Source organism: Amblyomma americanum, chromosome 11 (genome assembly GCF_052857255.1).
Source record: "Amblyomma americanum isolate KBUSLIRL-KWMA chromosome 11, ASM5285725v1, whole genome shotgun sequence".
NCBI classification, from domain to species: domain Eukaryota; kingdom Metazoa; phylum Arthropoda; class Arachnida; order Ixodida; family Ixodidae; genus Amblyomma; species Amblyomma americanum.
Genome location: NC_135507.1, coordinates 104,330,827 through 104,474,246, shown reverse-complemented (window position 1 = coordinate 104,474,246; position 143,420 = coordinate 104,330,827). Strand labels below are relative to the sequence as shown.

Genomic DNA, 143,420 nt, shown 5'->3' with positions numbered 1-143,420 from the left:
AAGATATCGTGGGCGGCAGTGGTGTTGGTTGGCGCCGAAGTTACAATTAATCGGGCCAACCTGCCCACCACTGCACTCTCCGTAAGTTCGGAGGGGGAGGAGCGACAAACTTCACCCCGCGTGCGAAAGATTGTGACTCGACTGGTGACCGGCGATAGGGGCCACGCCTGATTAGTCGTTGACCGAAGGCATGAGGCGTAGGCAAGTTCCGTAGCGAATTAATTTAATTAGGCAAACAACAACCAAGTATTACAATATGCCCGACAAGGTAGCGCCATACACTGACGTGACGCAAACAACACAAGCACCAATTGAACACGTTAACACAACAATTAACACAAAGAAAGAAACATCAGGGCGATTGCTATACAAGAATGTTACGAGACGGAAATACAGTACAAAGGATTAGAACGATAAACACAGAAAGCAAAAATAAAAAGATAAAAGAGTTGAAGTTAGTAGTGAGAAACGATGGCTTAGCTGCGGAGTGGCAAGGTCCGGTCGCAGGGAGCGTCGGGCTGCGGTTGCTCGTCGCGGGGCTCATGGGGGCTTGCGGATACGGGCGAACTTGGGCCTCGCGTCTTCGGGACCACCGTCGCCGCGCTCTATGCGTAAGATCTCCGCCTAGGCTCCTTGCCGACCACTTCCCTGGCTGACCTCACTCACGACCGCACGCACCGAAATCTCCAGACCAACTGCCAGCGCGCGGCGTTCCCGTCGCCCCCTTCGCATCGCAAAGAATGAAAAAAAAAAAAAAAACAGGAAAAAAAAGACTCTTCAGGAGCCACGCACAGAGGAATGCAGCTCCAAAAAAGAAAAAAAGAACACATGAAAGAATGTCGAAAGAATTCGGCCCAATGCCTTAATCCCCCGAGGAGTCATTGGGGGCCGCGAACAGTGCCGGGGCATTTAATCCGCTTCTGCTGTTCTCAACACGTGCAAGCGCTTGCCACCTGTATGGCAACAATGCTAGGAGGGGGAGGGGAGGGAGTAGTTTTGAGTGACCCCTCCAGCGATATGGTGAGAATGCAGTTCCCCCGCGGGGGAGGGGGAAAAAGTCGTCGACGCCGCTCCACGACATGTTTCTGGGAAACAAAGGTCAGAGCTGGACAGGGCAGGCATGAACTTTGTGACACTACCCCCACGAAAAGAATGATATTCTCAATAACATTCACAAACAAAACATAAATTTCGTGCATGCACACACGCTCCTGGCGGACAAGCCACCTCAGATGAAAGACGCGCACATCACTGTCACAAGCGCGCACCACCTCGTGGTATCCCCAGTTTTCCACGAAGGCTCGCAGGATAGCGCACCGACACACGCCTCACGCACTGCCACACCTCACGCAGTCACGTCCCAGTTAGTCAAAACAGTTCGACACTGCACATTCGGTCGTAACAGTCCAACACTGAAACACGACCACACGCAAACATCTTGCGCTGCATAACATTTCAAAACACTACCAACAATGCACAAAATAACAATAAAAAGAAATTTCTAGCTAAGGGTGAAACTGGGCCGTCGCAACGCGTTTAGTTCACCCCATGGATATTCACACCCGGCTGAGGTAGTCTGCGCCGACGTTGTCTTTTCCCTTTAACTACATAGGGGCCCTTCCATTTCATCGTGAGCTTATTGTGCTCGGTGGGGAGCAGTAAGAGCACCTGGTCTCCAACCTGTAATGCACTCGATTTAGACCCGCGGTCGTAATACCGCTTGTATCGCTCCCCTGCCTCTTCTAGAGCCTCATGTGCCATCTGACAGGTCGTTTCGAGCCTCTCTCGCAGGTCAATCACATACTGGTAGGCCGTCTTGGTCTCCTCTTCCAGTTTGTCTCCCGTCCACAATTCCTTCAGTATAGTGAGGGGGCCTCGCACGTTCCGCCCGTACAAAAGCTCGAACGGGGAGAACCCAGTGCTTGCCTGGGGGACCTCCCTGTAGGCGAACAAAAGCGGCTCGATAAACCGATCCCACTCCTTGGGCTGTTCTGTGCACATGCGGCTGAGCATCTTCTTGAGCGTCCCGTTGAGCCTCTCCACGAGGCCGTTGGCCATCGGGTGGTAGGGCGAGGTGGTCTGCAGGCGAAGAGACAGCAGACGGCCCACTTCTGCCATGAGTTCCGAGGTGAAATTCGACCCTCGGTCGCTCAACATCTCCTCCGGAACACCCACTCGGGCGAAAATTTGTAAGAGAGCCTCGGCCACCCACTCGGTCTCGATGCTGGGCAGGGCGACAGCCTCTGGGAACCGGGTCGCATAGTCGACTAGCGTCATGTTGTAGCGATTCCCCTTCCGAGTTGTGGGCTTGTGGGGCCCAATAATATCGATAGCCACCCGGCGAAACGGCGTGTCAACCAGAGGCATTTTCTCAAGGGGCACCTTTTTGACTGATCCCCGTGGGGCTGTCTTCTGGCAGCTGTCGCACGACGCCACAAACCGACTAGCGTCACCATGCACGCCGGGCCAGAAGAAATCAGCCAGAATGCGGTCACAAGTATTTCTGTGCCCCAAATGACCTGCCATCAGTCCGCAGAGCGCGAGGCGGAGAACCTTGTTTCGGTGCTGAAAGGGGACAACCAGCTGTAAAGTACCCGAGCCTGACTCTTGTAGGAACTGGCGATAGAGCATGTCATCTCTTAGCATAAAGGTGCACGAGCCCCCTCCCTTGCACCGAACCTTTCCCTCTTCCCTCTGCATCTGAAAACAACGCCGGAGGGTCTCGTCCGCCTGTTGGTCTCGGCTAATCTGCGTCGGGGTGACTTCTGCCATCGCGGTTGGTACTCGTAACTTGCGGAACGTCTCCGACGATTGCTGCCCGGACTGTTGACGTGTGGTCACGGCCGCCGCGGGTGCGGGCTCATCCGTGGTACTTGGCTGTCCCTGTACGGGATCCGATGCACCCGCTTCGGCCCCTTCGATACTCAGTGCTATTCCCCTCCACGTCGCGTCGGGCTCGGACGGATGCCTGGCGCCGTCGATATTCCCGAGAATTAGGTCGAACAGTGGCGATTCCATACATCCGACCAGCACCTCTCCCCTATAGTAAGGTGTGTCAACTTGAATTTGCGCCTCGGGTAGCGTTTTGACCGAGCGGTCCACCAGGTAAACGGCTCGGTGTCGGCCAGCAAGTTGGGACTTTGTTACAAGGTCTCGGTTGACAATAGCAATGTTACACCCCGTGTCTCTCAACACCTTTATCCTCTGCTTAGCAATGAGGCCTTCAACGACGGGAAGGACCCCGGACTCTTGGGCCCTGCCGAGGTTCACCACTGGCAGGAACTGGCCATCTTTCAGCTCTAGATAGCCGTTTTGAATGCAGGCCGACACGTCCTTTTCTCCAGGCCGTGCCCGGTTGCCCTGCTCAGGATTTCTCCGGCTCTCCTTGCAATGCACCGCGACGTGCCCCGGTCGCGCGCAAATGCAGCAGCGTGGTGTGGATGATACTGCCGCGGGTCGCGGTTTTCCCTGGTGGCCCTTGCGGCCAGCGTCGGAGGACATGTCTACGGGCCGGTCCTCACGTTTCAGTTCATGCCGGCCAAAGTATGTGCACCCCCTAGCAGTGACATAGTTGTCTGCCCTTTGTAGCAGCTCATTCTGATCGCCCGCCGTTTTCTCCTTCAGGAAGGTATCCATCGACGGCGTGCAGTTCTCTAGAAACTGCTCCCTCAAAAGGAGGCTCTTGATAACCTCGTAGGCCTGCTCGCACGAAGAGAGCTGTACCCACCGCTCCCAGTAATTCTATAATCAGGATAACTGGGACCCGGTTTCGTGCTCGTGGGGGGCTTCTGTCCGGAACTTCTGATGAAATCTCTCCTCCGTCAAGCGGAAACGAAACAGAAGAGCTCGCTTGACCTTGTCATAGTCTAACGCATCCGCTCCCGGCATGCGGCCAAAAACGCTCAACGCCTCTCCCGCAAGGCACGTGCTAAGGGCAGTAGCCCACTGGTCTAGCGACCACTTCTGCGCCTCTGCGACTCGTTCGAACCGTGTCAGGTAGGCGTCCAAGTCGTCGGTTTTATCGTTAAACGGCGTCCTTAGCTTATGTGGACTGACGACCGTGAAACGCGATGTAGGTTCGCTTTGAACCGAAGCGGAATCTGAACCAGCGCTCCCGCAACCTCGCATCGCGCGTGGAGAATTTGTAGTTCATCGTTCAGTTCGAGCATTCGACGAGCGGAGCGCGCCTTGTCCCTTTCTTCCTCTTCAAGCAGCCGCTGCTCTTCTTCTTTCATGTGCTCGCGCTGTTTCGCGCGCTCGTCTCTGAGGAATTCCTGGAAGTCGACCCCCTCGAAGCCTAGCTGCTTCCCGAGAGCAATTATTTTTTCTAACTCTGCCATTGCACCAACGGTTCTTTGTCCTCAGTTCTGACAGTACGTGAGATATTACTTGAACGCTATGCCTCGCGGTCACGGCCAATCGTGGTCAGCAAGTCCTGACGCGGACGCCAGTTTGTCAAGATATCGTGGGCGGCTGTGGTGTTGGTTGGCGCCGAAGTTACAATTAATCGGGCCAACCTGCCCACCACTGCACTCTCCGTAAGTTCGGAGGAGGAGGAGCGACAAACTTCTCCATCCCGCGTGCGAAATATTGTGACTCGACTGCTGACCGGCGATAGGGGCCACGCCTGATTAGTCGTTTGCCGGAGGCATGAGGCGTAGGCAAGTTCCGTAGCGAATTAATTTAATTAGGCAAACAACAACCAAGTATTACAATATGCCCGACAAGGTAGCGCCGTACACTGACGTGACGCAAATAACACAAGCACCAATTGAACACGTTAACACAACAATTAACACAAAGAAAGAAACATCAGGGAGATTGCTATACAAAAATGTTACGAGACGGAAATACAGTACAAAGGATTACAACGAGAAACACAGAAAGCAAAAATACAAAGATAAAAGAGTTGAAGTGAGTAGTGAGAAACGATGGCTTAGCTGCGGAGTGGCAAGGTCCGGTCGCAGGGAGCGTCGGGCTGCGGTTGCTCGTCGCGGGGCTCATGGGGGCTTGCGGATACGGGCGAACTTGGGCCTCGCGTCTTCGGGACCACCGTCGCCGCGCTCTATGCGTAAGATCTCCGCCTAGGCTCCTTGCCGACCACTTCCCTGGCTGACCTCACTCACGACCACACGCACCGAAATCTCCAGACCAACTGCCAGCGCGCGGCGTTCCCGTCGCCCCCTTCGCATGGCAAAGAATGAAAAAAAAACACAGGGAAAAAAAGACTCTTCAGGAGCCACGCACAGAGGAATGCAGCTCCCAAAAAAGAAAAAAAAAGAACACATGAAGGAATGTCGAAAGAATTCGGTCCAATGCCTTAATCCCACGAGGAGTCATTGGGGGCCGCGAACAGTGCCGGGGCATTCAATCCGCTTCTGCTGTTCCCAACACGTGCAAGCGCTTGCCACCTGTATGGCAACAATGCTAGGAGGTGGGGGGGGGGGGGGGGGAGTAGTTTTGAGTGACCCCTCCGGCGCTATGGTGAGAATGCCGTTCCCCCACGGGGGAGGGGGAAATGTCGTCGACGCCGCTCCGCGACATGTTTCTGGGAAACAAAGGTCAAAGCTGGACAGGGCAGGCATGAACTTTGTGACACATGGGTTCTCCATCATCATTGTTAAGCGAAATTTCACTATTATCGCGTGAATTAACAACATTGAAGGAAGACTGTTATTAAAGAAAAAGTCTTTAGCGTCACGCACAGCTTTGAGGTAATGTACTTCAGCCGTCGAGTACGCCTCCCAGCGATCGGCCCTATTCAGACGCATTGCGGAACGGAAAAGTCTTTTTTTGTTGTTGTTGCAAAGGCGTCTCAGTGTGTTAGTGTACCATGGAGCATTTGAGTTAGATCGGATATGTTTTAAAGGGGCATGTGCATTCGTGAGTTCCTTTTTTTATTGCAAAATAGGTTCCCGTTTTCTTAGACACTTCGCTGGTCGAATTCTGCAAGGTACGAGTAAAAATAAATGGCCAGCTCAGAGTTTATAGCATCACAATTTCCTTTTTTCGTAATCACGAATTGGTTTCACCACTGAACCACTACGTTGTAGTGAAATGGTAAGGTCGAAATGAAGCAGTGAGTGATCGCTCAAGCCAGGTAAGTAGGTGACAGGAGATGCAAAATCCGAGTGCATACAAAGTATTAAATCCAGCGTATTACTACCTGACTGCGCATTATATCTCGTGGGGCACCTTACAACTTGTGTTAGATGAAAAGCTGGACATAAATCTAAGAAATCTTGACACTGTGAAGACGTGGATTTGAGAGAGGGATAAGGGCCAGACCAAACGATGTTAGGAAAGTTAAAATCCCCTAGAAGAACCATGGGGGCTCAGGGATAACGAGAAACCACTGAATTCATGGCGTCAAAAAGATTGTCAACAAAAGTAGCTGGAGCGTTCGGGGGACGATAGCAACAACCAAGGATTATCGCATGTTTTTGACGCTGGTAGAGACCCAGACTAGTTCCAAATCGCTGATAGTAAAGATTTGAAAAGAGGGAATTTCGTTTGATACCGCTATCATTGTGCCACCGCCGTGTCGAGAGTTTTGATCGCCGCGGTATACACTGTATTTCGTTGGTCCCTAGAAAATTTCCGCGCTAGAAACGTCTGCACTGGGCCATGTCTCAGTCAGAACGATGTCATTATCACTTGCGCATACAACAGAGTTTAGTTCATCGCGTTTGTTCATGACGCTACGAATGTTTGTGAAGATAACTGGGATGCATGAATTAGAAGAAAGCTCACAAGGACTGCTTATTAATTGTTAGGATTTATCAAGTGTTTGCCCTGTACTTGACGATGATGTTCTAGAGTGTGAGCGAGTGTTGGTCGCGGGCCCGTTGGCGCTCTGGTGGGCGTCAGTTGGATGTCTAGCTGTCTGCGCGTGCACGGTGTCACTTTCGCGGTCATAAATATAGAAAGTCAGCCTGTCATGACTAAGTTGGAAAAAAGGGGATTCTGGAAGAGCCTTCGCAAACTCTGTAAGCTTTTTCCTTGCATACCTGGTGGTCGGGGAAAAATCTTCGGTGACAGAAACGTCGGAGTCTTAATTTAGACCGCTCTTGAAAGACTTTATCCAGAACCTTAAAATGACTTAATATAAAAATCAAAGGTCGGTTCTTGCTTTCACAATACGGGCCACCGAGTCTGTGGGCACATTCAATTTTTTTCCTAATGAGACCGGGATCAATGTTTGCTGTTAATAGGATTACAATTTTTTTTTCAGTTTCATCCCATGATTCAATGCTGTCTTGTACACCGTGAAAAACAAGATTATTACGACGAGACCTGTCCTACAGGTCGCAAAGCCGAGACCGTATCTCATCGGTTTGCTGCAGGACGCTGTAAAATGCTTCCTGAGTATGCAGAAAACGTGGCTCAATTTTTTTTTTCAGAATTGCTGTATCTAACTTCAACGTTTGACAGGCGGGCATCCATTTCAACAAATCTAGCTCCCATAGACTGTTCTGCTGCCTTAACATTATTTACGGCGACAAGCAAGTCAGCTTGACCTTGAGTAACGATTGCAGACTCAAGTTTCAGGTCTTTAAGCTACTGTAGTATTTGTTGCTGCCAGTCTTGCTCATTGGCGGGAACAGCCCTAGCAGCAGGATGGTTAGGGCCAGGATTACTTTCGACATTGCCCGAGCATAGCAAACTGTTCAGAACATTAGTACATTCTTCGAACTCATCGCACAAAGTGAGGAGGCAGGGCAACAGAAACAGATAACGATTGCTAGTACGTTTCGCAAACAGTGAGCATGTATTAGTAAAGAAGCGGATGGACAGCACGTCAGTCATGTCGTAAACGGCAGTGCCATACTCCGGCCCACTGAAAAGCGACTGCTACTGCTGTTGCTGATAGGAAGAAAGAAAAGGAAAGTGCACGGGCCTGCCTACTGGCTCAAGCCGAACCACGCACGCTGCCGCGTGCTGAAAGTAGGAGAGTTAGGAAAGTTAGGAAAGTAGGAGAGGAGGATAGGAGAGCAAACAGAAAGAAAAAGCGCGACCAGGTGGCGTGACCCTTTAAATGTTCCGTCGCTGGTGATGCCGATGCCAATGTCACTGTCGAAGTGAGGCGGAGGTAACTGCTGCTGAGGGAAACAAAGGCGTCCGCGTTGTGGCCGTTCCTCACGTCGTTGGCGATGGTGCACGGGACCAGAGCAGCACCGCTTTTGGTCGGGCGCTGATTTCGACAAATGCAACAAGGCGCACAAAGATTTGGGCGGAACGAAGATACGGCGTGTTAGCCATGTCAACGACAGTGCGGCACTCACGCCCACTGAAGAGCGACCAGGTGGCGTGGCCCTTTAAATGTTCCGTCGCTGGTGATGCCGGTGTCGATGTCACTGTCGAAATGAGGCGGAGGTAACTGCTGCCGAGGGAAACAAAGGCGCCCGCGTTGTGGCCGTTCCTCACGTCGTTGGCGATGGTGCACAGGACCGGAGCAGCACCGCTTTTGGTCGGGCGCTGATTTCGACAAATGCAACAAGGCACACAAAGATTTGGGCGGAACGAAGATACGGCGTGTTAGCCATGTCAACGGCAGTGCCGCACTCACGCCCACTGAAGAGCGACCAGGTGGCGTGGCCCTTTAAATGTTCCGTCGCTGGTGATGCCGGTGTCGATGTCACTGTCGAAATAAGGCGGAGGTAACTGCTGCAGAGGGAAACAAAGGCGCCCGCGTTGTGGCCGTTCCTCACGTCGTTGGCGATGGTGCACAGGACCGGAGCAGCACCGCTTTTGGTCGGGCGCTGATTTCGACAAATGCAACAAGGCATACAAAGGTTTGAGCGGAACGAAGATACGGCGTGTTAGCCATGTCAACGGCAGTGCCGCACTCACGCCCACTCTATCCTCCTTCGCGCACGCTGCGCCACTATTAGAGACTTTTAGCAGAGGTGGCCAGCGGCCCCCTCTGCTAAAGGTCTAAATGCTATTACAAAAATTAGAAATCTACGGGACACGTGGCATTGATGGTGATTTAATAAGAATTTATTTAACGAATCGAAACCAATTTGTTCAGGTAAACTCTCTTTCTTCTGACATCTTGCCTTTAACAAAATGTGTACCTCAGGGCTCAAAATTGGGCCCACTATTGTTCCTTATATACGCAAATGACATTGTCCGAATACCTGACTCAGCAGACTTGGCAATGTATGCCAATGATACCAATGTATTTTTTACATCCAATGACATTTCCAAACTTGCTTTCAGCGCAAATACTTATCTAAATCGTCTGTCAGAATGGCTGAGCAAAAACAGCCTAGAACTCAATACAGCAAAAACAACATACATTTTATTCAGCCTCGTAACAAAAACATGCATAGGGACATTAACTTATATTTTAATGGCACGGAAATTACCCGCGTTAAGGAACAAAAATTCATAGGTGCATTGTTTGATGGACATTTATCGTTGGGTTCACATATAAGCCGGCTATGCAATGATATTTCTAAATCTGTAGGTAGTATTAAAATAATAGCCCACCTAATTCCTCTTTGGCTCAAGCAACAAGTATACAATGCCCTTTTTTATTCAAACTCTGCAATGGGATCTTGGTATGAGGAACAACAACAACGAGCTACAACAAGCTAATCCTTTTACAAAAACGCATTCTTCGTATATACAGCAATTACCATGGCCGTTACGCAGATCCTGCCACAGCTTCATTATTTCAACGTTATTCAGTTCTTCGCGCAGACAGAATTTATTATAAGAAGCTTCTGCTTACAGTACACAAACAGAAATTATTATCTAAAACATGCAATATGTATACATCTCGGCACCTTCTACGGCGGAACTTCTCACTCATGCCGAAAACAATTCATTCATTCATCCAATCATTCATTCAGAAAATGACTGAGAAACGTTAAACACTGGGAAATACCATATTCAAACGCGAGCGGCATTAACCTGTTCCCGAATCACCAGGGTTAGGGCCCCGCTCGGTTCCTTGCCAGGAACAATTGTTCCTTAAGCCCCAGGAAGCGCTGCCGGTTCATTATCTGGAAACACCTCGTGCATTCTTTTGAACTCGTCAAGGTATAAATGAGAGCAAGAATTCCTTCACTTTTTGAACACTTTCAAGTTTTTGCAGTGTGGAGTAAATAGATTTTGTTCATATAGTGAAGGCTAATTTAATTTCTTCACTACACACTAAATAATTTCTCACCCATAACGGTGCAAATCAGCTGTCCCCAGACGAACACACTTTTGGATGCTGGAAAGGTGCACAGCATGAAAGCTTAGATTGCGCGCATAAATCCAAGGCTTTCGCTTCATGGGTGAATCAATGTGGAGCACCCTTACAACATGCATTCGCAGAGGTGTTATGGAAAAATAGTACCCTTTAATGAGGATGCAATCATTGCATCCTTGAAGTACCATTAAGTGCACCCTTCCTTAAGGGTGCTGATCTCTGCACCAATTTTTAGCATTCAACAATTGGAAATGGGTGTTTGTCTGGGGACACCTGATTTACACCCTTATGGGTGAGAATTTGTTTAGTGTGTAATGCAGAACTAGCCAAGTTGATTGTGAAAGTGTGCCCGTATGGAATAGGGCTTGATGGGAAGATAAGCCTGTTTGCCACATAAAGCACAGAAAATATAAATCTGATCGGCAGAATAAAGGCAAATATTAGCCTCTTATGACCTAAACATTTTTTATCCAAAGAAAGGAAATTGATTCATACCTGCAATTCTTCTTTTGTGTTCTAGGAACATGCAATAAAACTCTCAAGTCATTAACTGTCATTGTGTGCATTTTGTGGGTTTGTCGCGAAAACGAGACAGGCGTGAAGTAAAAAAAAATTACATCTGTTCAGTGACGTTATTTTACTTAGACGAGCTGTGGCTCACATTTGTGTGGAAACTGTTGTGATTGTGAACTGGTGTGAAGAAGTTGTGATTAGTGCAAAGGGGACGCCTGAATTCTGCACAAATGAACCCTCGCTGACCTTTTCATCAAGGCAGCTTGAACCACTGCCAATTCTCATTTATGTCTGGCCGCAGTCCTACGCTGCGCGGCCCTCAGCACTGGAGCTCAGAACTAAATGCCCCATCCGCCTTCGGCAATTCTTCCGTACCTCTCTCAACAATTGTAATCTTGTAATATGCCATCACCCCACCCAATAAATCAACACACCAATAAGTCACCTATATGTGGCAACAAGTGCTGGCTGAAGCACATGTCGGATATCATTTTCCTTCCTGACATATACCCCATGTGTTGTCTTATTGGCGCAGCCATATCGCTTCTGCTGGGCAGTGAACTTGAACTTGAACTTGATCTTTATTTGCCAGAAAGGCTAGTGGGTCACCCTTGCTAAAAGTTGTAATCAAACAGCTTGACGATGCCCAGGCAACCCTTACAAGGCAGCATACACGAGACCACTAAATAATAACAACACTAATAAAAATGATGAAAAAAGGTAACATGAAATATTCAGCTTTACAAAAAATAAGAAACACTTTCAGGTAGGTCGATAGAAAATGTGTGCACAAAGACTGCATTTTTTGTTACAGATTGACACAAATCGCATGAATAATGAGAAGGCATCTTCGTGAGCAATTGGAGGGAAACTGTAAAAGAATAACTAAGAAACACTATAGCGAAAACAAAACCGCATTACAAATTGGAAAAAACTAGCAGTTGAACAGGTGTCAAACATTTGATGTGTTGATATTTGTTTAATACGGACGGAAGATTGTGACGCAAAGACTGGAGCTTGTAATCGGTGCGGAAAAAGGGTACGAGCCGTGTGTCTCTACTGCGTGTGTTTAGGATGTTAGTGTGCTGCTGCAGTGGACCAGAAATTGGTAAAAGTGGCCGAAAGCTGACAGGTGAAAAGTAATGGGAGCGTAAGAGTCTGTATTCATACATGCAGTTTACAGGAAGTATTTTGTACTGCTGGAAAAAATGTAGGGTGGAAGATAGATAATCTAGACAAAATATATGACAAATAGCCTTTTTTGCAGCACGAGAATTTTGTTTAGGTTCTGTTTAGTTGTTGTTAGCCACACCAAGCTGCAGTAATTAATTTGCGAGGCAAACAAAGCGTAATATATTTGAAGTTTTATTTTTACCGGAAGGATAGTGCGTGTACGTGGTATTGCCCCAGTTGCAGAGGAAAGCTTCTTACATAATTTCTCAACGTGTAAATTCCATGTTAAATATGAGGAGAATGTAACGCCAAGAATCTTGTGGTGCGCAACCACTCCCTCCCTGTCGTACCATTTTTCCGACCCTCGCATCTGCTCCACTGGCAGTCTTTTTTTCTTCGCAACTTCCCCTTGCCTTTTTCTTCATCTCAACATCACTGGCCAAATTGCAGCTAGATATTTGCTCTGAAAGCCTCTAGATGTGACGTTTGCCCCATCAGCAGCATCCGCAACGTGAGCGGTCGCTGTTGCTAAGACAGCGTTTTCACTACGTCTCGACTGACTCCGCACTGAACACTAACTGTGAAAAAGTTTTCGGTTCCACCAGGAAACGTTAAAAAATCTATTTCAGCTAATATAACGCGATTTATTGATGTTCCGTAGTAATTCAAATAATTCAGCCCCTAAGTTGCAGCAGCGGCATTTTTTTACATAAGAGAGGTTGTAATATCAAAGGGAATGAACTGGAATACAATTTACTATGCCACCCATCAGCTTACCGCATTTTTGCGACGGCGATGACACCGAACGAAAACGAGCGGGTCTCCTGAAACCACGGCGTATGTAGAACTTCATTTATGGGGCGCGAGCTGACACTTCGCTGATATGTAGTTTCCATTATCATCATCAGCCTGACTACGCCCACTGCAGGGCAAAGGCCTCTCCCATGTCTCTGCAATTAGCCCTGTTTTTTGCCAGCTGCGCCTACACTTTGCCTGCAAACTACGTAACCTCATCCGAACACCTAACCTTCTGCCTCCCCCTGCTATGATTGCCTTCTCTTGGTATCCAGTCCGTTACCCTTAAGAACCAGCGGTTATCTTGCCTTCGCATTAACATGCCGGGCACCTTCAATTATTGTCTGAAAACGGAGTACCGCAGTTCGTGCTTTCTAGATCGATGATGGAGCTCATAACTGGTTTGTTACGAATTCGCGACCCTCAGTCACACAATCTTAGAGTTCGCAAACCCGCATTTTCCGGATGCTTCCACCCCACATGACAATAGCCAAAGTAGTAGCGAAATGAGGGCATTGCAACGACACCAACGCAGTCACAGTGCGGGCGCTGAAGTAAAAGCTAACGTTACGGCCGCATGTTCTCAGCATGTTCTTTGATGGAACATCCTAGAATCCGAGTCAAAGCAGATTTGCGCTGAAGAAAATATCGCTAAGGTTGAGAACGTGCACACAAGAGAGTACGTAGCGCTACATTATGGTTTACAGAGTCCACGCGCCGATGTGCGATCATCACCAACCTCGTAAAGTGTGTTTTGCTTGTATTTGTTTGCCACGTTTCTTGAATTTTTCTTCTCCTTCTTGCGGACCTAACAACAGGGAGGAGGTGGTCGACGCGGGAGGGGCAATCTTTTCAAAGCGATGCAGGAAAAAATTTTTCTCGAATTGTCAAAATGAAACGACCGTGGAAGAATAAGTGACCGCGATGCATTTACGTGTTGTTTTTTTTTGAAAACCAGGAACACTTTTTATTTCTATCAACATAAATGGCGGTGGCACATTTGCAATCCCCAACGAATCTGCAGTTCCTTTTGAGCGCAAGCCGTGCGTGACCAGCAGCGTCACTAGCAACGGGCCACGATCGTCCTGGTCCTTTGTCGATGGCTCTGAACACGTTCTCAACAAAATAAAATGGAGTGCGCGCGGCTGCCAGAGTGTTTCGGTAAAATGAAAGCGGACCGATCGAAACGGCCTTAAATTGAGGTCGTAAAAAAAATGTCCGCGCTTCACATCCACGCTGCTGATACCTGAATGAAGACTGGTTTGTGATTCTTCATATATCGCGTCACTGAACACCAGCGGAACGTTTTAGAAAAACGTTTTGCTGTACACATCCGGGGTGGTACATATTTTATGATATGAACTTCTTTTCGACCCGTAAGTTATTGCGCGCAGTGGCACGAAGCGTTATCGTACATCTTCGACGGCAATTCTCTGTGTATAGTCCACCGGGGCAAGTTTCTCAATGAAAAATAAAAAAAAATTCACAGACGATTACGATAGTAGTTAATGCAAAATTGAGCGCAGCTCTTCACACGCCACCTGCCACATTTAACACGCCACCTGCTGCAGTTGGCAGGTGGCGTGTTACGATGCCAGCTAACCTCCGGGATCTTACCGTGGCAGTCAGCTTCCAGTTGTCCATTCTTCCGCTCAGTCCGCGGCAGGTGCCGTTTCGCACTGCTAATACCTGCCGCGGTTGTCAGGTGGCGTGTTGCGCCGACTTCACCGACGACGACCTGCTGACTGTGTCCCGTTTAGAACGTCTCCAACTGCATCAGAACCTGAGCCATGAGCCCTCCGTGATACAGCGGATTACGATCCCTTAAAATTCCCATGGAACGTTCGTTCATGTGATTCAAGGCAATGCGAGGTTCCCATGACGCTACTGCGCTGCAGGATTCCTCGCCTCAAACTTTATATATGCCGTTCTGGGTTCAAGCCGTCGAATCTATGTGCGTCATGCGGGGACGTTGAATCGTTAGATCATTTCATCCTCTGCTGCCGGCGGTTTGCACGACAGAGAATTCAGTTTTTGCAAAATCCTCTCGCTTAATTAGTGCTGCCGTTTACTCTTCCCGCCCTCCTCTCCTTCGGTGCAACCGTCAAAGAGCATGACCGGGAGATTTTTGTGATAAATCTTCTTTCCCTTTAAATTACTCTCAAAATTTATTTATTTATGATTATTGCTTTTTAATTAATTTATTTTAACCCTCACCTCTTTCTTTCTTCGATTTTCATTCCAATCGCCTCAAAATCTCTCAAAACTTTATTCGTTTCACAGATTTCAACATTTTTATTTATGAACCGCTTGTGATAAGTCTGCATGATTTTTTCTCCTCTTTGGATCTGCACCAAACTCTGCCCAATCCCCCATCGTGGGTATGCGCCATTGCTTCAGAGGCAACAACAACAACAACAAAGAGCGCCTAATCGCTGCGCTCTAAAAAACTAACTTTATCAGATTTACTAAACGCGTCGAAGTGTTGTTTTCTAAAGGGGCCCTGTGATGATTTTGATGGTCATATTCTAGCGCAACAGATCTGTACATGTAGTCCTCGTGAGTATTTAATTCAAATGTAAAGGCTCTGCGTGGACCGTAAAGCTAAAAATTTTAATTGCTGCTCGAAGTAGCTGGCAACCGATTACGGCGACACCTCACAGCGCGTTCTTAGCCGCCCCTACCACGATGACGTCAGTGGTCAATAGGGGCCGGCCTTCTCATTGGGTGTGCAGGTTGCGTGGGCTGGATGGGGCTAGATGGGGCGCGGAGGGGTTGTCTCGAGCCATTTTTTTTTTTTCTGGCGCATCGGCGTGTATGAATAGCGGGGCGCGATGAGGAGCATCATTTTTAACCGCCGATGTCTTCGGTGCTAATGAAGCTAGCTTAAACATTTTTCAGGTACGGTGATGAGTGATGAAATAACGATCACTGGAGAGCTTTTCCTAACCGCAGTAAACATAATTTCCCGCTCGATTCAATTAACAGTTGACAATGAATTGATAGAATATGTAGCTTCCTATAAGTACTTAGGGGTCTACTTAACTCCAGGACTTATCCTGAACTGTTCACATTAAAAACGTACTACAACAGCAGAACACTCGGATTCATTCGTCACACACTTCGCCAAGCAAACAAAGACACAAAGCTTTTTGATTATACCTCATTATTCCGTTCTAAATTATATTATGCGTCATTCATATGAAGTCACTATGAAATATGTGTTAATAACAAGCTATAATCCTTACAAAATAAAACAGTCAAGTATATATCCCGACGATGCTCACCTAGATCCAGCGTCTCTCAAATTAAAAAAAAAAACTTTCTTTCTTTAGATAACGGGCGAAAATTATCTCCCCTTATGTTCAATCGCAAGGTTTATCATAATCCGACTACCTCTTTTATCACACCTTCTTTGCGCATTTTCCCCCGTAATGATCATAACATTAAAGTCGAACCATCATTTTCGCCCACTGACCCAATTGGTTTTTCATTTTTACCCTTCGCCATCAACGAATGGAGTGAGCTACGGAAAGATATAGCCGAGAAAACAAACCCAGAATAGTTCGCGACAGAACTAGAGGTGGTGTCGAGCTGAGTGTGAGAACATATTTATCCCGCCTATGACAACCCCACACGGTCGACCTCTATGCTCTTCCCCGTTCGCCGCAGCTCGCTTCATCGACGCACGGTTTACTGTATGTCCATCACAGGTAAGCGACAAAATGTGTCGCACCCCATTGGCCTGCTCCTTGCTGCACAACAAGGTTTTCAACAGGAGACCGCCTCACCGACGGCAGCAGTGCGCAGCCACGCGAATATGCCACCCCACATTTGTGCATCGTTTTCTTTCCTGCGCATCTGACAGAACGGCCGAGCCTCAACGCAAGCTGCAACCTCCCACCTCTCACACGCTCCTGGTTTCTGTGTTAAATGCACTATAATGCGCAGGAAATGCTCACATTTCCCATGAGACACACCGCTGGACTCGCCACCTCCTGCGTTGGCTGCCCGATATGTCAACTGCAGGAGCAGCACGAAGGCAGGCGGCCACAACTCGCCTTGTCCGTGAAAGCTCCAAACCTTGGCGACTTCCTCGCCCCCGCTGTACTCGCTGCGGCGACGCCTGCTTGCGGACGCTTTCGTTCGCTTGTGCTGCTGTCACGCTGCTTTTCTGCTCCTACTCCCGACGCCGTCTTTTCTGCGGCCTCCGCCACTGCATGCCGCCAGTAGCAATGCTTCGTAGACTGCGACCTACCCCACTGCCGCAACTTCGTCCATGGCACCAGAGACTTGTGCCCTATAGTGTCTCACCTGCCGACTTGGACCACCTGTTGGACCTAGAGCACTATGTTATGAGAATTCCCTGCAACTCCTACTCTGCCTCTGCGAGCGGGGAGCCGTTTCGGCGCTTTCTCTTTGCTATGCAGTGTGATTAATGAAAGCTAAATGTTCAAATGACTGCACCTGTTAATGAGCGGTGGGAAATCAAATTATTGAAGATACCAGTGGGGAGGCGCCTTTTTTCTACCGCGCGCTCCAACCTGACAAAAAAGGGGGGCACGAGGCATAGGGCGAGACACCAATTAGGCGTGGTGTTCGAGAATAAAATGGTCGCGTTTGCTCATCCATCGGGATACAATCATGACTCTGCTTTTCATTCAGTCCGACTACGACTAGTATACACAACGAGCCTGAGGCGCGCTATAAAATGTATTGAAACTGTGCGATATCAAAAGATGGAACAGCCAAGTATAGGTGCCTCCAGTGTTAAAGGGAACAACGTTTGAACATTCAAATATATTTATTTATTCTGTTTGTTTATTTCAGAATACTGCAAACATCAGTGCTACCCAAGCAGGAGAGGGTTGTCAAGTGGAGTGACAATAAATTCACAAAGGCGTTACATTCGTGGAATCAACAACCTATGCTGGCAGACAGTTCCACTCTTCAACTGTGAGCGGAAAAAATGAGTTCTGTAATGTCTCGGTTCTCGCAAAATAAGGGCGAAAATAATTCGAGTGATTCATTCTAGATGGCCGTGTTGTGCAGGGAAAAGACACGTTTCTCACGGCAAAGAAATTCTGTTCTGACTGCAGAAGTACTTGCTGTTGGGCTGGTTGGTTCATCATAAAATTTTAATGGCGCAAAGGAAAAAAGAGATGAAGACACAGAGACAGAAAGGCGCTTCTTCTGTCTCCGCGTCTTCCCCTGTTTCTTTGCGCCATTAAAATTTTAGGCTGTTCTGACTGACAGATCAAATAAATCATTTTTATTCTCGCAATCTTTCGGCGTACACGAAGGGGCTTTAGATTCATGCACTGCGGCATATCGCCAACAGATGAAGAAGATTGATAGTCAGATGCGATAAATGTAGCAGCAAGTCGCTGAGTGAACTACAGTGCGGTAAGCCTCCTGTTGAACATTTGAGGGTGAATCTTTTCATTTCCTCCGCAGAAAGCACAGTTTACTAAATTTTGTAGTGCAAATGCTCTTCAAATGCTTATCCAATTTTAAGTTTCATGTTATAGTCACTGCTTGATATTTGACAGACGTCACTAATTTTTTTAAAAATTTATTTGTCAAGACTGCCAATCCCTGTTTCAGGTATTTTTACAGGAGTGAGTTCTGGCCGCAGGCAAACAGTCGACCAGGCATAAACACTATTTCAAGTATTGTCAAGGCGTTTATTCGAAGCACAGGTCGGTTGGTCTTGGTTGACCGGCGACACGACGGGCACACTCATAGGCGTCGTTCGAAAAAACCCAGCTGCACTTCGTCTGCTTCTTCGTTGTCCCGCTTGAACTCGTCCGCTTCTTCGCTGCGCTGCGCCTGTCGGTCCCATTACAATTAGGACTGATGCTTGGGCGAGTTGGTATGCCATGTTCAAGAAGAACAGCGCGTTTGTCAATCCACTGTTTGTCAACTGTTTGTCAATCCACCCTTGTGTTCTTGTTACCTACGTCGCCTTTGCAATCTGCCAATCCCGAACCCTGGCTTTTCTAGTTAGAGAAAAACGCATTCCGAGACATGTTCTGCAGCTGTTTGGTGGTTTCCAGCCATCGCAAGGTCATTGCTCGAGAATCTGCCAGATTCTAAAAGCCGAATGGAACAGACAAGCTCGGTTCTACCGGCACTGCCTTTACCTCCAACTTCACAGCGCCTGGGCCCCACATCATGCAAGGAAGAAATGGAAAGAATTCTCTGATCTGGCTAACTCCACTGCTGACTTCCTCTGGCAACAGACACTTCTTCAGCTCCGTGCCTCACAGCCTGAGAAGAAACGCATGGCGGAGAACGTCATCCATACAGCAGGGAACGTTTCACTGCCCACTGAAGTGCGTCGCGTTCTTTCCCAAGGACCGAAGTACGCCACAGAACCCAAGAGGTCACGACCAGAACTTCTGGGCATGGTGAGACAAGTATCCAGGCTAGCACCCGTCGCCGATTCAGACAGGTGTGTGTCCGAAGGAGTCGATGCGTTGCTACGTTGTAAGGGACCAGGGAATTCCGGTCCAGTTAAAAGAACTGTGTCTTATTTGAAGGAACATTCGCTGCGTTTACTTCCCGCGGATAAGGAAGGAGGTTTCCTTGTGCTACCGTCGCATCTATATGTAACTAAGGGTCGAGAAGCCATTCTTTCATCCTTCAATGTAGCAAATAAGGTTTCTCTGGCTAAGATCAAGGCAAAAGCCAAAAAAACATGTAAAAAACATAACCTTGATGTCTTGGCAAATTCAATTGACAAATGTAAAGGACTCAGTTTGCAGCTTTTCTTTAATGCCAAGACGCACAAACCGGAATGTCCTTTCCGTGTAATCGTCTCTGAGAACGGCGCGTGGCAAAAATGTGTAGCAGTGTTTCTTAAGAAGATTTTAAGTTCATTGACCTTAGACGATCCCTTTCTGGTGAAAAAATCACAGGACGTAATTCAGGTTTTAGAAACCCATAAGAACAAAGGCCTCATGGCTTGCTCGTTTGATGTAAAAGACCTTTATTATTCACTGCCGCATGATGAGCTGTTTTTATGTATTGAAGAATGCATCGAAAAACACGACGTTGTTGCCTTCCAAAATGAGGCAGGCATCTCAGTCTCAGGGTTCTTAGAACTGCTTGAAGTGTATTTAAATTCAACATTTGCAATCTGGGATGGTGTTCTTTACCTGCAGAAAAAAGGAGTCTGCATCGGCTCATGCATAGCGCCCGTGCTTAGTGATCTGTTGCTCGCACAAAAGGACAGAAGGCTCCAACGACAATTAGAAGGGTCAAAAGCCTTGCGCTGTTTTCGGTTTGTTGACGATTTCTTTGTTCTGTTGGACACCGATGTCCACAATTTTGAACCAGTCAAGCAAGAGATTCAAGATATTTTTGTCCAGTACCTTCATCCATTCACGTTGACTTTCGAAGTTCCTGAAAATAATATGATTAGATTTCTTGATCTTAGACTCAGCTTTACGCCGAATCATACCTGCTGGTCGTTTGAACCGCGAAGCAACAAGCCTCTACTTCCATTCGCATCGTCGCATTCCAAGCTAGTTAAACGTGCCGTGGCTAAGTCATGCTATTACAACGCTCTAAATAAATCCTGCATTCATGCTCAACAAGACAGTTTCAACCAGCAAACTGATCGCCTTGTAAAGGCAGGATATCCCAAGCAACTGCTCGTGTCCGTTTCTGAATCGATGCTCGCAAGTTTAAGCAAAAACAACAAGAATGATCTGACAGAGTCTGCCAAGGAAAAAGAAAAAACAGTTGTTCCTTACATTCATAAATTTTCCCATAAGCTAAAGAAGATAGGCAACCGAGCTCAAGTAAGAGTTGTTTTTTCGGCTCCCGAAAAGCTTGGGAAATTGTGTAAACGAGTTAATGATGAATTCACGCCAAAAAAGTGTTCCATAAAGCATGAAAATAAGTTTGTTGCATGCCAAGAAGGTGTCATTTATTCTATTCCACTTTCGTGCGGGAAACAGTATGTTGGCCAGACGGGCAGATGTGTGAACGAGCGCCTAAGAGAACATAATATCACTGTTTATAATACTGTTAAAGGGCACCTCGGCATCCACTGCCGAGACTGCGAAAGCAAAACGTGCCAACCATTCTTCCAACAAACAAAAGTGCTAAGTAGACACCCCAATACGCTGACTCGAGAAATCATTGAAGCTGCTGAAATCGCCCGGCTAAATGACGCATGTATCAGTTGTCCCTCCATATCTTTGTCAAAGAAAGAATTAGAATTTCTATCTGCAAGGAAGTAATGCTGCTGTATCTGTTTGGTATTTTTTGTGTGCGTGGACAAGTGTGTATCACTCCTATGTGTTCTTTTTGTTGCTTAGAGCCTGATGTATTTATTACCACGTTCCGAGCAATAAATCTTTAGTTGAAAGTCAGCGCTTGTCTTTGTGTATCTTCCTGTGGTCCTTGTCTTTTCGCGCTGTTCTTCTTGAACCATTACAATTACTCTCCCTCCGAAAAAGGAGCCATCCTGGCGACTTACGGAGAGGAGAGGATGGGCGGGTCATAGTAAGGCTTGAGGCGCTCAACGTGCACAGTTTCGCGCCCCCGGCGACGGTGGTCCGAAGAGGGAACGAGCGGCTCAACGATATAAGTCACCGGAGAAGTTTGGTGGACAACCCGGTAAGGTCCGTGAAAGCGAGACAGTAGTTTCGTGGCGAGGCCGGGAGTGGAGGAAGGCACCCAGAGCCAAACGAGGGCGCCAGATGGGTATGACGCTGGAGGGTCCGGGGAATCCCGACGGTGCTTCTGATCCCATTGTTGCTGTGTGGTGAAAGAGCGGGCAAGTTGCCGGCATTCTTCGGCATACAGGTGAGCTTCGGAGAGTAAGGTGGTCTCGGAAGGGTCGGGGTGATAAGGAAGGATGGTGTCCATGGTGGATGTAGGCTCCCGGCCATATAAGAGGAAGAAAGGAGAAAACCCCGTTGTTGTCTGAGTAGCTGTGTTATACGCGTACGTGACGAACGGGAGCACTTGATCCCAGTTGGAGTGGGCGGTGTCAATGTACATGGCGAGCATGTCACTCAGAGTGCGGTTGAACCGCTCAGTCATGCCGTTGGTCTGGGGGTGATAGGCGCTGGTGTAGCGATGAACGATTTGGCATTGCTTGAGCAGGGCCTCGACGGCGTCCGAGAGAAAAACACGGCCGCGGTCACTTAGAAGTTCTTTCGGGGCGCCGTGACGAAGAACAAGACTTTGTAGAATGAAGTGAGCGACATCGTTTGCGGTAGCAGATTTGAGAGCCGACGTTTCGACGTAACGGGTGAGATGGTCAACGGCAACGATGATCCACCGATTATTAGCCGAAGTAGTTGGAAGCGGGCCATAAAGATCAATGCCGACGCGGTCAAAGGGACGGCCAGGGCAAGGTAACGGCTGCAAAGGAGCGGCGGCGGAGTGGGGAGGTTTCTTGCGACGTTGGCAGGCGGTGCATGACCGAATGTCCTGACGTATGTAGCGGTACATACCTCGCCAGTAGAATCGCTGACGAAGGCGAGCATATGTTTTCAGTACACCGGCGTGGCCGCATTATGGAGCGGCGTGAAAAGAGGCACAGATTGTAGCACGGAGGTGTCGAGGGATGACCAACAGCCACTTCCGGCCGTCGGGGAGGTAATTACGGCGGTATAAGAGGCCATCACGAACGGCGAAGTGGTGGGCTTGGCGGCGAAGGGTCCGGGTCGAATGATGCGGCGAGGGAGTGTTCAGGAAGTTTAGCAGCGAGGTGATCCAAGGATCCTTCAGTTGTTCGGAGAGCATATCAGGGATGTTGAACGAAGAGAATTCGTAGGCACAGACGAGGGCAGAGGTTGACTCGCATGGGAGTGGTGAACGAGAAAGGGCGTCGGCGTCCGAGTGCTTGCGGCCGGAGCGATAAATGACGTGTATATCAAACTCCTGGAGACGTAAAGCCCAGCGGGCGAGTCGGCCAGAAGGATCTTTGAGGGAGGATAGCCAGCATAGGGCGTGGTGGTCTGTGACGACATAGAAGGGCCGGCCGTAAATGTAAGGGCGGAACTTGGCAATTGCCCAAATGATGGCGAGACATTCTTTTTCTGTGACAGAATAGTTTGATTCCGCCTTGGTGAGGGCGCGGCTGGCGTAAGCGACGACGTATTCCGGATACCCAGGCTTGCGCTGGGCAAGAACTGCGCCCAAGCCCACACCGCTCGCGTCAGTGTGAACTTCTGTCGGACAGGCGGGATCAAAATGGCGAAGGATGAGGGGAGAGACCAGCAGGCGGCGTAAAGTGCTGAACGCGGTATCGCAGGCGGGGGACCAAGACGAAAGGTTCGGGCTGCCGGCAAGAAGCTGCGTTAGAGGGGCGATGATACTGGCGAAATTTCGGATGAAGCGGCGAAAATATGAGCATAAGCCTATAAAACTGCGAAGTTCTTTTAAGGTGGTTGGTTTGGGGAAGTCAGCGACGGCGCGAAGTTTGGCAGGGTCAGGAAGAACGCCGTCTTTGGAGATGACATGGCCTAATATTGTGAGCTGCGTTGCACCGAAGTAACATTTTTTCAAGTTTAGTTGGAGGCCGGCGTCAGTAAGGCTAGTGAGTACGCGCTGAAGGCGGTGCAGATGGGAAGGAAAATCTTTGGAAAAAACGACAATGTCATCTAGGTAACACAGACAAGTTTCCCATTTGAGGCCACTGAGAATAGTGTCCATCATCCTTTCGAATGTGTCTGGAGCATTGCAGAGGCCGAATGGCATCACATTGAACTCATACAAGCCGTCTGGGGTGACGAAAGCGGTTTTCGGCCTGTCGTTCGCTGCCATCGGGACCTGCCAGTAGCCGGAGCGTAAGTCGAGGGATGAAAAATACTCCGCTCCCTGCAAGCAATCCAGTGCGTCGTCGATTCGGGGTAGAGGATAAACATCTTTGCGTGTGATCTTGTTGACACGGCGGTAGTCCACACAGAACCTGATGGAGCCATCTTTTTTCGTCACCAAGACAACAGGAGAGGCCCAAGAGCTGTGAGAAGGCTGTATTATGCCGCGCCGAAGCATGTCGTCAACATTGTCACGGATGACGCGGCGCTCGCTCGGCGAGACTCGGTACGGTCGCTGACGCAAGGGAGCGTGGGTGCCAGTGTCAATTGTGTGAGAGACGGCCAATGCGCGCCCCAAGGAGGGCTGGGAAAGGTCGAAAGAGTTGCGGAAGCGGCAGAGAAGTTCAAAGATTTGGTCACGGTAAGCGGACGGAAGGTCGGGAGCGATGTTACGACGAAAGACGTCGATGAAAATCGGATCGGGCGCTGTCGCACAACAGGCTAAGGCAGTAACTGGGGAACAGGCACGGGTATCGGAGAACTCGGAAGCAAGAGCAGGGTCCAGTTCTTCAATAGAGCCGAGGCATTCGCCGCGAAGAACAAACGACGGGCAAGAAGATGGGTTGGTGACATAGATGGCGCAGTGGCCATCGGAAATCGAGACAACGGCGAATGGAATGAGGAGGCGCTGATGGCGAGTGGCTGCTGCGGTAGGTGTGAAAAGAACAGGGCCGCTGAGGAAAGAGTCGGGGCGGAGCGGAACGAGGGCTGAAGAGGAGGGAGGTATGTCGGTGTCGGCAGCTACAAGAAGCTTAGCGGAGCGCACAGGTAGGTCACACAACGAAACATCACACAGGGGAGAAAGCTCAAGTTCCGCACGGGCACAATCAATCACTGCACGGTGGGTCGAGAGGAAATCGCAGCCGAGGATGACATCGTGAGAGCAGGCGGTCAGCACAACAAACTCGATGGTATAGGCGACGTCGTTGATAGAAACGCGGACCGTGCAGGCTGCGATGGGGTGGATGCGCTGAGAGGTGGCCGTACGTAGTGAAAAGTCAGACAGCGGCGTTGTCACCTTACGAAGTTTGCGGCGAAGAGCATCACTAATTACTGACACTGCAGCACCCGTGTCGACGAGCGGGAGAACGGGGACGCCTTCAACAGACACCTCAATCACGTTAGCAGGAGAACACGGAGGACTTAAAAAGTTGGCAAAACACGCAGTTCTTGCCTCCTGAACTGCGGCAGTCAGTTTTCCTCTGGAAGAGGGTCCGGGCGGCGGAGCATCGGAGAAATGGAACGTCGACGAGGGGAAGGCGAGCGACGAGTAGGGTACTGGGAGCGATGTGTAGAGGAGGCAGAAGAGACATTAGGCAAGGGCGGCCCGGAATCGTAGCGGAAATTGCGCATGAAATCGCCAGAACGAGGAGATCGCTGACGGCAAAAGCGTGCGACATGGCCCGGAAGACCGCAGGAATAGCATATCGGTCGATTGTCCTGGGTACGCCAGGGGTTCGTAGGGTTTCGGCGGGGTCGACGAACCGGGACCTGCGGCGGGGGTATAGACGGCGGTGGAGCATAAAAGGCCGGGCTGCTAGGGTAGGCGGCAGAGGTGGGCGAGCGCCGTGTACCGGTGACTGCTTCAGCATAGGTGAGCGGCGCTGCCGCAGGGATGGGCTGCGATGGTTCACTCGGACCTTCCGGCATGGTGGCGGAGACGAGGAGCGTTCCACTTCGAAGTTCCAGGATGAGGACCGGGACGGGAACCGAGGCACCTCCACCAAGTGTCAAGGCGTTTATTCGAAGCACAGGTCGGTTGGTCTTGGTTGACCGGCGACACGACGGGCACACTCACAGGCGTCGTTCGAAAAAACCCAGCTGCACTTCGTCTGCTTCTTCGTTGTCCCGCTTGAACTCGTCCGCTTCTTCGCTGCGCTGCGCCTGTCGGTCCCATTACAGTATGCAAAAAGTACAGTAAAGATTTTGGGGACAATAAGGATAGGCATTGGAAAAGGGAAATCAAAGATAGCCCATAAGTAATCGTCACCTTTTTCCTTCATAAATGATCGCGAAAAATATAATATAAATACATAGAATATACAAATGCAAGGAAGCCCCCCAAAATGTTACAAAAAGTAAATAAAAATCACAGTTTCTTTCCTGACAATACACTTTTGCCAGCTATAGCGCCAAAATTTCTCAGTAGTTGGCTGTACAGTCACTGAATCATCAAGGGAGTTCCACTCCCGCGCAGCTCGCGGAAAAAAGGAGAACATAAAGGTATTATTTGCGCAGAAATATTCTTGTATGGTGAGTTCATTTTTGTGACGCGTTTCTCTGGAAGTGTTCAAGGTAATGTATGTAGCAGAATCCACTTTAAGTTTGTTATGCAAAATTATGTACAGAAACTCCACACGCTGAAGCGTCGCACGACTAGCTAGCGTATGAAGCCCAGCCTCGGATAGCATCACCGTTGGAGAATCGGTGCGCCTACATCTGTTGCAGATACAGCGCACACTTTTCCGCTGGACAGCCTCAATGGCAGCTATGTTATCTTGCGTGCACGGGAACCAGGCGACGTTTGCGTATTCTAGTATTGGGCGAATGATAGTAGTATACGCCAAAAGGCTGGCTTCTTTCGTAGAATACCGCAGCGCTCGTTTCAGAAACGTGAGCTTACGCATCGCTTTGTTTGTTACGTGATCTACGTGAGCTGTCCACCCCACATTGCCTGATACAATTATTATTAAGCATTTATACTCGGTGGCTGTCTTGAGTGCACAGCTGCTATAGCCTTAAGGGAAGCTAAGTTTGATTTCTTTTTCATTATAGTCATTGAAACTGTTTTGTCTAAGTTAAGAGCCATTTTCCACTCCGAACACCATTCTGCTATCTTGCCAGAATCATTGTTCAAGCTTATTTGATCTTCTCGGCTTTTTATTCGTCTATATAGTATGCAATCATCTGCGAACAACCTCAGTATCGCCTCCACCTGGTCAGCAATGTCATTTATGAAGAAGAGGAAGAGAATTGGGGCTAAAACAGAGCCCTGTGGTACACTGGAAAGGACCGGGACAGTATCTGAAGTGTGGTCGCCGAGCTGCAGGAACTGGTGACGGTCGGTTAAATAATTGGCGATCCATTAGACTACTGACCCACCCTCTAATATATGATTTAGCTTTTGTAGCACTTTGGCATGACAGACCCGGGCGAAGGCCTTTGAAAAGTCTAAGAAGATTACATCTGCTTGCATTTGGTCGTTAATGGCTTTTATGAAGTCGTGTAGAGTGTCGACAAGTTGTGTAACAGTAGACGGACCACGCCTTAAGCCATGTTGTTGGGAATGGAGAATGTTATTTGATTCAACGAACTCTGTTATTGATTTTATGATAATTTGTTTTAAAACTTTACAGAGAGTGCACGTAAGAGAAATAAGTCTGTAATTTGGCTGGCAAGTATTATCACCTGATTTATGAACTGGTATTATTTTTGCAGCTTTCCATTCCGCTGGGAGGCAGCGCTCGCATATGTATTCATGGAACACAAGGCATAGGTACTTACTCATGTGTTCGGCATAACGTTTCAGGAAGACATTTGGCATTTCGTCCGGACCTCTGCACTTTTTATCATCTAGGTTTAACAACAATTATAGTACTCCTTCTTCAGTTACGACTGGGGCATCCCGTACACCATATTTTTCTCTGTTTTCTTGCCTAAAATAATGCGTAATACCATTGTCTGGTGTAAATACGGATTAGAAAAATGCGTTAAACACAACCATTTGCTTTTTTTCTTCGTAAGATGGCAAAGGGTTTGGAGGGTTTTCTTTGTCACTAATATAGCGAAAGAATTTGTGGGGCGATTCTTTGATAAATTTGCTGAGTTGTTTTACAGAAGTGCTGCTTTGCTTCTTTTGTCTTTTCCTTTAATTCTTTGTTCATTGTATTAACCTTTTGGCAGTAATCTGAGACCGGACTTGATTTGTTGGATTTTCTCAACCTTTTAATTCTACGTTTTAAGTGAATTACTTCGCGAGGTATCCACGGATTGTGTTTTCTTGTGGTCTTTTTTATTAGTGGGAGAAACTGCCTCATACAGTGCAGTAAATGATTTTTCAACTGCAGCCATATTTCATCGATATCTACAGAGCCTTTTGTGCATACGTTGTGGAAATCGAGGTATTCGTGTGCAAGGTATGTCATGATAGCTGCATCATCAGCTTCGTTCAAGGCATATAAACACTTTGTAGAACCACTCTGGCGAAACCGTGGTGGATACGATAGTGTGCACACAACGATATTATGATCATATAAATATGTTTATTATCAATGTAATATGTATGGGATAGCGGTCTTTCTTTGTGATTATTGTAATAGAAGCTGTTTTATCTTAACTAAATCCCCTCATGACTCTCAAGCTCTTCGCTTTTTTAAGTACCGCCAATATTTGAAGCATGCCGCCGCTTCTTCAAATGACTTTTCCGGTTTTGCTGGAAGTCGACGTCCATTTTTTTTTCTGCGTTTATTCGTGCATCTGTGCCTCGGCTCGCCTCTGCGTAGCGTATTTTAGCAGTCGAGCAAATTTTTGGGTTATCCCGCCGCAACGGTGCTTCTTGGCCTCTAAAGGCATTCATCCGCTCCTGCTTCCGAGCAAAGCGGTGAACGCTGTAGTCATGGACTATCGTCACCAACTCGCCCAATAACTCACATTGCCGAGTCAATAAAGCTTATCCTCCTACCTGAGAACTTTGTGGAAGGAGATAACAAATGTTCACGTTCTAGTGTTTTGCCGCTGCGTAATTTCCAGCCGCAGTGTATGTACGCTCGGCAGCCGATCCTACTGCTTTCCTTCTAATAGCTATAGCTGCAAACTTGCTGTACTTCAAGAGAAGTGCAGCTACGCATTTAGATTGCCTTCGGAAAATGTCGATGGCCCAGTTATCCCTTTCGCTCACTCACAGCCCATGTAACGTCGAACAATAAAATAGTGTTATAAAATTCGTGAGTTGCACTAGCGTGACACATTACATTCTAGTGTTATTTTTATTATACGAATTACCAAATAACATAGAATTTTGTATCATAAACACTAATTTAACATTAGAAGCAAGAAAAAAATGGAGGACGCGATAGCGTAATAGATTAATCCCGATATATGCAGAAGGCCATTCTCTACTTTACATTATAGATCCCTGGGAGCCCTCATACCCCTCCTGGCGCAGTGGTTAAGCGGTGAGCCACTACCCTGCGATGAAAGGTGCTCCCAGCGGTGAGCCTTGTGCAGCCCCGATTGCTATTCCTGAGGAGAGACCAACAAATCGCCCTCGCTGTCCGAGCTAAGCGCCAGAAGTGTGCCGGAAATCACGCGCTCTCGCAACGACTACTGGGAATCTTTGGTCGCCGGCGTAGCCAATAGAAACGCTGGGCGCAAAGGCGTCGTCTGCTGCATTGCCTGCTGCGCATGCGCAAGCGCTATGAGGCAGCGGCCAAGTAGGGGTAGGGAGGAGCATGGGGGAGCCTTCACATCCGGCTTCAAAAAATGTGGCAGAAACGCCTGTCCTGAGCTCTTTCCTTCCTCCAAGGGTGGCGTGCTGAACATTCAGGACTGGAATAAAGAGGCTCTCGCCAATTGTGGCGAGGGCTCCGCAGCACGAATTGCTAAAGTGGTCCAAAAGTGCAAGACGATCGTGTCGGCCAAGGTTTACAAGCGCTGAATATGGCACTCCATCGGGCCCCGGCAATTATGGCTGCCTGCAACTATGGACCTCCTGCATGTTTGTAAACAAACGAGGTGGCGCTGCAGTCGCTAGCGAGCTCGTGGTAGGCAAAGGGTCGGGGAGTGGCGTCGCGGATAGGTGTTGTGCGCGGGTTTTCAAGGCTTGTAGGCGCGTTTCCAGTTTCTGCGAATCACAGCAATGGTCGATGCTTCCAACTTAGTAATTTGTCGAAGTACACGAGCTCGCGTTGTCCACGTGCGGCCTATAAAGAGAAATAGTTTGCCACTGTGTATTGTATATATGGTTAGTAGTAAACATGTAGAAAACGTTCCTGCCGTTTATTTATGCGCTAGGCATTGAATAAAACAAGTTTTGACACTCTGCACTAGCCGGAATGATTTTACTTCGGGACAGTAGTGAGGGGAAGTGCTGGCGTTGTTTCGCCGGAGCAGACATGCGCTCATCGTCTGCTGACATACGTACGTGTCGCGCTGCGCGAAAAGTGGGGACAGCGTCATGTCCCCGATCTCCTGTCTCGCTTAGCGCTGTTTTTAGCCGCATGACCACGCACCAGCCAGGCCGACTTGTCCTCTTGTTAAGCTGGTCGATGTGGTGGTCGATTCTAGAATTATTTCCTTTCCTAGCCCTGAAGTCTAGTTTCGTGACGAAAAATTCTAGCAAAATATTGAGTACAAATTTATAAATTACGCTTTTTATAAGTGTGGGCGCCAAAAATTGTGAGGTAATTTCTTTGATTTCAGTGCCGCATTTCTTTGACCAAAGCGAAAGCGAAGATGCCATAAACGAGGGAATAAACATTAAGGTTCGTTTTCTGACCTCTCACATTTTCTGCGACTGGATCACTCACCTTCGTAATTCGCATGCAAATCAAATGATTCCATTTGTCGCAAACTATTCCTGAGACGTTGAGGAGCGTAATAAATCTCTCGATTTTTTTCCCTACACGTGCAGTATTGTGTTAGTTATTTTTTGTAAGAAACGTTTTCATGAAACTATGCATGCATAAGTACTGATCATACAGAAAAACAACAACTAATCGCGTCATCATACAGAACAGGGCTTTATGCACATGCTGGCATAAAAAAAAAACTGCGCACTATCTACTCAATTATTTGAGACCTAGCTTGGGGGGACTTGACGACGGTGTTAATTATAATTACCCAGAACTGCGCCAGGTATAGCTATAAATAAAAGGAATGACTGAAACTAGCGTAGGAATTTCATATTTGCACCAAGTTTAGTTACATATCGCATGCATGAATAACGAAAACACTTTTCATGCCGCGTCCCCTCTCAATCTCGCCACGTGTCTGTTAGTAGCACGCCTGCGGCTGCTTCTTTCCAAACAAGCTTCGCTATCATGTATTACCTCATGAAACATGACACATGCATGATACAATGAAAAAACATATGGCGTTTAGCACACTTAAGGTACGCTATTCTAAGCACACCAACGCGACCGCGCAAGATTGACACAACTTACCAGACTTCTTTCTACTCGAATGAAATAATTACGTCTTCATATCAAGAAACAGTTTCAAGTAACTATTAAATGTCACAAAACGCGCCATTTAAACATGGTGTGCTATTAACAAAAGAACGCATTCCTTGGGGGCGAGTGAACCTGTCGGCGCCCCATGCACTCCGGCTAAAGGTGATAAGTACGTGTGCAGCTACATATGTCTTTTTTTTCCTTGAGCAATTATCAGCCTACTATCCTGAAGTTCAGGTGAATGAACGCAGTAACTTGCATGCTATTAAGTGCATTGCGTGGCAGTGCCTATCGACTCCCAGACTTCGCGCTTTACTACCGTGGCCCAATGCCTATTAGCCACTTCCCGAATGCGGCATTTATGCGCGAGAAACCTATCGAGGCTAATTTAATATTTTTTATGCTACTACGCGGATCCAGCAGTGACGCAGCTGGTCAATATATGCTGCTTCTGCAGTGCACAGGCTTGAAGCAGCCGCCGGCAGCTGCGGTAGGCACGGGCAAGCGGAACCTGTTTTGCCTACCATGCGAAAGTCGCTGCTAACATCAGCGCCACCGCATCTTCGTGAAGTCGCGGGGTGAAGGAGGTCCATAGCCAGAGCGGCGTATCTATAGCCCATCCACGGAGAAGAGATCTATTCGTGAATGTTTTGAACGAAAACATCTTCGACGGAAGTCCGTGCGGTTGGGCTCTTGAGATAGTTAAAAAAAATTGGCGGTGGTTTAGCTCTGGTTAAACCTGGAGTGACGCGATAGCTATAGCTGGCCGAGTGGAACTTGGTCGCGTGACCAACCACGTGATCAGCCATGGCGCCGCGCCACCGGCAGCTGCTCCGCACCACGTGACCAACCACGTGACAGCGTGGCGGCACAGCCACGGGGTGGCGGCGCAGCCACAGGTTGGCGACGCCGCCACGCTGAAAGCTGGAAATGCTACCGTAATGTCGCTATCGCTACAAAACTGTCGCCAACCATATTTTTAACTTTACCCAACGTTTCGGGACCAACTCGGTCCCTTCTTCAGGGGTCCCGAAACGTTGGGTAAAGTTAAAAAAATTGGTTGGCGTCAGTTTTCTTTCAACTATTCGTGAATGTTTAAAGCTAGGAACTTCGCAGTAATTCAGCGTTATGGATGAGGTTGTGGGGCCTGCTACTCTAGCGCAGAAGTCCTCACCAGCTTCAAGCTCGCTACGTTTTCGGTGCAACGCGAGAGACTTGAATGGTAAAATGTGTTGAGCAGATGTCCGTATACGCCAGTCAAAATTTCAGATGCGTTAAAGGGGCTTTCGGGGATACAGTTGTGCACAGAATACCTTCCACCTTTCAGCCTGCATGTGTTAAATGGTAACGCGTTAAGAATGATAAGTGGCTTCCTTAGCTACCGCCAGCAGCAGCTTCTCAAGTAGATCGTCGGCGACAGGAATGACGTCGACGCACCCTGGCAACGGCCTCTGAGCACTGAATGGTCACACATCATTTGCCTCAGCATCATCCTTTCCTTGCTTAGGCGGGGACGGACATTCGATCAAGTGTCATGGGAGTCGCGACAGTTGGCGCACATCAGGGCAGTTGCGCGGCGAATGTCTCCGCTACGTAGCTCAGCACGTCGCGGGCGCGCTGTGGCGTTATTACAGGCGCCACTCACATGCCTGATTTTCATGCACCTCCGGCACTGAAGCGGTTTCGGAATGGTTGAATGGGTGAACTGCATACTAAAATTTGTCACCTCACCAAGTCCGAGGGCGTCAAACTGACGTTCAAGGGAGATTGTACCGTATGTGAAACTATACGGTAGGGTAGTCTCCCTTGAAGATCAGATTGACGCCCTTGGACTCGGCGAGGCGTTGAACTTGTGTTGTTTCAATATTGTTGGTTGCTGGTTTAAAAATGATCTTAAGGTCGGAGTCAGAGATAGCCGTGCGACGGCGGAAATGATGCTGGCCATTGTGCAGTTGTTTTCGAGAAATAGAGAGCTCTCGCTCCTATCTCCGAACGTCTTCGGTAGCCAGACTTCAAAGGGCGCTCCGCTCCGTGTCATCAATGGCACGTTCCTGATCGCTACCGGGACACGAGACTCAAGGAACACGAAATGGATTGCCTGTTGCGACAGGCAGGCGCAGGAGCCAGCACGCTAGCCTACTATGCATACGCCTGCAGCATATATTGTTGCGAAGAATTAACATTTCTCACATAATTACCACTGCCTACTGTTGCGCTAAGAAGACTGAAAATATTATAACGTGGCAGCGCCATCTGTACTCTTGAATGAAAAATAAACACAATAAAAGCCTTGGGTGAGGTCTGGCCAATGGGTGCGCAATCTGTCTGAAGGTATAAAAAGGGCACTCGGGTGCACAGAGAGACAGTAGTGTCTGAGCTACAGGAGAGCACTGGCCCTAACTTCCCTTCCCCAAGCTTTCTGTGGACACTCGGAGTAGGCTCAGGGGTACTTGTAGCCACCAGCGATCCCTCACTGATCCGATGTTTCCGTGTGCACGGCCGAGTTCATATATATTATTACCCGCGCTCTGAGCAGCGGGCTTAGCGCAGAGGTACTGGCTGCCCACCAGAGAGCCTTTACTATGTTTCAAGGTCTCCGACCAGCCTTAGTCGACTTAGTTGAAACCACTGTTGGACCGAAGGCAATTATATCCCTAAACATAAACCATCGTCTTTCCTCTGGGAAGACATCCCCTGGCGCAATTAAGCAATTCAGTACGTTCCGTCCTACTGGCGGCAGTATAAAGGAAGTATAAAAACTTCACTGCGGATGAACATATTCTTCAGAAGTCTTCGCCGCCACCTTTCACAGCGCGCTAGTGCCAGATAATAAGAGTGGAAAACACCGATACGAGACCTACCACAGCATCTTCCATCGTCTAGGACAGGATCTCGGGCTTCTTCCTTGGGCGTTAGCGTGCTCCTAGCGCGAGGGCGCCTGCGTTGTGGGGCACTGTCGCCACCTACCGAAAACGGAGGTGACTATCTTCAGAAGCAGCGCCGCAGTGTCAAGGACTCAATGGGAATACAGCGGTGGGTGGTGCAGTGGCTTCGGCTTCACGGACCATAACCTGCCGGCCTGCGCGCTGAATTTGAACTCTGAGCTTTAGGTCTCACGGCAATTTCGTAACAGTTTGCTGTAACTATTTCCCGTGATACAAATGTTGACCTCCGTGCACTCGTACGGGACCATTACTCGTAAAACGCATTCTAGTTAGCCAGAAGGTTTCTACTACATGTAAAAGTATGTACTGACTACTTCCAGGCCAGTCATATTTCAATGGCCACGTCACCACAGAGACACCTGGCAGAGAGCGCCTGGTAAGAGATTGGCAACAGCCCCGACAGCATGGGCCCGCGAGGGCAAAAAGGGTGGCGCAGGGCGTGTCAAAGGCTGTCTTCACTCTGCAAGAGGAGTCGCGGACATAGAGGCACTCTCCAAGTCAAGTCATTCTTTATTCCATTCCTAATAGACCCCAAATGAAAAGCTGCAAATCAGCAGCTTGAATGGGTCTGAGGCCCCACACGCAGTCATGGCATACAGCACGTGGTCCGGCACGAGACTAATTAACACATACACGGCATGAAACATAACAAAAAGTACAGACTGCTAAAGATCTGACAAAATGACACAAAATTATTCTTGAGCTTGCAGGCTATGGAGCAATTCAAGCAGGTACAAGAACAACACAGCAAACAAATAGAGCAGCTAATGCTAAAACAGGCAGCTCACGATCAGGATATACAATACATCCGGAGCTACATAAAAAATCAATACACACAGAAAATAACGAGGGAAGCCAGGGATAGGCTATACAACGAAAGACGATTCGGCACCGAAAACTCAAGCAACACCCCCAACGAACTATCCTGGCTGGACAAAACCAATTAAACGTTTGGCAGTGGAACTGTAGAGGCTTCAAAAAGAAACAAGGACTCCTGCAGCAATTCGTTTATACACAGGGAACGCCGCCCGATTTAATCCTACTGCAGGAAATAAAAACTACACCGGCACTCAAGGGTTACACATGCCAAGAAAACGGCAGAATAGCAACCCTTATTAATAAGAAGCTAATTACAATAGATCACGGAGAGATTCCGTACACAAAAATCAAACACATGATAACAGAAGTAATTCCGAAACGCAAGCTGAAGGCAAAGAGCACCTTCGTCGTAAACTTATACAGCCCCCCAAGGCAGAAGGATGGAGATTTCAGCAAACTCTTCAAAGAGATAAGCAAGATGGCTAAGGATAACATCCTCATCATAGCTGGAGACTTCAATGCGAGGGATCCAAAGTGGGGGTACCAAATTGGAGAAAGGAAAGGTGTAAGAGTAAACGAAGCGGCGGAGCTCTTAGGGTGCACCCCCCTCGCAGACGAAAATCAACCCACCCGCATCGGAAATAGCGTCAGTGTAGACACATGCCCAGACTTGACCCTCGTCCGAGGAACGCAGGCAGAGTGGGCAAATCTCTTAGAGAACCTGGGCAGCGATCACCACATAATCAAGGCCACGATAGAGGCCAAGCATGTCAAAAGAAAAATTGGCGCGGCCAAAATCACGGATTGGGATAATTTCCGCAAGAAATGTAAACAGATCAAAGGGGAGATCACCTCAATCGAAGAATGGGCCCAACAGCTAAGTCAAGCGCAAGAGCTGTATACACAGGAAATAGATAGATCAGAGACTACACCAGAGGTAGATCCGAGACTAATTAAGATGCGGGAGGCAAGACTAGGCCTCATGAAAAGATGGAAAAAGCAAAAGTGGAATAGGAAATCAAAGAGGATCGCCGAAATTACAGCAAAGGCGGAGGAATACGCGATGCAGCTAGCAAGACAAAATTGGGAGCAATTCAGCAACTCACTTAACGGCACTTTGAGCACGGCTAAAACGTGGAGGATTCTAAAGAGCCTAATGGATCCCACCAAAACAAAGACGGAATGCAGCAAAGCCATTCACCGGCTTGTCCACCAGCACCAAGGAACAGATGAAGAGCTGCTTAAAGCAGTCAGCACCAAGTGCTATGGTCAAGACAAACCCGCGGCCTATCAAGAGAGCTATAAGGGCAGAGAAAACCCGGAGCTAGACCGGTCAATCACCAGAAAAGAGGTCTACGCTGCAATTAGGTCCATCAAAAGAAACACGGCAACTGGAGAAGGCAAAGTTAATAATTCTCTAATCGGCAATCTAGCAGCTCACTACCTACCTAAACAAGCAATGCGAGGCAGGACTGGTGCCCAAGGAATGGAAGCACTCTATAGTTGTAATGATTCATAAGCCTGGGAAGAAATTACACATAGAGAACCTGAGGCCCATCTCACTCGCATCTTGCCTCGGCAAGCTCTACGAAAGAATTGTGACCAAAAGAATTCAAAACTATCTAGAGGATAACGAGCTGTATCCTCATAGCATTTTTGGGTTCAGGGCAAACCTGTCAACGCAGGACATCCTGCTACAACTCAAACACGAGGTCATTGCCAACGCCCCGCAACAAGAAGAAAATCAAATTATGGCACTCGACATCAAAGGTCCGCAAGCTCTGTGCTTCCTTCCGAAATGTCACCGTAATCGACAAAACCGTCAATCTTATATGTCGACTTGCTGAAGTTGTACGCCTGGCGCAGTTTTATTTCATATAATATCATAGTTCCAAATCCCTGGCCACCCATTCTCCCATCAAACTGTTTTTGTACTGCTTCCAAACAAATGGAGTTGAACCCAAACTTGCAAGGTAGGCCTTTAAGGACTTGAGATAGACGACTCATAGAGGGCAGAGGCATCATCTTCATGTCATAAATAAGTCTGTATAAGCTCGTGGGCTGGGTATCATCAGCATTAAACTGCTTAACAACCACTCAGCATTATTTATTTATTTATTTATTTATTTATTTATTTATTTATTTATTTATTTATTTATTTATTTATTTATTTGAACCTCAAGGGTCCCTGGCGGGACATTACATGAGGGGTGGGCGCAAGAACTGCGGTTAACAATGAATGTTACATGGGAATCATGACGACGACATGGCTTCCTCGATGGCAGTCTTGAAATGGGCTGGATCAGGAATTAGTGCTAAGTCGCAGGAAAGGTGATTCCAGTCGCGAGCTGTGTGGACAAAAAATTATTTCTGAAATGTAGTAGTGCGGGCAGGAGGCGGGATGAAGCTGTTTGGATGGCCTGTGCGGGGTGTTCGACGTACTGGTAGAATGAGCTTGCTGTCACGGGGTGAACAATGGAAAAACCTGTGATAAAGGCAGAGACGTGAAATTCGGCAACGGGAAGCGAGATAAGGAAGTTTTAGTTGGAACTTCAAGGCGGATATGCTAGAGTATCACGAGTAGTTTGAAATAATAAAACGAGTGGCCCGATTCTGAATAGATTCATGGGCTGAGGTAAGGTTAGACTGATGGGGGTCAAATATTGCGCAAGCGTATTCAAGTTTAAATCGCACAAATGTTTTATAAGCTAGTAATTTTAAGGAAGAAGGTGTCATGCGCAGGTTACGACGGAGATACCCAACTGCTCGATTAGATGAGTTTATTATGTGGTTAATGTGGCAAGACCATGATAAGTCACTAGCGAGGTTAATACCAAGATACTTAAAAGAGTTAGTGGAATTAAAGGCAATATTGTTAATTTTATAACTAGGCGGAGTATAATTTCGGCGGCGGTGAAAAGAAATTTGTACAGTCTTTGTAGTATTTAGGGACATTAGCCGCGTAATGCACCACTGCTGTATGTTATCCAGATCATTTTGGAGGATGTAAGCATCCTCGGCGTTAGTTATGGGGCCGTAGAGTACGCAATCATCCGCGAAAAGGCGGATGCTAGGTGTTACTGTGGAAGGCAAATCATTAATGTATATTATAAAGAGCAACGGGCCAAGCACTGTGCCTTGGGGTACTCCTGAAAGGATGTGTGAGTAAGATGATGAGAAGCCATTAGCGGAAACAAATTGCATGCGGCGAGTTAAAAAGCTTATAATCCAGTTCAAGACACTAGAATGAATGTTTAACAGAGACATTTTAAGTAAAAGGCGGGAATGAGTACTTTATTGAAAGCTTTCCCGAAATCTAGAAATAGCGCATCAGTTGGGATATTGCGGTCAATATTGGAATGAATGTCATGCAGGAACAAAGCTAAAGGGTTTCACATGAGTGGTCTTTCCGGAATCCGTGTTGCTTTTTATGAAAAAAGTCACCTTTTTTTTAAACTGGAATCAGCTTCCCAATTCGCCAGTCGTGTGGAAAGGAGCCTGTATCAAGCGACTGTTGAAAAATGAGGGAAAAAATAAGACTGCAAACATGTTTAGTATTCTTTAAGGTATATAATTGGTTCCATCGATACCGCAGGAAGATGAAAATTTTAGCGAGTCGATAATATTGACAATACCATGTGCATTGAAGGTGATGCCATCCATTGGTGGATGTGGCAAAGGCGCAGGATCAGGCACATCACGAGTTGTTTCATCAGTAAAAACTGAAGAGAATGCATGGTTCAAGACATGGGGTACGTCGGATACGCCGACTGGTGAGCCAGTGCTGTCAGTGAGAGTACAGTGCTCTAGAATATGGGTAGTGGGTTCAGGGAGCGGCCAGCGGTGAGGCGACTTGTGTCGACGATACCAGATGGCGCCACCAGAGCATGGGCTGAATGAAATGCGGCGCGCCGCGCCGTGGATGCGCGCTGTGCATAGAATCGTCGGAGAAATAAGCAAGGCTCTGTCTTTTAAAACAGGTCCTACAAATAGGTGAAGCTGTACACAGATATTGTCGGCGAATCAAGAAAATTAGATGTAGTAGTAGCCAACCGCCGATAGCGCGGTGGTGCGGACGAGCGGCCCCGTTAATGCTTCGCAACGCTGATCGTGCTCTTTTGCAGGTACGGCTCCCATATTTCAACGTTAGTGCATACTAGTATTATCGCCGCCCATAGGAAAGTCTGAGTACAGGGAGAGGAGCAAACATTCTATCGATCATCGGGGTTATCCAGCGGCCAACTCGAAGCTGTCGGCAAACGTGGCCGAGTGTACTCCAGCTTGAGCCATCGGAAGTGTTTTAGTAGAGGGGCGGGGCAACAAGAAATTGGAATAAAAAAAAACGCTTCACTTAGAGACCGTTGTGTGTACAGCGTACTATATGTGAATGCGATAATTTTAAGTGTGGTATGCATGCCTCTGTTTTGTAAAAAGGAAAGGAACGCCGACCAAAGGTTGTTAAAAAAGAAGACGTTCTGGCTTCCCTATGGAAGCCTTGATAACTCTGATCAAGGCTTCCGTAGGGAAGCCGAAACGTCTTTTTTTGCAACAACCTTTGGCCGGCGTTCCTTTCCTTTTTACATGAATCTTCTACCTGAGCGGACGAGTTTTCGTCGAACTTTAGATTTCATGCCCCTGTTTTAATTGTTGTTTTGATGGATGCATTTTTTTCATCAAAACGAAGGGTCAATTGCCGCCGATGTATAAACGCTGATGAATGCAAGACAAGATAAAATAACTTTTATAAAACAAAGCCCTCCTTTATTGCAGCGCTCCAACTATGCACAGTGTGAGACATATTATTGAATTTCTCAAAGGAATGCCGTGTTTTCTTGTTTGCACAGTACATTTAGCCGCGCGACTATGAGCACTTGCCCATCTTAGCATGAATCTTCTTTTTCCTGCGAGCTTCTCGTGACTCATTGATTGATTTAACATAAAAATGCAGCCTTGTCAAAACATAAAACTTGAGAATGCTGACTGTGAGCGCTTCTGAGTGCTGGCTGCACCCTACACCACATGAAATCTGAGATTTTCCCAGCACCATAACATCTACTATGCTGTTACTGCACAGCTTTTCCTGACTAAAAAAAGTTGTGAAAAGGTTTTCCAGCCTTCTCACCATCAAAAAAAGCACACGAGACGGGTAGAGCAACCCTCCTTTGTCACAAATTGCAGTAAACTCACTGTCCTGGCTTTCCTCATTTGGCGCCTGTAGAAGCAAGTTTTTGCATTCGACACAGTCATTGCGTGCAATGAACTTGCGCGCTACATAACCTGCCATGTAGTGTATTAGCCGGTCATCGCTGTTTTCAATAACATAACCGCTGTGATCTGGAGATATTTGGCGTAGTTTGCCTTCAGCCAATGAGAGATTGCCCGACTCTATGAGTTTGTCAATGTCTTCCTCTGCAGTGTTGGCATTATATGCGTCCAGCAAGGAACTAAGTGGCTCGTTGCTGTCGGCGTTGCCTGATCTCACTACTCTCGCTAGATTGTAAAACGAAAGACAATTCACTACAATCAAAAATTGGGTTGGTGTAGGGTGATCCTTAGATCCACAGGACTGCCTAACTATACCGAAAAAGTTCTCCAATGGATCCTGACTCAAGCGCGATGTCATTAAATACTTAAAGCCCTGTGTACTCAGGAAGTCCAATAGTTCGATGGTGGCAGTAAGTGTGACCTTAAAGCCAACTGCTGTTGACAAACTTATGAATCCTGCACCATTTGCATGCGTTTCCCAGCGTGATAACAGCTGCTGGAAGTCCTTGATTTGCTGTACACTATGAGAGCCTGGACGCAATGCTTGCGCTGTAAACCGAGACGTCATGATCCTTATGAGACTGCTGACAGTTCTGAAAAAATGAAAAGCGAACTTTAATGCAGACATAGGACACCACATGGTACAATAACCAAATTACGTTGCTGTCGAAACGATACCTTCAATAAGCATAGGAGCAAGAACGCAGTTATGCGGAAAAGTGAGAAATGAACATTGAGGTTAACTTGTCCGGCAATCATGAACAAATGCTATTGCTGTCAGTGCTATAATGTCACGTAATGGTGACAATGCCGCAGGCAACAAATGAACTGGCAGGTAGGTGTAGCACTCGTATGAACTCTTTTATGGGGGCTGACTCGCGCCCGCAAATCTACTCGGCGTTGGCGATAGCCACAAACGTACTCGCTGGTCATCGAACAGAGAATACCCATTTACCCGTCGAACAGAGAATACATATATAAATGATCCGCGCGCTACAATCACACTGATAAGTCCACATGCCGATGGCAGCTAAAAAACAGAGCTTTGAATGGTTCGCGATAATATCTTAGTGCCCTTCAATCCAATTACGAATAGGTAGTGATGTTTCTGAAAAAGCGCTTGCTTACCTGAAGAATGATATTGTTGCATCATTGTTGCCCCAGGACGATTCTAACTTCTCCTTGTAGAAGTGTAGGCCATTGATAACACGATTTCCAAATAGCTGGAATGCAAGTGTCACCCTCATCTTTTCAAACCCATTAGGTTCCAAGTGTGCAGATGTCAAGCCAGGCATTGCCTTTAGAGTGAGCTGGCTCGAGTCGAGCTTGAAGGCCTGTTTTACAGGCTGGATGGAAACCTGGAACAGTTAACATACCACATGTTGAGCTGTCAAAAAATGCAGTAGCTAGAACGCAGCTTTCATAAGACTTGCTAGGACAACTGCTATTATACAATGATGGGCACTTACCATACCAGTTGGAGTGTTCAGAGGACCTTTGAGTAGAGAGTTCCTCAGGCATTTTAGGAGATGCGGAAAATCCGATAGGAAAAACAGCTGTCGAGAACGGTCCACGGGGTGTTCTCGGCTGCACGTAATATTTCCATTTTTTACGCCAATTCCCAATAGGTTCCACATACGACGATTTCATGACGCACCATCACATCTAATGAAATCAACCAGAAGCCCACTGGCCTCGGCGACAATTGTGGCTGCTATTAGAATTTTTGCCAGCATTTCAGCCTTGACATTGCCACTAGTAGCAAAAGTGCCAATAACTTGCGACCATCGTCCAGTTAAGGGCACAAACATTACGACCATCCCATGGTCAGATGGAACATTCTGTCCGTCAGTTGTAAACGGGCCCAAGTCAACGAATCCTTCAATACGACCAGATGATGTCATATTTAGGTGTTCAGACAATTTGATTTCATCAACCAAAAGGCCGCCACGAAGTTTGAAGCTATCCATGCGTCGAGTTTTTTTCTTCAGGTGGCAAAGTACTCTGTGGCTGAACCCAAAAGTGGTTTTGTAAGCCCATAAATAGCGCTTTAGTGTACTCTTGCTTGGCAGGCAAATAATGTTGTGATTTCGGAGATGTTCATACAACTTGGCACTTTTCACCTTCATTAATATGCATTCTAGAATCCAAGCTTTACTGTACACATTTCCCTTGCTGCTTTTTTTTTTCGCTGCCGAGAAACATTGTCTCACGCATTCTTGCTGTTTAGGATCCAGGGCTGAGATCTCTGCCTCGATCACTTCCATAGGCTTAGAAGCATTTTTGTCTTGCATCTTGCAGAGCTCCTCTTTCAGGTCACTCATTCGTGATGATAGCCTCCGGTTCTTTTGTCGCACTGAACGCAGCTTCTGCGTTGTACTTTGCACAGTCTTTCTAATTGACCGCTTTACCCTTGAACACCGCGTCAGTAAGGCCTTTCTGAGGTAGCGGCAGGATACGCATGCCTGTCCTGCGAAGTAGAACAAAACAGAGGAAAAATAACTGACCACAACGTCGGCTCTAATCGTACATGCATTACATTGTGAAGTTCGAAGCAAAATTGAAATAATTAATTTGAACGAAATCTGCACACCTTCAGATGGCTCCTTTCCGGCGCATCGTTTACTGAAGTATGTGCCGTCGTGTAGGGTCAACTGCGCTTGAAGTCCTTTGGTAAGGCTGTTTTTCGGCATGCTGCTAACGGAGAGTGCTCCTTTACATAGGCGGTATAGGTCGACACTTCGAAGCAGTCTGTTTCCTTCCTCACGGCTGGCAATGCGCCCCGTTTCTACTAAGTGGCCGCAAAGGAGCGCACTATATGCGGCGCCGGGCCCATCATCGCGTGAAAGCATCACCACCCTCTCTGACTCCACGCATTGATTTTCGCCCATTCTTAGCTTGCAGTACACAGTACCACTGTAATCAGGTATGCGATGGCAGCTCCAGTATTCTGAAATAACATCCAGCTTAGAAAAATCGTCCGGCACAGATGCTTCGTCAACTTCACAAGGGTCTTGGTCGTTCGCCAACACGCTACTCTCAGTGTCAATGCCCGGACACCTCGATTCCTTGTTAACGTCGGAAGCATTACTTTGTGGTCTTTTCGCTTCATTAGGATATGTACTAGTGCTTTTCCTCTTTCTAGGTGGTCTCTGTAGCGGTGTTTTCTTTGACAGATAGCTCGGCGCGTTCGGCAGCAAAGTTGGCACCGCATCGGGTAAAAGTTCCGGCTTTCCACGCGGGATGCGGACTTCTTTGCCGTCAATGATGTGTATAAAGTCCCTCACAATGCATGATGGCTCGAAATGTAGCTCACACACACAGCAGGTTTCGTCCAAAACATTATCTTTTCGATGAAGGTTGCGTTCCCACTGCTTCCGTCGGTTCTCATCCTTTGGCACAGCGAAGAGCGACGGCTGATCGCCTCTCGTCCACTGGTATTCCGTTTTGCAGCCGGGAGCAAAACAATGCCGTTGACGCCGACGATTCGGCATGACCGTAGTCTTAACGCCGCGAACTCACAAAGAGGAAAAATGCACCGCACAAAAAGCAACAAACAGCTGCAGGCAGCTTGGCGGGACTGCTAGCCGCGCGCGCGGGCGCGCCGAGCCTACAGCCCACGCTACAACAGCGCCACCGCTTACATCCGGGACCTGTCGACACTCACCGCATCGCATGGAGCGCGCCGGCTCCTGAACCCACTACCCATATTCTAGAGCACTGTAGCGAGAGAAATAGTATTATCAACATCAGGGATTGGATTGGATTGGAGAAAACTTTATTTGTGCCTGCAGTTGGGCGCTCGCGCGCCCCGACGAGACCAGTTCGACTCAGCAGAACGTAAGTGGTAGGTAGAAGCAAAATGGTTACGGAAAACAAGAAGGTCACGATTCATACTAATGTAGACTCCTTTGTCGTATAGCGTTAGTAATTTTTTGTATTTAGGACTTTTGGTAACGCTGGTAGAAAAGGTAGTGTGAAGTACAACGTGGTCCCTAAGGCCCCTAATGTACGAAGGAGAAATCGTTACGGAGTGCGCAGTAGAAGTAGGCGGTAGGACAGTTCGACAGGATACCGGAAAGCTATCTCAGGAGACGAAAGATCTGATTAAGAAGCGCCAAAGCATGAGGGCGTCTAACCCTACCGACAGAATAGAACTGAAAGAGCTATCGAAGTTAATAAATAAGCGCAAGGTAGCCGACTTTAGGGAGACTGAAGCACTTTTTGCAAAAATTGGGCTTGCGGCGGCCCCTTAGAGTTTTTGATGCTGCAAACTCGAATATCTAACTAAAATTGGGTAAAAACAAGCGATAATTGTCGTTTTTAGCAGAAATACGCAGCCGGCGCCTCTGTGCACATCGCGGGTCGCGCGGCCGCCTCTGATTGGCCGCGAAGACGTGACGACATTTCGAGGACGGGCGAAGCTGCCGATATGGCTCCTGTGCTGCGTAGGGCTGCGTTGCGTGCTGATTGCAGCTCTTCGCGGTGTTGTAAAAGCGATTATAGGGCACTTTTGACACTCACGTGAACATCGGTGTTTCACTGTATGTGTTCGTACCAGTTGCGCACACAAACGACGCAGTATCTCCGTGGCGGGGAGCGAAGAGCAGCCGGGAACGTCTACCGGCGTTGGAAACTTGCTCTGGTGCGTAGTACATCATTTTTCGAAGTTGCATGTCGTTATCGGCAGAAGCTTGACGACTGTCCGATAACTTTCTCGCGATAAGCCACTTCGCACAATGCCTTTCGGACTTTGAGGAAGATTCGGAAGGTCGTGACAGTGCGCCTGTAGTCCACTGAAACGACTAAACCGGAATGTGTTTGCTTTCGCTTGCCCTACGATGTTCTTGATCGTGCTGTGGCATGGTGTGTGAAAAGACCCGCGACCACATTTTTCTCGCCTGGCAATAGCACAACGTACAAAGCGTTGCATGGAGTAGAAAGTATTATTTTGCTGCACAATTAATTGATTGTGCGTGATCCGAGTGCGTTCGTCTGCTGCGATGTGATTCGCAATATTGCTTTGGTTACGCTGGAGAGCGGCAGTTATACCCGAAGCTTGATGCAACGGAAAGGCGACTTCGCTAGCTCACATGTACTGCGCCAAGACTCGCTGCCGTCGGTAGGGGCCTCCCTTTCGAAAGGAGTCGTCCACAGAGCTCTCGTAGTTAGTTCTGCATGCGCCCGCCGGCACCATTCACGAAAAAATGTCCGGTACGTGTCTGATGCCGGTACGCGATTTTTTCGCATGTAGGGTGGCACCCAGTTGTGCATAACCGTATTTTCGCTGTGGCTGCAATATTACTCGTTCATAGCAGGTGTTTGTATGCATGCACAGAATGGAAGATGAGTACTTCTGCTGCATTTATTACCAAGTGCCAGAAATCGCTAGGAGAGACCTACTCTGTGCTGCTAGTGCGAAATTTATGATAGCCTTTGGTTTAACACAACAATTCTTGAAAAAAAACAGCAAATGCTCCACTAATGAGTGAGCAATTTGAATCAACTCTGGGGGAAATTTTAGCACTTTTCATTCACAGGCTATAGCGAAATGCAGTGTACTTGCTGTTTGGCTCATCTGAAAACAAATGAGAAACAGTCGACGCTTTCTACCAAGTTGTCTCCTGGATACAGTCTGAGAAAACCACCTTTTTTATGTGTTCCTGCAGAGAGAGGTTTCTAAAGAGGTGTGTGTTGTTTTCAGTGCTTGAGGTTTTTGCAAAGTGAGAGCAAGAAAAAGGGCTGTTTGGAGTGGAGACTAATTTCAATTAGCTGGGTCTGCTAAGTTCTGGCAGGTTTTCTTGCAATCACTGTGCAGGAACCTGGCACTAATGTGATTGACATGAAGAAACCACATGGCAAAAAACCAGAATTTTATTCCGCTTTGAAGCCAGGAAAAAGTATTTGTGGTCCCCTAAAAATGTTAATAAGGTGCATTAATTTGCGAAGATTGGCAGAACATCTCTTACCATTCAGCGAGGTCACACAAGATAATTGTGTCCCAATACCAACCTGCAAGATAAGACAGCAGGGATTACACGGGTTGTAACTTCAGTCAATGACCACTGCCATTGAGCAGTCATGTACAAGCTGGCCGAGCGTTGTTCTGCTATAGGTAGTAGGTGACAGCCTCCTGGCATCCAGCATTTCAGTGACTGCTTGTGATGATACACTCCGCCAGCAGCAACAAAACAGTTAGGCACATGTTTAACCAATATGAAGTTGCATTTCACTACACTGAATAGCTGTATTGTGGCATTTATTGCCGCCGGTGCCAAGCAAGTATGTCTGAGTTAGCCAAACTTCATTCCTTTATGGGGAGTTGATGACGCTGCCCTAAAATTCTCGATCACATGAGGCTCTTCAGTATGACAGAAAAAATAAGGCAGTTAGGCTGAACTAACACCAACTTGAAAGATGCAGCTGCAGGGATTAAACAAATCGTAGCTTCTACAGCTGAGTGAGTTCGCAAGTCCACTTAAATGAGATTTTACGTCAGCTAAATTATTTTTTTAAATCTTGGGGATAAATGCAAATATGAGGGCTCCATGCAGTAATTATATGCCAGCAGCATATGGATGCATGCACAGTAGACACTTGTTTAGGGAACTGAAATGTGACGTTCCTTGTGTGTGCTACGAGGGTAGACGGAGCCCCAGGTGACAGCGGCATCATCAATTATCGAGCCATACTCGTTGAGAGTGAACAACCAGAACAAAGGAGCTTAAGCACAACCGGACCCCCTTTCCATAGTGTCGGCACGAGTCGAACGCCGCCGCCGCCGCGGGGAGACGGGCGTTATCCTCCCCAATTGCCGTGGCCGTTCCAGGGCGGCCTCGTTTCGGTGGGCCTGGCCCCGTGGCAAGACGGTGGGCATCATCAATCAACCCTCCCGAGCACATCCCAGGACAAGGGACCACTTTCCCGGCCTTTTAGTGACCTCGCGTTCCGGCCTTGAGGGGCGAGTGTCATTTGATAGAGAACGGAGGCCGGTGACCCGCGGGAACCGACAGCGGGCCAGAGCGCGCCTTACCACAGCCGACGCTATGCGCTACCTCGAAGACAACCTTCTTTCCCTCGGACTCAACACGTGAGGGGGGCGAGACCATAAGTGCGGCGGTGTGTTTGTGCGCCCAAGTGAAAGCCCTAGCCCCCCCCCCCCCCCCACCGGCGTGGGCGTCCTCACCCTAGGGAGTGTGGGGAGAAGAGGATATAAAAATCGACAAGCAGTACGGAAGAAAAACGCTCAGGACGACATCGTTCGCCACGGGGGCCTTCAGCGCCGAAGCCCGACGGCGTGCAGCTTCTGCCAGCAACCGTTCGAGCTCAACTCCGGAGCCCCTCCATCGTCCCCATGAAGTCGCCGGCACGTAAGCTCGGACGCCCCAGCCTCTGATGTATAATCATAATCATGTGTAATTATTGAATATATCTGTTTGTTTAAACTGAGCCATACAGTGTCTCATTTCCTCTCCGTCCCGTGTGGACCTGCGCATTATGGGGGGTCATCACACTGGTGTCAGAAGTGGGGTCTCAAAAGCAAATGTCCTCTGAATGCTGCGACATTCATGACTTCAAAATTGTAATCAAAAGGGAATCACGGGACTGATTGTGGGACTTTTACCCCCATTTGAGAGGCTTGAGGCACCAGAGGGCTTGAAAAAAAAATGTCTGTATCTGAGGGAGCTCCCACTCCACAGCCGTCGCTCGGAGCAAGCATGCTGGCATTAGGAAGCTTCATTCCGACGTTTACAGGAGATAAGACAGGGGTTCCAATCTGCGATTTCTTTTCCATGCTAGAAGAGATTGGGAAAATGGGGGGTTGGTCCGATGCTCAAATGCTGGGAATGGCGAGGTGTAAGATGGCAGGAGCTGCTCATGATTTTGCATGGCTAGACGAAAAAGTAAAATCCACAAAATCATTTGCGGAATTTAAGAAGCTCGCGTTTGAGCATTTCGACACTGAACCACGTCACGTGCGGGTACAGAGGTTCCGTGACGCCGGACAGATGGTAGGGGAGGACGTGCGAACGATTGCGTCGCGGCTTCAGCGCCTAGCACGCGATACGTTAAGCAGGGAGGAGGAAGGAGACCAGCTAAGGAAGAAATACGCGGAGGATCTACTTAAAGAGGAAATTACCGCTTTGTTCGTGGCTGGTCTGCAAGACCCCGTGCGCCGGTTCGTGCTCTCGCGCAAGCCGAGCAATTTCGACCAAGCCGTGGCGGCCGCATTGGATGAGGAACGAAATGAGGCGTTAACGACAGCCGCAGCGAGAGTACGCGTCATAGAGAGAGCGGTGCTCAACCCTGAGGTTGCTCTCTTGACAGAGCGGTTAGATCGCTTAGAACAGCTGCTATCTCAGCAGGTGGAACGCCAGGTGGAAGCGCGCGCTCAACAGCGCCCATTCGCTGGAAACCGGAGACCGCCACAAAGCTACAGGCGCGGTATGCGAGTTTTGAAGAAATCGTATGCTTCGCTTGCCAGGGTCGCGGACACATCGCCAGGTTTTGCCAAAACGTGCGCCGTGGGGAGCGACAAAGAGCGACTACTCCCGGGCACGACGGCATACCTAACTCCTTATTCCGTAACTTGGAAGGGAGGGCTTTGGAAACCCTACTTGATACTTTTAACGAAGTGTGGCTTTCTGGCATCATGCCGGGAGACTGGAAGCATTCTATTGTGGTTCCAATCCCCAAGTCAGGTCAGCCTCCAGTATCTCTCTCGGCCCTTCGTCCAATTTCCCTTACCCCTACCATCTGCAAGCTTTATGAAAACATTCTAGCCGCACGCTTATCATGGTGGCTGGAATCCCATGATTGTTACCCAGATTCCCAAATTGGTTTCCGCCCACATATTGGAACGGAGGACGGCCTTGCTACTTTGGCTGCTGACGTGCTTGACCACTCTCCACAGAGTCACCTTGTACGAACCGTAATCGCTACAGACATAACAAAGGCATATGATAACATCCTTCACTCTGCCATTCTTGCCTCCCTTCAAACTCTTGGTCTCCCTCACCGGTTCCTCCTCTCCATTCACGCCTTTTTAGCAAATCGAACCTTCAGCGTGCGTGTCCACGGAAAGCCCTTTGGTAATTTCACTTCCAATAGAGGAGTGCCGCAGGGCTCCGTTCTCGCCCCCACATTATTTAATGTGGCTTTAATTCCTCTGGTTCGAGCCCTAGAGACCATCCCTTCTATCCGCGTGCTTGCATATGCCGATGATATCACCTTGTGGTGCTGTCATCCAGATGCGTCTATTCATCAGTCGGTCCTTCAACACGCGCTGGATGTATTGACATCTCGCCTCCCACCTTTGGGTCTATCACTCTCTCCTACTAAATCATGTTTCATTCGAATTGGAAATAAAGCCGCCTTACGGAAAGCTCCCCCTTTAAATTTTACGGTACATAATTCTCTGATTCCTCAGGTAGAAACTGTTCGTATTCTTGGTCTTCTCCTCCATACATCTGGGACTGGCACCCCGTGGCTGACAGCCACCCGTAAATCGGCTCACGCTACTCTAGGTCTGATTCGTCGCATAGCTATGCGCTCTGGTGGCGCACGTGCTCATACGGCCCGCCAGCTTGTGCGCTCTATCCTTCAGCCACGGATAGTATATCAGGCTCAATTTCAACGTCTCACCCGCAGACAGTGGGACTCCCTTGAAGCTATCAATCGTGAGGCTATGCGCGTCATAACATATCTGCCTCGTTTAACACCCATACCTGTGCTACAGGAGTTCGCCCAACTTAATACACTCAGTGAGATCATCGACCAACGGGTGGCAAATAGAGCTCGAAAACAGTCTCTCAAACTTCATCGTTTAAAGACACTTCCACCGTGGTCCTATTGCCAGCTCACTGACAATCGCCCCACTGTTTCCCCGTCGGTATCAGCAGCGTATCTGCCTGAAGGGTGCATATTATACACGGATGCATCTCATTCTGCAGAGAGGGGAGTTACTGCTGTGTATAGTCCATCTCATCCGCATCTCAACTCTCGCGCGACGTATACTGCGGATACGTGCACTCCCCTGGCATTGGAACTTCAAGCCATTTACAATGCCATTACTTCCCTTCCGCTCGTTCCAACATTCAATACAGTTCACATTTACACCGACTCCCGCGCCGCCCTTAAACAGCTGAAGGCTGTTCGACGAACGTTCCAGATTTCACAATCTATTCATGTGCTCTGCGCAAAGTATCCATGTCCTGTGCGCATACACTGGATTCGCGGCCATGCCCAGGATCCACATAACATTCAAGCGGATGCTATGACTCATCTTCATACATTAGACGATCCGCCACTTTCCCCTCTTCCCCCAGATCCGTTCCTGTCCCACGTTTCCGATTCCGAAGTTCTGCGCCAGCGAACACGCGCTCTAATTCCTCCGTGTTCGCACCCTCTCCCCCGTAGTCTTACTCGGCAGGAGGAGGTATCCGTGCGCCGGATTCGGGCAGGGGCGGCTCTGACACCATCTGTCCGTCATCGGTGGCGTGCCAAAGATCTGCCACTACCTGACAGGTGCCCTCACTGTGGCGCTGCACCGGACATATGTGATGTGCGGCACTTGTTGTGGACGTGCCCAGCGACGGCTGCTATCAGAAAACGGCTCCTCAGGGATGTTGGCCTGCGGTGGAACCGCGAAAGTGACTTCGTGAAGTGGACAATGGACAACCGTTTCATTAACAACCTCTGCGACTACCTCAGCGCAACGGTTCTTCACTCCTTCTTTTAACTTTCAATCCCGTGCATTCCTTCCCCCCTTTCCTTTTTCAACTTATGCCTCATGGCACACTTCTCGAATAAAAAAAAAAAGAAGCAGGCGAGACACGCCCTAAGCAAGCCTACAGCGTGGCTCCAGATACCGAGACAAAAAACTAGGTAGTCCTCCCCATCCTGAGGAGCATGGGGAGGGAGCAGTGGATGATGAGGTGGTGGTAGTTTGTGCGGCCGACGAGGCATGCCCTGTTGTGCGTTGCAAGTTAAATGGTTGTTGCATGGAATTGTTGATAGATACGGGGTCAAAGGTGACATTGCTTAAGGAGAGCAGTTTTAACACGCTTCGAAGGAAGGGGGACCGCGAGGTGTTGGAAGCGTCTGGTGGCATGGCAACCAAATTTGTAGGCATAACGGGGGATCCTCTTGGCATAAGTGGACTCTACCGGTTACACTTCTCTCTCGGCGGAATTGCATTGGAGCACCCCTGCTACGTATGCCCGGACACGGTGTCTCTGCCAAACGGAGTGTCAGGTATATTAGGGCAGGATTTTTTGAGAAAAGGGAAGGTAGTAGTCTCATTCTCTGAGGAAGAGGTTAATGCGGGCGGCTCAAAAGTTTCGTTTTTGAACAGGAGAGGGGCTGAGATTCGCATTACCGATATTGACACCCGTCAAACAGTGGGATCATTGGAGAAGGTATATTCGCGGGTTGCCGTCAGGCTGGTCGATGAGGCGGTCGTCCTTCCTTGGTCGGAGCACATTTTGTACGCGTTTGTGCCTTCAGATGTAGAGAGCGGCGCCGTGGGAGTGCTTGAGCCGGTCGACTCTCTCAGCAATGGCCTGAAGGCAGCCGCGTGCCTCGTGACAGTTAATGACGCCCACAGAGTGCCCCTACGGGTGGTTAACTGTAGCCAGCAGCCACTGAGCCTTCCCAAGAACAAAACATTGGCTTTCTTCACCTCTGCGATAGAGAAACGTGAGCCCACCGATACGGTACTCGCAACTGTAGAGCATGCTAGTCCTTCGGCTGCTCCAAAGGTGTCGTTCGATCTTTCTCACGTAAAATCCAGGGAGAAGGAGGCTCTGGCTGGTTTGCTGAACGACTACTCGGAGGTATTCGCCGCGTCCAACCTGGATTTGGGCTGCTGTGGCGTTATAAAGCACAGGATAGAAACCGGCACTTCATCGCCCGTTTACCAGCGTGCGTACAGGATTCCTTACTCCCAACGTGAGGAGATGGAGCGGCAGGTGCAGGACCTGATTGATCGCGGCATTGTCGAACACTCAAAGTCACCCTGGGGAGCACCAGCACTATTGGTGGAAAAGCCAGATGGCTCGTATCGATTGGTAGTGGACTACCGCAAACTAAATGCCGTAACTCGCATCGATCCATACCCCATCCCCAATATACAGGAGACGCTTTCTCAGCTGGGCTCTGCCAGGTACTTCACGGTAGTGGACATGGCGGCGGGATTCTGGCAGATAGCAATGGATCCGGCAGATGCCGAGAAAACGGCATCCAACACGCCCTCAGGGCACTATGAATGGAAAAGAATGCCGATGGGTCTAGCCAGCAGCCCTGCTGTCTTGCAGAGAACCGCTGATGTTATCCTGGCAGGTCTTCTGGGGAGGCTGTGCTTCGTGTACATGGATGACATAATCATATACAGTGACAGTTTTGAGAACCATTTGCGTGATATTGAGCAGGTTTTGGTGCGACTAAGAGGAGCGGGTCTCAAGCTGAAGCCCTCTAAGTGCCAATTCCTCAAAAACGAGGTGAAATACCTCGGGCACGTTGTTTCAGCTGACGGCGTGCGACCGGACCCTGAGAAACTAAGGTGTGTCTCGGATTTTCCATCCCCGACTAGCGTCCGCCAGGTACGGCAGTTTCTCGGCCTGATCGGTTACTACCGAAGGCACATAGAGGAGTTCGCCAAGCTAGCTAAGCCGCTCACCGCCTTAACAGCCAAAAATGTCGCCTTTCGCTGGGACGAAAACGCGGAGGATGCTTTTGGGGCCCTGAAAAGGAAGCTAATGAGTGCACCGCTGTTGCGCCACCCGGATTTTAATTTGCCCTTCGTTATGGCCACAGATGCGTCAAAGTTCGCAGTTGGTGCCGTGCTATCTCAGGTTATCGAGGGCAAAGAACATCCCGTTGATTTTGCTAGCCGACAGCTGAGCCCTACAGAGCAAAAGTACGGAGCTACGGAAAGGGAGTGCCTCGCCGTTGTCTGGGCAGTAAAGCACTTCAGATGCTACCTTTACGGCCGCAAATTCAAGCTAGTCACAGACTGCCATCCTCTGAAAGGGTGATGAGTGTCAGGGACCCTAGCTCGAGACTCGCTAGATGGAATCTACACCTGCAGGAATACTGCTTTGAAGTTGAGCACAAGTCAGGAAAGACACATCTGAATGCTGATGCACTCAGCCGCACAGCTGCCGTGGCAGCTATAGATGAGTTTGTCCCCGTAGTCGACCCCGCCGAATTACGCACAGAGCAGTGCAAAGATCCTGACCTGAAGCGAATAATCGAAAGCTTAGAGGGCGCACCGTCTCACCCCGAACAGCTAGGTTATTTCATTGGCAAAGACGGCACCCTGTGTATAGAGGCTAGAAGTTTTGACTAGTGTCGTGAGCAGGCGCCCTCGCCAGCCGCCGCGCCGAAGCCTGTTTCGATGCTAGCGTAGGTGGCGCTGTTCGCGGCAGGCGAGTTAGGCGAGCAGAGAAGCCGATGCCGCCGCCGCCGCAGCTCCTCGTGTCGCTCGTCGAGTGAAAGCGCGTCTTTCTGGTGCGCTTCCGCTTCGCTAATCTGTGTCCGCATTGCGCCCACGATATTGTTTATTGTGTTAATCGAAGCGCATTTCCATCTTTCCAGCATTAGCCCAGGAAATCAAGTGCAAGGTTCAACATCCCGTGGACAAAACAAGGCCACCTTCATTTCATTTCTGATTTTCGTAACATCGTAAAATATATAAGGAATGCATTTACTTCTAAGGGAGTCCAGATCCTAGGTGGTAATGCATACGTCGGCGTTATCAAAGAAGCGTGGAAGTTTGACAAAGACGCGCTTACATTGAAAGTCATGCCACATTTAACTTTATTCCATTTCCAGCCGAATGCATTTGACAAAATGCGTGTCTACCTTGCCTTCCAGCTGTTAAGTGATGAGGTAATGAAAGGACTTTTTTTTTTACAAGGATAAGCTAGACAACATTTTTCGTACAACTGAGCCAACAGAACGATTTGTGAAGCTCATGGAACGCTTGATATTTGTCATGACATCAAGGGTGCTCTCCGAAGAGCTTCGCCCAGAGTCAGCAAGTGCGAGATTTCTAGAATTTCTAACCTTCTTGAATGAATGGGAACGGTATGCCGCTCAGCACGGCGGTGGATTTCTCAGTGCAGGGACTGCCCTCGGACTTCGTGTGACGCTGAAAAGCACAGTGTCACTTGTGAATTATGTGACGTCATCACTAAAATACAATTATTTCCTGACAGCCAATTTGAGCCGAGACAAATTGGAGAATTTATTTGGAATTGTAAGACAATCATTCGGCTGCAATGACCACCCCTCTCCAGAGCAGTTTTTGCTTATAGTAATAACCTTGCCTTCTACAATAATTGGCAAAGCCGCCAAAGATAGGAAATTCACCAGCTGAGGTTGTAATTTCTCTTCTGCAGCCCTGTGATGCAAGGAAAGAAAAGGCGGCACAGATAGCAAGCCTAATTGATGACCTGTTTGACGAGGGAAACCTGGCACATGCTTCGGCAGTGCTGCAAGAGCAGGACAGCATGTTTGACCATAAAGGCTGCGTAGAAAAGAAAAGCAACAGCCGACTCATTTTCTATGCCGTGGCTACGTTGTCAGGAAATCACTGAAAAGATTCCCATGCCCCGCATGTGTATCTGCCTTGGCTATTTAATCTGCCCTACAGGCTGATAAAAATGAGATCTAGAATGCCTCACTGACGAGGCAGGCTCATGACCATGGAGGTTTGGTGTACGCTCCAAAGCGCATTGAAGTGCTAGTAACTAAACTAGAAAATGCATTCACTGCCTTTTTCAGCAGAAACTAGCTGCATGCTGGGAGCATGATGTCGTTTTTACATTTTCTACAAGGGCATGAACTCCAAGAAGTCGGCTGCAACGAGCACTCCCGCGCTCTTACAAGGGATGTGATTAAGTGTTATGTTTGACGAGGTTGCATTTTTTTTACTAAGGCAATTAGCAAAGATAAGGCGTCCAATCGCGAGAAGCAAAATTAAAACTGCTCAAACTGAGGCGATGCCGGTGAAACTGCATCAGTGAAATGTTCCTGTAAATAAACATTGCGTTAATATGTTCTGTTCCCTTATTTATGTGATTACATTAATGCATTCGGGGGTGTAACGACCATCCGTGAATGGTGCCTTCCACACGTGAGGCCGTAATTTCGCTCATTCGTTATATACAAGACGCGCTCAATCTCTTGGATGACGAGCCTTTCTTGTTTCTACGCATGTCGTGTTATGCTCGTTCATTTCCCTTCGTCAGTGTCTTGTTGCGCACCTTTTCCTTGTTTCTTTTCCCGCGAAAATGTGTTAACCAAAGCATAAACAAGCAAAAATATAACCGCTCGTGGCTTCAACAGTCTGTGCCCACTTGAAGCAGTAGCTTCGAAAGTGGTTTGCTGAGAATATCGCTGCTGACCGACGCCGCATGCACCGCAGAACATATGGACACTCGTATTATATTTTGCGCTTTGGCCAGACGAATATCGCAGCCGTTACAGCGAGATGCGCGCAGCGAAATGCGTTTCCCGGCATTGCTGCCGAGCGCGCTCACAACACACCTGCAAGCTGCAGCGTCATCTGTGAGCCGTCATTGCAAATTATTTCCTCTCCGCTGGCGCGTTCACGACACTAGTCAAACCTTCTAGCCTCTATACCCTGTGTCGGCGCACGAGGCCAACCAGGAAAGGGAGACCAGAGAAAACCGCTTGGGAGAGAGTCGTCATACCTCGGTCGTGGACAGAAAGGGTTCTTCGCGCGTTTCACGATGCGCCATGCGCCGGTCATTTTGGCGTAGCGAAGACACGCAGGCGTGTGGAGCGTTTGTACTTTTGGAGTGGCATGCGACAGGATGTTAGAGATTACTGTGCGAAGTGTCATTCCTGTCTCGAAAGAAAAACACCCAAGGGACGAAGACCAGCTCCAATTCAGCCGTTCCCTGAGGTTTCGGCTCCCTTCGAGCGGACAGGTATGGACATAATGGGCCCATTGCCCACGACCACTTCCGGAAACAAGTACATTTTAATATTTGTCGATCACCTTTCAAAATACGCGGAAGCGGTAGCACTCCCAGATCAGAAGGCAGACACGGTTGCAAGAGCATTTGTCGAACAGATCGTGCTCCGACATGGACCCCCGAGGCAACTCTTGACAGATCGGGGAACGAACTTCGTGTTGCAGCTAATGAGGAGAGTTTGCGAGCTGCTTAAGATCGCTAAGAAGCAGACAACACCGTACCATCCGGCTTGCAACGGCGCGGTGGAGCGACTGAACCAAACCGTGGCCGGGTTCCTGTCGCATTTTGTTTCGCGCGACCAGCGGGACTGGGACTTGTGGCTCCCGTATGCAATGTTTGCCTACAATTCCGCAGCACACGAGAGCACGGGCGAATCGCCATTCCTTCTTCTCTACGGCCGAGACCTGGACCAGCCTAGTGAAGTGCCAGAGGGCCCCCGTCGTGTCCCATACGCTTCACTGGACGTCTATAAGGTTGAGCTAGAATCGCGCTTGCAAGTGGCGAGGGACATCGCAAAGGAGGCCTTAAAGAAAGCGGCGAAGCGCAGGAAGGAGGTGCACGATCGCAGTGCTAGAGACGCGCCGTTTGATGTGGGGGACTGCGTGTACATTGAAAACTGCCAAAGGCAGATTGGGCTAGCTCGTAAGTTCCAGACGAAGTGGAGAGGACCGTGCGAGGTTGTCGAGAAGCTTTCTCCGGTAAACTTCAGAGTCCGAGACGGGAACCGGCGCTTGATAAGGATACACCCAAATCGCCTCAAGTCGGCACCGGTTCAGTATTCACGAAATGAGGAAAGGGAAAGCGCGGATTTTGATGGGGACAGAAGTGAAGCGGAGCGCGCAGATAGTTCGCAAGAAACGCCCTCTCCTGCATTTGTTCGGCAGGCGCCAGAGGTGACGGCCGGACACCGGATTTACATCATGCATTGCTAGAAGAAGAAGCACGCGAGGTTGCCGCGCAGATAACGCCAGGAGAGGCTCCTGCCACGAGCCCTCGCGAGTCCCAAAGCAGACAAAGGGTCACAGACTTACTTAGTATGACTCATGAAGGCCGATATCCGCTGCGAAATCGGAAAGCTAAGTCGGACTAATGGCGTAAACAGAGCGGAGTTGTGAACTGGTTAGAATTGTGTAATGCCGCAGCTCATAACATTGCTATGTGCTTATGTGTTAAGTTATCGGAGTTGGTAGTTAAACCTTTCTGTCATTAAGTAACACCTTCACAGGAGAGCATGCGGAGCGCATGCAGAACCTGCCCTACTTCCTTTCGTTATCTATATTTTTGTCTGTGCCGTGATCGTGCTAGAAGTGGGAGCTCCTTTGTAACTGTGGTAAATTTATTTCGTCCAGTTTGGACTAGAAAGGAGAGGCTTGGGTGCTGAGTTTCATGTTTATCTGTAAAAGAAGATCAGTGCTGCCCCTGGAGACGCCAGTTATGACAGCGGAGGCATGTGGTGTTGTGCAGTGGTGTTGAGTGCAGCGAAAAGTGTTTTGTCGGACGCACTGTGCGAGGCGATTCAGAAAGACAAGGGGAGCTGCATGGACTCAAATGTTCGGAGAACATTATTCTGGACGGTGAGCGAGTGTGACGTTCCTTGTGTGTGCTACGAGGGTAGACGGAGCCCCAGGTGACAGCGGCATCATCAATTACCGAGCCATACTCGTTGAGAGTGAACAACCAGAACGAAGGGGCTTAAGCACAACCGGACCCCCTTTCCATAGTGTCGGCACGAGTCGAACGCCGCCGCCGCCGCGGGGAGACGGGCGTTATCCTCCCCAATTGCCGTGGCCGTTCCAGGGCGGCCTCGTTTCGGTGGGCCTGGCCCCGTGGCAAGACGGTGGGCATCATCAATCAACCCTCCCGAGCACATCCCAGGACAAGGGACCACTTTCCCGGCCTTTTAGTGACCTCGCGTTCCGGCCTTGAGGGGCGAGTGTCATTTGATAGAGAACGGAGGCCGGTGACCCGCGGGAACCGACAGCGGGCCAGAGCGCGCCTTACCACAGCCGACGCTATGCGCTACCTCGAAGACAACCTTCTTTCCCTCGGACTCAACACGTGAGGGGGGCGAGACCATAAGTGCGGCGGTGTGTTTGTGCGCCCAAGTGAAAGCCCTAGCCCCCCCCCCCCCCCACCGGCGTGGGCGTCCTCACCCTAGGGAGTGTGGGGAGAAGAGGATATAAAAATCGACAAGCAGTACGGAAGAAAAACGCTCAGGACGACATCGTTCGCCACGGGGGCCTTCAGCGCCGAAGCCCGACGGCGTGCAGCTTCTGCCAGCAACCGTTCGAGCTCAACTCCGGAGCCCCTCCATCGTCCCCATGAAGTCGCCGGCACGTAAGCTCGGACGCCCCAGTCTCTGATGTATAATCATAATCATGTGTAATTATTGAATATATCTGTTTGTTTAAACTGAGCCATACAGTGTCTCATTGCCTCTCCGTCCCGTGTGGACCTGCGCATTATGGGGGGTCATCACAGAAATAAGAGACAGGTCTGTTTGGCTTATCGAACGCTTAGAAGGGCAAGCTAAAGCAATAAAACTCTAATCATGTCAGAATTGCTACTGCGGATAATAAAATAAATTAAACACTGTCACAGAAAAAATAAAAACCATGTTGGAAGCCTGTTGGCAATGAAAAACCTACTTGTGTCAAGGACAAAAAATCACCTCTGAAGATCTGTAATTTGGGTGAAACTTTCCTTTGTAGTCTGCCCTGGCATCTAGCTGTCTCCCTAGTATGGCTTTGGATTGAGGTAGTTGGCCTGTTTGCAGTTCATGCATGGTTAAATGGTTGGACATAGACATCCAACACTGGATACAATGATGGATACAATATCGTTCAACTAAATTTTGTGAAAAATTGAGCTACGTCTACAGTCTGGTGGAAAGTGCCGTAGTCGAGGGCCAACACACTGAACTCCTAGCTATAAATGTGCCTTGTGTCCATTTCTTCACCATCATTGCCCTTCCATTCAATAAGGCCCAAAAAATTGCAACATGTTTACTGAAAAAATGCAGAGCAGAAAGGTGGCAAGAAAAAGTTTTTTTTTTCTGCTTACCAAATGACTATTCCATGAAGCACACTAAGCAAAGTGATTAAGTCTTCTTTCGTGCTAGCCTGCAAATTGTCGAGAAATGCAGAAGCATAGTGCTTTTAAGATCATGCAGATACTGTCGTATAGTGTATGGTGTGTTCACCACAGTCTGTCGCTAGTAATATTTTCTAGAAGACAGCAATGGTTGCTAAATATGTGGTAGTAGTGCATTGGTTCTTCTTTCGTAATGGCAGATAAGAAGTATGGGAGATTTCAATCTTTAAAAAAATAAAATGAAGGGAGAGCCTCAGTCCAGCGACCAACGTTCCAACAAGAGGACTTGTCTTTGTCAGGTCAAGTGCGGTCATTATTGGCAGGGGTTATATAGGCCCTTCACTCTAAGGAGGATGGACTGGGATTATGGTGAGGAGTGGAGTGAGGAGGATGGGAAGATGGCGCACTTGGTCTTTGAACAGCTCTTGTCTGGCCATGGAGGCTGTCACCTACAGGTAGGAGAGAAGCAGGTTAATAGCCATACTGACATGAAGAGAATGCAAAAACAGACCCCCCCTTTTCAAAAAATATGCAACAGAATCAAAATGAACAATGGCAATAAAACAGCAAAAGTAAAAAAAGCTAAAGGAAAAAAAATGCTATAAAGGAAAGGATAGAGGTGTTAAAGTGGTTATCAAGGTTGCATTTTTTTCCTTTATAATCTAAGCAATCCCCAGCATATAGTGCACAGTGGTCTACATACTTTCTAGTGGCTGCATGATTTTTCCTACTCTGCCTTCTTATGTTTAGTAATATCTTTTTTCGTTTTTTTGACGAACCAAACTTTTTGGTAACTAGTTTTCTCTAATTAAAGTATACGGTGCATGTCATCACATCCTTTGCTGTACATTTTTACCTGTCACAATGGCTATCAAGCCACATTCAGATTTGGGACATGTGGTAAACCCCATACTACTTACCAGTATTTTCTCTGCAGATGGTAAGAAACTGATCATTGTCTGTTGAACCTTGACTTTCTTTTCTCGACCAGGTTCTCTTTTTGAGCCTTTGGAAAACTGCTGCTGAGTGGTGGACGAGATTCTGGAGCAGTTTTCCTCTCCTGAGGCTGCATGCTCTGAGCCATGGCCACAACCTTGTCGAGGAGGCGTTTGACGTAGCCTGTGTGAGCATTTCATCTTGTAGCTTGTGCAATATTCACTTTCTTCGTGATCAAATAAACTAGGTGGTGCAAGCTTACCATGAGTGGGTGGCTCCTTTACTGGACCAGCTGTTGGGTCACCACCTACTGCCTTTGGGTAACGCACACACCATCGAAGTGTGCCATCCTTTGTGCATGCCTGACCACGTCCACTGTTCTCGTTGTAGTGAAGTACAGCAAGTTGGGTCCTGAAATAGTTGCACAGGACAGTATGAAAACGTGTTACCTTGTAATATATGTAAACAGTCCAACTGTAAAGATCGTGTGACAAAAGAAGGTCACTGATGGGCGTTGAGCACAACACCATGCTAGCAATTAGTGCTTGAAAGCACCATGAGCACGCGTGATGAAAATACTGAAAGAGCAAAGTACTACTTTTGAAGAGCTATGAGAGCAAAGCATCGCCTCAGTTGCCGGGCGGATTGAAAATGAAAATGCAGTGCTTGCATGGTGAACACAGTCGAAACTCTAAATGCCCACAAAGTGTCGGCATGTAAAATCCCTTCCGATTCGGTCGACTGTGTTTTTAATTTCTGTTTAGACGACATAAGAAATGATGCAACTATTGACAATTTCAGTAAGTGTAATTTAAGATGGGCACCTGTTCATATAGTTGTGGCACGTGCCTACATGCCTTTCACTTTTTCTACAGATGCATGTCTAACATTTGTTTTGTTTAACACAATTGTATTGTGATATCGTGGTTTCTGACTGTAAAAGTAGAGAATAGAAGACAACAGCTTATGTGGCCCTCATTCCCAAACACGAATAATGGTAGGTCGTCGGTGCAAAATACACTAGAAGGCTATGAAAAGCCTCTAATCCATACGTTTGATGTCTAGTAGATAGCCGCGGCATGTCTTGCAGAAAGGCCTTAGAATTTGAAATGTCTTGAAGCTTCTGGAAAGCCTTTGATTCTAAAAAGAAACGGCCATTATCATCTCTTTGTAAAGCTCTAAGTGTGCGGCTTGCTGTATGCTTTGCATCAACCAGTTAAAAAGTGTTTCAGTACACTTGTAAATAAGCTTGTGTTCAGTAATGCACATCTTATAAGTTTCGATAGTTTTAATAAACATTGGTATTTGAGGTGCACTGTAATAAATGGTATGGAAGAAACTGAAACAGCCATTATTTACTTAGCTCATGAAGCTTTTTATTGAAATCCTGCTGCACTACACAGGTTGCTGAAATCTTGGAATCCAGTCTATTACCTCAACAACCATAGGTTTCCAGCCTCTCCAGTGCATTCCCTGCCATTTCTTCTTTATTTCTACTAGGATATCATTAACTTGTTTGTTCACTTACCCACTCTGCTCTCTTCATATCATAATGTTACACTTTTCAGTTTCACAGCTTGCAACATTGTACTCAATCCAAGTTCAACTTTGTTTGCTAATTTTGTTTCTGCACCATAAGTGAGTACTGGTAAGATACAGCTGTTGTACAATTTCCTCGTGAGCGATACTGGTAAATTACCATTCACGATTTCAGCATACTTGTTAAATGCACTGGTCCTTATTCTTATTATCCTGTTTCTTTCACTCTCATGGTCTGGATCTGCGGTCATTACCTACACTTCCCACTTTTAATGCTTTGCTGCCTATTATAAACCACTGCTCGCTTCAGAGACTGTTGGATGTTGCTTAAGTTCTATGCATAAAGGTTCTAGACCCACTGTTCTGCTTCGCCTGTCGAGGTCATCAATAATGCTTTGCAGTTTGTTCCGAGTTCATTTTTTGAAAGCACTAAAACAAAACGGACAAAGAAGGAACACACATGGATAAGCGCTCATCCCTGTCTGTTCCTTCTTTGTCCATGTCGTTTTAGCGCTTTCGAAAAATGACAAACATGCACCAACTAGCCCGATTCGCCACTCTTCTGGAGTTCCGAGTTCTTTAGCAAGGCAACGTGATCACCAAATTTCATTAACTCTTATCGCCAGTTCTTCTCATTTGAGGTCTGTGAATACCTAATGTAAACACGCAGTGAATAGTACTCTAGAGATTGTCTCTCTACCTGAAATCCTCTCTTATTAGAATTTTATTACTTTATATATCAAACCTAGATGTGCCTAATTATGCTTCACTAGGGCCTTTCACATATTTTCATTACAAAATGTAACATACTTTCTCTGAGGTACTGCTTGGGTTCAATGTCACCGTGCAAGCACGTGGGGAACGATGCCTGGTCATGTGTGTGGATGTCCCTTACGTGGTTAAGAAGTGACAGCCATTTGGGCACAATGAGTTCTGCTTTGCCTTCGCTGGATGCTGCCGCCCAATACAGATGGTTGCACACAGACTTAATCCAGGGTGCAAGTTCCTTGCAGTTATTTTGTTTTGCAGCTGTGTGCAGTTTCTTGATGATACCTAAAATGCATTTAAAAAAATAGAACTAATGTAATATATTCCATAAATATGCTGCAAATAACATTTTATCAGCCACCGTAAAGCCACAGCTGCTAGATACCTTTTGCCATGTGCCACACGTCGAACTCATGGGTGATTGCAGCTTTGTTGTTGCGGAGAAAGCACGTGATCTGTGTATGACGGTCGGTCACCAGCACTGCTACCTTGATGCTGTCACTCTGCAGAAAAGCAAGGCCTTGTTTCAGGCCTTCTAACTCCATGCGACAGCTGCCGCCATCATCATTGGACTGTGGAATGATAATGGCAAAGGATATTGAGTGATGTGCAGCGTATCTACCAATTAAAAATAAAGACTGCATGTATTGAGGTCTCTCCTTCCCAGCTGTAACTATTTTTGAGAAAATAAATCTTTGTATTTCTAACAATGGTAGTGCTGTGCTGATGCTTCATCTACCAGCACGGGGATTCAAGGCTAAGCCAATGATAATGCATGTGCTGTAGAAAGAAGTCATGATATTTAAATGTTGCGTTACAGTTCATTTGGCGGCATTAGTGAGCTATAGAAATTTGCAGTACGTTGTTGTAGCAAAGTGGAAACGCACCTGCACGATTTCAAAATGCAAGACTTTGTGGCGTTCAACGTCCATCAGAGTATACGTGCCATATTTAGCACTAAATCCTGGTGAGTCAGCCCGTCCATCTCCAGCAAGGTTCACCTGTTGGCCTTGCAGCTCTTGCAGCAGACTTTTCTGCTCTTCTTTCCAAACCTGAAAAAAAAAAACAGTGCACATTGAACCTTGACCATGCAAAGAAAGCTGAAAACTTCTTCACAATGACTCCTTACCCTGTCAATTGCAGGCCACAGATATGGACGCTGGATTGCAAAAAATGTCCAGTTGCTCACAACCGGTACACCAATTGAAGCCAGCATTTTCAGTGTAGCTGCTGGGTTGCATCCAGAGAAGAGAACTGCTGTGCAAAGCTGCAGGTTGAGCATCGGCTGCTGTTTTTCGACGTCCTGATTACACCAGTAAACGAAATGGCCAGATGCACACTCCCCATAAACTTCTAGGAGTGTGCCTTAACACTCGAATCTGACTGTACGAGGTGCGAGGCACTCTGTGCACAGCTGGAAAAGCTTCCAAAGGTACTTCTCCTGCACCAAAAAAATTTTGTTGCCGGGTTCATCTCGGGAGTTTCCGACACATCCCTGCCTGGAAGAGAATGGGCAAATTTTCAATCGCACTGGACAGCCTAAACACGCTACCTTGCATGAAAAACATTAGGAGTGAATGTTTATGGCACCAGAGTAAAAGTAAGGCAAACAGGTTTTTATCATACTGTTAATAAATCGCATACTTCTCTTCAAATTCTTCGCATGGACTGTAGTCCTCATCATCGTAGTTCTCATCTCCACCTTCGTCTTCTGTGCTGTCATCATTTTCAATGGCCTCTCTTTGGATTGGCATGGTAGTTTTAGTGGCTACATTTATCATGGGGCTGCCAACCTGAATGCCTAAAAATCATGTGATATGTGCAGCTGCATTTAGTAGTTGTTACCACTGCACGCAACATAGAATATGCAGAAATTTTAGTACAACTGAAAACCTCTATATAACGCTTTGCCCCCTTCTCCGTTATTGTACAAATGCATGCATCAAAAATGTACGCTGATTGTGGAGGCACATACCGATAGATACAGTGTGTGGTTTTGTCTGAGAGTGGTGTGATGCCATGCTTCTTTTCACACATGCCTGTACAGCTGTGCTTTTTGTCGCTGGCCGCATCGTTGCTTGGACAGACTTGTGTCTTCCTTCACAAGACTCTGTCAGTTTGACCTCCAGCGTTACATCATGTCCTGAATCTACAATAATGAGCAGGTTATCATAAAATGTGTAAGGCGTCAATGCCTTGCATTACTCTGCTTGCTGAAGATTGGTTATTACCAGTGAGAGCGAGGATACTTAGTGAAATTTCCACGCCGAAGTTTTCATGTGGCATTGCACAGAGATCTGCTCCAGCTTCTCTTGTGACATCTGCAGCACAGACTGAGACATGATTTGATGCACAGTATAGGCATGCACAACTAAATGTTCAGACTGAATGTAGCGTCATTACCTGTAGAGCTAGCAGAGGCACTGCCCAATTTTGGATCAAGTTTTTCCACGCTTGATCCTTCTCCAAGCAGTTCTGCAAGGACCTGAAAGGATAAAAAGCGTACTGAATTACTGAATTGCTCTTTACTGAAAATTTTTCTATCGAAAGCAAGAAAACCGCGTATGTAAAGTCGTTCTCGGCTGTTTGGTGATCATCGAAATGTATGTTTACCTCGTAAGAATACTATGATGCTTGCCGACTTATCGAATTTGCATAACCACATCGGAATTGGACAGATTTAAAAAGTGTGAAGCTATCGGTTAGGGACATAGGGGAATAGCGAGGAACCAGTGCGCATGCGCAGGACCATTACCATTATAATTGCCCGTCCCGTCTGCACGCGAGGAATCATCAGCAGTGTTTCATTGCTGAGTTAAGTGACGTTTAGCGCAGGGGTCTCTATAGCATATCCCCTTGCGCGAGAAAAGGAAACCCGAGTACAGCCGCGCGGCGCTGTGCCCGTACCATCGCGGGATCGCTCTCCGCGTGCGCTACTCGCGGTCAACGCTTCATGCAAAGCTCCACATGCAAATGAGACCAGAATTGCCGCAGAGTAATGAATTTAAAATCGGAAGTAGAAGCACTCACTTCATGTTTCCTTCTTTTAGCAAATGCACTTCTTGGCGGTGGTGGCATGCTTCTTTTGTGCAAAAATAGTGAAGGAACCGCGTCATGGTTCAGCCGTGCCCCTTTGACAGAAACCCCTAGCGATCGCATTAGGGACAAGCTCTGCACGTAGTCGCTGTCACGAAAGTGCTTCGAGCAGAGTACGCTTGCTTTGGTCGGCTTGAAATTCTCCCTCTTCACAGCAACGACCCACTGCGCTGCGAGCTTTTGATCTTTCGGGAAAGTGTGGAAGACGACATCGTCGCGGCCGTAGGTGCTCGTACACCCGAACGCACAGCAGTACCTCATGTTAGATCGGCTGCACGTGGTCGTATGCTCAAACCTTGGCTGAAACACTTTGGGATTACGACCACAACGCAGGCAACACGAGGAACAACGCGCGCTGAAAGCACGTTCGGGTGACTTGGAGGGTCTCCGGCTCCTCATAATGACGTCACAGGCGCCGACAAGGAGGAGGTTTTCCTCTCTGCTGTTCTCCTCTCCTGCGCTCTCTCGGGACGCGGGAGATTTGAACGGCGCGCATTCAATCTGTGATTGTGGCGGTGCTTTTGCAACAACTGAAAAAATAACTTCACAAGCATGATCAACAATGAGTATACTTCAAAAGCCTAGAAGGTTAGCAGATTTGAAAACCGCCTCAGTCTCCCTTTAAGGAATTTTAATATGGAGAGAATCGAGCATGCTCTAAAGAACGGAGGTAGCCTAAAAGTGGTGAATAGGAAACTATGCATAGGTAAAAACCAGATGTATGCTTTCAGAGACAGGCAGGGCAGTGTCATTAGCAATATGGATAATAAAGTTAACGTAGCCGAAGAGTTCTACACAGACCTGTACAGTAGGCAATGTAATCAGACCGTTATTGAGAAAGACAGTAGCGCACAGAAATGCGTCATCCCGCGAGCAACTAAAGATGAAGTAAAGAAAGCCTTAGGAGCAATGGAAAGGATAAAAGCAGCTGGGGAGGACCAGGTAACAGCAGATCTGTTGAAGGATGGAGGGGACATCGTGCTAGAAAAACTAGCTACCCTGTATACGCAATGCATTATGACCTCGACTGTACCAGAAGCTTGGAAGAATGCAAACATTATCTTAATTCAAAAGAGGGGAGACACCAAGGACTTGAAAAATTACAGACCGATCAGCTTACTATCCGTTCCTACAAAGCATTTACTAAGGTAATCGCTAATAGAGTCAGGGCAACCTTAGACTTTAATCAACCATATGATCAGCAGGCTTTCGTAAAGGATATTCCACAACAGATCATATTCGCACTACCAATCAGGTGATAGAAAAATGCGCAGAATATAACCAACCTCTATATATAGCCTTGATTGATTACGAGAAAGCATTCGACTCAGTGGAAAGCTCAGCAGTCATACAGGCATTGCGTAATCAGGGGGTAGAAGAACCTCATGTAAAAAAAAACGAAGATATATATATATATATATATATATATATATATATATATATATATATATATATATATATATATATATATATATATATATATATATATATATATATATATATATATATATATATATATATAGCAACTGCACAGCTACCATAGTCCTCCATAAAGACAGCAATAAAATTCCAATAAGGAAGGGCGTCAGGCAAGGAGACACGATCTCGCCAATGCTATTCTCCGCCTGTTTGCAGGAGGTATTCCGAGGCATGAATTGGGAACAGTTGGGACTAAGAGTACATGGAGAATACCTAAATAATCTGCGATTCGCTGATGACATTGCCTTGCTGAGTCACTCAGGAGGTGACCTGCCAATCATGATCAATGAGTTAGACAGGCAGAGCAGAACGCTGGGTCTAAAAATTACCATGCAGAAAACCAAGGTAATGTTCAACAGTCTAGCAAGGAAACAGCAGTTCACAATTGGCAGCGAGAGCTTGGAAGTTGTAAAGGACTACTTAGGGCAGGTAGTGACAGCTGATCCGGATCATGAGAGAGAGATAACTAGTAGGATAAGAATGGGGTGGAGCGCATATGGCAAATTCTCGCAGATCATGAGTGGCAGTTTACCAATTTCCCTCAAGAGGTAAGTGTACAACAGCATAATCTTACCGGTACTCACCTACGGGGCAGAAACGTGGAGGCTAACGAAAAGAGTTCAGCTTAAGTTAAGGACAACGCAGCGAGCCATGGAAAGAAAAACGTTAAGAGACCGGAAGCGGGCAGAGTGGGTGAGGGAACAAACACGGGTTAATGACATCCTAGTCGAAATCAAGAGAAAGAAATGGGCTTGGGCAGGGCATGTAATGCGAAGGCAAGATAACCGCTGGTCCTTAACGGTAACAGAGTGGATTCCAAGAGAAGGTAAGCGTAGCAGGGGGCGGCAGAAGGTTAGGTGGGCGGATGAGATTAAGAAGTTTGCAGGCAAAGGGTGGATGCAGCTGGCAAAGGGAAGGGTTAATTGGAGAGACATGGGAGAGGTCTTTGCCCTGCAGTGGGTGTAGTAAGGCTGATGATGGTGATGATGTACGAAGGAGCACTGAATTCGTCAGGGCGAGTAGTTAAAATAAGGTCAAGAATGTTTGATGTATGGTCAGTCGTGCGGGGCTCAGAAACAATTTGAGACAGGCCGATAGTTAAGCATGTGTTTAGGAATTCACTAGATGGCTGACTTTTTGTTAGGGTGCGGGACATATCATTCCAATGTATGGACGGAAAGTTGAAATCGCCGAAAAGCAAAATGGGGGTGCGTGGGTAAGATGAGATTAGGGAATCGAGCGTGTCATGAAAGAGCGTTATGAAGTAAATGTCCGTATCAGGCGGTCGATAGCATATACCGATGAGTACGCGAGGGGATGAAGCATGACAGCGCACCCATATTATTTCCAACGAGGTTGCTACGTTTGTTAACGTAGCAACCTCGTTGGAACCTACGTTTGTTAACGTAGCAACCTGTGGAACAATTTAGAAGGCGCTTGGCAGCGATAAGAACGCCGCCGCCACGGCAGCCGTCAGGTCTGTCTTTCCGGAATATATCAAAGTCAGGAAGTTCGGGCAGGATTTCGGAGTCTAATATTGACGAATTTAGCCATGTTTCAGTCAGCAGAACGACGTTACTGGATGATGAGCTGATAAGACTACATAAGGAATCACACTTGGGTATTATGCGTGCGAATGTTAGTGCAAAAAAGGGACAGATGATCGCTTTTAGACCGTACATTACTGCTGAGGGGAATTGGTGGCTGCTATGTTTTACGTTCGAGCACCTTCTCAGCGGTGTGATCAAAGGTGTACGTTTTACCGTTAGAGACTAGCCTGTTGCGACGGAGCTTGTAGGAGATGTGGTTAGCTTTCGCAAATTCAATGAGGCGTTTACGGGCTAGTCAGGTGTTAGGGGAGAAGTCTTCGCTGATTGCGTAATCAGTCGATTTAAGCTTATAAGCTGATGATAAAACACGTTCTTTGTCCTTGAACTGCAGAAATTTAACTATGATTGGGCGGTGCTTTTCTCTTTTTAATGGGCCCAGATGATGCGCTCGCTCGATATTATTGCTCTCAATGGTTACATTCAATGGTTATATTCATTGTAGCGCGCATGCGACATGCTGACTGATTTTTAGCTGCTTTAATGATCTCATGAACGCCAGGCGCTGCAAAGGTGGGAGACCAACCAGTACTCTTTCAATTCCTTTATCTGTAACCTTTGAGAGCGCTGCTTTCAGTGCCACAACCTCGCTGCTTTTTTTTCTCCCGTGCGGCAGTTGCTCGACAAGTTTTCTGCAGCTTCTGACCCTTTTCTTCCTCGCGCGCACCTGTCTTCGCAAACGCAAGCAACGCGCACAGATTAGCTGCTTCGAAAAAGCATAACAGTGTTTTTGATGAACAGCAAGGTTTGTATATTTACCCCTGCACAGATATTTAAGCCACCTGATTCCATCAGAATGTTTTCAAGGTCAGCGACAGAAGCTACAGTTTTGAACAGCTGCTTGTGCAGCTTGTTGTAGCCGTTCACGAAGCAGCTACCATCGTCTTCGACGGCAATAGCCTTGGGAATCACTAGACGGCTTACATTGCCGCTAGCTTTCTGCAGTATAAAACTGCGCACACCTTCCCAGTTATTTCGTCCTGTATAATTTCATGTTGCCAGTCGGTAGATGGTAGAGTCGCAGTCGCCAGGTCACCGATCGTCAGTGCAGTCGACGTAGTACTGGTTTCCGCTGAGCCGGAAAGAGGCATCAGCTCAACCGGGATGACTGCCTCTACGCAAGGCTCGCCTGAGGAGGACGTACTGTCGCTGCAAGGATCTTCACACTTATCAGTCTACATGACAGCACGCGTTTTTTTGGTGACTTTCGCCTGTATTTCACAACTTTTGACTTTGATAATCGGTCTGGAAGGCTGGGAAAGAGTCGAGGGACGGCACCGGGCACTAGCGCCCAGTTCCCACAGGGAATTCGGACCTCTTGCCCGTTCACAATCTGCGTGTACTCTTTGATGATATCTTCATGCTCAAAATGACACTCACATATCTTAGACGTGTGAGAGAGCCGCCTTTCCTTGCGTTGCAACATCTGCTCCCACCTTTTAAATTCGCTTTCATCGCGAGGCGATTTGAAAAAAATTATGACTGGTAGCATCGTCTTTGTTGCCACTTTTGCAGCTGAACTCAAAGCAGGATGGCATGTTTACCTCTCGCTTGAAGTCACCAAGTGCACATATTTCCCCACAAACACGTTTTCACAACACTGGCAGCACTATCACACGAAAAACCAGCTTGAAAATCTGACTAGATTGTCGTAACTGCAGCGAGCGAAACTCCCGCGACAGCAGACGATGTAGATGGATGGATGGATGGATGGATGGATGGATGGATGGATGGATGGATGGATGGATGGATGGATGGATGGATGGATGGATGGATGGATGGATGGATGGATGGATGGATGGATGGATGGATGGATGGATGGATGGATGGGTGGGTGGGTGGGTGGGTGGGTGGGTGGGTGGGTGGGTGGGTGGGTGGATGGATGGATGGATGGATGGATGGATGGATGGATGGATGGATGGATGGATGGATGGATGGATGGATGGATGGATGGATGGATGGATGGATGGATGGATTCGGTTGAACCCTTTACATCGGGCGGTGGCTCAAGCCACCTAGCCATGTCTTGTGAAATTTTACTCCTGTCTTGCTTTTAGCCACCAATCAGATAACCTTCGCTTGGTTACTTCTAACCTCTTAAAATCCACTTTCCCTTCACTATCCCTAAACCCCATTGCCTTGGGTAAGTCAGCCCCGCTGCTTTCCACTGCAGGGTGAAGCCCTTTACAGAAAAGTTTCAAGTGTTCAGCCGTTTCCTCCTCCTCTCCGCACGCAATGCACAAAGTGCCTATCTCCTGGTACCTGACTCTATACGTCTTAGTCCGCAAAACTCCAGTCCTGGCCTCAAACAACAAAGAGCTTCCCCTACAATTATCATAGATATTTTCTTTGACAATTTCCTGTTTAAAGGTCCGGTATGTTACCAGTGCCGATTTCGTCAGCATCCCTGTTTTCCACAAAGCTCTCTCTGTTTCTTTAACCTTTTTCTTAACCGATAATTGCTGATTTGCCCCCTTACTGCTGTCCAGATATTTGCTGGTCAATTTTCTAGTTCGCTTTCTCCATTTCGTGTCAACTTTCTTTATATACAGATATCTGAAAACTTTCCTAGCCCACCGCTTTTCCTCCATCTTTCTCAATCGTTCCTCAAATGCTATCTTACTGCTAGCCTCTCTGCTCCCGAAAGACGCCCATCCCATATCACCCTGTACCCCCTGATTTGGTGTATTGCCATGTGCTCCCAAAGCTAACCTCCCTACTCCCCGTTGCCTAATTTCTAGCCTTGCTTGAACATCTGGCCTCATACACAGGACCGCATTACCGAAGGTCAGGCTAGGGACCATCACCCCTTTCCAGATCCCTCTTACCACCTCATACCTATTGCAATTCCACAGTGCCCTATTTTTCATGACAGATGCATTCCTACTAGCTTAATTTATTCATTACCTATTTTTCATGCTCTGTCAGATACTCAACACTGTTATTTATCCACACCCCAAGATACTTGTACTCATTCACTACTTTTTGTACGAACTCCTGTATTCTATGCTCGCCGCCCTCTTCATTAAATATCATGACTGCAGATTTTTCCTTACTACACTTGAAGCCTAATCTATCTCCCTCTGTACTGCATATGTCTAACAACTTCTGCAGGTCTTCCTTGTTGTCAGCCATAATCACTATATCGTCCGCGTATATTAGTCCCGGTAATGTCTGTTTAATCAATTCCCCTTGCTTGAAAAAAGATAAGTTGAAGCCTAGTCCGCTCCCCTCTAGCTTGGTCTCGAACCGTTGCAGGAACAACATGAACAACAAAGGGGACAGAGGACATCCTTGTCTTATGAGCACTCTGTTACCTCTATATATATCTTTTAAAAGATTAATTACTCCATTTTCCACATCCAATGTGCCCCGTATGTCCCACAAATGCTCCTGAGTAACGTTGTCATAGGCTCCCCTAATATCCAGACATGCTAGCCATAAGGGCCTATGTTCCTTTTCCGCAATTTCTATACACTGTGTCAATGAAAATAGATTGTCCTCCAACCTCCTTTGTTTCCGGAACCCATTCTGTAGTTCCCCTAACACCCCCTCGTTCTCCACCAAAAGCTCGACTGCAGCGCCACTAGTGCCCGCGACCGCCACGTTAGCCACCTCCCGAGCGGAGCTGCGAGACTGAAAATGTTTAAGAACGTTGGTATGGGTGGCATTTGTTTAAACTGGTTGGCATAAGAAAGTGTAGTGCCTGATATCCATTGTTTGTACTACTAGTGTAGACCGCCTATTGTTTTCTAGACGTTGTAAGAATAACTTTCTCTCTCAGCGTAAGTTTGGCGAGGGATTTTAGAAATTCAGTCAATATGTGAGACGAAAACGTAAGATACTACGTTAGTCGATATTCGTGCATAATATTAACTGATATAATTTTATATTCAAGAAAAAGAACGGGTGTGGTCTGTGAAAATGATTCCAGCTACATGCCTTGTTGCCTTTTTCTGCAACACAAATAATTTATTCAGCTTTGTTTTCAATGTTGTTCCTCAAACCAGGTGGCAGTAGTTTAAGTCGGAGTGAAATAACGCATTATAAACGGTTACTTTTAAGCGTGTCCGAAACTATGATCGGCATCTTAGAAAGGCAACTGACCGGGATAGGCACCCTAATGAACAGCAAAGCACCTCAATGATTATTGAGGAGTTTTAAAAGAATAGGACACCTGAGCGCCCTCAAGAGCCAAAAAGTAGGGATGTGCAAATCCATAAAGAAAAACCAGCGCTATGCGTGTGCGGCGTCACTCCTTTTCTTCGTTCCGTTTTGTGAGCGGGTTTTTCTTCAGGATGGATACATACCGACTAGTCCAGCTCACCATTCTTCTACACTAGATTTGCGAATTGAAACTCCAGTCAAATACGAATACGATGAAAAAATATTTTCGAATATCTGTGCAGTGTGAAAAAAATATTTCATTAAAAGATTAATAGGCAAATGTCGTTGTCTTTATGATTTTCATAATAGCGTACGATTTTGCAACTGTGTAGAGCGAGCTTGGAGCTCTAGTGTACTTTTTGTGTCAGCTTTGGTAGCTGAAGGATTTTTGGTCAGTCTTCGCGCAGCGATGTAGACAGGCCCCAGCTTTCGGCAAGCCGTGAAGAGCGAGCTTGGAGCTCGAGCTTTACTTTTGAGACAGCTTTGGCAGTTGAGTGCGTAGCCCCAGTTTCTTCTGTGTGTGTATTTGTCTCTGTACAGTTTTCTTAAGCGTTATAAAAGCCCAGTTCCTCTGTTCGTCGGTGTGTCATCGTTCGTCCATCGTCTGGCTGTCTGCTACGAGTCCAACGCCAAATAAGCGAGCACCTCGAAGGAAGCGAGGTGTGAAGAAGTAAGAACCTGGTATCTTTACTCCTGGCAGTACTTAATATCTGTTGTTTCAAGCTTCATTTTCGAGGAATCTCTTCGCCCTTTCTCCCTAGTAGTCTTTTTGTGCTTCTCTATTTATATCCGTCCATCATTTACCCATAGCCCTAGATTCTGCCAGCATGTGCATCTCATGGCCTCGTATTGTAAGCACCTGATCAGAGGAATCGTTGAATATCACAAAACGTGCTTTATTGCGCTAAACGTAAAGCCTATCGTGTATTAAACAGTCTTTAAATATCCCTAGCTATCAGTTAAATATGGCCAGAATACATTAGCCCCGGGGTGGCAGCCGCTGTTCTTGGTACGACAGATTCTATCCTAGATTATTATCTTGTAACCTTGTCATATTTATCATAAAAATCATGAGCAGCCGCGGTGATAAAAGACTGCCCTGCCTTAATAATGTTTGCATATAGACTGTAGTCGCGCTCCTTATCCCTTCCCGTGCAATTTGAACTTTTTTATAACCGTATATTTTCTTTAGCTTTTGTATTATATCATGACCGACAAAATAGCCACCAATCTTCCAATCGCTTTTTGCTAATTTCCACCGCATATTTATTAACATGACCATTGGTATCTCGAAACAATAGGGCCTCAGGAAGAGCGACTGTGCCTGCATCGACATCGAGATGATATGGTGATGATAACGAATTTTTATGGCGCAAGGGCATCTGTGGCCAAAGAGCGTCATGGCACAAGGTTGTTTTGTTCTACTCAAGGTGGGGTCAAAGACCCATTTCCCAAGCATTTCACCCTAAAGAAGCCGAGCACCAGGCAGGGGAAAGCTTGTACCCATTGTATCGCCGGTGGGTACCCGGCGGCACTGGGGATCGAACCCGGAACTCCCGCATGCGAGGAGGATGCTCAAACGAATAGGCCACCGCTGCGGTGACATCGGGATGGTTGCCATCACATTTTAGTATGAGGTGTTCTATAAACTAATTGTTTCTACATATTTCCACACACAGCACATGTGTCTTCTTCGTTGCATTTTTTTTTGTTGTTGCGCGTTCGAAGACATCCTGACCTATATATCTTCAAAGAGTAGGTCACTGCCTTTTGATTTATCATAAAACGCTTCCTTCCTGATCTGCCTTTCCCAGTATCGATATAGTTCTACACTATGCTTCTTTTCCATTGGATCTATCCAATTTTTACCTTCCGGCCGCGTTGTTAACCTGTCGTTTAATGCTCTTTCTTTCCCCGTCCTCGTGTCTGACATACTTATTACTCGGTAGCTCCCTAGTTCTTTTCTGCCTGTGTGAGTCAACGCTCTTTCTATATAGGTATTTCAATACCTTAGCTGCCCACCTTTTATCATCTAATTTCCTCAGGCGTTCTTCGTATCGTATTTTACTCTGAGCTTCCCGTGCTTCGAACGCCTCGTTTGTGGTTTTCCCGTGGGGACCTAGTGCTAGTCTTACAACAGCCCTCTGATTTACTTCTAATCTCGACTGAACTTCTGCCTTTAAGCACAAAACCGCATTCCCGTAACCCCCAGCACCATTATTCCTTTCCAAATGCCTCTCAGTACTTCATACCTGTTGTACCCCCATAATGCCCTATGATCCCGGCATCTCTTCGCTCTTTTGCTATGAGAGACTGTTCGTACTTTTCCGTGTACATCTGCCCTTCGTTTACCCATACCCCGAGATATTTTCATTCAGCCACTCGAGGTATTTCATTGCCTTTTATTTTAAGCTCCTGATCAGTTGTATCGTTGAACATCATTACACCTGACTTAGTTGCGCTAAAACTGAAACCTAGACTGTCTCCTTCGTCTCCACAGCAATTAACCAGCTGGCTATCTGCTAACAGTACAATATCGTCCGCATACATTAAACCCGGTAGTCTTTGCTCAAAAACCCTTCTGCCTAATCTGTACGACAGATTATAACCTAGACTGCTTCCTTGTTGCCTTCTTTCCAAGCCTATTATATAAAGTAACTTATCGTACCATATAAGAGTAAAGGCGCCAGTGCTGCTTACTGGTACTACTAACTGGTACTATTCAACCAAAATTCAGTCAACGTTTTTTTTTCTGTCACGAGGCGGCGCTTTCATACTTTTTGTAAAGGACAGTGAAGGGAAAGTAGATTTTAAGCGGGTAGAAGTAACCAAGCGAACATTATCTGATTGGTGGCTAAAATAAAGACAAGAGTCAAATTTCACAAGTCATGGCTAGGTGGCTTGAACCACCGCCCGTTTTAAAGGGTTTTGCCTTATCCGTCCATCCATCCCACTGATATCCACTAGGGCGCTGGATGCCACATCGGGCGCCAGAAAGTGAAGCTACCGGAAGTTGGGCAGCATGTCCCGGAAATCAGCCTTTGATAATAATAATAATAATAATAATAATTGGTTTTTGGGGGAAAGGAAATAGCGCAGTATCTGTCTCATATATCGTTGGACACCTGAACCGCGCCGTAAGGGAAGGGATAAAGGAGGGAGTGAAAGAAGAAAGGAAGAAGAGGTGCCGTAGTGGAGGGCTCCGGAATAATTTCGACCACCTGGGGATCTTTAACGTGCACTGACATCGCACAGCACACGGGCGCCTTAGCGTTTTTCCTCCATAAAAACGCAGCCGCCGCGGTCGGGTTCGAACCCGGGAACTCCGGATCAGTAGTCGCGCGCCCTAACCACTGAGCCACCGCGGCGGGGCTCAGCCTTTGGCAGTGCATGAAATCGGACCTCAGCACGGTTTTTCTCTTTTTGTTTTCGTTTTCCACTTAGCACTTTGTCTTTTCGACATCTCGTCTTTTTTCATGACAATGTCTACCTGTTGCGCCGTCAACTGCATGAGGAGAGCAGCAAAGTCATCGGGAAAAACGTTTCAAAAATAAGGGCCCATAGCATCGCTATGGGACGACACTAGCAGACGACAGAACGTCGCTACACACAGTACGTACGGAGCCTCGTGTGCTTAGCTCTGTGCCGTCCCGTTGCGCTTGCGTCGCCAACTCTGCTCTTTGTTGTGATGCGCGTTGTCGCGCTCTAAGCCCAAGTTATACCATCAATGGGGTATAAATTTAAGAAAGAATAGGTGGAAACCTTCATATTAGGCAGCCCACTTCGCAGTGACCATTTTACCGAATTATATGTTTAGTCCGAACCGGAGTGGGGGCGAAGCCACAATCTGGTGGGGTGCCGTAGGTGTTCTGCTGGTACACATTCGACGGAGCTAGTGTATCATGTACTGTTTCGTACTGTAGCAAACTATGCCCGAATGGGCTGTTATTCGTGATGCTTGGTGCAGCTGACTTCAAACAGCGTTTGCCACATGCGTTGCAGCATTCGTCTTTCTCGTCAGTCGTTTCTCTCGCGTTGTGTAGATGAAACATGGCTGTGCTATTGAGTTCGATTAAAAGCACGTCTGGAAGGTAAATGACACCCTAAAGCGATAAACATCAGCTGCCATCGATGAGAAGAGACATCGTCCGCCACCAACCCGAAACATGAGACAGCGGCAGTTCGAGTGTCAGTATTTCCGCGCCATTGCCTTTTCTTTGCTACACGAAAATTTGTTTTTAAGATGGCCTAGACTGATCGTCATTCCACTACTTACCCTAATTACGCTCGTAAGACAAGAACCAGATCAGAAAATAGTGTTTAATGCACGTACCCAATTGCCGCGGCATGGTGGGACCTGCATGCCTGTTTTCTTCGGTTTTTCTGAAATTACAATGTTCTCTAAGCAATGCACACATTTCTCTCGTTGAGCTTGCTTATTCCTTTGATATTACAGCAGACGTTACGCGAAAACAACGCGAAAACGGAAGGGCGAAAGACGGGACTTTTAGCGTTGAAATACACAGCAGACACCGAACTTCCGGTAACTTCCGGTAGCCTACTTCCGAAAGCGGGAATGCGGCATCCAGCCACCTAGTAGAGATCAGTGATCCATCCATCCATCCGTCCATTCATCCCTCTAGTAACATTGATTCATCCCATAGAGTCGCTTACTATTAACTAGAGAGAAAACTGGCGGCGCTGCACCTGAACCTCCATGGGCGTGCAAAGCACCTCGAGGCGATGAACTACTTAATGCGGGACAGTAGTAGGGCCCCTAACAGTAGTTTTTTTTTTTTCAGGAACATAGAGTGGCTCCGTATCCACGGCGCGCTCCGCGCACAGACGACTTCGGCGTAAAAGTAGTGTGCAAAAGTCTAGGTAGCGAAAACGCAACAGCACACGACGCCAATAAATGGTTTTTGTTTTCCGAAATGCTGTGGAAAAACCTCTTAAAATGTTGAAGCGACATTTTTTTTAGAAACATATTTTTAGTTTTAAAAGTGCGCCTGTTATGCACGAAATATTGGCTTTTGTGGTCTGCAATGTTTGGCTAATAGGAGAGCAAGCCATTGCTTATAATAATAATAATAATTGGTTTTTGGGGAAAGGAAATGGCGCAGTATCTGTCTCATATATCTTTGGACACCTGCACCGCGCCGTAAGGGATGGGATAAAGGAGGGAGTGAACGAAGAAAGGAAAAATAGGTGCTGTAGTGGAGGGCTCCGGAATAATTTCGACCTCCTGGGGATCTTTAACGTGCACTGACATCGCACAGCACACGGGCGCCTTAGCGTTTTTCCTCCATAAAAACGCAGCCGCCGCGGTCGGGTTCGAGCCCGGGAACTCCGGATCAGTAGTCGAGCGCCCTAACCACTGAGCCACCGCGGCGGGGCTGCTTATTATGAGCAAATTTGCATTTACATGCTTTTCTGCTAGTTTGTTACGATTTATATATAGAATATTGAATGATAGGACATTCTTAATTATCGAACAACGTTTGTTTTTTTCATTATTTTTGGTCAAAAGTTGTAGTTCTGCAGGCGGTAGCTCTCCAGAGCGCCCATGGTGGTTCAGGTGGTCTCGAGGAAGCTCCGTGCAAACACCCATAGGCGGTGCTCGTGCATCGAGGCACCGTATTTCAGAGGTTAGATGTGTAGGTTAGAAGGTTATAAGTGCAGGAATGAAACCGTATTTAAAAAAAAAATGGTGAATTTTAAGAGAAATACGTAACACAGTAAAATAAAAATAAAGAAATAAAGCCGAGCATGGTCACCACTGATCAATGATGGTGACAACTGTCGCAACCCCGTTTCAAAGGGGCTGCTCCTATCTTTCAACCACACAGCCTAGCACCATGGAAATCATGATAGATATATGATAGAGATATACTACTGAAGTCGCCAGCTGTAGCCGGTTCAGGGCAACCAACGCTGGCTAGTTTTCATTTCGCGTGCGAAACTGACCGAAGCGCTGCTTTCTCCACTTTCACCCATCAGTACGACAGTGCGGCCGGGCCGTTCTCTACTCTCCTGGCGAGAGTCCGTCTCCTAAGGGTAGAGTTTTAAATCGCGTCTAACTAATACGTTCCCGTCGCCGTGGCTGCCTGAAAATTGGGCGACAATGATCGTCACGTTAAAGACCTTGCAGCAGCAGACGTTCAAAATTGAGGTGGACCCGTCTGAAACGGTGAGTCGCGCCGGTTTTTTCGGTCGGCGCCGTAGCAGCGACTGCGGCCGCCGAATCCCCCTAGTGTGGTGTGTTATGACGCGAGTGTGTATTATTTTTTTTTCCCCCAGTCTTGACAGAGTCGGCGACTTAGGCCTAAACGGATTGCCGCGGGTTCGCGTTCCTGCTTGCTTCGTCAGTCACGCTAGCCTAACGCTTAGTAATGTCTGTCCAGTCGGTTGTGCGGTGACCGTCGTAGCGTTCCTCGCCGCCCGGTCGAGTGACACGTATTGCGGTACACAGTCACCGGCGGGCCCTAACATCGCGTCGGCCCTCACGAGGGCGATCGTCGGTGCCGCTGAGGCGACCCGAAAGCGCGTTCCCGTCGCGTACTCGCGGCGATGCCCCACTTTGGGCTCTCGCGTGGCGGCTGCGGCTCTTTGAAAGCGCGCTCCGACCGCCCCGGTAAACCGCTGATTCACGCGTATCGGGTTATCGGAAGCGCAGCGTTGGGCAAGCGCGTCGTGACTGGCGTCTTTTCGAACGCGACCCGTCGTCCCTTGACGGTAGGAAGCACTCGCGTGGTCACTCGTTTGTTTACGACCCGAATGCGTCCGCCCCGTGGGTGTCTGCAGCGATGCTGCGGTCATTAATGCATGGATACCGAGTGCGATGACCGAGAGAAAAAGCTGCGCGTTGTTCGCCGGTGCTTGCGCGTGCCCGAAAATAGACCGGGTGCCACTGTCCACAGTGGACGTCGGCACCCGAACGACAACAAACGGCGGTGCAAATAAACGAAAGCGTCGTCTTCGACATCGGAGAGAGAGCGCCTGAAATGATACTTCGGGAGGAAAAAAAAAGTGCTAGGGACTGGCCTCGGCGTTTTATCGATGCCGCAGTTAATTCCGGAGCACAGGTCAAGACACTGGTAACCGTTCGTTAATGACAGGAATACGCGGACGTTGCGATAACTGTTCTTCCTCCCTTCAGTGTCAGGGCAGAGCGTTTAGAGAGCGGAGCTGCCGTCACGTTTCTGGTTGTATGCGCCTTGAACGTGGTGTTCAGTAGTCCCCGGAAACCACCTCTCATCTGCAGTAGTAGTTCTGTCGTTTTCGTTAATGCTGGCAGCGTCTTCAGTGATGGATGGCATCGGCGATGTAGCATGACATTCGGGGCAGACAGAGCTATTCACTGAGCTGAGTTTGTTAAGAAAAGAATTAGCGATTGTGTGTGAATCATTCCCCTTCCTCTGCAAGCTTGCTAATGCAGCCATCTGCTGGGACTGAAGTCTCTGGACAAAGGAGTATGCCTTTGGGCAGAAAAGTTTAATTACTTGATTACAATAAAGAACACCGAACTTGAGGCTTACAGATGTAATGCCACTGTTTTTTTTTTTTTTTGTAGAATGGTTCATCGTTATAGCCTTTATTAGGCAAAACTTCATCAGCACTTACTAGTGACTTCCCTGGAATTTGTGTCTCTCCTTGCAGGAACACAATGTGGTCACAGATCAGGAGCACTGGCTTTGCATGCTCCATGCACTTTGAGGAAAAAAGACTTTACCTGGCCACAGGCCGCCGTGCCATGCGGATGAGAGTTCACATGTGGAGACCGCATGCACAGGCACATAGACTAGTTTCTGCCATTTACAGTGTCTTGAGCCTCAAGGTACTTGGAAAGTGTGGAAAAGTGTCAAGATGTCTTAGTACATAAAATGTAGTTAGTGCAGTTTGTTGCATTTAAAACGTCATGCGGACCGCAGCGGTGGCCAAGTGGTTGAGCATCCGCCTCGCATGCGGGAGGTGCGGGGTTCGATCCCCGGTGCCGCCAGGTACCCACCGGGGATACAGTGGGTACAAGTTTTCCTCTGGTCTGGTGCTCGGCTTCTTTAGGGTGAAATTCTTGGGAAATGGGTCTTTGACCCCACCTTGAGAATTCGAAAATACCCTGTGCCATGGCGCTCTTTGGCCATAGATGCCCTTGTGCCATAAAAATTCACAATAATCATCAAAACGTCATGCGGACCAAGATTTATTCATGATGTACCAAGCACTGACTGCAGGTTCAGACCATGTGAAAAAGATTGTCTGAGAGCAAGAATGGGTCCTTGCAGTTAAATGCAAAAGATTCAGCTATGGAAAGGGAAACGTTGGGGGTCAGGTTATGAGGTGGGAAAGGAGTAGAGTGGGGTAGGGATCAGACACAGGTTAATAATATCCTGCCTGAGTGCACTGCAAGGAGAGGCCGCATAGCCCCGCTTGGCGGAGAAATGACGGCTGAAAGTTTACGAGAACAGGGTTAATTGGAGGTTGGTAAGAGAGGCATTTGTCCCACAGCAATGAACATAATCTTGACAGTGTTGGTTAGGATGAGTTGTGGCTTGTTTGTGAGCACTGGTGCAATACAGTTGTCCAACAAAAAGCACAGAGAAGAAGCGGCAGATGCACGTAACATGTGACCTGCTTCCTTATGGCATCACTCTGGCTGTGTAATATGGTTACTGAAATTGCAGAAGGGCATTCGAAGAAGCTCCTTTCTTCCTGCTATTTGTTTTATTTATTAGTGCATCTGCATTCACCCAAAGGGGTGTTTAGTGAACAAGTGAGCACACTGATTGCACATATCCACTTTCTTTTCATTGGGAGGTGGGGCTGCTCTGGCTGGAAAATGCTTAGTGCCAGCATTAATCCGTTACACTTGACCCATGAGGTAGCAGGTCGCTTATACCCCTGTCCCCTGTCGATTATACCCCTGTCCCTGTCCTAGGTAACCTCTAACGGACTTGGGTGAGCCAGGCTCGTCATAAGCAGACTGTCATTTCTGGCTCATGACATGTCCAGCCTGTCAGCTGTTTTCTGGCACTCTGTGTCCGGTTCAAGACGAGTAGGGCTTGTCCAAAGCAATTTTCGTTGTGCTGACGAATTGAAGCACAAGTACTAAATGACAATGTTGGTATCATTTCGAAAGAAAAAGAGATCAGAGGAGACACTTAAGCTCCGCCCTCAGGCAATGACGCAGTACCATAATGGGTTCATTGCTCTATATGCAGCATGTCATTCTCTGCTTTACATTCATTGGTCCCTGAGAGTCCTCGTAATCCTGCTGGTGCAGCGGTGCAGCGATTAAGCAATGCGCCACTTCCCTGCGATGGCAGGTGCTTCCAGCAGTGGGCTTTACGAGACCCAGGTTGTTCCTCCTGAGCGACCAACCATTAATTAAACTGCCACCTGCCACGGTGGGCAGTTGCTCTCTATCCCGTGGGCAGGTTGTGATGACACCGCAAGTTCATGTGACCTAGGTGGCCCACCTAGGTGCCTCCCAGGTTTCTCTTTGGTCCCCACCTGCCAGAGCCATGCTCGTGATTTTTCACTCAACGGTGACAACACCAACACTGTATTTTCTTGGGAACAGGGCCTTTTATGCTGTCACGTTAAAATGTCATAGAGGTTTAACATGTTCACTGCTGCAACGATTTTCAGAGCCCTAATCCCTGTGCAGTGCTGCCCACTGGTAGGCCACATTTAATTTTCTGTGATGCATCGTGGCAATGCACAGCTACAATGCATAGGGAGACATGAAGAAGCCAATTTCTTAGTACCGCCAATAAATGCCAATAGCGACATAGCGTATGTGGTGTAGCAGGCTCTCTGGTAAATCAGAGCTGACCCACGGTTTCATTGGGACTCGGTATTTGTTGCCGCACAGCCTGAATACACGACGTGACCCACCGGTGACCCGCAACGCAGTGAACATGCTAAAGGAGTATAGACACCATATTCTTACTTGCATGTTTTTATCTTTTAAATGATGTGTTGTAGATTAGTATACATGGATCCAATACAGCCACTTAATAATATATAGTTGAATTTCTTCACGTTGTTTTGGGCTCAGTTTTATGACTTTTTCAGAAAAGGCACATGTGCATATGCCTTTTCTGCTTTTCACTCTCCTGTCTTTTGCATGTATGTAAATAGCTTCTCATTCCCCCATTCCTGTAACTTTACTCTTTATCTGCTATCCTGTGCTCCTTCATGCTGGCTGTTGTGAAGGGTGCGAGCCCCAAATTAGACACTTTAGTGAAGATGGTGTAGAAATTGAACGTTTTTCCAGAATGATCAACAAGTGTCATGCTATTGTAACTCATTCTTGTAGCGGCAAGGGCTGGCAGCTCTTCATGCTTTTGTCTTCATGTTGAATAAATGCAACCTTTGCCACCCTATGCTCATCAGCCAACCTCACATGCTGCATCTGGTGCCTCCTGCCCCGACTGTTGTGCCATTTGCATTGCGTTTCCACTGTGCTCATGACGCTGTGTCCTCGTCTGTGCAGGTGAAAGTATTCAAGGAAAGGATAGAAGAGAAGAAGGGCAAGGATTACCCCGCACAATGCCAGAAGCTAATATATGCAGGTGAGCCGTGCATTGTCCTTGTGCAGCGCAACACAGGGGTAGCTGTTTCGTTCCTTGATGTGTGGGAGGGAAAAGGGGGTTGGAAGTTACCCGTGTCACTGCGGCCACCATGTTTCACAGTCCTCAGTTTTGGTTGGGCACAGCAAGCTTGCAAGCTGGGTTCTCAGCAGAGGGTGATGCCTCACCTCCTGGAGAACAGCTGTGGCAAAATTTGGTCGAAATAATTCATTGATGTCGTAAACAGCAAATGTCGTGAGCATTTCATTTTCGTGATCTTTGCGAAGGCCCTAGCCTTGTCTTGCCTTTTGGCCAGGTTTTGTCTGCCTCAGGAGCTGTTTGGAAAACACAGGACAGAAAAGGATCAAAGATAGAGGGCAACTCAGTACTCGCTTGACTTCAGGCCATTTTAAAGGGGCTGTAAACGCCTTCCGAGGAGAGCACATTAACTCACTTAATCACTGCACTGCGTTACCATGAAAACCAGAGCCAAATAATACTCTTCTACACGCAGCAGACGACCCACAATCACGCGTCAAAGTTGGCGAGCCCTTCCCTGCGACTCTTTCACGCTCGCACCCTCCTCCGTCCCCCGCATCTGCGTAGACAAGGTGAGAGGTGGCCATTGGTTAGATTCTTGCAGACGTCAGGCAGCTACCGTGGCTGCGGCCAATAAGCCGCTTAGCTCCGGCGGGTCAGGAAGCTCCGCTCACAGAGAAGGGTCGGTGAAGGAGCGCCTACCTTCCAGGGTGCAAAAAATGACTCGAGGAAAGGGAAAGGCACAAAGACGCTGAAATTCAAATTTTAACTGCAGATAACTCAGCTTCTACAAGGCGCATTTAAAAAATTCTTGCTGGACACTATTCGTAAAGTGGCGTGCTTCAATATCCCAGGCATGGCGCAACTTTTTTAGAGCCCCCTTCGCAGCCCCTTCAAGTTCAATGCGATGGCATTAGGAGGGCCATGAAGGTGAAAATTGTCCGGTTGCGCCAATGTGAAGCCTCCACCTGCCTCTTGTCAATGTTCCTGCCACCCTCTCCCCCTCTTTAACTTGTAGTGGAGAGGAGAGAGACACGGGTCAAAGAATGATTCAGCAAAAATTAAAACAACCAAAAAGATAATGACTCTAACAACAGCGGGCCTACGCGTAAAATATACAGCCTCCTGAAGAACTATGTGTGCAAAAATGAGGCTTGCGGGAGCTATTCCTGCTCTCAGTGCTCAGGGAGAGGGTCTCGCAAGTCCCACCGGTTGCTGTGTTTGCAACAGCCACCTGCCAGTGCAGCGGTGCATCACGTAACCACTGCGCCGCTGGTACGATCACTCGCTGCGATCTGACAGTGTGACACATTTTGGAAGTGTCACTTCCAGTCTGATGGTGTCGCTTCCGGTTCCGGTACCATGGTGACGTCACAGTCAATTGTAGTGGCCTGGATTCGAAACCTACTTAGGAAGAAGTTTTATTTTTCTTTCTTTCCTGATGATGTAATCACTGCCGATGACTTCACGGGGTCACGTGGAGGTTTTGGTCCGTTTGTCATGGGCGGTCGGTCAACACCATATTTTAAAATAGACTGATGAGCCATATAAGGCTTTAAAAGGTGTTACTGGCATCACAGTTTTCAAACAAAAGGTTGACATCTTTAGGGCTGATGGGCTGCGTGTTTGAGACCCCTGCCGTGCAGCTATCTGGGTGTAATGCCACCTTCACTGTCCAGTAGTTTGGGAGACTATTCTGGAGAGGCACTGCCCTGAAGAAAGATCTATACACGCCTGTGAGTGCAAAATGTTTGGTAGTGGGCATCAGCTTTCCCATTCCCACAGTGCCTTGATATCAAAGTGCTGTTCATATGGAGGATTTATCGCTCCTTTAGTGGTGGCAAACGCATGTCACATGATGGAATTGTCATGCCTTCGAAGGCATTGGCTTTGGTGACAGGCAAGGGGCCATTTACTTAGCCAGCAAAAGTCATCGTAGCCTTCGGGGGAGGTGGCTCCTTGCTGTTAGTAGCATTTTTTTGTATATCTGTCAACATTACAGGGTGTTCTCTGTGGTATGCCAGTGGTGCCATTGAGATTGCATTTAGCTGGTGGTTTGTCTCGTAACAGCAGTGTCCCTCTTGGCTCCCAGCCACCCATTTGAATGCAGCGCAATAGGGTAGGTTCCGCTTGTTGGGTATGTCATCTGCAGCCATCCCTGACAAGTTTTCATATGCGAATACTACTTTAGATTGCATGTTGTTCTAAAATTGAAACTTAAAATTGAATGCCCCTCCCAAAAATTCAGAAAGTGGAGGTCTATCAGTATAACCATATAGCGATTTATATAACTCTCCACTGCCAGCTGTCATTTTGATGGTGTGTGGTTTCCAAGACATGTTTCTTGTACCAACTTCTGGTAATAATTAGATCCATATTAGGTTTGGTGATTCTAAGTAAACAACCACAGTATGTAGTTCAGCCAGTCGTAATATTGGACCTATGGTCGCCGCCAAAAATGGTAAAAATTCAATCCAAAACCTACTTGCATGCACTCATGACGTGGTCATACTCTTAATCCATGCTGCTGACAGTGAAAGCACATTTGCACCATGCGCAAAAAAAAGCGAGAAATTTCGTTGGTTGGTCATCCTGATTCGTGGGCGTTGTGCTTCCTTAGCATCTGGCCACCTGCGCTCTTTTGCCATGCAATTTGTTCTGCACTTGTAGATGCAAACATTTTTTCGAATCACTACTTTTAATTGCTTGGAGTCATGACTTCCTGGCAGTGAAGCAGTAAGAAAAGAGCTCCAGGCACCAGTTTCCAAACCTATGTGGTTGGCCGTGAGTGCATGAAGACAGTGCCCACTGTAACTGCGAGGCCTTCGTGGTGCATTATATCTTGGATGCACTCCTTTGCTCGTTTCATTTCTAAATCCAGATTCATATTCAGTCCTAATTCCAATCTAAATCACTTCCAATCTCTCGTCGAGGCAGTGCTGCACCCCACAGCACTGTTGGGGTAATAGGTGGGTACAGCACATGGTGCAGAATTGTGATGCACTTTGTGCTGCTGATAGGTGTCTGCACAGTTACCACAGTGCTGTCTGCAGTGACTTTGCACTTCCAGAACCCCAGAGAGAAGGAAAAGGAGAAATTTCGCTTGTGGAACCTACTTGCATGCACTCATGACGTGGTCATACTCTTAATCCATGCTGCTGACAGTGAGGGCACATTTGTCTGGTACACTTGGAGAATTGTTGCTGATTGCTTGACTGTGACAACTGGAACTCCTCTATGAATGAGTCATTGCAGGAAACTCTTTGGAGAGCGCTACTTGTACAATGCCTCGAAACTTCTGGAGTTGAATTTTCAACCAAGGGGTGGTCAGCGGCTCTTTAACTCTGATGAGCTAGGAGCTTAAAATGTAGAATGATGATGAGAGAATCATGAGTTGTCATGAACTCATGCTGGATCACATGAGTAACAAAGGCAGCAGTCACATTGGTAGGAAAGGCCAAGTGATTGTGCACATAGAGCTTGAGGCTTAATGAGGTGGCACTTAATACGTCAGGATAAATTCCGAGCACACAGCGCAAGGCACAAGGATGAAGATTTACACAAAACGTCCTTGTGCTTTGTGCTCTGTTTTCACAATGCAGTATCACTAGCCTCTCAGCTTGCTCTTGAGAACTTCTGGGTATAGTCATTTAAGGCAACTTCTTAATAGGTGGTAAGGGAATACGTCTACTTAGGGCAGATAATGACCGCAAATCTGAATCACAAGAGTGTAATAACTAGAAGACTAAGAATGGCGTGGGACACATTTGGCAGGTTCTTTGAGATCATGAGTGGCAGTTTACCAGTATCCGTCCCGGGAAAAATATATACAGCTGTATCTGACTGATATTCACCTTGGGGCAGAAACGGGGAGGATAACGAAAAGACTTGAACTTAAATTGAGGACCATGCAGTGATCTATGGAAAGGAAAATGATAGATGTAACGTTAAGAGACAGAAATAGGGCAAAGTGGGTCAGGGAACAAATGCGGGTTAATAACGTCCTAGTCAAAATCAAGAGGAAGAAATGGGCGTGGGCAGGGCATGTAATGCGAAGGCAAGATAACCGATGGTCCTTAAGAGTAAAGGAATAGGTTCCAAGAGAAAGCAAGCGTAGCACGGGGCAGCATAAAGCTAGATGGCGGGATGAGATTAATAAGTTTGCTGGGATAAGGTGGCCGCAGCTGACGCAGGACGGGGTTAATTGAAAGATATGGGAGAGGTGTTTGCCCTGCAGTGGGCATAGTGAGGCTGATGCCGATGATGGGGGTTCACCAGCGTGCATTGTATTTGTGTGCTAGCTGTCTTTGTACTATCAATTCAGTTCAATTTATTTTCAGCACCACGTCATTGCTAGGAGCGCGGCAAAAAAGCCAACAAAAATCGTTGGCTTGACGGGAACCGCGCCCCCGTTACAGGCAATGGCAGCAGCAGTGGTGCCGCATTTTGTTACACTGAACAGAAACTACAAGGAATTTTATCATGCAGCTATACAAAGCATGTAGATAATAACCTTTAATCACTCATTTTCTAACGGGGGATAAAAATTGATGTGAAGTGACATGCAGAAAAATAACCAGCCAGAAAAACTGTGATCACAAAAAATACAAGAGTTAAGGAAAAATAGAAGCAAATGCATGAAAGAAATCTGACATTAAAAAGTGAAATTTATGCAAGGCATTGCAGTTTCCATTTTTTTGCTGTTAGTGAATGGGGGATGGATGTTTAAGGATAGCGTTCTGTTCAGAATATACGGTAGCTGATGTTCGATCCTTTGCTGTCCATAACTCGTACGGCTGGGTGCAATGTACCTGGGCAGGATGTGGTGAAGTTGTCTTGTTTTTGCATTAGGTCTCAGGTTTGCAATGTCTTGTAGTATTGTGGTGTGCCTTTTTTTTATATACTGAAGCACGAGCATGTAATTATACATCCGGTTCGCTGGCACAATTTTAAGTTGAGCCAATAGATGTGTAGCATGCGAGCCATATGGAAGGTTAGTTATAATCTGAAGGGCTTTATTTTGCAGCATTTTTATCTTATTGATATTCGCATCTGTTGTGGTTCCCCATGCTAAATGAGCGTAGGTTACATGACTAGTGAAAATTGAGTTATATGTTAGTAGTTTTATATTCTGAGGCAAGACGTGTCTAAACTTGTTTAGAACTCTGCATGCTTTTGAGAGCTTGACTTTTAGTTGATCGATATGAGTGTCCCAGGAAAGGCATTCATTTAAGGTTACTCCCAGAAATTTGATGTCTTTTACATAGGGTGTGTTTGTGTTACCTAGAAACAGTTCTAGTACAGGCAGTACAGCCTTAGTTTCAGTCCTAAACAGAATCGCTTTTGTCTTCTCTGCATTTATGATTTATGAGTTATTTATGCTCTATTCATGCAACTTTTTTAGTATGAAGTTGCCATCTTCATACAGGTGGTGAGTAGTGAATGCAGTGACAGAGACGGTCACCTCAGCTCATCTTTGAAACTGTCTGTGTGCTTCACGATGTGCAGGAAAAATCCTCAGCGACGACTCCAAAATGAGCGAGTATGACATTGATGAAAAGAAATTTGTGGTCATCATGGTGACGAAGGTGAGGCTCTCTGTTGTTCTTGTGCTGTATTAGATTTATTTGATGCATGTATGACATGCAGCATTTGAACAGCAACGTGCGAAAGCTGTGAGGCTGTTTGGCATTATGGTAATTTTTCGTCTCGTCTTAGAGTATCACTGGTGACTCTTTTTGACAGGTAGTACTGACAAGTACTGTATCAAAAGCAAACAGCCTTTTTGTGTGAAAATGTAGTGTGGCACATTTGAACACTACCTAGTGCACAGGCAACATCGGCCTGAATGCATAAAATTAAAAAGACCAATGTTTCTCTTTTCTAATGTGTGGAATGACAGTTGTATTTGGCTTCTTGAAATGTGGCTGCTAGTACCAGCATAGCAGCGGACTAGCATAGGAACGTCACTCATTGTCACATGGTGCCCTTGGTGAATAGCTGGATTAAGCATGGCATGTTCAAAAGCAGTGTTCACTTGGTGAACTTTTGCTTGGAAATGAAGAAAGAGGGGGAAAAGATAGGAAAACTTATCAGCAGTGACATTGACTAGCATGATGTTCGGTTGATTGAATGCCAGCAGTGCACACCTGGCCGCTCGTGAAGCATGGCATCAAGGCGTGTTCTAGCCTCCTAGGCTAGGACTAGTATTTGAATGCCCCCATTGAAGGCCACAAGCATCCAGGCTAGGGATAGTTTTGCATTATACTTGTGTGCCGAAACGCACAAACAGTGAAAGGGCATGCTTGCATTAGGAAAATGTAACCAGTGCAGGACTCCGGAAGATATGACGTTTATCTCTCTCTTCCTCATGCACAGCCCAAACAGTCGGTGGACGCAACCACCACCGCAACTGCCGGGTCTGGAGCCACGACGGGTGCAGCGACTGCGGGGCCGGCTGGTAGCACCGCCACTGCTCCAGCGGCAGCAGCAGCAGCGGCGGCAGCAAAACCGGCAGCGGAAACACAGAAGCCAGCAGAGGCCACCAGCGATGCATCCAAGAGTCCTGCGCAGTCGCCTGCGCACTCGGCAACGACCACCCCCACCTCGTGAGTGGGGAGAGGGAGGGAGCAGCAGAGGGCAGCAGCTCTCCTCAGCTCAGAGCTTGCACTGCAGAGTTGCTCAGACCCATAGATGAATCCTTAAGATCTTGGAATGCATGTATGAACAGTAGAATCTCAATGATACGGCTCTCACAGGATAGAAGTTGTGTTGTAAGGGTTTGAAGTTACTACTTCGGATACAGGAAGAAAATCTTGTATACCCGTTTCTGAAGTGGTGACTTCAAAACCCTAGCTCAACTTCTATATTAGGCAGGATGATAATTTTGCCCTTATTGCGTTCCTCGGCATTCAGAGAAACCAGTGGCACACATTATAGCAAGTTCAAGTTCTCTGCAGCAAAATTTCTTGAAAGCTCTCAACGAAAAGTTGCCTAAAATATTACTTAAGTGCACAAAGGCCTATTTCACATAAAATTAAGTTATATGTTGTGTTTACTCACGTAAGTTGCCCACTTTTTTCTTTAAATTAATGAAGATTTCGCGAACATGGCCTGAAAAAGTGTTACAATGGCCTTAACACACAATACCATATTTACACGGTTGTAAGTCGGCCTATTTTTAAAACTTGAAAATCTGAAGGGGTGGGGGGTCGACTTACAATTGAAACGAAAACATCACACTACGAGTAAAAGCGAGACAAACGAGGTATCGGGCATGCTACAGTGTGGTTGCATTTTTGCTGGGGGCTCCATCCCGTCGCTCTTGGTGCTGACCTTGAGCAGCTGCTATGTAAACCCGCAAAACTGGCATCCCCTCCCCGTGCACATGGGCGGTGGCCGATGGCGGCTAGCAATAAGCAGCAAACTGGCACCCCCACACTCCCCACACGTGGCTGCTGACTGCGGTTGCTGATAAGCGGCAGCAACCCGATAGCGCATTCACGTTCTACGGGAAGCTCGAGCGTTCAACAAGTTTTCTTTTTACTTTCAAATGTGCGCTCGGCGCTCAAGGGAGCATTGATGTTTGATGGAAGGGCCGCTGTTCCAATCGAGGCGGCACTCCCACTTGGAACGGCAGCGGTGCCGGGAGTGTCTGTAGCAGACGGAAGGGCCGACACCGCTCACGTGTCGTTTCTCTTTTCTGACACATTTGACTACTGCCGGCCGTGTTTCACAAGTCTTTAATGTAGTGCTTTGTCAGTTGTCATTTGTGCTCCAGATCCGGCAAGCGACCGGCGCTCGTTCACGGCTACATTCAATATGGCTGCCATTTTGTTACGCAGAAGAAACGAACAGCCGTGCGCCGGGCCGCAAGTTCGATGTTCGCTACGGGTGGTACAGGTTGTAACAGCTGCAGTGAGGAAAATTTTCAGCTGTTCCATGCGATTTCGTGATGTGGCTGTTTGCGAAGTGCGCGATTTCGCTGGACGACTACGTAAGAACGATGTGCTGTGGGACCGCAGCAGCGATCACGATGGCAGCGCTAGTGAGAACGATGGCGCAGTTGTGGACAAAAGTAGTCCAGCGACTAATACATTTTCGTTTTGGAATGTGACCACAGCCACGCCCGCGCTTAGCAGCCGATAGCGGCTGGCGATACACGGCGGCTGCTGTATAATGCTATCATGTTCAACTATTCAAGGCCAAGCTTAAACTACCTCGGAAGCTTTTTTTATTTTTCAGAAATGTGATTTGGGGGGGTCGACTACATTCAAGTTGACTTACAATCATGTAAATACGGTATGTACTGTATATACTACAGTAAAACCTCGTTTACCCGGATATCGACAACTCGGAAATTCAGTTAACTCTGATGCACACCGCGGTCCCGGCAAAAATGTGTGTAGTTCAATGGTGTTAAACGCTTGTTAACTCGGCAGCATTTAGCCGCGTATCAGTTAACTCGGACAACCCCGGCGAGAGCTGTCACAGCGTCCATACTCGGCGGCCCGGATGTACAAACACCCCTAACCGGCGACGAAGCTAGCACAGCCGAGTAGAGCCGCACAAACTGAAATAAGACGATAATGATAGAGAGCGATCAGTGGCCAGGTGGCGCTAGGCACCACCCAGCGCACTGGTCGAGCATCCAGCAACCACTAAAAGCTGCAAAGGACAACGGGATGGCTTGCTGGGCTTACTTTGTCACCGGGTCTATGCGCATGCTGCCCATGCCACCCATGCTACGCCAACACTGCAGCTGCGTTCTTTTGTGTTGCGAGTGTGTGAAAAGCTGTGTTATGTGCGGACTCGTGCCCGTTGCGTTCAACTGCGGGGGCGTGCTGTGACTGCCACCACGCCTACGCCGACGCTGCAGCTGCTTTCGTTGTGTTGCGAGTGTGACAAGCCACATTGCTTGCGGACTGGTGCGGGCTGTCACTGCCGTCACGCTTTGCTGTGATGGTGGCCGCCACCCGAGCGAAGCGGCAACCGCAGCCGGCCAACAATTTAGAAACGAAGGTGAAGATATTAATGGAGATAGGTGGAGGCGTTTCTCAGCAAGAGATAATGAAAAAGTATGGGATCAAGAGGAGCACATTGAGTGACTACGTAAAGAACAAAGAAAAAATTCTCGAAGCATTTGACAGCAGCAAGTTCACCAGAACAAGACAAAGGCTCCGGACGGCAGCGCAGCAGGCAGCTTCCTTTGAGCGGGCCGCTGATCTGTCAGCAGGCTGAGAGATACGCAGCGAAAATGAACGTTAACTCTGTCAGTGCGTCTCAAGGATGGTTCACATGCTTCATAGAAAGATATGGATTGGTCTTCAGGAACGTGTGTGGTAAGAAGGCAGCGGTAGATGAACGTTGCATCACTGATTGGAAGTCGATCGAGCTGACCCGATACCTGGCTCGTTATGAACCTGCCGACATCTTCAGCACTGATGAAACGGCACTTTTTTTCAAGGCCCTGCCGAACAACACGATCACGTTCAAGGGTGACCCATGCGTTGGAGGCAAGAGGAGCAAAGAAAGGGTAACTGTGCTCTTCGCCACGAATATGCTGGGCACGAAGCACCTACCACATCTTGTAATAGGCAAAGCAAATCACCCTAGGTGCTTTAAGAACGTTCGCCGTCTGCCTGTAGAGTACAGAGCAAACAGAAAGGCATGGATGACCACGGATATTTTTCAAAGTTGGCTGCGGCAGCTCGACCGCCGCTTCCCCGCCAAAAACCGCAAGGTTTTGTTTGTCGTGGATAACTGCAGCGCACACACCAATGTGACAGGGCTGGAATGCATCGAGCTTGCATTCCTACCGCCAAACACGACGGCCGCTCTACAGCTGCTGGACCAGGGCATTATCCAGTATGCGAAGACCAAATAGAGACGGCATGTGATGGAAAGGATGCTGCTCTGCAAGGAGGCAGACTGAGAATACGACAACCCTCCTCAGCGTGGTCCATATCTTAGCAACACGTCGGCAGAGGTCATTGGGAACTCCTTCAGGCACAGCGGGTTTGTCCGCCCTGACGACTGTGATGTAGATGTGCCTCCTAAGCACGCTGAAAGGATTGGTGGCGAAGCGACGGATGACAGGAGCTTGGAGTTTCTCCTGCCTGCTGATGTCCGGCTTGCCGACTACATTGCTATTGACGATGGTGTTGCAGTTGCTGGCCAGCTGACTGACGATGATATCATATCGGAAGTGCTCGACATGGAGGAAAATGAGTGTTCCGATAATGACAATCAAGATCAGCTGCCGCGATGTCACACTGTGCAGGAGGCCGCCGAGGCTCTCGCCATTCCAAAGGAATTCCGCATACTAGAATCCCGCGACAGTGAGTGTGCGCGCCATCACCTGATGGGGTTGAAAAAGATCGTTCTAGCGCAGATTTTGGCGACGAAGCAAACAAAAATAACCCAGTTTTTAAAGCAATAAAGGTATGTCCATGCTTTGTACATTTTTTTCTAGTTTTCATGGTACATTCGACAATCCAGAATCCGGTTAACTCGGACATTTTTCCTAGTCCCATGAGATCCGGGTTAATGAGGTTTTACTGTATATACTTCCCAACTTGTACCCCTCGCAGGCAAAAAAAAAAGTTCGCTCCAAAAGCAAGTGGACGCATAACCCCTCCTCCGCGCCGCATTGCCCCATGTTGCATAGTTTTCCGTTGGATGGCATGACAGCATGTGCACAGCCCAGTGCAATAAACATGCTACGAGGCAATTGAAAAGCCAGCAGTCAGAATTAAATGGAGATAAAAGGCCATGAAACAGCGTCCTGGCATGCAGCCCGGCTGACTAGTGGCAAACCGAACAGCAAACGGTGCGGTGGTCATGAATTTAGGTGTGGGCCAGAGGTTACCAGAAGTTTGCTCAAGCAGTTCGTCTGGAAAAGTGACCGTTGGCGCGAGTAAGCCGGGTAAGCGGCACGCGATTCAAATTTTTCACTGGAACGAAAATGAATTTACTTCACACATGGAGCTCCGTGTATCCTGCCAGGAATGGGCGTCGGCACAGGGAACGTACTATCTACGGCTTGTGCAAAACTATTACGCCCCACATACAGGTCAGCGGCACTTATACATCAACCCTTCAATTTTGACTGTAAAAAAAGTTTGAATTATACGCAGAATTATACGGGATATTGCGCATTATGACTTTTGAATTCCTAAGGTAAGGATGTAACGTGGTGCAGTCATTGCTGCCATTATTTCTTTACATTATTTTGTCATCTCCTTCATATCTATTTAGCTGATTCTGACTTGTTTTCATTGGTGTGTTGGTGTCTTGGGAAGAAAGGTTCTTATCAAGACTATCAAGGCACGCCAGTTCTGGTGCTCTAGTCTCACACTCTCGCCCAAAAAAGCCAGTCGTACTTGCCCCTCGCATGTATCCCTGGCCTTGGTAGCGACATCTTTCTGACGGCGGCATGGTAGCGTCCCCTCACCACCTTTCGCAGCCGAACATGGCGATGCGGCTGCGCCGATCTTCCCAAGCTTGCCTTGCATGCAACTGCTTGCATGCTGGTGGTCTGGAGCAGCAAGGAGCGTAAAATATGCGTTTAAAATCTTTTTTATTAACCCAGGCAATGAATTATGGGTGCGCGAATTACGCGATTAGATGTCGTGTTTGGAATCAGTACACAAAAATACATGTTCGCTTAAGATTGCATAATTGTGATTTCAGTAATAGATTTTTTTTTTTCTACGAGCCTCTTTCCCCTCTAAATAAATCTCGAGCCCGCCAGCGCGGTGTCCCTCGTGGGCCAAGTCGTTTGCGGATGTTAATCCCACATACCATGGCATACCAGTTCCTCCCACCGTTTTCTTCAGACTGTTCCACTAGTACATCACCAAACTATGGCCACCGCAGTGTCTCAGTGGTTATGGTGCTCGGCTGCTAGCCTGAAAGACGCGGGTTCGATCCCAGCTGCAGCAGTCGAATTTCGATGGAGGCGAAATTCTAGAGGCCCGTGTACTATGCAATGTCAGTGCATTTCAAAGAGCCCCAGGTAGTCGAAATTTACGGAGCCCTTCACTACGGCGTTCCTCATAGCCTGAGTCGCTTTGGGACACTATACTGCCTAAACCAAACCACAAGCCAATCACCAAAGTGTGTGGAATATCTTTCCATACTTTGGTCTCCCCCTCACCCCTGTCATCGTGCAGCACCACATCATGAATGTACCTTGGTGTTGGTTTGCAAAACACAGCTTCTCCTGTCTCCTTCGTGTCTCTTCATGTCTCCTTCATGCAAAGTGCTCATTATCAGCTTTGCTAAAATCGCCTGCACATGAGTGACATGGACGGTTAGGGCAGCCAATGCCATCGTACACTGATTGCACCGTTGCTTCACAGGAGCTGCCAACCTTAGGACTCGATGCAGCACCGCAGTAAATTTAATCTTCTGTAGACGCTTTGTCAAAAACAGTGCAGAGCGAAACTTGTCAGTGCTTATCAGGATGTTGAACATTTTTCCTGGCTCCAAATTCTTTCTTCGGCAGGGAAATGTGCATGAAATGTGCAACAGTGCATGCTTCGTTATTTCAAAATTCGTTCAGTGCAAACAGGACTTGCCTAAGAAAACGGAAAATTTTGTTCCAACTGTTTGTCCAGAAAAGTTAGTTTTTCTTACATTTTTGGCAGCCAGTCTACACCATTCTCTTGTATTGCAGCAAATCATTAATAAAAAAAGCCATTATAGTAACACTTCGGTACAGCTTTTCTGAGCCTTTTTATGTTTTTGAGTCATTAGTGTTCCTCAATAAATACCTGAATAAATTGCAATGGAATGGCCCTGTTATGAGACATTTGGAGGCACTGAAAGGTGTTCATTTTTGCTGATGTTGCTCCAGAGCTGTTGTGTTTAACTTTTCTGCATGTGGAAGTGAACGTAGTAGGTGATGATTTTAAGCAGATTATTATTTTTTTAATGAGGTATTGAGTGCGATACAAGTGCAGCCTCTTTGTATAAAGCAGGCACTTGTGATCTAAGAGGCATAAGAATCCACTGACACTTTTGCTTTGTGACATGTTCCTTTCTTTTTTGTGTTCTGAAAAAGGCAGTTGCACTTGTCTTGATACCAAACAAAATCCGCCATTTTCACAAGATGTGGCGTCCTCTAGTCAGTGGCGAGAATTTGTCTACTACTGATCGAAAACAAAATGTATGTGGGAGACGTAGGCGCTATCTGGTTTCACGAGGAGCCAACTGTGCCTGCGAAGTGGCAAGTGTGTGTGCTTGACAGCATCTGTTATCTGTCGCATGCACCTGTCAGTAACATGATGCGCAGTAGGAGCAGGCGGTTTCATTTTAACCAGTGGAGCTGGGCGAGAAGAGGCGTGCATGCACAGAGCAGCCTTGTGAAAAAGGCGGAGTGCATGCGTACATGTGCAAGCAGTATGAGAGCAGAACACTTAATTCACACTGAAGAGCCAACATTCTTTTCACTTTTGAGTCAAACTGAAACCTTTTAAGCACCAACCTCGCGCTGTACTCGTCACGGGAGACTGTACCAGTATTGCCAATGATGAGTCACGCTCGTCTGGCCCGCTGTCGCGCTGCTCAAGTTCAAGTTTATTAAGCAAAGTAAGTTTTAAGAAATTGGTTTGTAAGGGGTCCCATGGTTATATCGTCATGGGGACCTCCCGCTACCAAAGACGTTTTACAGTCGGCATTTGCATTGGGCGCTATTTTCTACTCTAGAGGGCGGTACTTGCCCACGAAAAATGCATTTTGCAACTGTGACGCATTTTTCAAGCCTGAGAGAAATCATTTTTGCCAAAAAATTTGGTGGTTAAAGGGTTGAAAAGGCATTTAAAGGATCATGCTTCTAGGAGCTCCTTGAAAACATGCAAAACATACACTTGTCACTCAATTCTTGTAGTCTAATCGTTGACCTCAAGGTATTAAAGCGCACACAGTTTCATTAAGCAGTGTAACGCATAAGCTGGACTTGTCTTGCAGGCAGCCTGCAGCGGCCGATGCAGCGGGAGGTGGCAGTGGTGGCCTGGCCATGGCGGCCTCGGCGCTGGTCATGGGTGAGGAGTACGAGCGCATGGTGCAGCAGATCATGGAGATGGGCTATGAGCGGGCGCAGGTTGAACGGGCCCTGCGTGCCAGCTTCAATAACCCGGACCGGGCCGTCGAGTACCTCCTGACGGTGAGGGGGCTGAACCTTCCTCGGACGACTTCCGCTAGCGCGCAAATTATGGCAGAGATGCGACGACTTGGCTAATTCAGCAGTGCTCATTCTGCCAGCACCCAATCCACCATGGTTCACATGCTTTGGTCTTGAGCATTGCTACTACATACTGAGAGTGAAAATATCTGAGTGGGCTTCAGACTTGCACAGTGAAACGTACAGGTTGGACTGCACCTTGAAACATGACCTTCAAACACTGAAGAGGAGGGCCTTGAGCCAGCTTCTAAGCTTTTTGCCAGTTTTAAATTTCCTTTGCATCCATCCACATGGTGCTGTTCTTCCGGTGTGCCGAAACTGCGCACTCGTTGCGTGCCTCCTCACACGTGACGGTGCCGCCTATGGTGAGTGTGACGTGATGGAGCTCCGCCGCCTCCATGTCGCACCGTGAAGGATGTGGGGAAGCCTACGATTTTGGAGCCATTCTGCTTCAATCCTTCCAACGGTATGCACACAAGAAAAGCATTGATTGACACATGAGAATAGTCATTCCCGCATTGTTCTCATCATCATATTAGACACCCATAGCACAGGCTTTCACCAAATTGATTAAACATGATGCAAGCAATTCTCGAAATTTCTTTCGTTATCATTCGATAATTCGATCATTTTTTTCTGGTCCCTTGAGGCATAAATTAACAAGGTTTTACTGTACTTTTCAGAAATTGTTTATATATTTGCACACTGCCGTTCATTTTATTTAATTTGTAACAGGAGGAGACATCGAGTATTCGGTTTAATTTGAAAAATTACTATTCTCATAGCTACCATTTTGTTTTAGATGGCATCATCGCTGGTTGTTTAGATTATGTGGCTCTCATCTATCCACCTCATTAGAATTTCTAAGCATACAAGTGAAGGGTAAATAGGTGCTCGTTATGACATACATGACGGAAGCCAACAGCCACCAAAACCAAGGAGCATAGGTGCTAAGTTAGAAGCCCACGGCGCCGATGGGTCGTTCCGCCCCCCCCCCCCCCCCCCCCCCCCCCCCCCCCCCCCCCCCCCTCGCGTACGTCGAAGTGTGACGCCCGCACTTAGGATGCCTCAATGCCATCTACGGAACTAATCCTTTCGGCTCTGGTGCCGAGTCATCCCCTGCTGACTGGCAGGGGGGCCGACGACCTTGTCCCGCTGAAAACATTCCTTTGCTGTCAGTGGAGACGGCAAATTCGATGCATGGCACTCGATGGAATGCACATGCAGCGAGCTGCGCGCGCGGAGTCATGCGCCCTGCACGTTCCAGGGGGTGTGGGGTCCACTGGGGTCGGACCAGGGAGCCCTGGGCTCCGGCCACTTGCACATACTGTGCCACTGCACTGCTGTTGGTTAAAATTGGGTGAGGGCTAATTTACTAAAGCTCCGCCCAATTATCGAAGGGGTTAAAAACCCGCTGGAAACAAGGACTGAGGAGGAGCGCGCCGAGTTTCAAGCTCGGTCGTTTTTAACAGCCTTTTTAAAACTGCCGTTTTTAAACTGCCTTTTGCTCAGCTGCCTTTTATGTCGATCCCGTCTTGAGTAAATCAGTTTGTTTGCCAAGAAGTTGGAATCGCTGCCCCAACCGGCAACGTGTCGCCAGACGAGCGAACGAAGACCACTAATCCCTTCGTACTGCTAATTGCCGTGTATCGATCACTGGCCAGCGTGCCATCACCATCCACCGCTCGCGACGAGCAACCGACCAGCCCAAACAGGCCATCCCATCAGTGGGAGGGCAAGAAAGTTAACTATAGCGGATGGTTTTTTCTCTCCAATTTGTGGTGTTAAATAATAATAGCATAAATATTAGTGTAGTAGTGTAAATATTCAATCAAGAAAGCAGAAAAAAAAACAAAAACCACATGCCATCAGTGGGATTCGAACCCACCTCCTTTTCTGTCACTTTGTGGTAAACGTGGCATGGTTTGGTACAAAACTTGGGGGCTAATTAGGATTAAAACGATGTGGGCATGGATGACCACCACTGGTGCACAGTAGGATTAGTTGTAAGCCAATGGGAGAGGCTGATGGTGATGAGGCGTGTCAAGCAGAGTTATGTTTCCTAGGTCAAATCGTCATGTTTCATATGGCCAGTGTTCCAATGTGTACAGAGGTGTTGATAGTGTGCGGTGTTTGTGCAGGGCATACCCCCGTCGCAGCAGGACCCCTCGGAAGAGAGCCACGGGGGCCAGGAGGAGTCCGGCGGCGGGACACCCCACAGCGCCCCTAGCGACACAGCCATGTCTCCACCACCGCAGTCGCAACTGAGCGGCAGCACGGGCAGTGGCGGCGGTGGCGGAGGACCGCTCCTCGATGCCCTGGCGGCAGAAGGGGGTGGCACCGCAGAGGACCCCCTGGGCTTCCTTCGCTTCCAGCCACAGTTCCAGCAGATGCGACAGGTGAGGGCGGGGGCAAGGGCACAGTTCTGGTGGGGTGGTGTTGTCAGGAGGCATGAACTGCTCTATCATGAGCACTCTTTGAGCCCACAGTCAAAGGAAAAGCGCTTGATGGACACCTCAGTCACACCACGAGGAATGGAGGAAGGAGTGAAAGAAGGAAGAGAAAAAGAGGTGTTGCTGCAATGGATGACTCTGGAACAATTTCGACTACTTGAGGTTCCTTAATGAGCGCTGACAGCACTTATGGTGCTGGACAGAAGTTTGATGAATGCAAACAGTAGGGCTGCACTTTTTGATGGGACTTTCAAGGGGTTGTTTCGACTGTACAATACAAGCATTACCATATTTACAGGAATGTAATGTGACACGAATTTAAATTTACCCTCCACATCACATTTCAAAAAAAAACAAACTTGGGGGTCGTTTAAACTTGGCCTTTAGTAATAGAACACAGTAGCATTATCCTGTGGCCGCCGCTTATCACCAGCCGCTATCCACTGCCGCGTGCGGGCATGCCCGTAGGCGCATTCCAAAACAAAAATGTATTAATCACTGGACTACTTGTCCACACATGCACCATTGTCCTCACTAGTGCTGCCGTTGTGATTGCTGCTGTGGTCCCACAGCACATCGTTCTAATGTTGCCATACAGCGCAATCCCGCACTTTGCAAACAGCCACATCACGACATCACGTGGAATAGCTGAAAATTTCGCCTCGCTGCAGCTGCCACACCGGTATCACCTGTTGCAAATGTCGAACTTGCGGCCCGGCGCGCAGTTCGTTTCTTCCGCGTAAAGAATGACAGCCATATTGAATGTAGCCGTGAACAAGCGCCGGTCGCTTAGCGGACCCGGAGCACAAATGACGACTGACGAAGCACTACATTAAAGACTTGTGAAACACGGCCGGCAGTAGTCAAATGTGTCAGAAAAGAGAAATGACACGTGAGCGGTGTCGGTCCTTCCGTCGGCTACAGACACTCCCGGCGCTGCTGCCGTTCCAAGTGGTGGTGCTGCCACGGTTGGAACAGCGGCCCTTCCATCAACTGTTGATGCTCCCTTGAGCACCGAGTGTGCAGTTGCAAGCAAAAAGAAAGAGTAGAAAGTGAATGCATTATCGGGCCGCCGGCACTTTTCAGCAGCTGCAATCTGCAGCCACCTGTGGGGAGTTGGAGGGGGGCTACTTATTGACAGTCGCCATTGGCCACCACGCGCGGTGCTCAAGGCCAGCACCAAGAGCGATGCAATGGAGCCGCGCAGCAGAAATGCAATCACGCGGTAGCATGCCTGATATCTCTTTTGCCTCGCCTTTATTTATGATATCATGCTTTGGTTTCAATTGTAAGTCGACCCACTTCGGATTTTCAAATTTTGAAAAATGGGTCAACTTACAATCGTATAAATACGGTATTTCTGATCTTTTCATTTGTTATATCTGGGATAGACTGCATTGCTTCTTTCAGCTGTAGTGGCACAGTAAATGCTGCTCTCACTTTGGCTGTCTGATTAGGCTGAGAACATTTCAGCACAAGCTTGCATAAGCATACTTATTGAGGGATTTAGCCTGTCAATCTTCTTGCATGGTGTCCCCATATACATCAGTAATGAGCAAAGTCTGCCCCTGTGGAGAGGGCTGCAGGCAAGGCATTGTAAGGGTACTGTTGAAAGAGGCTGCTTGTGCTTTTTAAATGGCGGGTGGTAGTAAGGAGGGGGCTGAAAAGAATTGCTTTGCCTGTGCCACTGACAGCTGGCCGTGCTGGGCTGGGTTGTTTTTCAGGTGATTCAGCAGAACCCACAGCTGCTCAACGCAGTGCTTCAACAGATTGGCCAGTCTAACCCCCAGCTCCTGCAGCTCATCTCGAGGGCAAGTTCCTCCGCTGGCTTTGGCCCTTGTTACTTTTTTTTTATTCTCTTGCTTCTCCCCCCCTGCCATGGGCTGCGTAGAATGATGCAGGAAGCAGTGTGTTGTGCCTGACGAGAGCAGGCTGAGCGTTGTTCTTTGCCATGTTTCAGGGGGGTGTGCCCAAAGAACGGATGCCTAAGGTTGGCATGTTTTCATTGTCACGAAAAGAAATTCCAAGCGAGGCCTAGATGTTCTCAAAATTGCCTGGAGAGAAAAAGGGTGCCACGGTCTGTGGGAGTTTAAGGGGAGATGCTACCCGAAGACACTTTTTTTAAAATACATAAGCTAGAGCAATGAAACTCTGGCTCCTTATAGAGTTTTTTATGCTGGTTTCAAATATATATTTAGTTTTATTGCAAGTTTCATAGTTTTTGTTCTGTGCTATGACAAAGTGCAAAATATACGCCTTTTTGCCCCCCCTCTTTCCATCATTAAACTTTCATAATTATGAACCACCCATGGTTCATATTCTTCCACATGCACTATAGAATGCCAAAAACTAAGTAAGAAGAGCACATAATATATCATATCCACATGAAAAATTTGTACTTGGGAAGTCTCCAATAACCCCAACCCCTATATCTGTTTACTTGAAATATGTGACATATATATAAATAATATTGACATTTAAATAAGATAACGGTATTCCTCACACCGTAGAGAAAATGTGGGTAAAATTTCATCCAGATCCGAGCACTAGAACTACCAAAATCAAGGTGGGCAAAGTCAAAAACGTGCCAGAAATTGCATTTTGAGAAAAACGAATTTGAAAGTTAGAATTAGAGTTTATTTACAAAAGAAGGCCTGAAATGTGATTAAAATTGCACAAGAAAAGAGTCAAACTGTTCCTTCAGCAGCCACTGCCACTAAAATGAGCCAGCACCATAGGTTTCTCCCTCACGGCGCTTGCACGCAGAGTCGTCGGCACGAGACTTATTTCTCAGCATGCACCGACGCGCTCTCGACTCTGCTGTCTGTTTGGCAGACATCTTTTTCTGGCGCATGCTGTCTCTTGATGAGCCTAGTCCAACTAAATCTTGAGGTGGAAGCACGCCCAGCTCTTCCAGTACACGCTCAAAACTAGAATGCCCTCTGTTGAACCAGAGAACTGCCAAAGCAGTGGCCATCTCCACCACAAACCTCGAAGCAAACCGTGTTTTAGGACAGAGAAGCCATATTTTGCTATTTAGTGACTCTGCTGCATTCTGAGTTTTGCCCTGAACACAGCGGGCCAGCAGCTTCTCATCGGTAAGCCTCTTATATATGGGAAGTATAGCTTTCCCCTGGGCTTTTGTGAGCAGGGGTGTGTGGGCTGGTGCAGCTTCACCTAAGGCTTCGGCACGCCTATGCTTGCACCAGGATGCTGGTCCATCTGGGCAATATTTATGGCTGCTCGCACCATCTGATGAGCAAGAATGAAAGTAGGAAGCCCAAATCGCCTGGTGCATTCCTTTCACACTGCCCCTGTTGCTTGTGATAGCCACCTGATAATAAGTTGTCAACCTCTGAATGGCAGGTTCCTTCAGCTTCTCCCCTCTTGGGAGTGGCTCTTTCAGCTTGCGAAGAGCAGTCCCAAGGCGCTTCGCCACATGATTGGTGCAGTCCTCTTTCTCAATGGCACCACCATAAACATTTGCTTCGACAACAGCAGCGTAGGCTTTCGAGTCACCATCACTCAGGAATTTTTTAAACTGCAATGGTGTGTCGTAGGATTGGCTCCTTCGCCATATCCGCACTGCAGCTTCAGCTTCCATCGCATGGGATGAACAATCAACATTTCGTTCGCATACAGGGCCATGAAAAGCTTGCCAAATGTCTTCATTTGGCAGGGCCTTGTGTCTGCTGCACGCTAGGCAGAAGTTGGACAGGACTTCAAAGTCCAAAGTCCAGTGTCAAGGGACACAACAGTTCCAATTCCATTGTGGCTTTTATGGCCTCGTTTGTGCCATGTGCCATCATACATAACGGCAATTTCATCGCCGCCTGCTTCACTGTGTGTGATCTCTCTGGACCGCGCAAGATTTTCGGACACGGCACTCATTGCCGCATCACGAACTTTCCGGGTGATTGCACAAAATGATTTGTGGTGCATTGGCTTTTGCAGGCCAAGAACTGCAGAAAATCGAACTGCTCGTAGCCCATCCCCACCGAGCGCGCTGCCACAACAGTTTTCACATTGACAGCGAAGGCATCGCGCGAGCTCCCGCTGTCATAGGCTCTGCTTGCCCTCGGTCCGTCGCCTGCCACACTAGAGCTGGCCTTCCCGCCTGAAGAAACTCGCCGCGATGTGTACGTCGCCGAGAGAACACTTTCGGGGCACGCACTGTTCTCGCAGCGTAGCTCAAAGTACGACGCAAGTCCTTTGCGTTTGTCGGCCGATTCGCAGACGCGCATTTCCGAACGTCGGCACGTCGGACAAACCGCACCGCGCGCAAGAAGGCTCAGTGCCGTCAGGTCCGTGATCACAGACGACTCCTCATCTTGCACTCTTTCTTTGTCGTCAAAGAGTCCAATCTTCTTTTGCGATGCACTGACGTACTCCAACGCCGCGTCGAACTCGCCGGATGAAACGGCGTCGCTGTCGCTAGGCCTCGCGGCCGCGGGTTCACTTGCCGTTGGGCGAGTCTTCACCGTCGATTTTCGTCGCTGTCCTCTAAATTTATGCTTGGATGCATGCTTCACTGGCCGGTGACTACGCCTGCTACTGCCGCCTTCATCCATAACGAATATAAATTTGAAAAATGAACGTCGTTTGGCTACGCAGCTCGGAGAGAGAATGGACCCAGCAAGTAGGCTTCGCCACACGCAAGTGCGCAGCGGCCAATGGCGATCCCCGATCCGCACCACGTGATTTAAAAACCAGTCACAGCTCTCGAAAAACTCGGCACGCGCATGCCTTTTATTATTATTTCTTGCACTCTAGCAGCCCGGGCAACCATGGTTATTGGAAGAAGGAGGCTTGGCTGAGCTCCGCATGCGATTGCCAGTGGCGAGCGGCCGCGAGTTGTCGGCCACGAGACGCTAGAAAACGGCGCACTTTCGGACTTTTAACAGCCACCCTGTGCTCTTTAAACGCAATTTTGACCCAGTTATAGTTCTAATTCAGCCTTAATTTTTATTTTCATAATAGTAGAGACACTAAACTTGACAAAACACGCGAAAACAAAAAATCTATTTTTTTTTTCGCAAAAAAACGCGTTTTCGACCCGCATCTCCCCAGATGCTACTCGGAAAAACTTTTTCTTTAATTTTTGTCGCAGCTCAATGAAACCAGCACCAATTAAAGAATTTGAGGTCTTCTTTTCAAATCTGCTCTTTGTTTTTTGCTAGCTCATTTGGTTCATTTCTTACACACCATGCAATGCTAGAAACAATGCATGTTTGTGCACACTTCGGTGATTACAGGAAGCACAACAGAACACTAAAGTTCAGTAAAGCATAAAAATACAGTGTTCCATTACTGTTTTCTTCTAGAAAAAATTTTGAATGTGCAGTTTCAGTTTTACCATTCCCAACCAAGAAACTTTTGTAATTACCTTACTGAATATGTTTGGTAAAAGCTCTGAAAGTAGTTTCTTTGAATTCAGGACATGCTAAAGCATAACCATGCCAATTTTCATTGTGATTGGACTACAAAAAGTGCTCAAAGTTTAGTGCACAAACTCTAAAAATGAGGAACAGAGGAAAACGCTTTTGAAAGTTAAAAAACATGTTTACTACTGTACTATTCAGTCAATACTAATGAAATTTGTACAGAATGCCAGCTAGGATGTCTTAGAAGAGGGCACAAAGCTAGAAGGCACGAGCCCCATACGTCGGCCCCTCACAGTCTCTGCGAGCAGACTCCTCCAGACAGGCCTCGTTGCACTGCGGCGATGGGCCCGCAACATTGCGCGATGCCTGCGCGTTGCGCCGATGGGCCCGCAAGCTTTCGCGGCGGCAGCATGCACTTTTTTGCCAATAGCAGTAAAATCCTTGTGGTGCACCGGTTTCCCAAAACTCATAATCGCGCAAAACCACAAAAGCTGCTCATGTCCGATGCCGATCGCGCGTGCAGTGACCACAGACTTCACGTTCACAGTGAAGGTATCCCGTGCACTGCCTTAGGCGGACGCCTCATCACTGCTGTTGCACGATCGAGATACGCGGCTCGAGGAATATGTTGATGAAACAATGGTTGTCGGACACATGTCATTTGTGCAGTAGAGTTCCAAAAATGATTAGAGTCCTTTCCGTTTTGCGGTCGATTCTCTAACAGAAAGATCACATCATCCGCAGGCGGGGCACGCCGCGCCGCTGACAACGTCGTGCATCATGCCGATCTCGCTGATAACTGTGCTACCGCGCTCATTTTCACGCTTGTTTTGGTCGTTGAACATCTTTTTCTTTCGCTCAGATGCATTGACAGTCATCAATGCTCCGCAAGAAGCTTGAAGAATCCAAATCGGGTGCATTGCCGTTGCCGCAGTTAGGCCTAGCAGCAGATGAACCTCCCATCACCGGAGCTCTCCACTTGCACTTGGGGCCTCTTCCTTTATACTGATGCTTCATCAGGAACTTGCGTGAAGGAAAATCTCGTTTCTCGGTCACATCCATGTCAGAGAAAGGATAAAAACCCGGCCAGAAGCGTTGGTTCGCGTCTCGGTGGCGGCAGAACAAAGAAAGCATCTGCCTCCGACCGTGCGTTGGAATACTTGTAGCCAATGGAAGGGCTCCGATCATGCCAACGTGATTTAAAGGGCCAGTTGCGACGCTCAACTCAGGCGAGAAACTATCTTCTTTTTTTTTCGTATTTTTATCAAGAATGCTCCATTGCCGAAGTGGCTTCTGGTAGAAGAAGGTTTGGCCTACTTCCCCGCAAATATTCAAGAGCCGGCGACGCCGTGAAGCGAAATGCCGCGTTCCCGAAATCCGGTCAAATTCGCCCTTTCACGAGCCACCGCGAGTGCTTTAATTGCATTTTTTACTAACTTCTCATTGATTATTGCATTTTTTACTAACTTCTCATTGATTATTGCTGTTGATTTTTTTATACATAAAAGAAGAGGCTTGGGGGAATACAAAACCCAAAAAATACAAAATCGACTTTTTCAACAAAAAAATCGCAGTTTTTTCGCCCACATCTCTCCGTAAAGAGCACTTCATTCACTGCAGGAGTGCCGGGAAGGAAACAGACTTTGCAACTAGACTTTTGATTTGAGGAACTTGATCAAGACAACTTTTCGAATGAGGCGAACAATGGTAGAACATCGCTTGGTTTCTCAGACACTCACTGGAAGGCAAATTGCTTCGCATGTCCCTCAGTTAAGACGAACTTTCAGTGTCTGCAAACTACAGAGGCTATGTCAGCGGTACTTGCAGAGCATCTATGCAGTATATTAGAGGTAATCGAGAAGTGGGAAAAAAAAAGAAGTTTTCTGCAGGAAGCTTTCCTGTATGTTTGTGCAAAGGTTTGGCAAAGCTTTGCTCATGCGGAAGCATTTTTTCAGGGGTTCTTCTTGTGGGTCTGTAGTGGGTGGCACCATCACACCTGGCTCAGTGGAGAATAACCGCGATGCGGAAGGGGCGAGCTATGAAACAGACTGAAAACTAAGACAGTTATGGAATTTCAGAGCCTGTACTGCACAGTTAGACAGATAAGAACCAGCAGATCTGCAGTTAACCAGAAAATAAAACTGGTAATGCAAACCTAGGTCACCGTGAAAGAAGAGAGAAAAATAGATGGGGAAAAAAGTCTGATTTGTGCCATTTTTATGTAGGGGTGATGTGAGCTCATTTAATGCACTCACTTCATGCATAGCGCAGTACAATCGCTGACCAGTTTTTCAGACTCGGCGAAACTTGCAAAATGATCTGGATAATCGAACAGTCTGAAAAATCCGCAAACTTTAAAAAAGTTACTTTGCTGAGAAAATCCAGTTCGAAGAATACCTGATTTCGCCATTTTGAATGTCCCACTTCCAAGCGATAATCATGCTTTGTTCATGTCCACACCACACCTCACATCAGTGGCACTGAAAGGTGCGTTTCGGTGCGACACGTCCGTGAACCATACCACGAACCGATCTGCATTAGCAGCGCAACGTTCACCCGTCACACCTAACACATATCCACCTTGGTGGCTCAGTAGCTTTATCATTTGGCTGCTGATCCCAGAGTTGCAAGTTCAGTCCTGGCCACGGTGGTCATGTTTCCATGGATACAAAATCGCCGTAGAGTCAGAAATTGCTAAGCCATTTGAGTACAAGATGCCGCTTTCTGCAGTCGTGAAGAGTTGGCTGGTTGTAGCAGTGATGCTTGCTCACATTGGTTCTAGGACAAAAAATCGATCGAACTTCTGTATTCTGCTCAGTCTGAAGTATTGGTCCTGAACATCCTTTGTGGTGCGTGACAGTTCGGCAATATAGTCCAAAATGTCATTCAAGTCCGAATTATTGGCATTTGAAAAATTGGTTGGCTACTCTGTATGCTTTCTTTGCTGTTACCTTCTCCCTGCAGGGTAACTGTTTTCATTGTTCTCGTGTAACAGATACTTGAACGTTCAACCCCCATCAAAATTATACAGCCCATGAGGCTTGCTTGCGAGGCCTTCATCGTGCCTGGGTATGCATACTCAACTACCGTAATCTCTTGAACGATGAATGGCTTAGGTCCTCAATCATCCCCAGCATTGGGTTGCTAGATGTTCTAAGGAGCTCCGGTAAAGAGCTTAGAAGCAAACTGGTCTGTAAACTTCTGAGGCTGTTCCTTGCATGTTCCCATTGCCTTCTAGGAGTAAATTCTAATGAGACATTTTGGTAAGGTGAATACACGCAGTCCCTTCAAGTTGGTCTCCAAGGGAGCGCGCCATATTTGGTTTGGCTATCGTGTGGCCAGAAATGCAAATCCTGCGGTGAAGTCATAGCTATGCCACAATGCTCTCCACTGTGCAAGGGTTGAATTCTTTTAATCGTGCACTTTTTTTTTGTCACATAATGCTGCTACTTCTCGAAAATTATGAAAGCATTCCTGCAGGTTTACCCCTGAAAGAGCCACATTGTTACGACTGAACCAGTGTTTTCTGCCCAACAGTGGCGAAGCCTGACATGGAAATGTTGTTCCGGCATTCTTGCGCCTGCCTGTGATGGGTGAACGACCATGGCATTTCTTTTGTCTCTAGGCAGTATTGAGGAACTGTGTTTGACTTCTCTGCATCAGTTAGCATCAAAAGATGGGCTAGTAGGTCTTGGTAATTGGAACGCATTTTTTCACCACAAAATCGGACAGGACATTAGGAAAGGGACGCTTGCACGAAAAAGGCTGATTCTGGGTCTATGCTGTGCGTGTGTCTTTCTTACTTTTTGTCTAATCTTGCGCTGAAAAAACTCGTTGGAATTCAATGCCCCAGGTTTGTCACCTGAGGCAGCCGGCCACCTTCTATGTGCACGTCCAAGCAGGTGCTTTTCGCCCTTACTAATACTTGATTCAGGTGCACCACAGCTAGGGTTGTGGCTTACCTCAAGTGTTTCAGTTGTCCTCGGTACTCCTTGATCTCTTCGTTTTGGAATCAAAAACCGTGCTGAATATTTGTGTTGATTTCGCACTGCAACTGGATCAACAGCTGTGCTAATTGCACTGTGAGAAAAAAAAAAACAGTGCAGTGGGTGAAGCACAGAATGGAAAGGAACAGGGCAAGCGATGTCTTCTGCACATCTTCCTGTCTTGCGCATTTCTGTGTTTCATCCATTGTCCGGTTTGGCATTGTCCATCATCTGGCAGTGGCTGCAGCACTGGCGTTTCTGTCCGCATAACGTGGAGGAGAAAATAAGGGGCAAACGGTAGTGGCATCGTTCACCGTGCTACACATTTGTGGCAACCTCTGTGCTCGGCGCTGCAAATTAGTGCTTGCGCTGTTTGTGCCTCTGAGCAGAGTGGGCGCTGCTGTGGCTTAGTGACTGTGGCTTTGCACGCAGCCAGTATGTGGGCCATCTTAAGTGGCTGCCTGTGTGTGTGTCCCTTCTCCAGAACCAGGAGGCCTTTGTGCGGATGCTGAATGAGCCGAGCCCGCCTCCAGGTGGGGCCAGCCAGGGCGGAGCGGGGGCACCGGCTGCAGGCAGCCTCGCCGGCCTTGGCAGCGGTGGCGCCCCCATCGAGGTCAACTATGGACAGGTCACGCCTCAGGACAAGGAGGCCATCGAGAGGGTGGGTGCTCTCAGAGGATCACTCTAGTAGACTTGTAGGGCTGGCTTGGAGCAGGCCGTTGAATTTTAAACAGGGTCAGATGAATCCAGCCCAGTTCTACCCAGCTCTTATTTATTTTGCAATGGGTTTTGCGACATTGTGACCCTCCACTTGCACTCTCATACTCTTTTTACTTCCCTTTCCCCCTTCCCCAGTGTGGAGTAGCAGGCCAGGGTCACCTTACCGCAGGCAGACATCTCCACCTTTCCTTTCATTAAATTACTTCCTCTCTCTGCTAAACAATGCCAAGACATTATGCCTGTGTTGGAAATTATAGAAGTCAAGGAAGGTGCCCAGTGTAAACTTCCATTTGCACACATTCCCCTTCCTCACAGAATGACTTTGCATAAGTGCCACGACACCTTTGTCACCTGGTTTTGCAAGAAACGTTGCTTTTGTAGTATGTGCTGCATTGTGTGCAAAGGACCTGCGGTGATGTTGTAATATGGGAATGAGGGCTGTTTATGGAGAAAAGCCTTGGAACACTAGGTGGCGCCTCGGAACAGCATGGCATCTCTTGCAAGAAACTTGCAAGCATATGTACTGTTGCCACTGAGTGGAGCGATAGTGTTAGAAATCGAAATGCTGGTTTGAGGGCTCCAAGAATGCCTGTGCAGTGGCTGCATTCTGTTTTCCCATCAGGCTGTTCCGTGTGTTGTGACCAGCTCATCCTTTTCTCTCCTCATTGCAGCTGAAGGCGTTGGGCTTTCCCGAGTACCTGGTCGTGCAGGCGTACTTTGCGTGCGACAAGAACGAGAACCTGGCTGCCAACTTCCTGCTCTCGCAAAACTACGACGACTGACGCCTCTCGAGGCCGTGCCTTAAAGCCCTGACCTCCACTCACCCTGCCCCCCTCCCTTGTTTCCCCGCCGGCCGCACCTGACCTCTCCGCCCCTTCGTTTTGTTTTCGCACGAAAAAAAAAGCGAACTTGGAAGGGGAAACAGAACGAAAACTGTGTGCGTGCGTTCGAGACAGCTTCTTTCGTCTCCGCCCCCCTTTTTTTTTTTCCTTTTAACTAGAGGGTATTTAATAAACGCGAGCAAAGGGGTAAATAAAAGTTCGAAACCAGAAGCGGAGGAGCCCATGCTCTCGCGCTTGACTGAAGGCAACGGCCTGCCTGCCATGACGTCACCGATGCGTTGTGACGTCAACGTCGGTCGTTTGGGTGGGCCATATGCAGCTGCTGCTTTCACTTGTTCTGTCGTTTTTTTTTGTTTTCGCGGTGGGAGTAAGGGCGCGTGTTTGTGTTGATCCGTGTTTTTTTTTTTTTTGTACAGGATAAGTTTGCATTAAGTGATGTAAGAATGGTTGTAAGCGAGAGAGAAAAAAATGGCAATCTGCGGTCGCACTCGAGCGGTTAGCACCGGGAAATAGAAGTGCGTCGCGGGTTCGCCGAATGCTTGCTGTTCCTGTACGCGGTTTATAGTGTTGAAAATAAATGAACTCATTCGCAACGAAAACGTGCTTTATTACTCTGAATACTTTTCATATACACACATCTCTAGCATGCAAGTAGAACTATATGGGTGGATTAACAGTAATAGGGTGCTCTGCTTGCGGCCGTGCCTACGATCACAGTTTACGCGGTGGCCCCGCCTATATTGCCGGTACAGGACTAAAGTTGGCGCGTTAACAAGCATTCAAAATGCGCGCACATTGCATGCGCGATGTGAAGTCATCTCCAAACGCGAACAAGCAGCAGACGAAACCGCGTGCACCGAAGATGCGGTATATTGCATGCGCTACACACCTAACCATCTGCGGAGAGAGACGACATAGCAGATGAACAGCACGGGAGGCTACTTGGCAGAGTTGCGCTTCTCCGACAGGTACATATACGACGTCGACTGCGCGCCGCCGCCGGGCATGTTGAGGCTGGTGGGCGACTCTGGCGACGTGCCCTCGGCTGTGAACGGCTCCGGCACGTTGCTCTGCATGTGCGCGTACAGATTGACGCTGCTGCCGCAGCTGTACGCGTCCGTGTTCTCGGCGACGTGCTCGGCGGGCGCGGACTGTGCGGCCGAGTCGTCGTTGGCCCTCGGGTAGTTGTGGGTGATGTCCTCGAGGCGCGTAGGGCTGAAGGCGACCTCGCTTGCCTCGTGCTTGCCAAAGCGTTCCCTGCTCTTGGATGTGTCCGTGTCGATGTCGTGAGGCGCCGAACTCGCCGACGCGGATTGGTTCACACGAACGCTGCCGCACTGCAGCGATCGGCCGAGAACTCGCGGAAGCGCCTGCATCTCGCCGCTGTCAGCTGGTCGTCTGCTCCGGGGCACACACAATGGAGGTTGTTGCGAGGCGTCGAAGGCAGGGCACCCAGTTTTCTCACTCGAAACACATACTGCGCTGTTCGCGACCTAGGCGAGGAGTGTCGGAAAGGCTCCGCGGATCGTCGCGCGCGCTGCAAATGCGCGAATCGCGCTGCGGTAGCAACACGGTTTCGAGCAGTTCGGAGCAAAACATGAAGAGAACAAAAACGAGCCGTTCACCTTGACTCCCTAGACCAATGACGCAGCCGACGCACGTAGATAATGCTCATCCCTGTGCTACAAACCCCGCTTCCTTTCGACATCTTCACTGCGCGTACATACAGAAGAAAAGTAGTAATCATTAATATTGCAATATTCTTGTCAACTAGCATATACGGTTGGAAAAATTGTTTCTTTTTTTTGCTGTGGAATTATGCCATTCTCACTCACGTTCACTACAAATAGGTGGCAGGCAGGTTGCCGTTTCATCTATCCACGCTAGAGTCCAGATGCATAGGCTTCCGGTTCCGTTTAGTTTTCTTCAGCGTGCAGAGGAAAAGCGTGGTTTACGAGCAGACTACACACCCTCCCCACGGACAATTTCTAGGTTTTAAACTCCTGTTCGCTCGCACCTTGCTCTAAAATGCCTTACGATTTTAAAAAAGAGGAAGACGTTAGGGAATTTCTGGAAAATTTGGGCATCGAGTATCGTTTCGAATGCTTTAAAGAGAAGAAGCCCGACGGTGAGTTCATGCGGGCATCCTTCACTTCTTTTTGTTGGGCGTCCTGTTTAGAGGCGAATTTCGTTTTCTTTGACACTGCTTACAACTTCTTGCCTGTGAGCGGGAATCGCACGACCGCGTTCGGTGATCGCAAGTTCGTCTCGGCTGCAAGTAACGATAACTGCACGGCCAATGAGGTAAATCATTATCTGCTACGTACTGCCGTTACGATAGCGTTTACCTTGTTTGCGGCCCTGTGAAGCTCTCGCTGCAGTGTTTTGCAAAACGGGGTTGTTACGATCTGAGTGGGCCGATCGTGGTAACGTTCGTGTTTGGTTCGAGTTCTTGTTATTGTTTCTTGTTTTGTGTAGTTTTATCGCTACTGTTTCATAAAGTTGATTACTGTGCCGGCAGCCGGCAAAATAGCCCGCAGGTAACATTGCCGGCAGTTAGACCCCATTGGTTGACTATGTTCACATCACAGCACACAGCCAATGAAACGATACACTGCCGGCATTCTCTTTTTGCAGCTTTTTTGCCGGCAGAATACCCTGCACAAAAAAAGTGTCAGCAGCCGGCAATCAAATCTAGCCCAAAGAGTTTTAGAATGCTATACCAAAAGCCGACACACTTCCAGGGGAAACAAATATTGGTTGGTCCTGTTTTCGTTTTCCATTTATGAAAACAAAAAAATCCTTCCAAAAAAAGGGGGGGGGGGGTGTTTGCTGTGGATTTCACGTGACTACAGCGAGCCAATAAGACTACACTGCCGGCATTCTATTTTTTGGAATTTTGCGCATATATTAGCCCCAAAATGTTTGTGCTCATGGGCAGTCTTTGCGAGGGCACCGCTCTTGGTTACGTTGTTCGGGGTCTTGATGTTGAATTAACATGCACAGGTTGTGCCAAACTGGCGTGAAATCATCACCCGAAGTGCGGGAGGTGCGCGGTTCGATCCCCAATGCCGCTGGGTACCCGTCAATTTTCATTGGCTACAAGCTTTTCCCTGGCCTAGTGCTGCGTACCTCTGGAGTGACGTGTTTCGAAATTGATCTTTAACACCTTGTGTAGTCAAGAAAACGCCTTATTTTGCCCTGGCGCTATATATAGACATTAAAAACGTATTTAAATCCATCAAACCAAAATTAATATATTCAATAAAGCAACAGATATTAAATGTCATAAAAACTTTGGGAAAATAATAGTAATTGCTAAGTAATTGTAAATGGACAAATAAACATTCGAATACAGGTTCACGTCAAGGCTCTCCCTTGATCCCACTGTATTGGAATTTAATGGTATTCAGTATATTCACGCAACACCTTCCCAAATACGTTGATGTCCAAGCTGACATTACAATTACCGCGAAATTCAAATCAAGAAATGACATCGCGACTACTGATCCGGAGTTTCCGGGTTCGAACCCGACCGCGGCGGCTGCGTTTTTACGGAGGAAAAACGCAAAGGCGCCCGTGTGCTGTGCGATGTCAGTGCACGCTAAAGATCCCCAGGTGGTCGAAATTATTTCGGAGCCCTCCACTACGCCACCTCCCTCTTCCTTCTTTCACTCCCTCCTTTATCCCTTCCCTTGCGGTGCGGTTCGGGTGTCCAACGATATGTGAGACATATACTGCGCCATTTCCTTTCCCCCAAAAAAACATTTATTATTAATATGTCGGCGCTCCTCCGCCGGCCCCTCGCACTCGCCCCTCCGCCGGCTGCCGACGCGCGCGGACCAACGCTGCTGACGTAACGAGCGCCACATGACTTCATGAGCGCGGATGCTGACGTAACGAGCGCGGATTCGGGCGTCCATCTGGCGGTAGAGGCCGCGAAGAGCCAGCAACTCTTTGCCGGCATCTAGTCGCGGAGGCCCCTGCCCCTAGGCCTGCGCGCGCCATGGGTAGGGAGTAGGGGGTCTCCATTTCTGAGGGAAATAAAAGTTTTTGGAATGGAATGCGCAGCACCGCAGGTCGCGGCTAGGCGCGGAAGCGGGAGTTTTAAAAATTGTATTGTAAATCATCGGCTCGGTTTTGAGGTCTTGTATACGGCATGAACGCTCGTTGGCCTGTACTGTATACATAATGCGAGCATTTTATAGACAACCTCAAACACCTTTTTCGGGGACCGTTTAAGAACAAACTTTGCAGATTTAAAAGACACACAGGCTACGAAGCTTATTAAACATACGCGGACTTTGATCTGAGCGAAAACAGGAAACGAGGCTGACAGGGCCTGCTTAAACTTTCAGCTCAGTCTCAAGTCTGCATAATTTGTTCTTGGTGATGATTATTAATTTTTGTGGCTCAAGGGTATCTGCGGCCAAAGAGCGCCATGACACAAGGTGTTTTCGTTTACTCAAGGTGGGGTCAAAGACCCATTTTCCGAGCATCTCATCCCTTATAAGCCGATCACCAAGCCAGGGGAAAGCTTGTATCCATTAATTGTATCACCGGTGGGTACCAGGCGGCACTGGGTATCGAACCCCGCACATCCCGCATACGAAGAGCATATGCTCAGACCACCAGAGCTGCCGCGGTGGCTGAGTGTTTATGGCGCTCGGCTGCTGGCCCGAAAGACGCGGGTTCGATCCCGGCCGCGGCGGTCGAATTTCGATGGAGGAAAAATTCTAGAGGCCCGTATGCTGTGCGATGTCAGTGCACGTTAAAGAACCTCAGGTGGTCGAAATTTCCGGACCCCTTCACTATGGCGTCCCTCATAGCCTGAGTCGCTTTGAGACATTAAACACCCACAAATCAAATCAAATAAATCAAATCCAACCACCAGGCCACCGCCGCGGCGATAATTTTTTCTTAATTGCAGCCATGGGACAACTAGCCCAGCAAGATGCTCTACTAAGTAAGCTGTTTCGCTGCCTTGCGATCCGTGCCGCTCGCCCGGGGACAGTTCTGAACTTGGCAAATCGAAGCATTCGCGCAGAAACGACAGCAGCCACCAGAACACGTTGTGCCCCTGGCGGCGGATCGCTCGGAGCATCTCTCTTTCACCGTAGTTGAAACTGAACTGAGCTGATGTGGCGCGCGTTCTAGATATATCTTCCACTAATGCTCCTCGCACTACTCATGGCCGCCTGATAACGTCTTTTGTAAAAACGTCGTTGTGGGGGTAGCTTTTGGTTACAGTGCCATTTAATCCAGGGAGAGTCCTTCCCGAATAGAACTCATGCTGCGCACACGTGCTGTCCAAAGACCCAGGATGCGGTGGTGGTCAAGCACGCCGAGGTGTAGGCGCTGTCCAGAATATATGCCATGGGAAGGAGTAGCTGCAGTACATGTTACTGCTATTCCTTCTTGGTCCCGGAAGGGGGCGGGAACTCTGGTACGTCCTTTTTCCCTCCATACGTAGTAGCATCTGATTCAGCACATTGCAACCTAAGCTGCGCCTGTTGCTGTTGCGCGACGCTATACAGAGGAGGCAACCATTACAAACAGGCCGAAACATCATCAGAGATTCCGTCAACAGGGCCGGTTTTTAGGGGATTATTTATTGGCTAGTCTTGGAGGGCAAGGCTTTGCCCTGGAATTGAAATTGTGTGTATGTCTGCGGGGGGTTGAGGAGAAGTGGTAATCAATTTTTTTGTTTGTGTCTTTGATAAGTCGCGTATAGGACTAGTGACGTTTATGACTCCCTGACTCACGTGAACAATTACTTCACACAAGGACAAAAACAGTATTTATGAACAGACAAGAACTAAAATACAAGGACCACATAAAATGTGTCGAGAAACTACGCGGCAATTCAGCAACCAGCCGTAAAAAAAAAGTCTAGCTATTCAGCACCACTCGCGCAATGCAGACGTATACAAAACGCTGTAAAACGTGTAGAAGTTTGTGTGGCAGTCATGGTGTCATCCACCACAAACCAGCTACGGCGATATATGTTTTTTTGTCGACCACACTTCTCTATAGTGGTCCGGCGGGCGCTTCGAACTGCGCGTGCGACGCCTGGCGGCAGTCACCGGGTTCGATATCGTTTGGTCAAAAACGCCACGACAATGAACGCGGCGGCATTCTGGGAGCCTGCACTGAGACACACCGTAGTACGGCGCCGTCCCTTCCCGTGCGTGCGATGCCTTTAACTTGCAGCCTGTATGGGAAGGAGATGTGCCTTCCACTCCTCGGCAGTGGTGTGCAGGAATGGGGCGGAACGTCCACCGTTGTGACGTCACTCTGGCCACGATGCAGGCTGCCAGCGGCTGGGCGACTACCTGGAGGCCATCAAGAAGGACTTTGTGCGCGCCTGCAAGGTGTACAAGAACAACTGCGACGACAACGCGCACGGCAAGAGCTGCCTCAAGTACGCAAACTACCGGCTCATCGGCAAGGGTGCGTGCGCCGGGGCTCCCTTCATTTCTCCTTAGTTTCCCAGTATCTTGCATGCACTTGCCTTATGGGGATATTTCGCACCTGTGGGTAGGCAGGGGTGTTTGCCTAACCCGAATGAAGGAAATTACTGACATCTCAAAAGTCACAATATAAAAACACTTGCACGTTCTTGGTTCGGGAGGACGTGTCCTCTTTTTCTCGAGCTATTATTGGTAGACTTAGGAGTGAACTTACCCGCGATCTAACAAGTGTTTTTTACACCGTGAACTTACTTAATGGGTTGTGGTTCCCGTGGATGGCGGAGATTAAAAGAAGTGGTTGTGGCGGGACTGAGAGCTGGCTTTGTCTAAAGTCCCTTGATCAGCTTTTAATGCGAAGCATTGTTTAGCATATCTCACCCATATTTCGTGATGTGTGTATCCATATCCACTCGTAAAGGCGTTCGCTCGCCGCAGCCGGACCATTCGGAGCGCAGCGTTGCCAGTCAGATCGCCAGCTCTCGTTCGCCGAGAGGGCAACGGCCGAGCGCCGCCGATACGTATTGAAGTGGGACGGTGCGATGTATAGTGAACGAAAAGTGCGAAGCAACGGCGCTGCCGCTAAACTGCCGAGGAACATGAGGCGGGGCTCGAAAGGTGTGTGAAGTTAGGCTTAGTCTGTGGGGGCTTAACGTCCCAAAAGCGACTCAGGCTATGAGGGACGCTATAGTGAACTGCTCCGGAAATTTCGACCACTTAGTGTTCTTTAACGTGCACTGACATCGCACAGTACACGGGCCTGTAGGATTTCGCCTCCATCGAAACTCCGAGCGTGGATTGAATCCGCGTTGACAAAGTCATGTGCATCGCTCAGCGTGCTGAAAATAAAAATTAGTTCTGGTTCAACCGAGCTGAACCTATAGTAAGACGAGGTAAAGCTCTGTTAAAGTAAGCAAACTAAGGTAAGCACACGCCACAGCTGTTATATAGCGAACGGCGCCTTACGCGATTTCAGACAGTTGCAATAGTACCGTCGGCTCCGCATACGCAGCTGTGGCGAGGCGTGGCGAGCCGCGTGATTCGATAGTTGCATGGCGAGCATGCGCCGCCGGCTCAACGCGCGCAGCTGTGGCGAGGTCACGTGGCATGATGTCAGAGCCGAGCCTCCGCTCCCCCATGGTTTGAAGGTCAGATTTGTACGGGCGGAGTAGAGATTTCACTCTAAAGCGGTGGATCGGGTTGCTTTAGTGCATGCGCTTCGCGGTTGCTCTGGTTGTTTGCTGTACTTCATTCGACGTCTAGCGCTGTATACTGTCAAGTCCTTTTCCTATAGGCCTTTGGGCTCCCTGGGCGTCGCCATACTTCTCGCTCGCTGGACTGCCGTACGCGCCTAGCGTTAGCACGGTGGAAGCGGAATCGTTTTTCGGCAGTCCAGAGAGGGGACGTTTCGACATCTCCCTCGGCCGATGCAAATGTCTTGTCATCCATTCCTTATTGCAGCATCCTCTTGCAGTGGATTAGTTACGGCCTCCGCTTTTGCCTGTTTGTACTTCGAGAATACCGTGACAACTGTCGGAGCAGAAAATGGTCCTGAGAGGGGCGTCTGCAGTTTCTCGCTTTTTTTCTTGCAGGGATTAGGGAGCGAACGTTACGGTAACGCTATCGCAGCTGAAATCATCAGGGGCCGATCAGCAGACTTGGGCGCAACCTGTAGCGAGCAGGCAGATAACCTTTCTTTGTTAGAGCGACGGGGTGCATACCAATGGGAAGGATGAACGTCTTGGAGGGCCAGCAGACTGAGGCTGGTCGCCGCTGAAGCAGCGCTATAGTTAACAATAAGTATAGGGGTGAAATAAAAGAGTGAAAAATGATATCCCCTGCCTGCACCACTGTCGTGCAGCAGGCTTAATCCAATTGTAATGTGCAAGAGGAGGCCCAAGGGAAATTGTTATTTTACCCCCGAATGGGGAAATAAAAGGGGTAGAAGCTACTAAAGCAACCCACAGGGGGAGCGGGCCCGGGGAGACTCTCCTGATCTCCCGTGGGAAGTAGGAGATATAGGGAAGGGATGGGAAGTGGGATTAGGAAATGGGTTGTGGTAATTGGGAGACAGCAAGTAATTTTTTTTCCTAACAGTCAGAGGCGAGTGAGCCCTGTTCTGCACTGAACACAACTATACAGTTGGCAAAGACTGAAAATTGCGTTCTTTGGTAAGCCTACCTGTAACACTGCGTAGCGCGCAAAAATTATATAGAGGCCACCTGAGCGTAACGATTCGGCGCCTTCACTCGGCGTTTCTTGCAGGCAGCACGGAGGATAAGGCCGAGGCTCACCGCTACTACCTCAAGGGCTGCGAGGCCGGGTGCGCCAAGGCGTGCTTCGGCGTGGGCCTCGGGCTGACCGCCAAGGAGGGCGAGAGTGGCGTGGCGCGCGACGTGGACCAGGGGCTGGCCTTCTTCAGCCGCGCCTGCGACATGGGCTCGCCTGACGGCTGCTACTTCGCCAGCTCGCTGTTCATCACGGGCACCGACCTTCCGCGGGACATGCGTCGCGCCTTCCGCTTCGCCGAGCGGGCCTGCGAGCTGAAGAACATGCAGGCCTGCACCAACGTGGCGCTCATGTACGAACGTGGACAGGGAGTCCAGAAGGACCCAGCACAGGCGAAAAGGTACCGCGAACTGGTCGCCGACTACGAGGAGCAGCTCAAGCAGAGCAGGGGCATCGAGATGGAGCAGGGCATCAAGGACTGACGGCTAGGCATGGTCTTCTCTGTTCATGGTACGCTCATTTGGAGGGCTTAATTGGTTTCAGACATGTTAGACGGTAGTCAGCCTCCCGTTTGCACAGTTCCAGCTGGCATGTTGGGCCTCGGACAACGGCAGCTCAGTGGCTTGCAGTGTTTCATGTTCTGTAGGCTAGTGCGCCTGGATGAAGAACAGCTGGCCTCGTGCACCCAGTGTTCTGCTACAGCTGACGCCTAAAGGCGCATAGCCATGGAACTATCAACCCCAAGCCACAGAATGTGTGAGCTCAGCCAAGGCTCTGGTGCCCATGCGCTCAGTCCGAAACAGAGGCGCGTGCCTCGGGCACGCCACTTCGTCCAAAGACCTCTGGAGCTGCGGGTGCGTCAGAGCTGCAGTGTGACACCCATTCGTCTTGTGCACCAGGGAAGGTGGAACATGGATCAGAAGCATGCAGTATGTTCAACAGAGCCGCAGGAAGAACTGTCCGCTGGATCGGGCACGGGGGCTGCATCGTGTAGGATAGCATTTGAACTGTAATAGTGCGGGTCTTTTCGGCCGGTAAGGGTTAGACGGACAGTGCTTTTCCTTCCGCTTTTGTGTCTATTGCGCCCAATTTGTGCGTGAAATGCTTACTCGGTCGTACCAGGAAACGGTCACTTATCTTGGTGTTGGAAAGAGGATGCAGAGGTCGTCATACAGCGTCTGCACCTGTTCGGTACCGCCAGGGTTCTGGTAGCTTTACTGTTCATTAAACTCCTCACGAAGCTTTCTTTATATCATCATCTTCATCAGCCTGACTACGCCCACTGTAGGGCAAGGGCCTCTCCCATATCTCTGCAATTAGCCCTGTCCTGTGCAGCTGCGGCCACCCTATCCACGCAAATTCCTTAATTTCATCCGCCCGCCTAACTGTCTGCCACCCCTTGCTACACTTGCCTTGTTTTGGAATCCACTCCGTTACCGCTTAAGGACCAGCAGTTACCTTGCCTCTGCATTACATGCCTTGCCCAAGCTCATTTCTTCCTCTGGATTTCGACTAGAATGTCATTAACCCGCCTTTTTTTCCCTGACCCACTCTGCCCTATTTTTGTCTCTTAACGTTACACCTATCTTTTTTCTTCCCATAGGTCGTTGCGCTGTCCTTAAGCTGAACCTTTTTCGTTAGACTCCACGTTTGTGCCCCATAGGTGACTACCAGTCAGATACAGCTGTTATACGTATACTTTTCTCCCGAGGGACATTGGTAAACTGCCATTCGTGATCTGAGAGAACCTGCCGTATGCGCTCCACCCCATTTTTATTATTCTAGCTATCTCACTGTCGTGATTCGTATCAGCGGTCACTACCTGCCCTAAGTAGACCTTTACCACTTCCAGCACCTCACTACCAATTGTAAACTGCGGTTCCCTACCGAGAACATTACTTTGGTTTTCTGTGCAATAATTTTAGACCACCGTTTTGCTCTGCCTGTCTAACTCATTGATCATGTTTTGCAGTTCATCTCCTGAATTTACTAATATATAGACAGAACCAGCCACTATATGAGAGGCGCCAGCGTCGATTAGAGGGCAACAATTAAGTTGCCCGTTTTTGCCATGAAAGAATATTCTTTTTGCATGTTTGCTGTGTTGAAAGTATCGTGAAGGAAATATTCGTTTAGACAAAACTTCTAACTGTTCCTACCGCTTTTGCGGTATACGTATTCTGCGGGACAAGAAAAACTCCGTGATCTATGAGCCGCTGTTTGTGTACTGATGATTTTCTCTCCGCGTGCCGTCCAGTAGACAGGGCGCGGTCAATATGGGTGGCATGCAAAAGATCTCCCACAGCATTATGGAGATACGTCAGCACTAATACAGTACATATAAAGATTTTGATCCTGAGTATGGCTGCGTGTTGCGCCGGTACAAGCATCACGCTCAGTGCCAGCGCCGCTGTCACGTGGTACTGAGTGATAGCACATTGGGTTCACGTCCGTTCGGCATTACGCCATCAGCTAGTACGACTTGAAAGCGCAAATTATACTCACAAAGCTCCTTTCACGACGTAGTGAAGGCCAGGTGCGCACAAGTAAAGATTTATGCCTCCAGGTTGCAATCGAAGTGTATCAAGGTGGTCTGCGCTATGGTAGCCGGCGGCGCTTTGCAGGTGCGCCGGTTGCAGTTGTGTCGGTTAAAGCTGTCGCAAGAGTTTTCCACAGTCGTGGCCAAGGGTACTGCGCGGCACGCCAGATCTCTATGTGCAGTGCGAAAGACAGCAGTATCTCGGGGACATGCAGTCGTGCTGATGCATGCCGCCAGTGTACGAAACATACTGCGTTGATCGAGAAGACGAGACGGTTGCAGAACAGTCCCGTAAAATGGGTGCACCGGACTACGAAAAATGAGTGAGAAGGTGAAGTGTTAGTTCCAAGAATTGTTTGCTTCTCTATGCCTGTGGTACGGCAAGCCATGAAATGGGTGGTGGGGGAAGTATGGTTCCTTGAAGTTCCAAAGATCGATTGCAGAGAAGCCTTGGAAGACTACTACAGAGTGCTTCATGGCCACTAAAGGACAGTTCCCATTATGCGACTGCTGGCCCTGGCTTGTCTGCAGGCACATATGTACCCTATGGTATCGCTGAGAACAGGGAACATGGGTTGTTTATTGCCTGGTGCAGCTCCAAGCTAGAAGGGATGCTTTTGCTTGCATCTGTGTCATCTATCAACTGTTAGAAGATTATATATATAGCTACCTCATTTTCCTGAATCCGTCTAAGCACTGGTGGAATGTTTCACGGACCAAGTACAGCTGCGGCCTGGCGAAATCGCGGGGGCCACGTTAGGCCTAACGACGTGCAGCACGTCATGTTATGAACGGCGCGCAGTTTTGGTGCGGCGTAACCCGTCGATTCGCTGGAGAACATATCTGGTGAAGAAGCATGGCTCGTCACGTTGGCGTTGACTTCTGCTCACGTACGCTTCTAGTCGGGTTGAGTCGTGCTGAAAATGCCATTGAAATTGGTGTTTTATCGACGTGATTCATAAATGGAGTAACCTACCCTTGTATCCCGTCTGTGATATATGTCACACGTTAAACGGCCCGTCAAAGAGATTAAATTGTGCTTGTCTGCAAACGTTGTGTAGCTGTTTTCCCTCCGGTGTTACTCAAGTGTTTCCATCATCCGCCGCCCTGGCAAGCTTGATGCATTCCCGCTGTGGCGGCTGAGTTTCGACGGTGGTGGTGGTGAAAAATTTCTTTAATGTTCAAAAAGAGAGCTTGGGAGTCAGAAGACCCCGCTACATGGTCGGTATCCTTAGTCCGGGACACCGCACGACGAGGCCCCGTCTCGCGCCCGCTTTACCAGAGCCCTTTGGGACTCCAGTGTGCAGCAGTTGAGGAGGGCAGTCTCCCTGCCTCTTGGGTAGGGATAGGGGAAGGTGAGGATTCTGAATACATGCCCACACCATGTGAAAGATATAGCAGATATCTCCACAATGCGGGCAACGCCCGTCTATGTTGGGATCAAAGTGTTTCACTACGGCAGGACAGAGAAGCGTTCCTGTCTGTATAGGCGCCGCACAGTTCGCTCCTCCGCCTTTCTCAGCCCTTTGGCAGGGGGCTGGGTAAAGGCGGTGGCTGTCGCACTAATGGACACGAATTTCGCGGAACCGCAGAAGCGGTTGATGATTTCTGAACCAGGAGAGCTAGGATGGGGAGCTCGGTGTATAAGCACTCAGGTGGCTGCATCAGCGGCCTCATTGCCACGTAGACCCTGGTGGCCAAGAGAACAGATTATGTTTGAGTTGGATCGGCAGCAGCCCGTCTTAGAATTTGGAAGGCAAAAGGTGATATCTCCCCTGCCAGATAGTGTTCACAGGCCCGGCGAGAGCCTGTGATAACCGTTCTCGATTTCTGATCCACGGTAACGAGAGCTATGGCAACTTCCGCTCGCATTGAATTTGGAGAAAGGATAGCCCATCGATATTCATTCCTCGGTTGGCTACGGCATACATGTAGAATCTCGTGGGCGACGGCCCTGTGATGTCCACGTAGTAGACGCCCTGTTTAGATCAATTTGCCTCTCAAGCGCGCGAGCCCGCGCTTGTCTGCCTTCGTGTGAAGTCGTGTCCATGTTACGCGGGAGCGGAGCGACCCAGAGCTTATGGCGCCACAGCGCCGTGGTGTTATCCGTCTCCTCTGGTATGCATGTGTGTTGTATGTGTAAGCAGTCTAGCAGCTAGGGGGCGCCCACGAGCCGTCTGCGAGAGCCGCGTATATTGGTTCACGATGTGGGCTTCCCGCAATTCCTGATAGGAGTTTAGCACCTCCAACACCTTCAGTTTGGCGTTGGAGGTAGCCACCGGGAGGTCCAGTGCTCACTTTGTCGCCTTCCTGATGATGGCGTCAATGCGCTCGTCTTCCTGTTTGGTGGCGCGAAGGTACGGCACGGCGTATATTATCTCGCTGGCCACGAAGGCATGGGCGAGCCGTAGTGCGTCCCTGCCCCGCATACGACCCCGCTTATTGGAAACGCGGTTGATCATGCGCCCTACCTGTTCGCCTATGCGCTTGAGTTTCGCTATTCTCTATTCGCCACTTCTCATCAGAGACTGCCACTTCTCTGATGAGACCGCGCCCGACAGAGAGATGTGTAGAGGCGTGTTGTTCTTGTGATTTGCCCTGACATACTTGGAAGCGTTTACTTCCCGTAGCCACTTACTATACGCCGAGTATAGAAGCTCTGATTTTGCGGGAGCACATTGGAGCCCACAATCGACAGCATACGCATCGATTCTGGAGGGGGCCTGCTAACGGCGGTCTTCGATCTCCCCAAGGCTCCCCTCGGTGGCCCAGACTGCGTAGAGCGCGTATTTTATTTGTGCCCTCTACCTGAGCCAGTTGGCCGAGGAGGTGCATCATGGCGATTTTGAAAAGCAGCGGCGATAACACCGCCCCCTCTGATGTACCCCGTGTACCCACAGCGTACGAGCCGTATTCCTCGTCCTCGATCCGGGGTAGTGCCTGACTCGCAGAGAGGAAGTCTCTGACATAGGCGAAGACTTTCGCCCCGCAGTCGGTGGGGTTCAGGTTAGACAGTATGCTATACCATGTTTAACATTGTCAAAGGCCCCCTTAAGAAAGAGGACGAGGATGGCGTTGTCGTTTTGTTGCATGGCTGTGGGTCGTATTACGTCCGTGCTTAGCGGGAGGAGGACATCCTGTGCCGACATGTGCGAGTGGAACCCGAGGATATATAGTGTCTGCAATTTCGACGGATGCCATACACAAAAACCTCGGGCACTCGGGTCCCGGTGCTCGTGCAGGAGCCTAAGGTGGTGTCATTAGTCCTGAACGCTGCAACATATGGCGGGCTTCATAGCCGCGCTGTCTCGAGGCTTTGGCATGGCAGAGCCCTGGCCGCAGGCCTAAGAGAGTAGAAGACGCGGTATAAGTGAGCCACCTCAGATGATCTCGGTAAATGCCTCACGTAGCACGCGACTGCACGGCAGCAGTGCAAGCGATTCGTATGCAGTGCACGTGTCGAGTGTACGAACCGATCTCCAGCCATTATGGCCATCGGGGCAGGAGGTTGAACAAATCATGGTCGATTCGATCGCTTAGTCGGTCGTTGTATTGTGTAGTCTGTACGGGCGCCTTGAGAGCCATGTCGTGCACGGTGGTGGTGGTGGAAACATTTATTGCCAAATACCGAGGGGGGCGAACCCCCTAACATGGCACGAGGCAATCCTTAGGGGGCTGCCCTTAAAGGGCAAAGGACGGCTCTTGGAGGGCTATCCGCTTCAGGGCGTCGGTAATTAACCGGCGCTGGTCAGCAGCAGCGGAGCTGGCCAGGAGAGTCTCCCAGTATGACTCCGCCATGGTGGGGGATGGAGGATGTGGGAAGGCAGGACATGTGAGGAGGACATGAAGGAAGTCTCCCGGTTTCCCGCAGAGCTTACAAGAAGAAGGGAAGTTAACGGGGTAGCGGGCATGAAGGAGAATAGGGTAGGGAGCAGTTGGGGTCTGGAGTCGGCGCCAGTGCACGGAGATGTGCACGGAGATTTTCCAAAGCCATAAAGCAACAGGAGCAGGGCTTCAATGTTCAGCATTTCGCCACTTATTGCGACTGCAGGAATATCGACAGACCGACACGTCCCATTGCCATCGCGTATGCCTCATTCGCCACTCTCTCGAGCGGCATGCATCGCTAGACTCAGAGCGGTGCGATAGAATGATGGCCGCACAGGAGCTGTAAGGAAACAATGAAGCATACTTTTGGGCTTTCATTTGTCAACGCTGCTGCGTGCAGCCGTGTATAACTTGGCGGAGATGTCAACAGCGGATCATAGCGTGTTCCAAAGGCACGCTCCAGCGGCACCCTTTGCGTAATCGTACAGAGCGTAGCGGCCAGATCGTCGTCGTGCACAGCCACCATCGGTGCATGTGCATGCAGCCTTGAAAGCGAGTGGCGCAGTACAGGTCTCTTGGTAGAGGTCACTACGCAAGGCTAGCTGAGGCCATCCTGCGCAACTACACGTGGTTATTGAGGGTCTGTTCAATTCAGTTTCAATTTTATTCGCTTTGAAATATACATATATTTACAAAATTGGGTGACAAAAGCATCTGGGCCCTTAGCAAGTTGCTAGTTTGGGCCCATGCAATAAGTGCACAAAGTAGCGTACCCGGGCACTAGTAAGAAATAATTGTAAAACGTGTACAATTTTACAAGCATAAATATAGGTTTCACAAAAGCTGCAATCAATTTAAGTATGCATCACGCGGTATGCGATCAATGAAAAAAAAAGAAAACTGGGACACTTGATCCGGAGTTCCCGGGTTCGAACCCGACCGCGGCGGCTGCGTTTTTATGGAGGAAAAACGCTAAGGCGCCCGTGTGCTGTGCGATGTCAGTGCACGTTAAAGATCCCCAGGTGGTCGAAATTATTCCGGAGCCCTCCACTACGGACCTATTTGTTCCTCTCTTCTTTCACTCCCTCCTTTATACCTTCCCTTACGGCGCGGTTCAGGTGTCCAACGATATATGAGACAGATACTGCGCCATTTCCTTTCCACCAAAAACCAATTATTATTATTATTATTATTCAACGAACAGATTGCCCATGTTCGCCACGACTCTGTCCACACGCTACACAGTACGTGGCATAGTTCCGCAGTACGTGCTTGGACGTGCTTATCTGTGCCATTCAGGGCAGGCGTCCCTGCTGGAACGTTCCACGTGGTGAGTCCATATAAATTTAATATTATTATTATTATTATTTGGAGAAAGGAAATGGCGCAGTATCTGTCTCATATATCGTTGGACACCTGAACCACGCCGTAAGGGAAGGAATAAAGGAGGGAGTGAAGGAAGAAAGGGAGTGGAGGGCTCCGGAATAATTTCGACCACCTGTGGATCTTAAATGTGCACTGACATCGCACAGCACACGGGCGCCTTAGCGTTTTGCCTCTATAAAAACGATCGCCAATCAATCGCTTTCGATCGCTTTCGATCGCCAATCTAACAACACTTACACGAACATATCCGCGTTCTGCTCATAACTGGGCGGTACCTTTCGTAAGAACGATGTTTTGCCAGCAAATGCTTGCACATACTCTGCCAACCCTGTTAAACTATTTTCGCGAATATAATGTTAATATTGAAAATGTAAATAAGAAAAGAATACATTCATTCTTTCTCTCGCAAATGTAATTTTTCTGCTTTTCGTGAGGTGTGTTTCTCCTGTGTCTTTTGAATTTTTTTCGGGTTTGTTGCTATGTACAATTGCTATTATTCGCTGATCATGTTTGTCGTTCATATTGTGCCTTTAACAACAAAAAGACTGAACTGTGCGTAGTAAGAGCTGAAATGCCTGTAAATGTGCTGGGATGTACTGCCTAAATTGTAAGTGCACCAAATGTTACTACCGACACCTCGCTGTTTTGCCATGTAATGGGGCCCGAGCGCCGTGAAGTGAATTAACGTTCACTTTTTGTCTCGGGTCCCTCATTTCTTGCTGAAATGAAAATAAACTTCAAACCCGGGAACTCCGGATCAGTAGCCGAGCGCCCTAACCACTGAGCCATCGCGGCGGGTTCCATATAAATTGGAAAATCGGTTTTCGGGGAAAGGACTTATTGTTAAGGACATGGCGCAGTATCTGTCTCGCATATCGGCGGACACTGTAATCGCGCCGTAAGAGAAGGAATAAAGGAAGGAGTGAAAGAAGAAAGGGGTGACGTAGTGGAGGGCTCCGGAATAATTCCGACCACCTGGGGATCTTTAACGTGCGCTGACATCGCACAGTGCACGGGCGCCTTTTGCATTTCGCCTCCATCGAAACGCAGCCGCCGCTGTCGGGTTTGAACCCGGGAAGTCTGTATCAGTAGCCGAGCGCCCTAACCACTGAGCCACCGCGGTGGGGATGAGTCCATATAATTACACGTTTTCCAGATGTTGTTGTTGTATGCCCTCTGCGGCACATGTCAACTAAAAAATACGCACCCTAGCTGCGTACGTTTAGATATTTCAGGGCTCTTCTATGAAGCTCATGCATACTGTGCTCAGTGAGTACTTAGCTGCCTTGCCTAATCAGTGTAATAAAAAATTCTTTGTTTGGATGTACCGTTAATCTGTGTGTCCTTTCGTTTTCTAACCTCACGTGGTTATGCGAAAAATTTGTGAAAAATTGGTTTTTGAGGAAAGGAAATGGCGCAGTATCTGTCTCACATCTCGGTGGACACCTGAACTGCGCCTTAAGGGAAGGTATAAAGGAGGGAGTTAAAGACAAAGAGATGCCGTAAGGGGGGGGGGGGGGGGGGAGGCTCCGCGGAATAATTTCGACCGCCTTGGGATGTTTAACTTTTTAACGTGCTGACATCGCGCAGCTAGCACACGGGAAAGTATAGTAGTAGTTAGTGGCTTTATTAAAATAATAATAAAAAGGAAAGAGAAGATTTTTGCTAGTCCCGGCATCTGCCATCGATACTGAAGCACCTGAGCTGGGGCAGCGGAAATAAATTATAGCAGGCAGATGGAGAAGTGAAACAGGTGAGGGAACAGGAAGAAAGGATATGGGGAGAGGTATATACACAAACTATTTATAAATAAGAAATGTGTACAGGGGCACGGGAAAATTGGTTTTTGGGGAAAGTAAATGGCGCAGTATCTGTCACATAACGGCGACACCTGAACCGCGCCGTAAGGGAAGGGATAAAGCATGTAGTGAAAGAAGAAAGGAAGAAAGAGGTGCCGTAGTGGTGGGCTCCGGAATAATTTCGACCACCTGGGGATTTTTAACGTGCACTGACATCGCACAGTGCACGCGCGCCTTAACGTTTCGCCCCCATCGAAACGCGGTCGCCCTGGTCGGGTTCGAACCCGGGAACTCCGACTCAAGCAGAAATTAAAATTATTCACATTCTTGTGCTCTGTATCGTATGCGCAACGCACGGTGTTATAGGGTTAAACGTTACAAGCAATAAGTGTTAAGCAGTTTCTAAATGTTAAGCAAAAACAAAAAGTTTAAGGAAAACGCTTGCTACCAATAATGAAATGTGTCATCCTTCAGGACAACGCAGATCCGTACACGTATAGGTTCGAGCTCCACTAGACAATTAGCAACAACGAAACATTACCATACACACAATTTATATGAAGAACTCATGCGCACACTCTAATATGATGGGCTCATGCTTACAAACCCCGGGGTCCCGCAGGTGGCAGTGGGGAATAAGCAATTTTCTTATTCAGTTTTGGCACTCTGTCCAATTTGTACCAGGCACAATCCAAGAGATTTAACTCAAAAGTTAAGTTAGTTGAACAATATCATTAGCACTCAAATAAAATTGGCAGTGGCTTAGCTCGGCTATGCAAGAATTCTTATTGCCCCGTAATCTTCACTGTACTTGGCATACTTGAAATAGTGTTTATGCCTAGTCGACTGTTTGCCTGCGGCCAGAACCCACTCCTGTAAAAATCCCTGAAACAGGGATTGGCAATATTGATAAATAAATAAATATACGTAGCGAGAGGTACGTTTCCCTGGCTCAGCTTGTTGTGGTCACTGTATGTTTAGCAGTGAGAGACATTGGGCTCCATCTCGGTGGCTAGGCGCCATCTATTACTCTCAGCAGTCTGGCATCTCCGTTTGGCAAGGCGTTCCTCTCTCTGTTCGGGCGTCTCCACTGCTCTCTTCGCCTTCTGAAGATCATTCTCTCTTTGTTGAGTAGCCAACTGCCAGGCGACAACCTCAGGATCGGAAGATTTAATCTTTTGTTGTCTATACCGCCGTTTAGCAGCGGCTGAACTCTCCTTCTGTGCATGCATGTCAAACGTTGTGATATAGACGCCCGTTACATCTCCGCCTTTGCTGCGCATGCGACGCGCGGTTCGGGTGAGAGAGCGCGCGAGCATCTTCATTGTGAACGTTTATAACCTGCCGTAGCAATATCAAGCCGACTTTGTCACTCTCATCCAAACGGCAGGATAGAGAGATACAGAGAGGGGGAAAGGTCTCCGGTTGGCTACCCTGCACTGGGGAAGGGAATGAGGGAATTAAAGAGGGAAGAGATAAGAAAAGTGGCCAGGTAGTATCGTCAAATCCAACAGCCTGGTAGTATTCGGCGACTTCAGCGCGAAACACAAAAGCCGGGGCTACCTGAGGAAAGCTGCCAAGGGCAAGAACCTGGTCAGGGCAGCCAAGCGGAGCACCCTTCAACTTCCTACACCTTAAACACGAATAAACCTACACAGGAGTAAAAAGGGAGTAAGATGTCCTCTCCCTACTCTGCCCAAGTTCCGGAGCAGATTTAGATCACTAAGTATGCGGAATGCTTACTCTTGGCAAAGGAGGTACATATTACCACTGCAAAGCGTAGTAGCGATGCAGTTAGCAAAGGGAGAAGGCTTTTAAAAGCTGAAGCGGAGGTCCTGAGGTTAGCAAATAGAAGTGGGCAACCTCATGAGGTTTCGACCACATGAGGTCGACCTCACCTTAACCTCACGTTGAGGTTGAGGTGAGGTCGACGACGGCTCGAAATTTTGTCATTGAGGTCAGCAAATCAGACCTCAACCTCACGCGTGAGTTTGAGGTTGAGTGAGGTCGTCATTCAGTGAGGTCGAAATTTTGATGTCGAGACTTTTTGCAATTGCCGCGGCTTACTTCGACGAGTGCCGCTTCCGAAGCGGAGTTGCAGCGCATCACCACAGTGTTCATGCAATGATGGCGCTTGGTGTTCGGTTTCCCCTGTTTGGACAACCGGATGCCGCAGTTCCCTCTTAGCTTCCGGTGCTGCGCCGTAATGTCCGCTCAGTCCGAGCCTACAGGAAGACGCACCCCTCTGGTCTTCCCGGAAGGACTGTCACAGCACGCCACTCTCCCTCCCCCTTGCCCCGCTGGCGTAGCACCCGGCTGCCTGCCGGTCGGCTCAAACTCCCGGGAGCGCGCAAAGCATGAAACTCACGTTGACACGCGGTAGCTTTGTTTGATGCCGCAAACAAATAAGTTCAGTCCAACAAGCACGCAATAAATTCGTCGCAGCGCGGATGACCCCTAGAAAGACTGTTTTGTGTTCATGCTCGTTGCCGGTGCTGACGTCATGGCTCTTGCCTTGCAGTCGAATAAAAGGGATCCTGCTGTACATTACAAGCTGACTTAACAGAAACTGTAGTAGTCGGCACAGGCAAGAGATTGTGATTCAGGTGGTTCCTAACAAGGACACCTTCTGGTTTGATTAAAAAAGCACGAAGCCAGAAAAACATGTATAACACCGTCGAAGCTTTTAAACGATGACTTCCCCTTTCGAATCTCACACTAATTCTTTATATTCCCGTTCCGTAATGCAAGCAGATGCAAATAATATTTCACTTTTTTATCCTTCCGAATAACCTCTCTTTTGGTTTCCGGTTCCTTGTTCCTTCTCGGAAATTCCCTTATTATGCCGAAACACCGCAACACGAGGCGACGCACCAGCATAGGTGTGTTGCAGCGGCGAATAACTGCGGAACTATAATGAATGTATGGTGATGTGGTAGCTGATTCCTTTTCCTCTTTTTTTTTTAATGAAGGTGTGTGAATGGAACTGATTACATGGTCACGCTGTGCTGCTGAGTCGCTGTTTCAAACCTTCTAATATGACGTTTAATGGGGCACACTGGTCGCTTCTGTTGTTAGTCCAAAACGGCTCTGTCCAACTTCGCCAGGGGCAGGATTCACGCCCCTGCCTGGCAATTGTTCAACACCCCTACCAAAAATTTACCGCGCAGGGTAGAGCTTCAGTGGGTGCCGGCTCACTCTGGGAACCCTGGAAACGAGGCTGCCGATAAATTGGCCCGAGGTTTGATTTGCCGGTTTGAACCCGACCTGACGTATGGGATATTGCTACCTGAACAGTCTCATTGAGGCAGTGTTACGTCTCGCCTACGACGCGCGGTATAGCCGGCGCGGATGCAACGGACGCCGCGGCTTCGTTCAAAGTGGCGGTCATTTTGGGCCCGTTCATCGCTGCCGCAACGCCTCCCGCCAAGCGCGTCCAGGCAGGTTTCAGTGCCACGTGTCGTCGTGCGTGCGTGTGTGTGTGTGTGCATGTTGGCGCCCACGCTTGTCAAAGCGCGGCAGCCGGGGAGAGGAGCTCCCCAACTGGGAGGCGAGGAGGTCTGACCGGCGCCGGCCCGGCGGACGCGCCCGTCACGTCTGGACATGTTCAAGCGTCGCCGTATCGGACGCCTCTTCCCAAGCCGTTCCTTCTTGTCCTCGACTCCGTGGGTGTAAAGGGAGCTGCCCCGGACGCCAACGAGGGACTTCGATTCCTTCCTTCGAGTAACGTGGTCGCCCTGACCGGCTGCTCTTTTGCGATGCCAGAATAAACAAGTTGTTCTGTTGCCAGTCGACTCATCCTTTGCCGGGACCTTCGGATGTTTCCAGCTGTGCCCCAGGCCGCCAGGCCAACGCTACCCTTGGGGCTTGCAACCCATTTGCAACAACTGGTTGCCAGCGGTGAGATCCCGACAACGGAGGCCACCAGCGAAGATATGCGGTCAACTGTATGCTGAGCAGCACAACGACCATCCGGGAGCAGTGCAACGAGCCCTGTGTGATGACTGGTTGCCTGCAGCGGAACGACTGCGCTGAATTCTTGGCTGCGAGGTTTGGTGAGTGCGGGACTTTCTTCTTCTGAGTTTTGCCAGGCTTTTGTTAGTGTCAGAAACAGAGCTGGTAATTGTGTTGTCGTTGCTGCCGGGTTAGTTTGCGGCAAGACAATAGTAGGCAGTAGAGAAAGCAGCATTCGGAGCAGCCATGGATTTGAAGTCGTTGCGCATACCGAAATTGCTGGAGCTTGCAAGAGAGTTGGGTCTGGATGTCTCAGACAAACTCAGAAAACCAGAACTGCTAAGGGCTATTCTTGAGTTGGAGGCTGAGGATGACGAGCTGTCGGAATGCCTTGAGACCATTGAGGAGAGGGAGCAAAAAGAGAAAGACGAGCGCGAACGTAAAGAGCAAAAAGAGGAGCGCGAGCGTAAAGAGCAAAAAGAGAAAGACGAGCGCGAACGTAAAGAACAAAAAGATAAAGAGAAAGAAGAGCGCGCTTTGGAAATGAAGCGTCTCGAGGTAGAGATGGAACGCGCTCGTAATGGAAGTCAGGCACACGGTGCAGGAGAACGGGTATCGTTCAAAATGACTGACCTGATGCGGCCGTTTAAGCTTGGAGAGGACATTGGTTTGTTCCTGGTTAACTTTGAGCGAACGTGCGAGAAGCAGGGGTTCTCTCGGGAAACGTGGCCACAGCGCTTGCTCACTTTGTTACCCGGCGAGGCGGCCGACGTAGTCGCTCGCTTGAAGAGAGAGGAGGCAGAGGATTTCGACCAAGTGAAATCGAGTCTGCTAAAAAAGTACAGGCTGTCAGCGGAGGCGTTCCGTCGGAAGTTTCGGGAAAATGTAAAAGGCAGAAGTGAGTCATATACAGAGTTTGCCTACAGGCTTATGTCAAACATGCAGGAGTGGCTCAAAGAAGAGAAAGCGTTTGGTGACCACGAGAAAATTCTGCAGTGTTTCGGGCTGGAACAGTTTTATAGTCGGTTACCTGAGAACGTGCGGTACTGGGTCTTGGATAGGCCAGACGTTAGTACAGTGGCTAAAGCCGCCGAGCTAGCCGAGGAGTTTGTGACGCGTCGGGCTCGCGGAGCTAAGGATGGTCAAAAGGGTGAATTTGGCTCCAAGTCTGAGAGGCCAAAGTTCACACCCATGAGAGCAAGGGGGGGACACACGTAGTGCGGATGCGAGTGAAAGCAGTCCGACCGAACGTAAGGAGACGGCGGCAGCCGAAGCCGAACGCAGAAAGCGGTTCGAGAGGAGGCAAGCGCGCGTGTGTTATACGTGCCAGAAGCCGGGTCACTTTTCGGCGCAATGTCCAGAAACAAAAAGAGAAGTCGTGTGTTTGTCATTATGTAGCACTGACGAGAACATGAAGCTTCTCGAGCCTTACATGCGAGACTTCCTCGTGAACGGGAAAGAGTGCCGAGTGCTTCGTGATTCCGCAGCTACAATGGATGTAGTTCAACCCTCTTACGTAGAACCCGATATGTTCACGGGCGAGTGCGCATGGATCAAGCAAGCCTTGGAAGCTCATAGCGTGTGTCTGCCCGTAGCAAAAGTGCTTATTGAAGGACCTTTCGGAGCACTTGAGACGGAGGCCGTAGTGTCATCTATGCTGCCCCCCCAGTACCCATACCTATTTTCGAACAGGTCCGATCACCTCCTGCGCGAGAAGGGGCTTTTGTTTGGTGAGGCTAGCGTTCAGGCCTTAACCAGATCGAGAGTTCGGGAGCTCGCTGCAAAGGCGGTAGTTGCGGGGCCGACGTTGTCGAACAATGAGAAAGGGTCGGAGGCGCAGCAAGCTGATACTCAGAGCACGTCCGAACTGAATAAAATTGAGCCTGTAGCGTTGAAGGCACCAGGTACGGGAGAGGAAATGCCCGACACGGGAAAGTTAGAAGAGCTTCCGGTCGAGCTTCCGGGACTAAGCTCAGTGACGAATAGGGAAGACACTGATCAGGTCATTAGTGACTTAATCGGTAAAGCACCGCTGTCGGCTGAGCAGAAAACCGAACTACACCAACTCTTACAAGAGTTTCAAGGGCAGTTCTCTGAGAGGCCTGGTAGGACTTCTGTCCTTACTCATGATATAGAACTTACCTCCCCAGAGCCAGTACGATCCAAGGCGTACCGGGTGTCACCCCGCCAGCGCGATATTATGGAGGCTGAGGTAAAGAAAATGCTGCAGCTCGGTGTTATTGAGGCGGGTGAGAGTGATTATACCTCCCCTTTGATTTTAGTTGAGGTACCGGGCAAGGAACCTCGTCCTTGCGTCGACTACCGCAGGCTTAATTCCATTACTAAGGATCAAATTTATCCGATCCCTAACATCGAGGAGCGCCTTGAGAAAGTTAGTAGCGCTCAGTTTATTTCCACCCTAGATCTTGTCAGGGGTTATTGGCAGGTTCCACTTACAGAAGAGGCTAGTAGGTATGCGGCGTTCATTTCACCAATGGGAACATTCCGTCCTAAAGTTTTGAGTTTTGGTTTGAAGAACGCGCCATACTGCTTTTCAAGCCTCATGGACAAAGTGTTGCGGGGACAGGAAGAATTCGCTTTACCGTATTTAGACGACGTAGCGATATTCTCCGCATCCTGGTCTGAGCATATGGCACACTTGCGGGCAGTGCTAACCCGCCTGCGCGAAGCGGGCTTGACAGTCAAGGCTCCCAAGTGCCAATTAGCACAGGCCGAGGTTGTCTACCTCGGTCACGTGATTGGACAGGGTCGTCGCCGCCCCTCTGAAATAAAGGTGGCCGCTGTGCGAGACTTCCCGCAACCGCGCACGAAGACCGATATTCGGTCGTTCTTAGGTGTCGCCGGCTACTATCAGAGGTACATCCCCAGGTACTCCGATATCGCGGCTCCCCTGACGGATGCTCTAAGAAAAACAGAGCCCCAAACAGTCGTCTGGGGCGAGACAAAGGAAAGAGCTTTTAGCGCCCTAAAGAGCGCCCTAACAAGCCAGCCTGTGCTACGATCGCCAGACTACACAAAAGGGTTCGTTGTTCAGTGCGATGCTAGTGAGCGAGGCATGGGCGTTGTACTGTGCCAAAGGGACAATGGAGAAGTGGAACACCCCGTCCTGTATGCTAGTCGTAAGCTGACCTGTCGTGAGCAGGCGTACAGCGCCACTGAGAAAGAGTGTGCGTGTCTCGTGTGGGCCGTTCAGAAATTGTCATGCTACCTAGCCGGCTCGAGGTTTATCATTGAGACGGATCACTGCCCTCTCCAATGGCTGCAGACCATCTCTCCCAAAAATGGCCGCCTCCTGCGCTGGAGCCTCGCTGTGCAACAATATTCCTTTGAGGTGCGTTACAAAAAGGGGAGTCTCAACGGTAACGCCGATGGCTTAAGTCGAAGCCCCTAACGTGGGAATCCACCTCAAAGTTGTTTGTTAGTGATGTTTTCTTCCTGAGGCAGGATTTTTAGCATATTGCTTTTGTTTAGTGTTTCAAAGTGATGATGTGCTTTCTTGTGCAATTTTCCAATTTGTGGACGCGTTCTGAGTGCTGCTTGACTACTGTAAGGAACTAGGCAGTAGTATAAAAGGGGAAAGAGCCTGGCAGAGCTTAGTGAGGGTTGTCTCGTGCTTGCTGACTGAGCGGTTGCGTTTCGGCGTAGTTCTAACGCTTGCTGGGAACGAGCACAAAAATGGCAACTCTCCCGAAGTCACTTTGCAGTGTCCTGTGTGATCCTGAACCTGAGAACGAGGCCTTCTCTGTGCGCTGCGCTCAAGCAACGTCGAGGGACGATCGGTTTCGATTACGAGCATCATCGAGCGACATCCCTCTGGACAGCGGATGCAGTCCCCTGACCATCGGGATCTCCTTCTCCCGGCGGGGCGGTCTGTTACGTCTCGCCTACGACGCGCGGTATAGCCGGCGCGGATGCAACGGACGCCGCGGCTTCGTTCAAAGTGGCGGTCATTTTGGGCCCGTTCATCGCTGCCGCAACGCCTCCCGCCAAGCGCGTCCAGGCAGGTTTCAGTGCCACGTGTCGTCGTGCGTGCGTGTGTGTGTGTGTGCATGTTGGTGCCCACGCTTGTCAAAGCGCGGCAGCCGGGGAGAGGAGCTCCCCAACTGGGAGGCGAGGAGGTCTGACCGGCGCCGGCCCGGCGGACGCGCCCGTCACGTCTGGACATGTTCAAGCGTCGCCGTATCGGACGCCTCTTCCCAAGCCGTTCCTTCTTGCCCTCGACTCCGTGGGTATAAAGGGAGCTGCCCCGGACGCCAACGAGGGACTTCGATTCCTTCCTTCGAGTAACGTGGTCGCCCTGACCGGCTGCTCTTTTGCGATGCCAGAATAAACAAGTTGTTCTGTTGCCAGTCGACTCATCCTTTGCCGGGACCTTCGGATGTTTCCAGCTGTGCCCCAGGCCGCCAGGCCAATGCTACCCTTGGGGCTTGCAACCCATTTGCAACAGCAGCAATATCCCATACGTCAGGTCGGGTTCCACACAGACCTTAGTTATTTGACGAAGTGCCCTTTAACACGCGATGCGGTGGCCAGGTTGCCCGGTCACGGAGAACAGCCTTCTGCTGCACTTTGGCGCAGATGGCTTGATGATCGCCGTGCATCTACCATCTTGTGCCAAATTGTGTCCATTATTAGTGCTTTACTTCCTGATTATGTTCGCGGGAGACGATAGTGCTCTTCTGGCTTTTTATGTTAGCATTGCCGCCGGACGGCCGTTCAGGCCACCCCGTGGTTGGAGGACATTTCTTTTGACGGCGGCCCTCATGACTCGGCCCAAAGTTTCTGTCGAGGGCGCGTCCTTGAGGCGCCCTCTCCTCTTTGGCCTTTTTTTTTTATGAAGCCGTCGTCGGGAGGGGGTTTTCTGATTTTCCCGATGTGTTTTCCCAGGCGCGACCATGGGAGCCTCCGCGGGATTTCTTTTCTTTTTCCTTTTTTGTTTTTGTGTTTATATCTTTTGCTTTTATTGTTTTTTGTAATGTTCTTTATTATTATTATTATTATTATTGTTTTTCATTACTAATATTTTATTTTATTTTCTATTTTCTCTCTTTCTTTTCTTTCTCTCACTCTCTCTTTCCCTCCCTTTCGTGGCATTGTGTTTTCTCGGGGGACTGTCTGGGTATTTGAGGTGGACATTTCATATGTCCTGCTCTCTGGGGGCCACCTGCCGCGGTTTACTTTCCCGCGGCATTGTGGTTTTTCCGGGGAGCCTTTCTGGCCATTTGAGGTAGGCGATTTATTGTCGTCTGCTCCTCTGAGAACCACATGCCGCGGTTTTATCTGTGTGTGTGTGTTTTTTGTTGTTTTTCTTTTCTTTTTGTGTGTGTTTGATTTAAAATTTTTGTTCTTTTTTCCAATTTTTGCTCTTTTCTCCAGTTTGTTTCAAATTTTTTTCCGGGCAGGAATTTTTCTGTTCTCCTTTTTTCTCCTTTTGTGTCTTTCTCTTATCTTTTGCAGATCTCTTCTACTGTTTATCTCCTGCCCATCTCTTCATTATCTTGTATTTCAACTCTTCATTCTCATCTTTTTTCTTTCCATTTGTGTCTATTTGTCCTTTCTTTTTTCTTTTTCTTTTGGGCACCCTAATTCTGAATTATTGTCAGGGTGGAACCAGCGGAACACAGACGCAGGACAAGAAGAGGAGGTACACACACCACACCGCTGGACTTGCAACTGAATTATTTCGAAGAAAACCACCACATTTAAAGGATTCCCTGCGCAAGCGCACACTCTGGATGAAGGGAACAACTGTATTAAGATAAAAGAAAGTTATATTCTTTATCCGTGATAAAAACCGAGGGATCGCTGACACACTTTTCCTTGTTTTTCCTGATTAGAAACGCTTCAAGAATTTAAGGCTCTCGTCTTGTTCTCCCCCGACCGATAATGCTCGTGCGGTGAAGCAAAGGAGAACATCCCTCGCATACCTTAACATGCAAGGCTAAATTGCTGCCAGTGCCTGAATTGAACGTTGTTCGGTGCTGTCTCAGACGTTCATTGATGCACCCTCCGGTTTGCCCGATGTAGGTTTTCCCACAGGACAATGGGATGCAATATACCACCCCTACTTCACACGAAGTGAACCTCGTCTGGTGCTTGGTTTTACAGGTCCCCTTTTTCTGCGGACCACCAGACATACGGGCGCACAAACCAGATAGTTTCCGGGGGGCAGAAAAAACCGCAGTGACACCGAATTTTTGTGCCACTTTTTTTAGACCATGCGCTGTCTTGTGGCAGTAAGGAAGCACTTCAATCTTCTTCCTGTTCTCTTGCGATGGACTAGCAGACTTAGCCGACAGTTTCTTCATCTTATTACCCAGTGATTCAGCCACTGCAAGCAAAACCGACGAGGGAAACCCAGAATCTGACAACCGCGCGACCTGCTCGGCCAGACTTTGCTGCATGACATGTGGGCAACTTTTCAACACAAATTTGCGATGCTGCGCTTCACCAGCTTCGAATGCGCCGATTCATATGGCAAAAGCGACTTTTTAGTCCTGGGCGAATATTTCCAACACACGTGCCCATCGGGTAAAAAAGTCAATTCTAAATCAAGGAACCTAATGGTCTTGTCAGATGGAATCTCTTTGGTAAAAGCCAAGTTGTTAGAGAATGCGCTAAAAACATTTAAAAGCTGGTCTGCCACAAGAGTGAGCTTGTCAGTTTCGTTTAATTTTAAAATGACTAGAAAATCGTCCACATATCTGAAAACCCTAATAACACGTGTGTCTTGAATGGAATCCTGTAGAATCGAGTCAATTTTTGCTAAAAAAATTTCGCACAGAAATGGCGCTACACACGAGCCAATGCAGATACCTCGGTTTTGCACCACGTACTTGCTGTCATATTGAACAATTGTCGAATTTAAATACACCTTCAACAGCTCAAGGAAAGATTCCAGAGATATGCCACACTTGTTCTGGAAGGAACTTGTCCCCGTTTTTTCAATTAATTCGCGTACAGCACAAAAGAGTTCATCATGCGGAACAGAGTAAAACAAGTCCTCAATGTCCAAAGAGAAGGCTGCATTGGCACCGGGAAAACCGGAACAGAGGCACTCCACCAGGTTCAGTGAGCTCTTCACCCTAAAGGGATCCGTCGGCACCAGACCATCGAAGGAAACCTTGAGGTAGTTGGAGACCACTTTTTGCCACGAGCCTTCTTCTGTAACGATGGCCCTGAACGGATAACCAGGCTTATGAGTTTTAGCGCTGAAGAACACCCGCAGGACGTCTTGATCACTCTTCCGAACTTCTTCTTCAAGGCGACGCAAATTCAGCCGATTTAATAGCCCCAATGCCAGAGCCTTAGCCTTTCGTGGTTTTAAGTCTGAATTCCTGAAGTTCTTCTCGATAGCCTCGGCGGCTTTTGTCTTCAAAAGTGAAGAAGGCAAAACCACGAACCCACCTTCCTTATCTGCTTGCAGAAGGCTGAGGCCCTCCTGCTGGAAATGGTTGACCAAGGGGCGAAGATCCTTGCTTCTTTTATGTCGGCTGGGCCAAGTCCGTGCAAGACAGCCGACTCCCTCCGAGACGCAGTAACTCTTCTCCTCAGGTGGTGCCTTACCAGCAATACTGTGCACAGCTGCCAGAAGTTCATGCTTTCGAACCTGCGGCTCCAGGGCGTACTTAGGGCCAAGCTTCAGTAGGTTGTCGAACTCCGATGGAAGGGAGGCTCCTTCTAGGTACGTCACAGCTGTCCTTGTTTCAGGCTCTCTCTTTTTCTTGGGCAAATGTCGTCGAAGGTCGTTCCAGTAGGTTTCCGTAAGTATGGATGCTAGGCGAAATTGTTCACGAAGCCTGCTAGAAGCCGCCCAGGGATTCCCGATCTGAAGGCAGGCATGCCGCAGCCAATCCCGCAGGTGTCTGACCTGCCGATATAGCTCCGACTTGAGTATTCTACAGACACGCTTCCAGTGGCCTGAAGACGGTGGCAGAGCGCCGAAAAGCTGGCAGACTTCCACTGGCGGAAATCCGCTTTTTAGACAATGCGACAGAATTCTTGCCTTACATGTAGTCAGAGCAATGGCGCTGACGCAGGAAGATAAAACATCCGAAGATGCTTGAACACGAAGAAAAGGGCCCAGAGTAGAAGAATAATAGTTCAGGAGCGTAAATTGCTGGGCTAGTTGGTTCATAATGTTGTCAGGGTGGAACCAGCGGAACACAGACGCAGGACAAGAAGAGGAGGTACACACACCACACCGCTGGACTTGCAACTGATTTATTTCGAAGAAAACCACCACATTTAAAGGATTCCCTGCGCAAGCGCACACTCTGGATGAAGGGAACAACTGTATTAAGATAAAAGAAAGTTATATTCTTTATCCGTGATAAAAACCGAGGGATCGCTGACACACTTTTCCTTGTTTTTCCTGATTAGAAACGCTTCAAGAATTTCACGCTTCACCGCACGAGCATTATCGGTCGGGGGAGAACAAGACGAGAGCGTGAAATTCTTGAAGCGTTTCTAATCAGGAAAAACAAGGAAAAGTGTGTCAGCGATCCCTCGGTTTTTATCACGGATAAAGAATATAACTTTCTTTTATCTTAATACAGTTGTTCCCTTCATCCAGAGTGTGCGCTTGCGCAGGGAATCCTTTAAATGTGGTGGTTTTCTTCGAAATAAATCAGTTGCAAGTCCAGCGGTGTGGTGTGTGTACCTCCTCTTCTTGTCCTGCGTCTGTGTTCCGCTGGTTCCACCCTGACAACATTATGAACCAACTAGCCCAGCAATTTACGCTCCTGAACTATTATTCTTCTACTCTGGGCCCTTTTCTTCGTGTTCAAGCATCTTCGGATGTTTTATCTTCCTGCGTCAGCGCCATTGCTCTGACTACATGTAAGGCAAGAATTCTCTCGCATTGTCTAAAAAGCGGATTTCCGCCAGTGGAAGTCTGCCAGCTTTTCGGCGCTCTGCCACCGTCTTCAGGCCACTGGAAGCGTGTCTGTAGAATACTCAAGTCGGAGCTATGGACCTCCTGCATGTTTGTAAACAAACGAGGTGGCGCTGCAGTCGCTAGCGAGCTCGTGGTAGGCAAAAGGTCGGGGAGTGGCGTCACGGATAGGTGTTGTGCGCGGGTTTTCAAGGCTTGTAGGCGCGTTTCCAGTTTCTGCGAATCATAGCAATGGTCGATGCTTCCAACTTAGTAATTTGTCGAAGTACACGAGCTCGCGTTGTCCACGTGCGGCCTATAAAGGGAAATAGTTTGCCACTGTGTATTGTATATATGGTTAGTAGTAAACATGTAGAAAGCGTTCCTGCTGTTTATTTATGCGCTAGGCATTGAATAAAACAAGTTTTGACACTCTGCACTAGCCGGAATGATTTTACTTCGGGACAGTAGTGAAGGGAAGTGCTGGCGTTGTTTCGCCGGAGCAGACATGCGCTCATCGTCTGCTGACATACGTACGTGTCGCGCTGCGCGAAAAGTGGGAACAGCGTCGTGTCCCCGATCTCCTGTCTCGCTTAGCGCTGTTTTTAGCCGCATGACCACGCACCAGCCAGGCCGACTTGTCCTCTTGTTAAGCTGGTCGATTTGGTGAAAATTTTTGATTTCTAGAATTATTTCCTTTCCTAGCCCTGAAGTCTAATTTCGTGACGAAAAATTATAGCAAAATATTGAGTACAAATTTATAAATTACGCTTTTTAGAAGTGTGGGCGTCAAAAATTGTGAGGTAATTTCTTTGATTTCAGTGCCGCATTTCTTTGACCAAAGCGAAAGCGAAGATGCCATAAACGAGGGAATAAACTTTGTTAAGGTTCGTTTTCTGACTTCTCACATTTTCTGCGACTGGATCACTCACCTTCGTAATTCGCATGAAAATCAAATGATTCCATTTGTCGCAAACTATTCCTGAGACGTTGAGGAGCGTAATAAATCTCTCGATTTTTTTCCCTACACGTGCAGTATTGTGTTAGTTATTTTTTGTAAGAAACGTTTTCATGTAACTATGCATGCATAAGTACTGATCATATAGAAAAACAACTAATCGCGTCATCATACAGAACAGGGCTTTATGCACATGCTGGCATAAAAAAAAACTGCGCACAATCTGCTCAATTATTTGAGACCTAGCTTGGGGGGACTTGACGACGGTGTTAATTATAATTACCCAGAACTGCGCCAGGTATAGCTATAAATAAAAGGAATGACTGAAACTAGCGTAGGAATTTCATATTTGCACCAAGTTTAGTTACATATCGCATGCATGAATAACGAAAACACTTTTCATGCCGCGTCCCCTCTCAATCTCGCCACGTGTCTGTTAGTAGCACGCCTGCGGCTGCTTCTTTCCAAACAAGCTTCGCGATCATGTATTACCTCATGAAACATGACACATGCATGATGCAATGAAAAAGCATATGGCGTTTAGCACACTTAAGGTACGCTATTCTAAGCACACCAACGCGATCGCGCAAGATTGACACAACTTACCAGACTTCTTTCTACTCGAATGAAATAATTACGTCGTCATATCAAGAAACAGTTTCAAGTAACTATTAAATGTCACAAAACGCGCCATTTAAACATGGTGTGCTATTAACAAAAAAACGCATTCCTTGGGGGCGA

General features: G+C 48.3%; 4 protein-coding genes across 5 annotated transcripts; 2 read left to right on the top strand and 2 right to left on the bottom strand.

Annotated features, from left to right (window-relative positions):
• Positions 1 to 60,012: 60,012 nt before the first annotated feature.
• Positions 60,013 to 63,839, bottom strand: LOC144109837 (uncharacterized). The gene is made up of 9 exons (XM_077642618.1): positions 63,730 to 63,839; positions 63,550 to 63,584; positions 63,286 to 63,438; positions 62,973 to 63,124; positions 62,478 to 62,657; positions 62,186 to 62,320; positions 60,768 to 60,901; positions 60,090 to 60,189; positions 60,013 to 60,021 (listed from the first exon to the last, which is right to left on the bottom strand). The coding sequence occupies exons 1-9, from the start codon at positions 63,837 to 63,839 to the stop codon at positions 60,013 to 60,015; spliced, it is 1,008 nt and encodes a 335-aa protein (XP_077498744.1).
• A 14,600-nt stretch (positions 63,840 to 78,439) lies between these two features.
• On the top strand, positions 78,440 to 111,219 carry Rad23 (UV excision repair protein Rad23). Its single transcript, XM_077643082.1, has 9 exons — positions 78,440 to 78,624; positions 82,933 to 83,011; positions 88,556 to 88,635; positions 89,426 to 89,655; positions 97,022 to 97,217; positions 99,377 to 99,634; positions 101,413 to 101,499; positions 109,543 to 109,719; positions 110,450 to 111,219. Exons 1-9 carry the CDS (start codon positions 78,559 to 78,561, stop codon positions 110,558 to 110,560), a joined length of 1,284 nt encoding a protein of 427 aa, XP_077499208.1. The 5' UTR covers positions 78,440 to 78,558; the 3' UTR covers positions 110,561 to 111,219.
• On the bottom strand, positions 111,207 to 112,252 carry LOC144110248 (uncharacterized). Its single transcript, XM_077643085.1, has one exon. The coding sequence runs from the start codon at positions 111,994 to 111,996 to the stop codon at positions 111,559 to 111,561; it is 438 nt and encodes a 145-aa protein (XP_077499211.1). The 5' UTR covers positions 111,997 to 112,252; the 3' UTR covers positions 111,207 to 111,558.
• Positions 112,253 to 112,535: 283 nt separating this feature from the next.
• On the top strand, positions 112,536 to 126,586 carry Coa7 (Cytochrome c oxidase assembly factor 7). Of its 2 annotated transcripts, none has more exons than XM_077643083.1 (3): positions 112,536 to 112,748; positions 116,933 to 117,073; positions 119,356 to 126,586. In XM_077643083.1, the coding sequence occupies exons 1-3, from the start codon at positions 112,649 to 112,651 to the stop codon at positions 119,799 to 119,801; spliced, it is 687 nt and encodes a 228-aa protein (XP_077499209.1). In that variant the 5' UTR covers positions 112,536 to 112,648; the 3' UTR covers positions 119,802 to 126,586. The 2 variants fall into 2 exon arrangements, with proteins under 2 accessions (XP_077499209.1, XP_077499210.1); XM_077643084.1 differs by lacking the exon at positions 112,536 to 112,748 and adding an exon at positions 112,793 to 112,924 and having other exon boundaries at positions 119,360 to 126,586.
• The last annotated feature ends 16,834 nt before the right edge of the window (positions 126,587 to 143,420 follow it).

Bases quoted from the DNA above. Each gene is read 5' to 3' on its own strand.
- LOC144109837 (XM_077642618.1), bottom strand. From the start codon at position 63,839: ATGCCAATCCAAAGAGAGGCCATTGAAAATGATGACAGCACAGAAGAC. The intron at 63,125-63,285 runs GTGTACCGGTTG...TTTGGAAAGAAG, and splicing joins GAAAATGCTGGCTTCAATTG to AGCAGAAAAGTCTGCTGCAA. The intron at 62,321-62,477 runs GCAAAAGGTATC...AACTGCAAGGAA, and splicing joins AGTTCGACGTGTGGCACATG to CTTGCACCCTGGATTAAGTC.
- Rad23 (XM_077643082.1), top strand. From the start codon at position 78,559: ATGATCGTCACGTTAAAGACCTTGCAGCAGCAGACGTTCAAAATTGAG. The intron at 78,625-82,932 runs GTGAGTCGCGCC...TCGTCTGTGCAG, and splicing joins AGGTGGACCCGTCTGAAACG to GTGAAAGTATTCAAGGAAAG. The intron at 99,635-101,412 runs GTGAGGGCGGGG...GTTGTTTTTCAG, and splicing joins AGTTCCAGCAGATGCGACAG to GTGATTCAGCAGAACCCACA.
- LOC144110248 (XM_077643085.1), bottom strand. From the start codon at position 111,996: ATGCAGGCGCTTCCGCGAGTTCTCGGCCGATCGCTGCAGTGCGGCAGC.
- Coa7 (XM_077643083.1), top strand. From the start codon at position 112,649: ATGCCTTACGATTTTAAAAAAGAGGAAGACGTTAGGGAATTTCTGGAA. The intron at 112,749-116,932 runs GTGAGTTCATGC...GCCACGATGCAG, and splicing joins TAAAGAGAAGAAGCCCGACG to GCTGCCAGCGGCTGGGCGAC. The intron at 117,074-119,355 runs GTGCGTGCGCCG...CGTTTCTTGCAG, and splicing joins CTACCGGCTCATCGGCAAGG to GCAGCACGGAGGATAAGGCC.